Consider the following 144,179-nt stretch of genomic DNA (forward strand, 5'->3'; position numbering starts at 1 on the left):
CTGATCAACCCTCAGATGGCTTTACGCGCAATCGATCTAGAAGAACTTGACTTCCCAATTAGACATGTACTTATTCATCTCTTCCTGGTAATCAAAATGTCATGATCTGTATGTGATATCTGGTTTAGTGCTGCAGGGGTTAATGTTTTTGGCCTCTCTCTGGTTCTGGGAGGGCTTTAAATAGCCTCATTTGGGCTCTGTCAGTTGTCAGTGATACTTTTGATCTCGGCTTAGCTCCTGACTCCTGTGTATCTGTGGATACTGTCTGCCTGTGTATGTTTGCTCATGTATGACCTGGTTACTTTCTGTTTCTGATATTGCTGCCTGCCTCTGTACTTGTTTTGCCTCTCTGTTATGACCTTGGCCTGTCCCTGACCTTCCGTTCCATTGCTCCTGCCTGTACCGCGCTGCTATCTCAGGTTTCCAGACTCTGCCTTGTGACTGACCAAATCCCTGTCTTGCCCCTTCTGTACGGTGCCATCTCCTGGCTTAGACCCACGCCTGCCCGACTACTCTCTGGGCATCTCTAGCCCAAGCACCGGTCTCCGGGGCTTGTCTCTGCCCCCAGACACTCCCCCAGCAGTCACGTGCTTCAGGTCCTGCTTACCTGAAGCATGCAACTCCATCGCTGCCGCCCCGCTCCACAGGTATAGTTTGTTCAACTCAGGACACGTGCACTGGCTCAGTGAGCAAGTGCAGTACGGTGTTCATGACACAAAAATTCTCTGGCCTTCTTTTGGAAGAGACCAGAAATGCCTAAATTTTCAGAGATAATGGATAAGATGCACCTGCACAGTTCTCTGGAACAATGCTTCGCAATACATAATGACTGTCTCATAAACTATTCCAAAAAATGGGACCTTTGGAACTCAACATTTAAAATACTGTAACCATTTTCAGTACTCTTCCTTTACTTTTTACTTCAAGATGTACTCTGATATGTGAAGAGATGGTCTGGTTGTAATATTCTTTTTTATATTTTTATCTTATTTAATTTCCTTTTGCTCTTTGTTATTCAAAACTAGATATTGTATTAGATTTTTTGAGATCTCTAATTTTTATGATTCCACATTCTCTCCCTGCTTGTTTTTCCCATGTTCAGCCTTCCTTCCCTTTCCTCCTTTCCTAACCTTTTGTAAAATTAAAATTCAATGAACATAGTTGAAATACATTATAATTTATGATATTGGTAAATATAGGTCAATATGTTTTGTGACACTGCACTAGGATAAACTTCACTTTGATTGCTAATGTTCTTCATGTCAGTACCTTACTTTGTCTGTAGGACTGACTACATTTAATAGTACATGAATATATCTGGGTCGCCCTCCCAGGGTTGTGGGATACTCGGTACCGGGCCGGTATCAGCGGGACGTGTAACAGCAGCAGGGACCCGGTCCGTGGCCCTGGGCGCCCAAGTAATGGGGGGGAATGTAATGGTTTGAATGAATAGTTTGTGACGCCACCTGTGGTGTTCGGCAAGTGAGATGTTAGGCCAACGCTGCATGCAGATCCTCTGGGGCTGGTGGTGTGTTGCAGCCAAGATGGTGAAGCTCCCCACAGGTGGAGCTGTAGCCCCAGGGCAGTGTAGATGTAGGGGTAGAGAAGAGGCACAAGCGGTGTAGATGCTTGTACCCAGATGTAGTGGTGCTGGGTGCGTTGGCGCGAGAAAGAATGGAGGACACCAGGGCTTGCAGTTCCAAAGCTTTACTCACAGTCTGTAGTACACACAGGTGCCTGCCTCCGTGCCGTGTCCTCCGGGTTAGGGACTCAGTCAACCTCCAGGCAAGATGGAATGCTCCCTTCCAACGCTCTGCCAACATGTGCCTTTCTGAACGTCTCCTCTATAGCGCCTTTAAGTCCTTTAAGTGTGAAGATCTCCTAGTACTGAGTCACACTGGAGTTCCTCCTGACAGATGTTCCCAAGAACTCTACTTGTACGGCAGACAGCTGTAGCCTGCTTCGGGGACTCCCTACTCCTGAGTCCCGGCTCACTATCCAAGTTGCTGTTGTGCCCCCAAGTCTTAAATGGGAGTAGTGCATTTACAGCCCACTACTCCACCAGTGTCTGCTGCAGAACCATTAGTGTCCATACAACCTCGAGGACCGGGCCCCGGCCTTGCGCTTAGAACTTCTAGGCAGGGTTCTTCCTCTAACCCACGTCCTCTCTGTTCTCTTCTACTCCTTCGTTCCGTACTATTCTTTCCCTCTTATGGAAGATCAGGTTTCAGTTCAATGTCTTTCTCCTTCTTTCCTTTCCCGTGCCAGCTGGCTCAGATCACTGAGGCAGCTGCAGCACTCCTTCCTCCATCCCTCTTCCAGGGATCTCCTTTCCTCATTCCTCTCTGAGTGACTTCCTCCCTCCAACTCCTACTCCTGACTGACCTGTAATCCTAAACCTTCCCACTCTTTTATGTATTCTAACTTCACCCGCCTCCCAGCACGCCTCGTGTTCCAAGCTGGGAGCCACCAAAGGTGCTCTGCTACACTCCAAGCAGGGAGCCGCAATGTGGCTTTGCTGAACTACTGTATTGTGTGGGGTGCGAGTGTTGGAGCGTGGTCAGGAGCCCCCAACTTACCTGGATGGTGGGGTACCACACCTCAGGAGGAGGTGCAGTACCTCTGTGGCGACTGAGCCTCAGGGGCGCCACATATCCCTGGGACCTCTTCACTTACGTAAAGAACAAATAGCAAGCATCTACAATACAAGTTGAACATTCAGAATTTATTACGATATAATGTTCCCATGTAAATAATATCATTGTATTGCTAATAGGAAACAGATGCCTTGCTCTAATCCAAAACCAAGCTAAACTGCAGGTATGTGAGCGAGATACCATCTTAGGGGAATGTGTTCGGCAAGTCACGATCATGCTGCAGTCACATACCGCATTATTATTCCCTGATGTCAGCGCTTACATTCTTGGTAGCAACAAACAAGAAAATGATGTAAAGGCTTGATGACTCACTTCAAAAGGGTGAAGAAGCCAATTTTTTCCTAGGGATGAAGGTTTCCTTTACTGTTTAACAGCCACGGTAAGACTTTTTGGCATTGGTATAACTCTAGTTAACTACCCACTGAATAAGATTAGTGAGAAGCTCGGAAATTACAGTGTAAGCAATGATCACATCAGTTACTTCATTGCTACCATTTATAAATGTGAACTACAGGTAGACCATCTGGACACCATGGCGTCCTCGGAGAAACGTGTTACATTAATGTCTGGTTTCATCCCTACTTTAATAGTTAATAAGATGCTGTTACACACCTGTCTAGGGTATCCTGGACTCTGTTTTCTTCCCGTGTCCACTGCCCTCTAATATGCTCCACGGTGGATATTGCAAGTTTCCAAGAGTAGACCAATACATCATCTTCCTAGGCCAATTTAACGCCCATTTAGACACACACCTATGTCTTGGGATTAAGCCTCTAGACCTCTGCTGCATAAATATGAGTCTAAAGTAATATAAATAAGGTCTATTAAAGCATAAGAAGGCAAAAAATTCAATTGGATATGATTGAATTTAGAATCAATTGAAAACAAATGGAATATTGTCAGGACAAATCAATATGATTTTTTATTAAAATGGAGGTAATTAGTGGGATATAATGGTACAATATACAGTATTTCTAATCAACAGGTAGCAGTAATGTATGACATGGGTAAATGTTTAGACAAAAAAATAAAGTGCAAGTGCAATAAAAATAGATAGTTCAAGAGTACATATTATAAAGATAAAGGACACCGATCCAACCCTGACGCACGTTTCACTGTCAGCTTACTCAAGAGGTTTGGAATATTAGATTATCAGGACACAGCATAAATGTCACGGGTTTACCTCGACACTGTGGAGCCAGAAGTCCGCAGTGTCTGATTGCTCCTACTCTGGCGCTACTTCTTCATTTTAAATGTGTTTATTCCTTCTGACAGAGGTTAATTAGCTATGTTGGAAACCTCTGTGCTCACAGCTTAACTTGGTTAGCCACTCCTTTCCCCTTTATAATCTCTGCTCTGCTGCAAATCCTTGTCCGAAGTAGCATTTGCTAACGGAGGGAGAGGAGTTCATATGAGAAGGAGAGTTGGAGGAGTTATCAGTGACTGTTGCTTGGTTTGCAAGTATGGTAATTCCCTATCAAAAATACAATACCACATAAAAAAGGTATATACCGTATATACTCGAATATAAGCCGAGATTTTCAGCCCGTTTTTTTGGGCTGAAAGTCCCCCTCTCGGCTTATATTCGAGTCATATACACCGGGGGGTCAGAGGGGGATGGGGGTGTCAGGTCATACTTACCCGTCCTGACGCTGTCTCTTGAGCCCCCAGCTTCTCCCCGTGCTCTCTCTTCCTGCCTTCAGCGGTCACGTGGTGCCGCTCATTAAAACTCATGAATATATGTCCTGCGTCCATGGCTGCTTGCTGCTGTCTGTCATCGGTCAGTGACTTCAGACAGCAGAGGGCGCGGTGACTTGGTTAGTGCGCGCCGCGCCCCCTGCAGTCTGAACGTCACTGACTGATGACGTGGCAGATAGCGGTGAGCAGCCATGGACGCAGGACAGGTGAGTATCTGACACCCAGCGACGGAGAGGTGAGTATGTCATTTTTTTTATTTTTACATGCTGCAGCAGTGGCAGCACATGGAGAAATAATCTTAAGGAGCTTCTAATGGGGGCAGCACATGTGGGAATAATCTATGGAGCTTCTAATGGGGGCAGTATATGGGGGAACAATATGGAGCTTCTAATGGGGGCAGCATATGGGGGAACAATATGGAGCTTCTAATGGGGGCAGCATATGGGGGAACAATATGGAGCTTCTTATGGGGGCAGTATATGGGGGAACAATATGGAGCTTCTAATGGGGGCAGCATATGGGGGAACAATATGGAGCTTCTAATGGGGGCAGTATATGGGGGAACAATCTATGGAGCTTCTAATGGGGGCAGCATATGGGGGAACAATCTATGGAGCTTCTTATGGGGGCAGTATATGGGGGAACAATCTATGGAGCTTCTTATGGGGTCAGCATATGGGGGAATAATCTATGGAGCTTTGTATGGGGGCAGCATCTATGGAGCTTCTTATGGGGGCAGCATATGGGGGAATAATCTATGGAGCTTCTTATGGGGGCAGCATATGGGGGAACAATCTATGGAGCTTCTTATGGGGGCAGCATATGGGGGAATAATCTATGGAGCTTCTTATGGGGGCAGCATATGGGGGAATAATCTATGGAGCATTTCCCACCCTAGGCTTATACTCGAGTCAATAAGTTTTCCCAGTTTTTTGTGGCAAAATTAGGGGGGTCGGCTTATACTCGGGTCGGCTTATACTCGAGTATATACGGTACATAGCAGTGTATATAAACAGTCTACTAATGCATGAATTTAATGCTGACCTGGGCGTCCCCAGGGGGCTGTGAGGAAAGGAACCCTGTATAAAGTATCAGAAAGCCCATAGAGTGCTATGGGAGAGAAAATATATGTTTGGAAAGATGTCCCTTAAGAAAAGGGAGGTCTCCCTAAAGTGCAGAGACCAAAGTAAAAGCTTTGTCAGGGGAAGCTGTGGCTAGCAGCGATACACATGGGGCTTTTGTCCTGGGACCATTGCTCCCTTTGTCCTGATGCCCTGATGCTCTGACATGGATTGCTCTGTTTGGTGACTTGCTGGCTATTTGAGCCTTTATTTATCTATTGGCGTTATTTCTATTGCAGATTACTTTTGTGCTGGGGACGCCCAGGTCTGCTTTATATTCATGCATTAGGAGACTGTTTATATATAATGCTATTTTCTAGGGACTGTTTTCCCACATGTATATACCTTTTTTTATGTAGTATTGTGTTTTGACATATTGTTGTTCCATGGGACTTATAGTGATGTGTTTTGCCTTTTTTAAATGATTTTATCATGGTCTTTTTGTCTACTAATAAAATTTCAAAATATCTATACACATATTTGTATGTATATATGTCTACTTTTGGGTGTGTGCCTTTATATGCATGTATCTTTTCTTCTTTTTCATTGCATGCTACTCTCTGTGCATTGTACAGCACCCCTGTACGTATTAGATTCTATTTTATATATACCCTTAAGTAGTGCTCCCTATTTCTTTAATCTTCCTCAACTGGAGTTTTCTGTTAATCCTTGTTTGTGTTGCCTTGCTTGTCGGGTTGGTGTACTATGGTGCACAGTAGCGCCCCTCTTCCCTGGGTAGGGGAAGAGAACAGACAGAGGGCTATTTCAGGAGATTAAGCAAAGCTGGAGGCCCCGGCATCATCACTTTCAGAAGATCCTGGGGAGTATGATGAGCTAGGGCGCACCCTAGTGTTAGGGACAGGAAAGGAGCCCCTGGCCTCGGGTCACCCAACAGCTGTGTCATGGCATTAGCTCTGACTGCAATAATTTTTTCTGATCCATTATGGATCTAATCACTGCTCTGACAGGGCAACTGCGGCATCTCTGTCTGGAGGTGGCAGATTTACACATGGTGGTTTTGCAGCACCCTGATACATCTGGTGTGGGACTCTCATCTCCAAGGCAAACCATAGTGGAGCCCAAGATCGCTTTGCCTGACAGATTCTCTGGGAAGGTGACAAGTTTGCTGTGTTCCAGGAGGCCTGTAAACTGTACTTCAGGTTACGTTTGGTTTCCCCAGGTACAGATGAGCAATGTGTGGGGATAGTAATCTTGCTTCTCCAAGGGAACCCCCAAGTGTGGGCATTTTGTCTCCCATCTGACTCACAGTTGCTTCAGATGATGGAAGGAATTTTTCTGGCACTAGGCCTTATATATGATGACCCCGATCATGTCTCCTTAGCGGAGTCCACACTGCGCCAACTTCAGCAAGGAGACCGGCTGGCGGAGGAATATTGCTCTGTGTTCCGGAGGTGGGCCACGGACACCATGTGGAATGACCCCCCCACTCCGTAGTGAGTTCTGTGAGAGGCTCACAGTAAGGGTGAAGGATGCCTTAGCTCTGTATGAGACTCCCGACTCCCTTGAGGCAGCCATGTTTCCGGTGATCCGGGTTGAATGCCATCCTTGGCTGAGACATGGGGGTAACCTCTGTGTGCGGGAGGTCTGGGATCAAGGAAGGTCAGCACTGAGGATGTCATGTATGTCACTTTTTTGTGTGATTTTAATGTGGTTTTTATGGTCTGTCATTAGTGGTAATAAAGTTATATATCTTTTATTCTTAAATATTTCAGGTGTGCGTGTCATATTGCATGGTCTTTCTTTTTTTCTTCCTATTCTTACACAGTTGTTTTATGCAGGACACAGCACCCTCTTCTCAATTTTTGCCCTATTAGTAGTGCACCCATTTTTCTATGTTTGCTGTACCCCTCACTGACATGACAAAGAAAGGTACGGACTTCTCAAGATGCTCCTACTGCGCCCGTCAGTATAGCTTCAATTCTGATGACACACAGATCTACCTCTCTGGACCAGATATCACTTCCCTACTAACCAATCCCATAATGTCTGTCTGCTATTTCATCCTTTTTCTCCACTAGATTTCTAAAACTTATAATGGAAGAAGCAGAATTCATTATCTTTCACCATATCACTCGACTGCCCGAACAGACCTATCCATTAAAGTAAATGGCTGCTCACTCTCCCCAATCCCACAAGCACGCTGCCTTCGAGTAATCCTTGACTCTGATCACTCCTTCAAACCACATATCCAAGCCCTCTCCATTTCCTGTCAACTTCAGCTCAAAAATATTTTCTGGATCCATACATTCCTCAACCAAGAATCTGCAAAAGCCCTAGTCCATGTACTCATCATCTCCTGCCTTGACTACTGCAACCTCCTACATTGTGGCCTCCCTTCTAACACTCTTGCACACCTCCAATCTATTCTAAACTCTGTTGCCAGACTAATCCACTATTCCCCAGCCTCTCCCCTCTGTCAATCCCTTAACTGGCTCCTCATTACCCAGAGACTCTAGTTCAAAACCCTAACCATGGCATACAAAGCCATCTACAACCTGTCTCCTCCATACATCTGTGACCTCGTCTCCCGGTACTTACCTGCACGCAACCTCCGATCCTCACAAGATCTCCTTCTCTAGTCCCCTCTCATCTCCTATTTCCACAATCACATACAAGATTTCTCCCGTGTATCCCCCCTACTCTGGAACTCACTATCGCAGCATATCGCAACATATCAGATTCTCACCTACTGTGGAAACCTTCAAAAGGAACATGAAGACCTCTTCCAACAAGCCTACAACCTGCAGTAACCACCAAACTGCTACACTACCAGGTCTACCCTCACCAACGGTATCCTCACCCATCCCTTGTAGATTGTGAGCCCTCGGGGCAAGGCACTCTCTCATCCTGTACCAGTCGTGACTTTTATTGTTAAAGATTATTGTACTTGTTTTTTATTATGTATACTCCTTTTCACATGTAAAGCGCCATTGAGTAAATGGCACTATAACAATAAATAATAATAATGTGCTCTATGTATGTATATATGTCTGTGTGTATGTGTCACATACGGTGCAAATGTAGCATACATTTATAAATCCTCGTTGCACAGATAAGAGTTTTTAGGTGTAAACATGTTGGCAATTGCTCAACGAACAAACAAAATGCTGCTCATTCATCAGGTAATTTGATTTTTTATGGTGGAACAATAATCATTGTTCTCAGCAGCACATCGCCAGGTGTAAACTGCAAATGTGCTCCTGATAGCATGATACTGTATGGGGACAGATTAATCTATTAGTGATTGCTCTGTGTTGATCATTTTTTGTTAAGGGTCAAACGACTTCTGTGTTGTTGATTGCGCTCGTTTAATGGTCTGAACTGAGTGTGATGGTGCATTATGTTAGCATTTAGAGCCCCACTTTAAACTTTTGTCCAGGGCTCCGCTTTGTTTAAAACCAGCCCTGTCCCAGTGCATTACCGGCATGTTACTATCACAAAGGTGTCATGTCCCCTTGGAAGACTTGTAGTTAGATTGTCACAATCAATTTTTTGATCTGTGGCAGATTTGGCTTCTCAGATTAAAACTTTTTTCCTTTCAGGCCAGCTGGAGTTAAGTGTCAGTTTTCCCCCTCTGACAAGATGGTGTAATTGCATTGCTGCTGTCTCAGCTGATGTGGGGAGTGACCACTCCCACCATCATTTAAAAGGTCACCTGATGCATCAGCTGAATGTCGGTGTTAGAGTATTCTACAGTGACCAGACTGGAGGAAAGAGCTGGCTGAGTCCAGTGGTACTTCAGCTGAATACTTTGATCTTTACCCTGCTGTGTGGTGCTTTGCAGTAGAAAGCTAAGTGTTACATTTTTTGTTATGCTGTCCCTTTTGGCGTCTGTCTTTCCACGTCTTTTGTTGTATTAGTGCAGCAGTGGGACCAATGCTCTCACCTGCCAGCTCTTTACTTAGGGATAAGAGCAGGGGAAGTGAGGGATTAGGTATCCTGTTTGGCGATGGGTTGAAAGAACCCATAAAGGGTCAATAGTGAGGTCAGGGCACATCCTCAGGTGAGTGCAGGAGGTGTCCATTCCCCCGTTCCCTATTGACAGGGCCCACCGTTGTTATAGTTTCCCTGGTGTTCCCTGTTGTGATGCGCTTACTTCCTCTATATATACAGGCTTTTGGCATTTAGTCCCTGCTGGTGAAAGATTTGTCTTCCTGTGCTGTGTGCTAAAGCTAAGTAGTTGAAGTTTGGAGTTGTAATTGTAGTGTTCTGTAGTTTGCTGTTGTGCATGTGTGTTCATCTACTGGTCCCTTTTTCCCATTTTAGCTTATTCCTCACTGTCCCTATCTTCATTCCTCTTGTTGGTTAGTGCTTTTGTATGAGGTTTTCTTTCATCCCTGTTTTGTCTTTGTGTCTGGTTTACCGTTCATCTCTGTTTCCTGCCTCATGGTGTGGGTGACGGGACAGATACGAGTTTTTACAGGAGCATAGTAAGATCGGAGACTCGGACCACTCTACCTTTAAGAGTACCCCTGGACAGGGATAGTTAAGATCCCAGATCCAGAGACAGTTTGAAGTTCTTCATCCTTACTGAAGACCGTCACAGCATGACAATCAACAATTGTAAGTTAAACCGCACCTCATATAGCCAGAGTCCTACAGAACACTAAGTAAGACGCATGTCACATCCAGGGAGTTCATCCTGGAAAAAAGTCCATACCAAATAGTAGAAAAGACAGCGCCTCAAACCTTGATGAAAAAGTCCCCCCTTAATATGACCCCATTATTGAAACATTTTCTAGATTTGTTAAAAATGATGTAGCAAAATTAAGAAAGAGTAATGTGAGGGCTGGAAGGCCTAATTTGAATGTTTCTGAGAGAGAGGCGGTGAAAATGTTGAAGGAGGATAAGTCCATCCCCATCAAGCCCGCTGACAAAGGCGGGGCTGTGGTGGTGATGGACACTCTCCTTTATCATAATGAAATCATGAGACAATTGTCTGATCTTGATGTGTATGAGAAACTGTCTGTTAACCCTACTCAGAAATTTAAAGTGGAATTGAAGGGTATAATCAATGATGCCTTATGTAGTAGATTGATAGACACGAATCTGGCCAGTTATCTGAAAGTTGAGCATCCCATTGTTCCCATTCTGTACACCCTCCCTAAGATCCATAAGGACTTGTATAACCCACCTGGATGTCCAATCGTCTCAGGAAGAGGTTCTCTATTTAACAAAGTGTCGATTTTTCTGGATCGCCTGCTACGTAGATTTGCTATGGAGACACCATCATACGTTAGAGATACTGGTGATTTTATTAAGTCTTTGGAGGGTGTACAGGTGGAAGAGTCCATTTTTTTTGTTTCCTTTGATGTAACATCATTATATACCTCAAATGAACATTCCAGGGGACTACATGCGGTCGGTGTGACGCTGTCCAGCTTCGACATGGCGCCAGACTGTGCACGGTTCACCCTGACGCTGTTGGAGTTCATCCTGAGGAGGAATTTTTTTTCTCTTCGGGGATGATTTTTACCTGCAGCGTCATGGGACAGCTATTGGGTCCAATGTGGCCCCTACATATGCTAACATCTAAATGGCTGTCCTAGTGGGTGAACATGTGTACAGGTCTGCATATTGGTGCCATGTTAGGGGCTGGCGATGTTACATTGACGATATTTTTCATTTATGGGATGGTAGCAGGAAAGAGGTGGATGCTTTCCATCAATTTCTGAATGGAATTTTTCCTGAACTTTGGTTCACCATGGATTGCTCGCAGGAGAGGATGCAATTTCTGGATACGTCTGTATATAGAAAGATGGGATCCTGCATATGGACCTTTTTGTTAAGAGCACAGACAGGAACAATCTATTGCATTTCTCCAGTGAGCATCCTAGGCGAAAGGTGGAGTCCTTATCCTGGAGTCAGCTGTTGAGGGTTTTTGGCTAGAGGATACCCTAGAGCTGATCTGGTGGAGTTTAAGAGGAGGGCCTTCGAAAAATGTAGGGATGATCTTTTGGTACCTAAAACACCAGTTGTGTCTAGCAAAAGGATACCGCTTGTTACATCCTTCAACAGCATGAGCAGTAGGGTCTCTGGGATTATCAGGAGACACTGGTTGCTGGGGAAGGGTCATGCAAACATTGAAGAGTTTAAATTACCACCACTTTTCTCTTATAGAAGAAACAGAAATTTGAAGGATGAATTGGTTTCCTCTGATATTGGCAGCTCTAAAAAAAAGTATACAGACGACATTCAGCCGTCCGAGTCTTGCTAACTTTCCCTGTCTTGGTTGTGGTTGCTGCAACAACATGCTAAAAGGTGGGCACTTTTTTCACCCTCATACGGGTAGGAGGTATGATATCTCCAAACGATATACATGTGGGTCGCCCTCCCAGGGCTGTGGGGTACTCGGTACCGGGCCGGTATCAGCGGGATGTGTCACGGCAGCAGTGACCCGGTCCGTGGCCCTGGGCGCCCAATTAATGGGGGAGATTGAGATTTAAAAAACTTTAAGCATTATTAACAAGTGCAATTGTAAACACTGGTCCGGCCAGCATGTTTGGAAATGTTCCTATGGCAAGGTAGTTCTTCTTCCATGAAGAGAGTCCTATGTAAAACCAAGAGAGAGCACCTAAAGAGGTGCAAACTATATACAATAACAGTTCTGGACCATTCAGTGTTCATGATCTCTGCAGCTCAATGTGAAAGGCTGCCAATATAACTGGGCAACAACTGGAAAAACAAAACTAGAGCATGATGATCGAAAATAGAAAACAGGTACAAAAATAGAAAACAGTAGGCACAACGGTGCAAATACCCTCCTGGACAACGAGAGTTATTTTACTGCAGGTTACTAGTGGTGGTGGTTGTCTCCTGAAGTTCTGGAAACTGGTTGCTGGGGCTGTTTCCAGGGGAGATGCTTTGGGTGTCTTCATCTTGTTGCTGACGGTCTACCACTGGTTCAGTAGAAGTAGCAGCTGGTACCAAGGGATACCATTCCTTATTGGCGGGTGGTCCTGCTGCTCTGGTGCGAGTCCTGACACCTGGGAAAGCCGCAGCCTGTTGGCGCTGATAGGCGACTTCCTGGGGACTCGGTAGCCAAGGGATCTCGACATCCTGAAGTGACCTAGACTCGTCCCAGCCCTCAAGGCGCCGAATCATGCGTGCTTGTTACAGCCGTACCCTCCTCAGTAGGGATCTCCTCCACCTCTCTATCTCCGATAGTCTAGTGCCCCCGGACGGCTCGTCTAACATTCCCATTTCAAGCTCCAGCAGACCCGCCTCTGACAGTGTGAATTCAGATGGCAACCCGTTGGGAGGGCCGGGATATATACCTGATACCTCCTGGCGGTGCAACCTCGGGTCCGGTACAGGCACAGTGCGGTTCCTGGTGGCAGCAGGGGTAGCAGCTGGCGACTCCCGATCCGCGGGGGCCTCCGGTGGAACCTGCGCGGCCGCGTCAGGTCCAGACGGGGGTTCCTCTTCTTCTGCTTCGGCTCCCAAAGCCTCATACAACCCCTCCGGTGGTGGCAGCAGAGAGGGGGCTATGGGTGCTGCTGGCGGGATGGCAGCGGTCGCAAGTTCCATGGAGTCTGCCTGAGGGATATCCGGTGCAGCAGCGATGGGTACAGGTGTTGCGAGTACCGCCGGTGTAGGCCCCTCCTGGGCGTGCTGCAGATTTAAGGTCCATAGCGCTTCCTGCCTCAGTTGCAGGTGGCGCGTCAGCTGGGCTATTTCGTCCTCCAGCTGCTGGCGGTTCATCTCGGGAATTGGGTTGGAGCCTTCAGCCATGGCGCCGAGGAGATCCAGCATAACCTCCTCGCGCTCCGCAGGCCTCCTCCCTTCTCCTTCCAAGATGGCCTTCTTGCGTTCTTCTTCCTGTCTCAGCTCTTTTCCCGCCACTGGCTTACGCTCCTCCTTCTTGGGGCGGCGTCTTCTTCCAACTCCTCCATACCAAGCCAGTATACGAACCCCTCGAGGGGTGGGCCATGTTGCTATCGTATAGTAATTCAGGCAGGGGAGACCCAGGACAGTTCGCGGTCTTTTCTTAGGATCTCCCATGTTGTCACGCCCTTCTTCACCGTGCCAGGGGCCATTTTTAGCATTCATTTTACAGTCTATTAAATTAGGTCTTCTGCACATTTTCAAAAACTTTAAGTCTTAGGCACACAGAACCCAATGGCATCGGGTCTCGTCATCCTGTTTGTGACGCCAAAAATGGGTCGCCCTCCCAGGGCTGTGGGGTACTCGGTAACGGGCCGGTATCAGCGGGATGTGTCACGGCAGCAGTGACCCGGTCCGTGGCCCTGGGCGCCCAATTAATAGGGGAGATTGAATGGTGGAATGTAGTAGATTAAATGAATAGTTCGTGACGCCCCCTGTGGTGTTCGGCAATTGAGATGTTAAGCCGACAGTGCATGCAGATCCTCTGGGACTGATGGTGTAGTGCAGCAAAGATGTTAAAGCTCCCCACAGTTGGAGCTGTAGTCCCAGGACAGTGAGGATGTAGAGGCCAATGGAAGGCGTAGGGGAGGCAATGCCGGGCACCAAGATGTAGCGGTGCTGGGTGTGTTGGCGCAGGAATAAGTGGAGGACACCAGAGCGTGTAGTTCCAAAGCTTTACTCACAGTCTGTTGTGCAAACCGGTGCCTGCCTCCGTGCCGTGTCCTCCGGGTCAGGGGCCCAGTCAACCTCCAAGCAAGATGGAATGCTCCCTTCCAACACTCCGCCAACATGAGCCTTTCTGAACGTCTCCTCTTTAGCGCCTTTGAGTGAAGTACTCTCAGTACTGAGTTGCACTGGAGTTCCTCCTGTCAGATGTTCCCAAGAACTATACTTGTATGGCAGACAGCTGTAGCCTGCTTCAGGGACTCCTTGCTCCTAAGTCCCGGCTCACTATCCAAGTTGCTGTTGTGCCCCCAAGTCTTAGATGGGAGTAGTGCATTTACAGCTCACTACTCCACTGGTGTCTGCTGCAGGACCCTTAGTATTCATACAACCTCTGGGACCGGACCCCGGCCTTGCGCTTAGAACTTCTAGGCAGGGTCCTCTTCTAACCCACGTCCTCTGTTCCCTTTTACTCCTATGTTCCGTACTAATCCTTTCCTTCTTATGGAATATCAGGGTTCTCTTCAATGTCTGTCTCTTTCTTTCCTTTCCCGTGACAGCAGACCCAGGTCACTGTGATCTGCTGCAGCACCTCCTTCCTCCCTCCCTCTCCCAGGGATCTCCTCTCCTCCACTCTCAACTGAACTGAACTCTCAACAAAACTGAACTCCTAAACCTTCCCACTCTTTTATGTATTCTAACACCACCCGCCTCTCAGCATGTTTCATGTTCCAAGCAGGGAGCCACCAAAGGTGCTCTGCTACACTCCAAGCAGGGAGCCGCAATGTGGCTTTGCTACACTACTTTGTGATGATGGGTGCAGGTGTTGGAATGTGGTCAGGAGCCTCCAACTTACCTGGATGGTGGGGTACCACATCTCAGGAGGAGGTGCAGTACCTCTGTGGCAACTGAACCCTCAGGGGCGCCACACATGTACTAGCAGTTTTGTTGTGTATATCCTGAGCTGTCCATGTGGTCTCTTCTATGTGGGAGAGACCACAATGAAAGTGAAGGCAAGAATTAGCAAGCATAAAAGCATAATCAGAACAAATACTGAAGAAAGAAATGACTGATGGATGTGAGGCGTCTGTCAGAGGGGGAAAGATCTGTCCCCCTGTCAAAATTCAGGTATTTTTGACCAATTTTAAAAACAATTATTTCTGCGGTGGAAGGGATGCTAAGTAAAAGAGCCACATTGACAGAATGCAGCATTAGTGCTGCACAAGGTGGCTTTTTACTTAAAAACGCCTGGGTGGGTGACAGGGTCCCTTTAGCTCCCCCATAACAACTCTGCTCTCCCAATAGAAGCTTAAGTAAACTCTCTCCAACTAGTGCACAAAGAACCAATAATGTCCTGTTTTAACATACAACCAGGGGCATGGCAAGGGAATGATTTATGTACTCTGCAATACCAACAGAATTATCCTGATGCAACTCATGCCACCAATGGTTGACTCACACTCTTTAATGATGCCACCAGATTGATGTTATCCACAGTGCGTTCAGTCACCCCACAACACCAAGGGTTGGTTATTCTCACTATATCCACTGATACTCTCCCAAAAGATTGTTTTCTGTTGCAACATTTCCACCTTTTAGTTTAGGCATTGTCGTGCCGTCTACTGTATTAGTTTTATTCATTTTGTCCAGAGCCAGGTGGTTCTGTGACTGTAGATACCTATCATGAATTTCTGTTTCCAACCTGTGTCATAATAACTCCATTTATGTTCTGTTATGAACGTGTTCATACTCACACCAGGGAAATGTATAAACAAGAAAAAAATCCAGCAGCTGCCAAGGGATTGAATATTTTTAAAAAAATATATACTCTATTGTCACATTCTAAAAAATATTAAAAACAAGGAAATACTAGGTCCATGTGTTTCAAGCAAAAATAGGAAATACCTCACCTGCACCCAACTGATTCCTGTACAGACTAGAAAGACCCTAGCGGCACAACTAAAAAACACCACCTCAAACCTGGCTCCCTAAAAGACCAGTGAGGGTTTTCTCGTACCTCCTGTGGTACCAGAGGGGAGGCCACAACACACTACTCACAAGGGGAAAGAAAGTGTGAGGAGATATTTGAGAATCCAAGGTGAGAACTGAGACACATTTGCATAAGGTGAAGGAGTGAAAGTTAAGGAGTACCAAAAGTAAAAGTAACAAGTAAAACCTCCCAAAAACCTAACAGAGATAAAAGGAAAAGGTGCTGGGAAGGAAAGCAAACCAACATGCGGCAAGAATACCACTGGAGTTTACCCAGCAAGGTAAAACCTTAAGATAAAGAGCTGGAACTTCTAAATATATATCCACCAGGAAATATAGCCAGCAAGGAAGTCAAGAGAGGGGATACTATATAAAGCTCCACCCAGAACGTGATAAGATAAACCAAAATTAGAAAATGGAAAACACCTGGGAAGGAGCAAACCAAATCGGGAGAATAAAGACAAAAGAACATTCAGCATTTGGCCAGAGATAGAAAAGAGCAATAACTTAACAGGTAGAAGAACCAACCATGAAGCAACAAGTCACTGAAACGAATCCAGGTCTTCTGGATTATCATGTAAAGTCATTGTTGTATCTCCAGGAGTTTCAAATCCTGCTTCTAATTGGCATTTCTCTGTACAATAGCAAAGTTAGGCATGTGGCACAATTTTGTCTACAATAATGTGTAAGATGAGCCTAAAGGGCCCTTTACACAGCGTCACCGATTTTGTGACGCAGCAGCGATATCGCTAGCGATATTGCTACATGTGATACTCACCTCCGACCGGCTCCCCCGCTGGTTATTGCTGATCGCGCGAGATCGGCCTGGTCCATTTCTGTCGTCTGCTTCCTGCTGGCGCCGACGAGCGAGACATGGACGCGGGCGGAAGAAGACATCATCGCTGCGTCTGAAAAGTAAGTACGACCGCCGACCGCTGCTGTATCACTAGTGAGATCTGCCTGTTTGGCAGCTCACTAGCGACCATTTAGCGATGCACCAGCGATCCTGACCGGGTCGTATCGTGGTCGGGATCGATAGTGCATCGCTAAATGTAAAGGGGCCTAAAGTGCAACAGTTTCTTGTACAGGCTATTCATAAATCTAGTGTTGGCTACTTACAGGTCAAACCAGGAAAATGCTCCTAAATCTTCTCACATGTGCAAAATGGTCTTGCATGATTATTTGATGTGAACTGTAGATGGCCATAATTGAAAATAATTCTGTGTTGTGTATCATCTCGATGGAGCAATTTTCTAGGGGTCTGAATTTGAATCTTTGCCTTTTTGTATTTCTGCAATCAGAAGATACAACTTTAGTTAATCTAGAAATGTGAAAAGGACATGAACCTTTCCAAGAAGTTTTCTGCTTGTGATTTACAGTATTCCAGATGGAACAGCAGTCTTCATTAGAAGATTAGAGATATACGGTACAACTTATTTTATGGCGTGATATTTACAAGTAGCCAACATCTATTTTTTCTTTGGAGAAAAAATACCACTACTGCCCTTAAAATGAATCATCTGGGTACTGAGCACAAATAAAGTACATGTTCCTCTTGCTGCCTGGAACTTCTGTGGACTATTCAACCAAATTATATGAATGCTCCTGCACTGTATTTCTTGTTTGTTTTTCAATTTATCTGCTATGTGAAGATTTCATCAAAGGGTTCAAACAATAAAAATATGTTACTGAATGTGACTTATTGTAAGAGTTCAGTGATACCTTGCTACACAATTATTACTTGAAAGTAGAATCCTTTTCTTGCCTCAAACATAGCTCCATTGTACAGTGTGTGTTTTTTTTGCAATCACACATATAAGAGAAGAGAAGAGAAGACCCTGGATGAAATACCTAACATCAGAATTGTCATCGTTAGTAATTGAGTGGCTTTGTCTCAATATAATTCCATTAATTTGTTATAATGATTACTAGTAATAATAGTTTACATTCATAAGAGATCAAAGATTCTTTCCTTGAATAAGTTTTCCTTTGATCTGCATTGATGCATGGAGTTTATCATAAGCATGGCAGGTAATTTGCTAGTTCTAGGGAGAATTAGTTTAAAAAACAAAGATCTTTATTACAAAAATCCCAGCAAGTTTAAGTAGTCACACAAAAGTAAGAAGATCGGCTAGAGATAGATTGTATAAGAAATTTCAACTTTCTGCTTGAACACCACATTTATGAATTGTGCTTGAAATGGTGCAAAAGCCACAATATTTATCAAAATGGCACATTTCCCATTGTACGTTTGGCAGACCAGAGTACACCATTTCTTTTCATGCCACCTCGTGGCTAGCTTTAATCTACACTAAAAAGCTTTTGTCTTTCACATTTCAGGCCTTGAATTTCCAAAACCAATAAAGTGGATCTAAAATTTCATACCAATCACTTGTGTAAAATTTTTGATGCACGTAACAGGGGTATATGGAGGTAGAAGTGCGATGGCGGTGGGGGGTGGGGAATGTGCTCCGGACGCAGTTAGCAGAGAGTGAATGTAGGAAATGGGTGCCGACGAGACCAACACTATATGTGGCAGAGCTGAGAGCCGATTACGGCAGGCCAGAAATTGCTTTAGGTGTTGCCTGCCAGAGGTCCAGAGCATTGCATGGATATCAGGCTGTACTATGGCATCATTTCACTGTGCTGCCTATGGTGGGACCAGAAACATAGAAAAGTCTTACAATCTGCGCCTGCTGTAGGCTGCACTATGTAGTGACATTACTGCAGTGCCTTTGCCAATCACAAAGTGAAGGGACGAGGGAGAAACATGTCTTCACCGCTCCTCGTGGACACAGGCTGAGGTGTGATTAATGTGTTTTGTTTTACACACACATAAGAGGACAATTTTAAGGCAGATATTATTAATTAGGGTGACACATAGGAGACTATTACTAAATGAAGATGCAAATGGGGGAATATTATTAAGTGGGGGAGTAAATGGGGCAATTTTATTTAGTGAGGATGGAAATAAGGGAATATTACTAAGTGTGGGTGCAATCAGGGAATGTTACTAATTGAGAGACAAATGGGGGAATGTTAAGTAGGGGTACAAATGTCAATGCTATTGAATGGAGGCACAAATTTGGGATAATCAAAAGTAAGTGATCAATTAGGAGAAGGAATATTACCAAGTAAGGTTTTAAATAGAAGAATATTACCAAGTGGGGGCATAGATGGAGGAATATTATTAATTGGGGTTGTAAGGAGGAAGACAGGGCTGCGGGTACCTGTGCTGAGCCGGATCCAGAACTGTCGAGGCTGTGTCTCTTGTTTCCCGGGGAGGGCAAAAAGGCCTGGACAGGTGCTCTGACCCAGAAGCTGGGGGCGCCTTTAAAAGTTAAAGCGCACGCAGTGTCGGGCAGTTTCCCACCAGCCGGGAGAGAAGCAAGTTGCATGCGCTGCCTGCTCTGCGGGGTGCACAGCCGGGCTGAGAATGAAACAGGGCCGGCCATACACCAGGGCACTGCCGGAGCCTGCAGTAGTGACAGGGAGAGAGCCGGGAGCCCTGTTCAGTTGAGCACTGCATGAAAGTTTAAGAGCCTGAGAGAGCGAGGTGCCCTGTGCCCGGTAACTGCCAGGAGAGCAAGGTGCCATGCGCTTTGTGACGGTGAAAACAGCACACGTGCCGCATAGAGAAAGCCGAGCACTGGACAGACATTTGCAGCCTACTCAGTTTATACTTGCCAGTTCACGTTGGACCCTGATAGTCCTGTGGCCTTGTTTGTTTCGGCCGCACATGCTGATGGACTAGGAGCTCAGCGGAATGTACTGGAGTCCGACCGTTCCCGCCAGAAGACGGACCATTGTTTACAGTACCCCATCTGAGGACATCATCCGGCTGCTGCCGGTTCTACAACCCCCTGTGGGACTATCTGCTGCAGAGGAGCATAGAGGACACGATAAGTTCCTTCATAGGACTCAGGCCCGGATTGGCAATATAACTAACCGGGCATTTTCCCGCTGGGCCGCTGTCACGTGGGCCGCGGGTGGCAGCGCCCGATAATCTGGCCGCTTGCCAGCTGCTGCGGCCACTGTTGCTCCTGCCGCCGGCCCTCTGCGGGCATGGCGGTGATAGTTTCAAGTTCCTCCCGCACTGCAGGGAGATAAGCCGCCACGCACCCCATCCTCGCCTTAGCATGAGACCCTCCCCCCCGCAGCCACTCACAGCGTCGCACTCGCTTGCCTGCTTGCTCTGTTCGCAGGACCTGTGATGAGGTCACAGGAGGGGAGGAGTCAGGGGTCACATGATCAGCAGGAGCCTTTGTCCAGACCCCCGATCATGTCACCCCTGACTCCGCCCCTCTTGTGACCTCATCACAGGTCCTGTGCGCTCAGCCTTGCCTCTACCGTCTGCAAGACTGCTTTGCTGTTGTCATGGTGCTGGTTGAGGTATGTATGTGTGGGGTCAGGATTTACAGTGTGGATGTAGCAGAGCTGTGTGTGTACGAGGTGTACGGAGCGGAGCTGTGTGTACGAGGTGTACGGAGAGGAGCCACGCGTGTACGAGGTGTACGGAGCGGAGCTGTGTGTGTACGAGGTGTACGGAGAGGAGCCGTGTGTACGAGGTGTACGGAGCGGAGCCGTGAGTGTACGAGGTGTACAGAGCGGAGCCGTGTGTACGAGATGTACAGAGCGGAGCCGTGAGTGTACGAGGTGTACGGAGCGGAGCTGTGTGTGTACGAGGTGTACGGAGCGGAGCCGTGAGTGTACGAGGTGTACGGAGCGGAGCCGTGAGTGTACGAGGTGTACGGAGCGGAGCCGTGTGTACAAGGTGTACGGAGCGGAGCCGTGTGTGTACGAGGTGTACAGAGCGGAGCCGTGAGTGTACGAGGTGTACGGAGCGGAGCAGTGTGTACGAGGTGTACGGAGCGGAGCCGTGAGTGTACAAGGTGTACGGAGCGGAGCCATGTGTACGAGGTGTACGGAGCGGAGCAGTGTGTACGGAGTGGAGCAGTGTGTACGAGATGTACGGAGTGGAGCAGTGTGTACGAGGTGTACGGAGAGGAGCCGCGCGTGTACGAGGTGTGCGGAGAGGAGCCGCGCGTGTACGAGGTGTGCGGAGAGGAGCCGCGCGTGTACGAGGTGTACGGAGAGGAGCCGCGCGTGTACGGAGAGGAGCTGCGCGTGTACGAGGTGTACGGAGAGGAGCCGCGCGTGTACGAGGTGTACGGAGCGGAGCCGTGTGTGTACGAGGTGTACGGAGAGGAGCCGTGTGTACGAGGTGTACGGAGAGGAGCCGTGTGTACGAGGTGTACGGAGAGGAGCCGTGTGTACGAGGTGTACGGAGAGGAGCCGTGTGTACGAGGTGTACAGAGAGGAGCCGTGTGTACGAGGTGTACAGAGAGGAGCCGTGTGTACGAGGTGTACGGAGAGGAGCCGCGCGTGTACGAGGTGTACGGAGAGGAGCCGTGTGCACGAGATGTACGGAGCGGAGCTGTGTGTGTGTACGAGGTGGAGCCGTGTGTGTACAAGGTGTACGGAGCGGAGCCGTGTGTATGAGGTGTACGGAGCGGAGCCGTGTGTATGAGGTGTACGGAGCGGAGCCGTGTGTATGAGGTGTACGGAGCGGAGCCGTGTGTATGAGGTGTACGGAGCGGAGCCACGCGTGTACGGAGCGGAGCCGTGCGTGTACGAGGTGTACGGAGAGGAGCCGCGCGTGTACGAGGTGTATGGAGAGGAGCCGCGCGTGTACGAGGTGTACGGAGAGGAGCCGCACGTGTACGAGGTGTACGGAGAGGAGCCGCGCGTGTACGAGGTGTACGGAGAGGAGCCGCGCGTGTACGAGGTGTACGGAGAGGAGCCACGCGTGTACGAGGTGTACGGAGAGGAGCTGTGTGTACGAGGTGTACGGAGCGGAGCCGTGTGTGTACGAGGTGTACGGAGAGGAGCCGTGTGTACGAGGTGTACGGAGAGGAGCCGTGTGTACAAGGTGTACAGAGAGGAGCCGTGTGTATGAGTTGTACGGAGAGGAGCCGTGTGTACGAGGTGTACGGAGAGGAGTCGTGTGCACGAGATGTACGGAGCGGAGCCGTGTGTGTGTACGAGGTGGAGCCGTGTGTGTACGAGGTGTACGGAGCGGAGCCGTGTGTATGAGGTGTATGGAGCGGAGCCGTGTGTATGAGGTGTACGGAGCGGAGCCGTGTGTATGAGGTGTACGGAGCGGAGCCGTGTGTATGAGGTGTACGGAGCGGAGCCACGCGTGTACGGAGCGGAGCCGTGCGTGTACGAGGTGTACGGAGAGGAGCCGCGCGTGTACGAGGTGTACGGAGAGGAGCCGCACGTGTACGAGGTGTACGGAGAGGAGCCGCGCGTGTACGAGGTGTACGGACAGGAGCCGCGCGTGTACGAGGTGTATGGAGAGGAGCCGTGTGCACAAGGTGTACGGAGAGGAGCCGTGTGTACGAGGTGTACGGAGAGGAGCCGTGTGTACGAGGTGTACGGAGAGGAGCCGTGTGCACGAGATGTACGGAGCGGAGCCGTGTGTGTGTACGAGGTGGAGCCGTGTGTGTACGAGGTGTACGGAGCGGAGCCGTGTGTATGAGGTGTATGGAGCGGAGCCGTGTGTTTATGAGGTGTACGGAGAGGAGCCGTGTGTACGAGGTGTACGGAGAGGAGCCGCATGTGTACGAGGTGTACGGAGCGGAGCCGCGCGTGTACGAGGTGTACGGAGAGGAGCCACACGTGTACGAGGTGGACGGAGTGGAGCCGTGTGTATGGAGTGGAGCCATATGTGTACGGGATGTACGGAGCGGAGCCAAGTGTGTACAAAGCATACAAAGCGGGCTTTTCCCACGGACACAGGAGTACACGGCGGAGCCCCGAGGAGCATTTTAAAACACACACATGACGTTCCACCTGAAGTGATGTGCTGGAAGCTGACCGGAAATGAGAATTTCTTGAGGAGATTGTGACGGAACCAGGAATGCTTCAGATCCATTACCGTGTCCTCCTCCGACAGCGCAGACAGCAGGATCGCCTTGGAATCGGGGATGCCGGCCATGTGAGCGGATCATGATAGGTCCTGCACCGGGAGGCTCAGGTGGGCACTACAATGGGAGCCGGGCTGCTATAGTATCTTTGTAGAATCTTTCTTTATTTCTTTCTCTCTTTTTCTTTCTTTCTCTGTTCTTTCATTCTCTGTTCTGTCTTTCCCTCATTTTCTTTCTCTCTCTGTTCTTTCTTCCCCTCTTTCTTTCTTTTTCTTTCCTCTCTTTCTCTCTGTTCTTTCTTTCTTTTCTTTACTTCTTTCTTTCTCTCTCTGTTCTTTCTCTGTCTCTCTCTGTTCTTTCTTTCTTTCCCCTCTTTCTTTCTCTCTCTGTTCTTTCTCTGTCTCTCACTGTTCTTTCTTTGTCTCTCACTGTTCTTTCTTTCTTTCCCCTTTCTTTCTCGCTCTCTCTGTTTTCTTTTTTCTCTCTCTCTCTGTTTTCTCTCTTCCTTAGTGCCAGTCAGTGTGCCCATAATGCCAGCCACTGTGCCCTCAGTACCAGTCAGTGTGATCAGCAGTGCTAAATGGGTGCGATTAGGTGTGGACATGGGTGTGACTAGTTGTGAAATGGGTGTGGCTGGGCGTGGCCAAAATTTGCAGCGGCGCACTATGCGCGCCGCAGTCTTTGTCCATCTTTCCCTTCTTCAAAAGTTGGGAGGTATGATAGGGGCGGCTATGACCAGGGAGTCTGGTTGCCCAATAGAGAGCAGTTCTGCCAGGAATTCTGTCACCGTGCGTACAAAAGGGGACAGAGATTTGGGAGGAGTACTGTACCTAAAAGCAATAAATAGGACTGAGCTGAAATACTGGGCACAGCTCTGACTACATGTTATATAGTCATGTTAATCTCCTCTCACTTCTTGTAACCTACAAGTGTACAAAGATGTTATATAGTCACCATGTGACTAGTGGGCCTGTGTAACTTCAAATGCCAGGGCTGAATTTTAGTCCCAGTCCGGCCCGGATAGGACTGTTCTTGCTATTTCTTTGCTATCCCTATTACCCCTCCTTTAACCATTAACCTCCCTGCGAGGAGTGAGTACCTTGTTCTATTAAATTGTTATATCTGGTTAACCCTTGCTCTGCCTCTTGTGCGTTACTGCATCCCGCAACCTGCTTACAGGGTCACAAATGGTCAAATATTTCTAAGTGGGGCACAAATAGGGGGATATTACTAAGTGAGGAAACAAATTGGAAGCATTATTATGTGGGGACACAGAAGGAGTCATTATTATTATTATTATTATGTGAAGGTAGAAAGGTGAAGCTACTGTAGTGTAGGAGAAAAGTTTTGCATTACAATACAAAAGGTTCAATATACCATGTAGGGAGCACATAAATAGCACTATTACCGTGTGAGGGTACAAAAGTGAAACTGTTCTAGAATGGGGTCACAGAAGTGGCACTATTACAGAGCGAGGGATCAGAATTGGCACTTTAACAACTTTGCAGCACTATTATGATGTAGAGACACAGAGGAGGCACTATACCGTAATTAGTGAGGAAGCACAAAGGGTGACTATTATTTCAGTGTGGGACACCAGTATGAATTATTAAAGCCTTGGGTACCTTAGATGGGTATAGTACTACGCAGTTTAATTAGAGGTTTGAAAAAAATTACAGGGTGCTAGTAATGAACCAAAGATGTCTGTGCACTACATGAAAAAATAATGTCTATGATAAAAGAGAACATCACTGGTGAGTCACTGGATTTTTCTGTACATTATACACATACAGTACATTGGAACCATATCGCTCGTGCGGCAATTATGCAGCATGGAGATCAAGAAGTGATTAACAATGGTAACATAAAATAAAACACTTTATTTCAACACATGTTAAAAAAATTCACAAAACACAAACAATGATAATAAAAAGGTGCCTCAAACCATAACACACAAAACGGGAAGGACAGCTACAGCAATTACCATCAGTGTATTGGTATATGTATGCCTTATGTATCATTAGACAAGTTTCCTAATTAGGAGAATGTATGGCCATTTTGAACAGGATCTGATAGTGTTGGGGGTTTGATAGATTAGTTGCATTACACACAAGACTACATCCTCATGTCTGCACGGTAAATGGAATATTCAAAAACACCCATGTGGATGCATGGAGGTACAAAATTGTAGTCCTCACAAAGGGGAGCATGTTACTGAAAAAGAATATATAGGTACAGAGGTAAAATAACCTGAAAATCCCTAGTGCCTACTGTAACGGGGCCTACCAAGCTGGAGTACCTCTTTCAGTACCACCCCGTGTTTTTGGAGGTCCGCTCTGCGTTGGCTGGAGTCTGAATGAATGACGCTGGCTGGAATTCCTTGGTTACATAGGTGCATATAAAAGATCACTGCTTCTCCACGTATTTCCATTCTGACAACACTTTACTCACAGGACACAGAATATATCACACAGATACAGAGGGCAGGCCAATAGAAAAGCGGCAGGCCAGACATGCATTACAAAAGCCGCAGGTGGCCGGAGCCTGCCGATGTTTACTGTGGGAATTACAAAGGTGGGGGGAGGGCGGACAAAAGGAGAATATCGTGTCCCCTCTGCCCAGGGGAGCAGCCTGTGGGCTGATGCATTAGGGACACGCATCTCACATAGAACCTATTATACATACATATAACTGCACAACATATTCTGGGTGCTGAGTGGTTCTGTAACACGTAACACGGCTCCCCTTTTCAGCGACGCGATCGGCATACACAGTCTGATCCTCAACGGATCGGTTTGGGGATGACGTTCAAATAAAAGGTAAAGAAAACCGCACCTCTCTGTGTCCTTCACTTTTCCTCTGCACCCCAACGTTCACCACCATCTGAACAATCAAACATATTTGCCCTGGGGCCCTGCTCTACCCATGGGGAGCTGAACCATCTTTGCTGCGCCAGCATCAGCCCCAGTGGACCAAAACGGCAGCGTCGGCCGCCCATTGCCGAACACTACATAATTATACTCCAATTTTTACTGGATGCCCAGAGTCACAGACCGGGTCACTGCCACCGTGACACATCCCCTTTAAAGAACCTGACAGGCCCGGTACCGAGTAACCTAAAGCCCTGTGGGGCGCTCCACTTATTTGTAGACTGACTCAGGGTGTGCTTCATACATATTACCTGTATATATCCTGCTGAGCATATGGATGCCAGGTGGCACGCTATCTCCCCCAAACACGATGCGCTTTACGCTCGTGCCTCTTCCTAGGATGGGGGGAGATGGGGAATGTGCTCCGGACGCAGTAAGCAGAGAGTGAATATAGGAAGTGTGTGACGAAAAGACCAACACTATACGTGGCAGAGCAGGGAAGAAGCACAAGCGAAACGCGCATACATCATCAGCAGCACGTCCCCTTCCCTGTACATTATCGCGTGCCTTGCTCATATTAAATGAGGTATGTAGCTAACAGCAATATTAATATGGACTAGGAAAGAAGAGATATAGGCCTGAAAAGGAGTTTTATTTTTAGATTGCAGCAGCAAGGACTGTAAGGCAATAACACCTGCCTAGATGCCTCTAATGCAAAACTAGCCCTTCTCCAGCAACTTTCCCTACACTAAAGGCAGCCAAGAGCAGTATTAATACAGTGGGTATGGAAAGTATTCAGACCCCTTTAAATTTTTCCCTCTTTATTTCATTTCAGCCATTTGGTAAATTCATTTCAGCCATTTGGTAAATTGCAACCAGTCGTCCTTTCCCTGCATTTTTTTCTCATTAATGTACACTCAGCACCCCATCTTGACTGAAAAAACAAATGAAGAAATTTTTCCAAATTTATTAAAAAAGAAAAACTGAAATACCATTTGGTCATAAGTATTCAGATCCTTTGTTCAGTATTGAGTAGAAGCACCCTTTTGAGCTAGTACAGCCATGAGTCTTCTTGGGAATGATGCAACAAGTTTTTCACACCTGGATTTGAGGATCCTCTGCCATTCTTCTTTGCAGATCCTCTCCAGTTCCATCAGGTTGGATGGTGAACGTTGGTGGACAGCCATTTTTAGGTCTCTCCAGAGGTGCTCAATTAGGTTTAGGTCAGAGCTCTGGCTGGGCCAGTCAAGAATGATCACAGAGTTGTTCTGAAGCCACTCCTTTGTTATTTTAGCTGTGTGCTTAAGGTCATTGTCTTGTTGGAAGGTGAACCTTGGGCCAAGTCTGTGGTCGAGAGCACTCTGGAAGAGGTTTTCAACCAGGATATTTCTGTACTTGGCCACATTGAGATTTCCTTCAATTGCAACCAGTCATCCTGTCCCTGCAGCTGAAAAACACCCCCATAGCAAGATGCTGCCACCACCATGTTTCACTGTTGGGATTGTATTGGGCAGGTGATGAGCAGTGCCTGGTTTTCTCCACACACACCGCTTAGAATTATCACCAAAAAGTTCTATATTCGTTTCATCAGACCAGAGAATCTTATTTTTCATAGTCAGGGAGTCCTTCATGTGTTTTTTTTAGCAAACTCTATGCTGGCTTTCATATGTCTTGCACTGAGAAGAGGATTCCGTTGGGCCACTCTGCTGTAAAGGCCTGACTGGTGGAGGGCTGCAGTGATAGATGACTTTGTGGAACTTTCTCCCATCTCCCTACTGCATCTGTGGAGCTCAGCCATAGTGATCTTGGGGTTCTTCTTTACCTCTCGCTCCAAGGCTCTTCTCCCATGATTGCTCAGTTTGGCTGGACATCCAAGTCTAGGAAGACTTCTGGTGGTCCCAAACTTGTTCCATTTAAGGATTATGGAGGCCATTGTGCTCTTAGGAACCTTGAGTACTGCAGAAATTCTTTTGTAACCTTGGCCAGATCTGTGCCTTGCCACAATTTTGTCTCTGAGCTCCTTGGCCAGTTCCTTCGACCTCATGATTCTCATTTGATTTGAAATGTACTGTGAGCTGTGAGGTCTTATATAGACAGGTGTGTGTCTTTCCAAGTCAAGTCCTATCAGTTTAATTAAACACAGCTGGACTCCAATGAAGGAGTAGAACCATCTCCAGGAGGATCACAGGGAAATGGACATGTGACTTAAATATGAGTGTGTGAGCAAAGGCTCTGAATACTTATGACCATGTGATATTTCAGTTCTTCTTTTTTAATAAATTTGCAAAAATTTCTATATTTCTGTTTTTTTCAGTCAAGATGGGGTGCAGAGTGTACATTAATGAGGAAAAAAATTAACTTTTTTGAATTTATCAAATGGCTGCAGTGAAACAAAGAGTGGAAAATTTAAAGTCATCTGAATACTTTCCGTACCCACTGTAGGTCATAGAATAAAATAGATGTAGGTCTGATAAAGAGTCTTGGTTTTAGGTCGCAGCAGCCTGGACCGTAAGTCAAAAATCCCTGCCTAGATGCCTCGAATGGCTGAAAAACAACCACAAAACACAAAGTCTCAAGTATGTTCACTAGCACCACACGATATACGGCCTAGTAACGAGTGTCCACTAGCACACCGATGCCCGAATGAGTATCAAGCAGTACTGAGCATGCTCGCCGATCACTAACAAGGATGCAGTGACTTCATGTTCCACAATTGTATTCAACAGGATGTGCATTCTGATATTGCACATACCATTGAGATCGTTATGCTGGAAGGCACCCTGTAGCAGCCAAATGGTCTGCCGCTATTAGCGGTATACCACTGGAATAGATAAGCAAGCAGTAGTCAGCTCACCTGTTGTTGATTTATTTTCTGAAAAGCAAATGACCTAAAGGAAAGAAGAAAGATTCAGCTAAGATGCAGCTATAAGAGTTCTTGCTCCCACCCTGCGATCTTGCAATCTTCAGAGGCCAGTTAGTTGTAGAAATTCCTCAGTCCTAGCGCCCATAGCAGATCAACTCCGCAGTGTATCTCAGGAAGCTCTTTTCTCAATGTAAGGGAAGAGTCAGACAGCCGTATAACTAGAATGGGTATCACAACGCAATACTCAGCCTGGATGTCGGTTCTCCTGACCCAAGCATGAAAGCATATATTTCTATGCAGCTGTCACACTCAGCTCGAGAGAACCAACGGCCAGTCTGAGCATTGTATTGCGATCCCTGTCTGACTATTGTCTTAGGGGGCTACCAGCCTATGCACTATTTTCCATGGACTTATTTTAAAATAAACCTTTAGTCCATCTGAAAGAAAATCCTAGCCTGCTGTAGTCTGGGCCGATTTACAAACAAAACTAGAGCACGTAAGCAGCAAGCAACACCTGTACCTGTCTGCTATACAGATTAGCACACAGATCTACCTGTTGGCCACAAACTATAGGATGGGCCATTTATATGGATACACCTAAATAAAATAGGAATGGCTGGTGATATCAACTTCCTGTTTGTGGCACATTAGTATGTGGGAGGGGGAAACTTTTCAAGATGGGTGTGACCATGGCGGCCATTTTGAAGTCGGACATTTTGGATCCAACTTTATTTTTTTCAATGAGAAGAAGGTCATGTGACACATCATCTTATTGAGAAGTTTCACTTTGTTTACAGCCACTGACATGTCGCAGAGGTTAACAAGTGAGGAGCAGATAGAAATGTCTGGTGAACGCAGTACCCAGGTCATTGCAGCAGATTTCAATGCAAGACACCCTACGCAAGAAAACTGTCACCATTCCCATTTTATTTAGGTGTATCCATATAAATGGCCCAACCAAAAAAGTTTGCCTCATCACTGAACATAATGTTCTGTGTAAACTGAGGGTCCTGTTCCAATTTTTGGTTTGCCCTTTCTGCAAATTCAGTGCGCCGATCTGGATCACCAACCATTCCCATTTTATTTAGGTGTATCCATATAAATGGCCCACCCTCTTCATTGGAAATGTTAGATGTGACTGGTCTGATAAAACGGCAGGGTGAATGTAGCCGAACCACAGCTAATACGTCATAAAGCAGACTTAAAAAAACACAAGGTGAGTCACCTCTAGCCCAAACTGTAGCTTCTAGTCCAATCTCCAATGACCCAAAACAATAAGTATCTCATGCACTAAGAACATTGAGTGAAGGGAACTTAGGGAAGTGTCTGTGCTTTCCTGGGATTCAAACTCAGAAACTTTAGCATGGCAGGCAGCAGTCACAGTCTGCACTAAAACGTATAGGGGGATTTTCTCTTCCTAAAGATCTAAATGTTATTCTTGTTTAATACAGGAATAATGTAATGGTATGTATAGAGATTACATATAGTGAATCTTAATTAAAAAAAACTATTTTAAAGCAGTGAATGAATAAACAATAAAACTATCTAGTTGTCTGAACAAATGCATCATCTATAATAATAAATGCCCTAAGCAGCTTCCGGTTGTAACAACTTCCGTCCAGTTGTAACCGGTGACGTCACCGCACACCTCTTTCCATGTTAACCCTCAACACACACACTCCTCTCACCTTTCACCATCTCCACTCACTCTTTCACTCCACATACGACCCCTTCTCTCACTCCGTCTCTCATACTCACGCCGTCATCGCCGCTGATCCACGATCCCCGACATCATCTTCCGCCGGCGCCATCCTGGATCCAGACATCCTCCAGGCCGGCGACATGTTCTTGCGGCGACGCCATTTTGGATCCGCAAAATCCCACGATAGTCAAGATGGCGTCGCCGCAAGAACATGTCGCCGGTGAGGACGACGTCGGGATCCAAAATGGCGTCGGCGAAAACTCGCGAGATTTCGCCGACGCCATTTTGGATCCCGACGTCGTCCACGCCGGCGACATGTTCTTGCGGCGATGCCATCTTGAGTATCGCGGGATTTCGCCGATCCAAAATAGCGTTGCCGCAGGAATATGTCGCCTGCGTGGATGCCGTCTGGATCCAGGATGGCGCCGGCGGAAGAAGATGTCGGGGATCGTGGAGCAGCGGCGATGACGGCGTGAGTATGAGAGACGGAGTGAGAGAGTGAGTGGAGATGGTGAAAGGTGAGAGGAGTGTGTGTGTTGAGGGTTAACATGGCAAGAGGTGTGATGCTATTGCATCCTCCCGATGCCATAGCATCGGGCCATAATCTAGTAAAAATATAATTGAGTATGTTTGTGAATTATGTATATGCATTTGTGCACATGTTTGTACTACAGTATGTACAGTATATGCATAATGTGTAAATGGGTGTGTCATGTAGCAGCATGTGCATATTTTCTATATGTTTGCCTAATACGAATATGCATATGCAAATCGGGCGTGAAGAATGGGGAGGATGGACTAAGGGCCCCGTCACAGACAGCGAGATCGCTGATTTTGTGATGCATCAGCGATCTCTCCAGCGATCTCGCTGTGTGTGACATCCGTCAGTGACCGCCCCCCCCGCTGGGTATCGCTGATCGTGCAGGATCGTCCTGGGCCATTTTTTGATTGTTGGTCTCCCGCTGGCCAGCATGCATCGCTGCGTGTGGCAGCGGGAGACCAACAATCAGCGACACTGGGAGCTGGTATCTAGGGTAAACAGCGGGTAACTAAGAGCCGCGCGGCTCTTGGAAACCCGCTGTTTACCCTAGATACCAGCTTGTTCGCTGGTCCTGATCGCTGGTGAGTCTGTCTATGTGTCAGGTCACCAGCGATCAGCCTAACTACGTCCCAGCGATCCCATCCATGTCGGATCGTTGGTGGGATCGCTGGGACATCGTTGTGTGTAATGGGGGCTTAAAAAACATTGTCTGCATAAGGGCATTCATTGTCGGTTTTCAACCCAATGTTTACAAGCAGAAGGTACATACGTTATATAAAAGTAGCACTAACTATCTTTTGTATGCTACTTAATACTGTGTGTTTATCCAATGTAACCTGTGTATGTGTCCATTTAATGATCTACAATGTACTCATTCATCTTCACAGTCTTTTCTTTCATTTTTTCTGTAAACTAATTTAGAATAAGTGGTGTGTGAATGGACAAATATATAACAACAGAAGTAGCGATCACATTGATGGAAACAGTGCTTTTCAGGCTGAAATATCTCTGTCTCCAGCAGGAGTATGATAAAGAAAATGCATAAAAATAATACACAGAGAGCAGCTGCCAACACTAACACTGCGAGATTTCAAATAAATAGTCAAATATTCGTAATTATTCAGTAACCAGAGTGCACAGACATGAATCTATAACTTTACATTTAGTCAAACAAACTATTAGTCTAACTGCGGCTGACATCATCCATTCAGAATAAGTTCACTGTTTAGTTATTCCCAGACTGCACAAGTCCACGGTTTAATTTTCTAATTATTCATTTACTTTAAATGATTGATTGGAAAATTAAATACACCTACAAAATGCTAAGTAACGTTTTCCCAATTATCATCAGTGCAACTCTAAGAGTCGCATCACATCATAGACCCAGCACTGATGTATAAAGAACACGTCCAATCTTTACAATTACATCATAAACTTTCCTATTATCATTGTACACAAGAGATAGATCCAGGCGATAAGTGATTAACCATATTTAAAGTGAACCTGTCATCAGGATTTTGCTAAATAAATTAAATGCATTGTCAGGTTGGCGCCATTACACTGATTAAAATTATACCTGGGTTAATGAAATCCGTCTTGTGGTTGTTGCTTTATCTGTATTTGTAGTTTTCAGTTAATGAGATTCTCATGCTTCGGGGTGAGCCTGTGGGTGGGGCTTTATGTGGTGGTCTGTTTACATATTCATCCTTACGGACTTAACTGACAGGTCACTGATCCTTCAGTGACCTGACTCCTATTTTAAATACTGCTTATAATAGTGTTGGCTTTGAAAAAAAAATTCGTCTAGCAAAATGGCACAGGCCCTTGAGCAGCAGAATCTATCAGCCAGCAATAGATGCTACTGCATAAGTGTTGCTGCCGGCACCATTTTGTTGGGGGAGAAAAAAATTGGGCGCATGCACAGTAGCATCTTGCTGATAGATACTACTGCATAAACACCCGCACCATTTTGTTGGAGGAAAAAAGTAAAACAAATTTGACTGCAGCCAAATGCCGCTGGCGGCAAGTGATCGATGCTACTGTGCATGCACCGCTGCCATTTTATTGGAGCAAAAAAATATTATTCAGCTCCAGCAAGATGGTGGCGGCGCATGCGCAGTAGCATCCATCAGTAAGCGATAGATTCTACTGTGTAGGTGCCGCCACTACGATTTTGCTGTAGGGAAACATTTTTTCAAATCCTACACTATTATATGCAGTATTTAAAATAGGAGGTAGGTCACTGAAGAATCAGTGACTTGTCACTTAAGCCCATAAGAATGAATATGAGAAGAGAGCACCAAATAAAGGTTTGCCCACAGGCTCACCCCAAAGCACGAGAATCTCAAACTGAAAACTGCAAATGGAGATTAAACAACAACCACAAGACGGATTTCATCAACCAATGTATCATTGTAATCAGTGTAATGGCGTAAACCTGACAATGCCTGTAGTTTACTTTTATATTGACTATTTTATTATCTCAGCACATTGACTTGAGAATCTTCTGCTGCTGGAACAGTCAAACCATGTGGGACACATGGAAATGTTCAGCAAAATATTCAGTTTTGAAAAACAGAAAGAGGGCCAAATCATATCACAGCACATCATGGCGATTTTTGGCCATATCCCAATCCAGCCCCATTTACTATTTCTTTCTACTCTGACAGGAGGAGATGTCAGATGAGCTGTGATAGTGAGAGAAATTCAGATGCCTGAGACTGCATGGCATAAACCCAAATCTGGGACTGTCCACTGTATCTGGGGCAATTGGGAGTTGAGCTGTGGTTTAGCGTGCAGGTCAGTGCTATCTGGCAGCTGGATGGGAGGCCCGCAAATCTCTTACCATCCAGTTTCCCCGGCGTGGCCTTTGATTTGCCCGGGCTGGTGCAAAGTTAACTGTGTCTCACGCTCATATCTATTTGGGAACTATGGATTAATTGTTTGTTAACCCTAGCTTGGAAGTGCCAGTCCTTTGTCATTTGTATATTAACTCTCTGATCAAGCACTCCGTCCTCCAGCATGTGGTGGATTTTAATTGCAACTGGGTCCTAACTGCCCATAAATTAAAGATTTGGAGATAGGTATTCACATCTACTAAGAAATTCAGACTTCAGTTATAGAGAGGTTTTCATACTAGACACGTAGGACTTATTAGTTCTGAGACCACCTTGTCGTTGCTGCTGGACATGCATGAATTGGCCAAGTTATGTGCTAAGCATCTCAACTTTTTGGTATTATCCAGAAGAAGTAGTGCTTTTCCTATTTCATATATTTCATATTGACATGCTTTAGCAATACAGTGATGTCACCTAACAATAGAAAGGTGACATCAACCCCCAACTATCACCCCACTTGCCACCACTACAGGGCAAGTGGGAAGAGTGAGGCTAAATGCTAGAATTGGCATATCTTAGAGATGTGTCTTTTCTGGGCCGGCTGAAAGCTGATGTTTTTAGCCTGGGGGGCAGTATCCATGGCCCATTCCCAGGCTATTAATATCAGCCCACAGCTGTTTACACAGCCTTTGCTGGTTATTAATTAAAGGGAGACCCTATGTCATTTTTTTAAGGGCCACCCCATTTTAATAGCCAGTATAGGCTAAGTATAGAGTTGTGAGCTGATATTAATAGCCTGGGAAGCTCCATGGGTATTACCCCCTTCCCAGGCTATAAACCTCAGCCCCCAGCCATTGGCTTTCCCTCTGCTGGTTAAGAAAATTATGCGGGACCCCACAACATTTTTTTCAAAAAAATAACCTTTTATTAATTAAATACATGTACAGTAAGCTGCACACCCTGCACTAATTGCATATGTCACTGACATCTGTATGTCTATCTACAGTTTTGGCCAAAAGTATTGACACCTCTGCAATTCTGTCAGATAATACTCAGTTTCTTCCTGAAAATGACTGCAAGCACAAATTCTTTGATATTATTATCTTCATTTAATTTGTCTTAAATGAAAAAACACAAAAAGAATTGTCCTAAAGCCAAATTGGATATAATTCCAGACCAAACATAAAAAAGAGGGTGGACAAAAGTATTGGCACTGTTCGAAAAATCATGTGATGCTTCTCTAATTTGTGTAATTAACAGCACCTGTAACTTATCTGTGGCACCTAACAGGTGTTGGCAATAACTAAATCACACTTGCAGCCAGTTGACATGGATTAAAGTTGACTCAACCTCTGTCCTGTGTCCTTGTGTGTACCACATTGAGCATGGAGAAAAGAAAGAAGACCAAAGAACTGTCTGAGGACTTGAGAAACCAAATTGTGAGGAAGCATGAGCAATCTCAAGGCTACAAGTCCATCTCCAAAGACCTGAATGTTCCTGTGTCTACCGTGCGCAGTGTCATCAAGAAGTTTAAAGCCCATGGCACTGTGGCTAACCTCCCTAGATGTGAATGGAAAAGAAAAATTGACAAGAGATTTCAATGCAAGATTGTGCGGATGTTGGATAAAGAACCTCGACTAACATCCAAACAAGTTCAAGCCGCCCTGCAGTCCGAGAGTACAACAGTGTCAACCCGTACAATCCGTCGGCGTCTAAATGAAAAGGGACCGTATGGTAGGAGACCCAGGAAGACCCCACTTCTTACCCCGAGACATAAAAAGCCAGGCTGGAGTTTGCCAAAACTTACCTGAAAAAGCCTAAAACGTTTTGGAAGAATGTTCTCTGGACAGATGAGACAAAAGTAGAGCTTTTTGGGCAAAGGCATCAACATAGAGTTTACAGGAGAAAAAAAGAGGCATTCAAAGAAAAGAACACGGTCCCTACAGTCAAACATGGCGGAGGTTCCCTGATGTTTTGGGGTTGCTTTGCTGCCTCTGGCAGGCACTGGACTGCTTGACCGTGTGCATAGCATTATGAAGTCAGAAGACTACCAACAAATTTTGCAGCATAATGTAGGGCCCAGTGTGAGAAAGATGGGTCTCCCTCAGAGGTCATGGGTCTTCCAGCAGGACAATGACCTAAAACACACTTCAAAAAGCACTAGAAAATGGTTTGAGAGAAAGCACTGGAGACTTCTAAGGTGGCCAGCAATGAGTCCAGACCTGAATCCCATAGAACACCTGTGGAGAGATCTAGAAATGGCAGTTTGGAGAAGGCACCCTTCAAATATCAGCGACCTGGAGCAGTTTGCCAAAGAAGAATGGTCTAAAATTCCAGCAGAGCATTGTAAGAAACTCATTGATGGTTACCGGAAGTGGTTGGTCGCAGTTATTTTGGCTAAAGGTTGTGCAACCAAGTATTAGGCTGAGTGTTGTGAGTTCAATTTCCCCTTCACCATTGAGGTCTGATGAACTACCTCTTCTGGTGAAGGAAGGTAGTGAGGTTGATTGCCAAGCACCTGGGTATGATGATGATGACTGGGTGACGGGAATTGCTGACTGGAAATAAGGCAGCCGACGCCCTTCTGCCTTGCTGGTGATCTCTCTGAGGGATTCTAGGAGACCAGTCTGATTCCTGCTCCTCAAAAGCTAAGTTTTCTGCACTGCTTTTTGCATTTGTGTTTTGTTTTGTTTTGCCTTGTTTTTCTGAATTTCTGCCATTCCCTGCTGGGGTGAGTTGAATTCCTTTTTGCTCTGTCTTCAGAAAATACCTGAGTGCTGATATAAGAAAATAGGGGGGGAAGCCAGCACTGCTTAAGGTTAGAACTCATAAATTGAAGTGCATATGCACATAATATCCAGCTGTATTCAAAAATGAGATATTTGGCAAAAAAATTGATCAATTCAATTGAGCCACCCCGCCGCGCCAAGGCAATCTCATATGGGGGGTCCTACTCTACATTTATAATAAATACTGTGCCATTACGGCCTCCTAAGAGCATGACCACATCAAGTGCAATCTGTACCTGAACATTGCTGGATCACTCCCATGAAGCCAGATGAAACAAGTGCAGATGAAGGCCAACCAGGTCTGAACACAGACATATCAGGATTGACCTCCACACATTGCCCAACCAGCAAACATAGATGAAGGGCGATATTGGCCCGGACACAGGTGCACAATTAAATAAAGCTTGGGGCAGGGCGGGCTGCCGTGTGTGTGCACAGCAGCCTAGATCCATCATAATGAACACAGAAAAATTTATAGCGGACATAGCCAAGCGTGCACGGCAGCAGTGGTGGTGAGCCACAAACCAACAACAAGAAAATAGGGGGGGAAGCCAGCACTGCTTAAGGTTAGAACGCATAAATTGAAGTGCATATGCACATAATATCCAGCTGTATTCAAAAATGAGATATTTGGCAAAAAAATTGATCAATTCAATTGAGCCACCCCGCCGCGCCAAGGCAATCTCATATGGGGGGTCCTACTCTACATTTATAATAAATACTGTGCCATTACGGCCTCCTAAGAGCATGACCACATCAAGTGCAATCTGTACCTGAACATTGCTGGATCGCTCCCATGAAGCCAGATGAAACAAGTGCAGATGAAGGCCAACCAGGTAATGTGTGGAGGTCAATCCTGATATGTCTGTGTTCAGACCTGGTTGGCCTTCATCTGCACTTGCTTCATCTGGCTTCATGGGAGCGATCCAGCAATGTTCAGGTACAGATTGCACTTGATGTGGTCATGCTGTTAGGAGGCCGTAATGGCACAGTATTTATTATAAATGTAGAGTAGGACCCCCCACATGAGATTGCCTTGGCGCGGCGGGGTGGCTCAATTGAATTGATCAATTTTTTTGCCAAATATCACATTTTTGAATACAGCTGGATATTATGTGCATATGCACTTCAATTTATGCGTTCTAACCTTAAGCAGTGCTGGCTTCCCCCCCTATTTTCTTGTTGTTGGTTTGTGGCTCACCACCACTGCTGCCGTGCACGCTTGGCTATGTCCGCTATAAATTTTTCTGTGTTCATTATGATGGATCTAGGCTGCTGTGCACACACACGGCAGCCCTGCCCTGCCCCAAGCTTTATTTAATTGTGCACCTGTGTCTGGGCCAATATTGCCATTCATCTATGTTTGCTGGTTGGGCAATGTGTGGAGGTCAATCCTGATATGTCTGTGTTCAGACCTGGTTGGCCTTTATCTGCACTTGTTTCATCTGGCTTCATGGGAGCGATCCAGCAATGTTCAGGTACAGATTGCACTTGATGTGGTCATGCTCTTAGGAGGCCCTAATGGCACAGTATTTATTATAAATGTAGAGTAGGACCCCCCACATGAGATTGCCTTGGCGCGGCGGGGTGGCTCAATTGAATTGATCAATTTTTTTTGCCAAATATCTCATTTTTGAATACAGCTGGATATTATGTGCATATGCACTTCAATTTATGCGTTCTAACCTTAAGCAGTGCTGGCTTCCCACCCCTATTTTCTTGTTGTTGGTTTGTGGCTCACCACCACTGCTGCCATGAACGCTTGGCTATGTCCGCTATAAATTTTTCTGTGTTCATTATGATGGATCTAGGCTGCTGTGCACACACACATCAGCCCCGCCCTGCCCCAAGCTTTATTTAATTGTGCACCTGTGTCTGGGCCAATATCGCCCTTCATCTATGTTTGCTGGTTGGGCAATGTGTGGAGGTCAATCCTGATATGTCTGTGTTCAGACCTGGTTGGCCTTCATCTGCACTTGCTTCATCTGGCTTCATGGGAGCGATCCAGCAATGTTCAGGTACAGATTGCACTTGATGTGGTCATGCTCTTAGGAGGCCTTAATGGCACAGTATTTATTATAAATGTAGAGTAGGACCCCCCACATGAGATTGCCTTAGCGCGGCGGGGTGGCTCAATTGAATTGATCAATTTTTTTGCCAAATATCTCATTTTTGAATACAGCTGGATATTATGTGCATATGCACTTCAATTTATGCGTTCTAACCTTAAGCAGTGCTGGCTTCCCCCCCTATTTTCTTGTTGTTGGTTTGTGGCTCACCACCACTGCTGCCGTGCACGCTTGGCTATGTCCGCTATAAATTTTTCTGTGTTCATTATGATGGATCTAGGCTGCTGTGCACACACACGGCAGCCCCGCCCTGCCCCAAGCTTTATTTAATTGTGCACCTGTGTCTGGGCCAATATCGCCCTTCATCTATGTTTGCTGGTTGGGCAATGTGTGGAGGTCAATCCTGATATGTCTGTGTTCAGACCTGGTTGGCCTTCATCTGCACTTGCTTCATCTGGCTTCATGGAAGCGATCCAGCAATGTTCGGGTACAGATTGCACTTGATGTGGTCATGCTCTTAGGAGGCCGTAATGGCACAGTATTTATTATAAATGTAGAGTAGGACCCCCCACATGAGATTGCCTTAGCGCGGCGGTGTGGCTCAATTGAATTGATCAATTTTTTTGCCAAATATCTCATTTTTGAATACGCTGGATATTATGTGCATATGCACTTCAATTTATGCGTTCTAACCTTAAGCAGTGCTGGCTTCCCCCCCTATTTTCCTGAGTGCTGATATAGTCTTTTTGAAGCCTAGCGTCTTCAGGGCCTTTTTCCCTATCAGCCTGTTGGCCCTTGTTTTGATAGGGTTTTTGGCGGATTGCAGACAGCAGCTTTCCTATCCTGTCCTATTTAGTTAGCTTGGGCCCCATCATTTGCTCAATCTATCTTTCTATCTGTGTGAGTGTTTTTTCATCTTGCTTCACCGTCATTATATGTTGGGGGCTGCCTATTGCTTTGGGGTCTGCTCTGGGGCAGTTTAGATTTCCCTTTCTGTCTTTAGGCTATGTAGTTCTCCGGCTGTGATCGAGGGGTCTAGGGCACCGTAGGAACCCCCCACGGCTACTGCTAGTTGTTGTTGATAGGTTCAGGGGTCTGCAATCCGATAGCTGCCAACTTCTCTGGTTTTCAGGACTTAGCTAGTATTTCTGTTTTTGCCTCCTACGGTGACTCATTCATAACAGCTGAGGGTGCCAATACTTTTGTCTGGCCCATTTTTGGAGTTTTGTGTGAAATGATCAATGTTTTGCTTTTTGCTTCATTCTCGTTTGTGTTTTTTCATTTTCATTTTATGCAGGGGGCATTTATGCACACTTTATCCAAGTACAGTTTATCAAAGTACTGGCAGTTATAACATGGATGAATGTGACACGCATCTCTATTCTCTTCATACAGGTAACCAGCTTTTCCAATCTCTGCTCTGAATCCACTCCTGTGTCTCCATTCAATGTCAGCAAGCAGTTAATCCTGAATGCTATCTCTGTGTTTTCAACTCTGCAAGCTTCTATATGGTAACCAGCTTTTCCAATCTCTGCTCTGAATCCACTCCTGTGTCTCCATTCAATGTCAGCAAGAAGTTAATCCTGAATGCTATCTCTGTGTTTTCAACTCTGCAAGCTTCTATATGGTATATAGTTTTTTTCAACTTACTCTGCTTGTCCCCTTATGTTGTGAGGTCAAGAAACTTTTCAAAGTGCTTTATGATCCATGTAGTGCTGGACATGTGTTTATTTGACCACAACATTTTATTGGGTCCTGGTGTCTCAATTTAGTGTGATTGATTAACGAGAAGAGAGAGAGCCCAAAAAAAAAAAAAAAAAAAAAAAAGTTCTAAGTCTTATCCTCCTATATATTCAGACATAGCTTGGGGGAGCATTTATGCAGGGGGCATTTATGCACACTTTATCCAAGTACAGTTTATCAAAGTACTGGCAGTTATAACATGGCAGTTAGACAGGGCAGGAGACAGGTAAGACATTTATATACATCTACTCCCTGTACATTTGGAGTACAACAAATATATACCATATGCATTTGTGTAATTTTAATCCTGGCCGCTGCATTCACACACATCCACCGCCCTGGCATTAACTCTCTACACTCCATCCACATTGGCCCCTCGCTTCTTTCCTCTCCTATGTATAGCACTCATGCTCTTTTCACGTTGTTAAACTGCACAGATCCAGTCAGTCCCACCATTCAACATCAGAGACGCTCTCACAAATCACTTAACCATCTGCTCACTCTTTCTATCCTCCTTCTCCTAGTCGCAGGAGACATTGCTCCCAACCCTGGTCCCCCATGTTATAGAAAGTCAAACCTCCCGACTGCTACACTTAGAAACCCCTCTAATCTTATTAATATTCCCTGCATGCCATCTGTCTCTCTTAATTGTGCACTTTGGAATTCTCGCTCAGTGTGTAACAAACTCTCCTTCATTCATGACTTTTTCCTTTCTAATTCTCTTAACCTCCTGGCTCTTACTGAAACCTGGATCCAGCAGTCAGACACTACCGCTGCTGCTGCTCTTTCATACGGGGGGCTTCACTTCTCTCATACCCCAAGATCAGACAATAGAGCTGGTGGAGGCGTTGGTCTGCTCCTATCACCAAAATGTACCTTTCAGGTTATCCCTCAAGTACCCTCACTTGTCTTCCCTTCTTTTGAGGTCCATGCCGTCAGACTCTACACCCCCTTCTCCATGCGAGTGGCGGTGGTGTATCGTCCTCCCGGCCCCTCCCATCAGTTCCTGGATCATTTTGCCACTTGGCTAACACATTTTCTCTCCTGTGACATCCCTACCCTCATCATGGGTGATTTCAACATCCCCATTGCTCTTCCCCTCTCACCATCTGCTACTCACCTTTTATCTCTAACCTGCTCATTTGGCCTTTCGCAGCTTACTAATTCTCCAACGCATGAAGACGGAAACTCCCTCGACTTGGTCTTCTCTCGGCTTTGTGCAGTGGATGATTTTGCAAACTCCCCTCTCCCGCTCTCTGACCACAATCTTCTTTCATTCTCTATCAAGAACTGCCAGGCTGCTCAGGTCACCCCCACTGTCCAGACTTATAGAAACATACAGGCCATTAACACCCAGAAACTTATGAAGAACTTGCAGTCTTCATTGGCCCCTATCTCCTCCCTCTCCTGTCCTGATTCTGCATTGAAGCATTACAATGAAACACTTCAAACTGCCCTGGATGAATTTGCACCCCCTATAAATAGAACACCACAACGCAGACGGCGACAACCCTGGCACACGGTGCAAACACGTTTCCTGCAGCGGTGCTCCAGGTGCGCCGAACGTCTGTGGAGAAAATCCAATCTACCCGAAGATTTCATCCATTTTAAGTTTATGCTTAGAACATACAACACTGCCCTTCACCTCTCCAAACAAACCTATTTCAACACCCTCATCACCTCACTGTCCAATAACCCGAAACGTCTCTTTGACACTTTTCATTCTCTACTCAATCCAAGAGTACAGGCCCCAACCACGGAGCTCAGAGCTGACGATCTGGCCAATTACTTCAAAGAAAAAATTGACCAGATCCGACAGGAAATTATCTCCCAATCACCTCATACCATGCACTGTCCTCCCTCCCCCACTGCATCGAACTCACTCTCTGATTTTGAACCAGTCACAGAAGAAGAAGTAAGCAGGCTCCTTGCATCTTCTCGCCCAACTACTTGCACCAGTGACCCATTTCCGTCACAGCTCCTTCAGTCCCTTTCCCCTGCTGTCACCCCTCACCTAACTAAAATATTTAACCTCTCTCTCTCTTCTGGTATTTTTCCCTTCTCATTTAAGCATGCCATCATACATCCACTACTTAAAAAACCATCCCTCGACCAAAACTGTGCCGCTAACTATAGACCTGTCTCTAATCTTCCCTTCATCTCTAAACTCCTGGAACGCCTGGTCCACTCCCGTCTTATCCGCTATCTCTCAGAAAACTCTCTTCTCGACCCTCTCCAATCCGGTTTCCGCTCTTTACACTCCACTGAAACTGCCCTCACTAAAGTCTCTAATGATCTGCTAACAGCTAAATCAAATGGTCACTACTCCATGCTAATTCTCTTGGATCTCTCTGCAGCATTCGACACTGTGGATCATCAGCTCCTCCTCACTATGCTCCGTTCCATTGGCCTCAAGGATACCGTTCTCTCCTGGTTCTCCTCCTATCTCTCCGACCGCTCCTTTACTGTATCTTTTGCCAGTTCCTCCTCCTCTCATCTTCCCCTTACTGTTGGGGTCCCCCAAGGATCGGTTCTAGGTCCCCTCCTCTTCTCCTTGTACACTGCCCCTATTGGTCAAACAATCAGTAGATTTGATTTCCAGTACCATCTCTATGCTGATGACACCCAATTATACGCTTCTTCTCCTGACATCACGCCAGCCTTTCTAGAAAACACCGGCGATTGTCTAAACGCTGTGTCTAATATCATGTCCTCACTATATCTGAAACTGAACCTGTCAAAGACTGAACTCCTGGTGTTTCCTCCCTCTACTAATGTACCTATACCCGACATTGCCATTTCTGTGTGTGGTTCCACTATTACTCCCCAGCAACAGGCCCGCTGTCTTGGGGTCATACTTGATTCCGAGCTTTCCTTTGCCCCCCACATTCGATCACTGGCTCGCTCTTGTCATCTGCACCTCAAAAACATTTCTAGAATTCGACCTTTTCTTACCTTTGACTCTGCAAAAACTCTTACTGTTTCTCTTATTCATTCTCGTCTCGACTATTGTAACTCTCTTCTAATCGGTCTCCCTCTTACCAAACTCTCCCCCCTCCAATCTGTCTTGAATGCTGCAGCCAGGATCATATTCCTCACCAATCGTTACACCGATGCCTCTACCTTGTGCCAGTCATTACACTGGCTACCCATCCACTCCAGAATTCAGTATAAACTTATTACCCTCACTCACAAAGCCCTCCATGGCTCAGCACCACCCTACATCTCCTCCCTTGTTTCAGTATACCACCCTACCCGCGCCCTCCGTTCTGCTGATGACCTGAGATTAGCATCCTCAATAGTCAGAACCTCCCACTCCCGTCTCCAAGACTTTACACGTGCCGCGCCAATTCTTTGGAATGCACTTCCCAGGTCAATACGATTAGTCCCCAATACCCACAATTTTAAGCGTGTCCTGAAAACGCATTTATTCAGACTGGCCTACCACCCCAACACATTAACCTAATCTATCCCTGTGTGGCAGAGCCAAAAGTTTTACCATAACCAGGTTCCCCGCATCATGTTCCCACATGCTTTATGCCTCCATTAGCCCTCTGTGTCTGTACTGTTACACACTTAACATTATGACTGGTCCATACAATCAGGGTAACTGTTACCACCCACCTTTCGTGTCTACCTCTTTCCTCATAGACTGTAAGCTTGCGAGCAGGGCCCTCACTCCTCTTGGTATTTGTTATAATCTACTGTATGTGATTATTGTTATGCTGTAATGTCTATTGTCTGTACAAATCCCCTCTGAAATGTAAAGTGCTGCGGAATATGTCGGCGCTATAAAAATAAAATTTATTATTATTATTATTATTATTATAAGACAAATTAAATGAAGATAATAATACCAAAGAATTTGTGTTTGCAATCATTTTCAGGAAGAAACTGTGTATTATCTGACAGAATTGCAGGGGTGTCAATACTTTTGGCCACAACTGTATTCTATGTGTATTTACTGTACGTAATCTATTTATCCTGTCGTCTCCTGCTGTGAATTTACACTACGTGGCTGCTGAATTACCAGTTTTTCTTCTACTTATCTATCTGTGTAATATATACGGTATATGTGTATGTTTCTGACATCTCTATATCTATGTTTTCTGTGTGTATATATCTATTCTATCTATTCTAACCTGTCACACTGTGATTTTACTGTACGCGGCACATGAATTGCCGATTTTTCAAACTAAATTGGTGCATAAAAATCACAGAGCACTCACATGGTCCAGGTGCTGTGCGATTTTTTTTCTTGCACCCATAGGCTTGCATTGGCGAGTCTCGGCCGAGTCTTAGTGCCAATCGCAGCCTGTTGCGATTTTACATGCACGTCTGGCTGAGAAAAAAACCCATTAATGGAGCTGCACCATAAATTAACTCTAGGCTGAGTGCTATGCGATGTTTTCTCGCATTGCACTCGGCCGTATTCTACGGTAGTGTGACTCCGGCCTAATACTGAATATCCGCACTTATCATGTAGTAGGTTTTTGCACAGCTGGCAATAGAGATCAAAGACTGGGATAACCACATTGCCCCTTTTATCAGAGAGTTGGAGGACAATGCAGCGATCCTGCTCAGATCCCTAATTGCCATTATTTCCTCTTGGCTACAGTTGTATCTGGAGTAAGTACCTTGTTTCTTCAGATTTCAGATCTATGGTGCACATGTTGACAATTACATAATTGATGATAAATCGCTTTGTGTGGGTGGCATCCTCTTATTATTTAAATCAGTAGATGGGCCTTTAGCAGCACTTAGTTCAGGATTAGATTCACTCCCGCTAGAAAACATATCTGCTAGGAAACCAAAGTCATTGCACGTGTTTGTCCAGTTTGACAAAATGTTTATGCCATTTCAGCTTTTGAGCAAACAGGTGTAGATCTTTTATACATTCAAGTAGATTGAAATCAGAACTTGGAACTTGTTAAAGATCCTTCCTCAAAACCAATATCTCAACTTCATTAAGCACCCTCGATGAGAAACTAATAATATGAGATTCTTTGTGTTCTAGAGATTTCTAAGGGAATACTCTGTTTCTAAAATAACGTGCATTTTGTTGAAAGGGCGGACACAGACAGCTTGGGACCCCTGTGCAAGAATTGCATCTGGACCCCCTCCTTTTATGGCGACCAAGCTATAGATATATTTTTTTTTACAGTCTCCTCTCATTATATTAATATTGCAGCCCCTTATTACACAGTGCCCTCTGTTTATGTATAGCACCGTCCCTTACTACATAGTTCCCTCTTGTTATATACAGCTTCCTGTTCTTTATTACATACCGTCCGCTCTTGTTAGGCCTCTTTCACACTTTCGTTTTTGACCATCAGTCAAAATCCGCCAGTTTTTGAAAAAAACGGATTCGCCAAAAAAAATGGCGGATCCGTTTTTTTCCACATTGAGTTGCATTACCGGCGGATCTTGACGGATGGCCATCCGTGGGATCCGTTTTTTTGCGGATCCGCCAAAATGTTTGCGTCCGCCGGCATGCCTGGACGGACCCTGCAACTTTTTTTTGCTGTAGGATCCGCATTTTACAGTGCGCATGCCCGGAGAAAGGAAGTCAGCCGGTGATTTAACTCTCTCTCTCTCTCTCTCTCTCCTTCCCAGCGGTTCCTTTAAATTTCCTCATTTTCAGGATCTGTCTAAAAACGGATCCTGTGCCATTGAGAACGGATCCGCTTGTCTGCCTTTTTGGTGGATTTTAGCTGATGCAAATAACTGAAGTGTGAAAGAGGCCTTAGGGGTCACTGCTCCAAGTGATCCTATCACCACTGGACTCGCCATTGCCTTCACCTTCCACATCTTCTCCAGTTCTCCTTTGAGGCCCTCGTATTTCTCCAGCTTCTAATATTCCTTCTTTCTGATGTTGCTGTCACTTGGCACTGCCACATCAATTATCATTGCTGTCTTCTGATCCCTGTCTACTATGACAATGTCTGGTCTAAAGACCTCCAAATGGACAATCACTCCCCAAATTTTGCCCCCAACACCCCATCCCCACTACCCTAATCCACTCCCCTGCCACACTTCTTTTCTTGCTTTGGCAACACTAATTGTATTTTGGTCCGGCCAATAAAGCCTATTTGAATTTGAATTTGAATTTGGTTGGTTAGCCAACAACTGCTTATCCATCTGGATCTTGAAGTCCCACAGGATTTTAGCCCTTCCATTCTCCACCACTTTTTCTGGGGTCTCCCACCTTGACTTAGGAGGACTTAGCCCATATGCTGTGCAGATATTCCTATATACAATTCCTGCTACTTAGTTGTGGCGTTCAGTATACTCTGTTCCTGCTGGCATTTTGCATCCTGACGCTATGTGTTGGACGGTTTCTGAGGTTTCTTTGTAAAGGGTCTTGTCTTGTGTGGTATATTCCTGCTTCTATGCATCTGGTGCTTAGTGCTTCCTCTTGTGCCACTATGATTAGTGCCTCTGTGCTGTCTCGGAGTCTAGCTTTCTCCAGTCATTGGTAGGATTTCTCCATGTCAGCCACCTCCATTATCTGTCGATGGTACATCCCATGCAGCGGCTTGTCTTGCCATGGTGCTTCATGTTCCTGTTCTTCCTTCCAGATCTGTTTTTGTTGCTGCCTTAGGCTTTCTCTCAGCATCTCATCTTCTGATGTATTCCTGTATACTCCTTGTTTCATCCATGATGGTGGCTTGGATGCTAATCAAACCTCGACCACCCTCCTTTCTGTTGGTATACAATCTTTGGGTGCTAGACTTTGGGTGAAGACCTCCATGCATTGTGAGGAGCTTTCGTGTCTTCACATCTGCAGCTTCCATCTCTTTTTTTGGCCAGCACACTATGCCAGCAGGGTATCTGATAACTGGCAGGTAGAGTTGAGCGAAACAGGTCGGCCAGATTCATAAGTTGTCGACTTATGCCAAAGTCCGGTTTCGCCGACCGAAACTAGACCATAGCGTGAAGTCGGCCATGTGGTCAGCAAAACGAGTGCCAAAGTCGGATTTCCCAGAATGCTTGCAGGTGCTTTTTTTTCAGCCAATGAGCAAGGACGTACACTGAGGGCACGAGATGACATGTGCAGTGTCCACCACCATGTAGAGAAGGGCATTGCAGTGATTGGCTTGCTTTGGGGGGCGTCATAGTGTCTATAAAAGCCCTCACCGCCAACCTCCATTTTACTTCTGCCGATCTTAACATTAGGGAGAGGTTGAGGTTTATCAATAGGGAGAGAGTTAGGGCTGTAAAGATATAAGAAGTTCTTATGTGCTTGTGCTGATAGCAGTTGTGCTGTACAGTTAGTGTGCAGTGACAGGGGAGGATTTCCTTGTGTGCAGCAGCGCTGGTAATTAGGCTGCGTGATAGCTGTATTGCTCTGTGTACACTGCTGTGCAGACTGCTTTTTACACAGCACTAATACTTTAATTCTTTTTTTCTGCACAGTTACCGACCGTTCATTTTTTCCCACACCATATAGAGCTGTACGCTCCTCACACACTACCGTGTACTGGCTGGTATCACGGACAAATACATGCTGACTATCTGTGTGTGACTCCGGAAATTAATACGGAGATTTAAATTTTCCCCTACACCATATACAGCTGTACGCTCCTCATACAGTACCGTATATCTTCTGTTTGTATTACGGTCAAATACATACTGAGAAAGCGTCTGTGTGTGACTCCAGAAATATATACGGAGATTTAAATTTTTCCCTACACCGTATACAGCTGTATGCTTCTGATACAGTACAGTATATCTGCTGTTTGTATTACGGTGAAATCCATACTGAGTGAGCGTCTGTGTATGGCTCCGTGAATAAATACGGAGATTTAAATTTTCCCCTACACCATATACAGCTGTACGCTCCTCATACAGTACCGTATATCTGCTGTTTGTATTACGGTCAAATACACACTGAGCAAGCGTCTGTGTGTGACTCCGGAAATATATACGGAGATTTAAATTTTTCCCTACACCGTATACAGCTGTATGCTTCTGATATAGTACTGTATATCTGCTGTTTGCATTACGGTGAAATCCATACTGAGAGAGTATCTGTGTGTGACTTGGTAAATAAATACGGAGATTTAAATTTTCCCCTACATCGTATACAGCTGTACGCTCCTCATACAGTACCGTATATGTGCTGTTTGTATTACGGTCAAATCCATACTGAGTGAGCGTCTGTGTGTGACTCCGGAAATATATACGGAGATTTAAATTTTTCCCTACACCGTATACAGCTGTATGCTCCTCATACAGTACCATATATCTGCTGGTATTTTTGGTACATTTTCCCAAACATGAGGAAGTATGGTGGAATAGGCCATGGACGTGGGCGAGCGGGGCATCTGGTACTGATGGTGGTGGTGGTGCATCTGCTGGCAGTGACAAAAGCACAATAGCACGTAAGGCAGGAGGTGTTGAGCCTGCGTCATCGTCTGGCTCCAGAAGGCCTGGAAGGATCCCTTTTCTGGGAGTAGGTAAACCGCTTTTAAAGCCGGAGCATCAGGAACAGGTTTTTGCTTACTTTGCCGAAACAACCTCAAGCTCTATCGCTTCCTCTTCTGAAGTTTCAAAAACTGTAAGCACTGAGTCGTCAGTGCAGGCTCCTGGTCAGGAACAACACCATTCCTTGTGTCCTTCACCCCCACCAAAAGTGAAGGATGCGGCAGGCCACACTTCAGATTACTCCTTGGAGTTCTTTTCACATACCATGCCTAAGTTATCAAGTGAAATCCTGAATTCCCCAGTCCAAGATGAATATGAAATGGAATGCACTGATGCACAGCCAGTGCTATATGATTCTGCTGGTCCATTCACCCAGAGCACTGCATTGCCCTCACAGTCTACTGAGCCAGATTCTGACCCTGATGAAACTCAGGTGCCCCTTCTCGCATACTATACCACCTTACACGGTGACACAGAGGAAGGTGCAGATGAAATTGGAGAGGAGGTGATGGATGACCCAGTTGTTGACCCGGATTGGAATCCATTGGGGGAAGAGGGTGCTGCTGGCAATAGCTCAGAAGAGGACGATCCACAGCAGGCATCGACATCACAGCTGCGGTTATCTGGCAGGCCCGTAGCAGTCCCAAAAACGTGTTAAAAAAGCAAAAAGAGTTGCAGGACAGCTTGGCCAGACCGTCAAATTAGTACAGCGTGGAAGCCCTGAAAATTTTTCCCATAGTAGGAAGAGTGCAGTGTGGCACTTTTTTGACCAAAATCCTATTGATGAGGCAAAGGTTATCTGTAAGAAGTGCGGAAGGACCTTTAGCCGAGGGAAAAATCTCTGAAATTAGAATACCAGTTGCATGCTTAGACATGTAAACACCATGCATTTGCAAGCGTGGACGGACTACAAAACCTCAGGTAGCACACGTGCACCTGCTCCGACTGAATGTAGCCAGCAACGCTACATCACTTCCCCCACTGTAAGCCCACCGGTTAGCACACCACCAGCAGGAAATGTATTTAGGTGTCGTCGCAAGGCCAAAGCAGTCAGGGAATCACAATGTTTTTCTCATGAAAGACTGCATCTAGGCCATCACCACTACCACCACCATCACAATCACCAACCCCCTCTCAGTCCGCCATGTCCACCGCTAGTTCCACCATATGCAGCTCTCAAGTCCAGCTCACCCTAGCAGAGACTCTGAGTAGGACAAGAAAGTACTCATCCTCTCATCCGCGTACACTGGCTTTGAACGACTACATTGCCAAACTGATCTCATTAGAGATGATGCCCTTCCGTTTGGTTGAAAGCGCAGCGTTCCAAGAGCTCATGGCCTACGCTGTCCCACGCTATGACCTACCTACCTACCCAGTCGGCACTTCTTTTCTAGAAAAGCCATCCCTGCCCTCCACCTACATGTGAAAGACCGTATTGTACATGCACTCAAACAATCAGTAAGTGCAAAGGTGCACCTCACAACAGATGCATGGGCCAGTAGGCATGGCCAGGACCGTTACGTGTCCATCACTGCGCACACACTGGGTGAATGTGGTGGATGCATGGTCCACAGGGGACAGCGGCGGTGGGACAGTGTTGCCTAGCCCACGGTATAGGCAACAGTTGGCTGTAGGCGTACGACCCTCCGCCACCTCCTCCTTCAGAAGCGAAAGCTCGTCGACAGAGCGCAGTCGCACGAGCACTCCATCCGCAGCTGCCAGTGTTGCACACAAGGTGTCCCACTGTCGAACAGCTAGTGGTAAGCATCAGCAGGCTGTTTTAAAGATGATGTCTTTGGGTGACAACAAACACACCACGGAGGTACTGGCCGACTACTTGCAGCGAGAAACTGAGTCATGGCTGGGCAGTCTACATCTTGAGCCATGCAAGGTAGTCAGTGATAACGGACGTAATTTTGTGGCTGCCATAGCCCTGGAAAAACTCAAACACATACCTTGCCTGGCTCACACCTTGAACCTGGTGGTGCAGTGCTTCATAAATAGTTACCAGCCTTGCTCCAAAAGGTGCGAAGACTGAGCTCGCACATCCGTCGCTCGCCTGTAGACTCCAGTCATATGCAGAGGCTGCAGCGATCGCTCCACCTCCCCAAGAACCGCCTAATTATAGACGTTGCAACAAGATGGAACTCCACCATGCACATGGTTGAGAGGCTGTGCGAACAGAGGCAGGCTGTAATGCATTTGTGGGAGGATACACGGGCAGGCAGTTTGAGGGTAGACATTGAGTTGTTGGGTGTGCAGTGGTCAAAGCTGAAAAACCTCTGTAAAGTCCTTCAGTGTTTTGAGGAATGCACACAGCTAGTAAGCGCAGATGACGCCATCATAAGCATGAGCATCCCACTTTTGCATCTGCTCATGCAACTTTGATGCACATTAAGGATCAGGCATCTGCAGTGGAGGAGGAGGAGGAGGGAAGCCTTGATGACAGTCAGGCATTGTCTGCTCAGGGAACTGTCCTGGACAAGGTGGAGGAAGAAGAGGAGGAGGATGAGGGGGATGATTATTTGGGGAGGAGGATGCTTCTCAGGGGGCAAGAGAAAATGTTGGCTTGCCAAGGTCTGGTACAGGGTTTGTGCGTGACTGGAGGGATGTGGTTTTGGTAGAAAGTGCTCCTCCTCCCACCACTGACACTGCATCATTGACACCTGGAACATTGGCCCACATGTGTGATTATCTCTTGCAGATACTAAAAAGGGACCCCCGCATTGCCAAAATTATGAAGGATGACGACTACTGGCTGGCCAGCATCCTCGATCCACGCTATAAAGGCAAATTACAGAACATTATACCACAGGAGAACCTACAGCTAATATTGGCGAACAAACAAGCAACTCTGGTAAACCATTTGTTAGAGGCATTCCCAGCAAACAGCAGTGGTGCAGGTTCTACCACGAGCCGTACTGGGCAACATGGAAGAGGTGTTCGTGGTGCACACAGCCGAAGTGGCGTTGGAGACAGGGGTTTCATGACCATGTTGTAGACTGATTTCTCGAGTGCACAACTGGTAATACTGAATCGATTGCAACAGACAGGAGACAGCAGTTATCAACTATGGTTCAAAATTACCTCTCCTCCCCTATCAATGTTCTCCCTCACAGTTCATTCCCCTTTGACTACTGGGCCTGTAAACTGGACATCTGGCCTGAATTGGCACAATATGCCTTACACGAGCTCGCTTGCCCTGCTGGTAGTGTGCTATCAGAAAGAGTCTTCAGTGCTGCTGGATCAATGATGACAGAAAGAAGGACCCGGCTGTCGACCCAAAATGTAGGTGATCTCACTTTCATTAAAATGAACTATGCCTGGGTTTCAAAGGATTTTGTACCATCTTCCCCTGATGACACATAGGTTGCCAGCAAAATGGTTCGCTTTGTCCTCCTCTTCCTCCGACTTCTCCAATTCCTCCATTTGCAGCTGCTGAACATCCAGCCTACACCTCAATATATGCCAGTTTTTCCACCTCCCTAACTGGGCTGTACCCCCCCCCCACAACTTTAGCCAAATAACCCCCAGTTTTCAATGCGTTACTATTATTATAAAGTTAATTAAGGTTGACAAGCTTAAGTAATAAGAATTGATGTCGTTGCCATTGAAATGGGCACTGTAGGTGTGTTTACTGTCCTCCACTCACTGCTGACTTTTATTCCCCATTGACTTGCATTGGGGTCGGGTTTCGGCCGGAACTCCGACTTTTGCCGATAGTTGGCCGATTTCGTTTGACTCGACTTTTGGTATAGTCGGGTGGTCCAAAACCCGACTCGACCCTCTCGGAGGCAGAGTCGCGCATCTCTACTGGCAGGGCATATGTATTGATGGTGCGGATTTTATTCTTCCCATTGAGCTGGATCTTCAGGACCTGTCTTACCCTTTGATGGTATTTGGATTTTGCTGCTTTCCTTGCCTCCTGATCATGGTTACCCCTGTGGGATGCCGAGATACTTGTAGCATGTCTGTACATCTGCTACGTGCCCATGGATCTTGACTACCTTGCCTCTCTTTATTACCAACCGACCGCACTTCTCCAGTCCAAAGGACATCCCAATGTCTTCACTGTAGATCCTTGTCAGGTGGATCAGTGAATCGATGTCTTGTTCGTTTTTCACATATAATGTCACCCATGTAGAGGAGGTGGCTGATGATGCTTCCTGAACTTGTATCCACAGCCAGACTCTGTAATTATCTGACTGAGGGAGTTCAAGCCTATACAGAACAGCAATGGGGACAGTGCATCATCTTGGTATATGCCACATTTGATGATCACTTGTGCTAGTTGTCATGAATTGACTTCCAATGTTGTTCTCTATAGCCCCATTGAGTTTCTGAGGAAGGTTCTTAATTTCTTGTTGACATTGTAGAGAGCCAAGCATTCACAGATCCATGTGTGTGGCATTGAGTCATAGGCTTTCCTGTATTCAATCCAGGCTGTACTGAGATGGGTCTGTCTGAATCTTGAGCGACTGCTCTATCTACTAGGAGCTGGTGCTTAGAGCCTTTGATGTCAGTCCCGATGCCTGTCTGAGCTGTATTCATGTACTGGTTCATATGGTTCTGTAGCTTGGTGGCTATGATGCCTGACAGGAGTTTCCAAGTTGTTGTAAGTAGAGTTGAGCGACTTTGGTCGGATCGGGTTTCATGAAACAAAATTTGAGTCGGATGAAACTGGTCCGACTAGGGCAAAAAAAGTCGGAGTTTCGTCCGAAACCCGACCCCCAATGCAATCAATGGGAAATAAAAGACGGCATTGAGCGGATGACATTCATCCACTCAATGCCGACTTTTATTCCCCATTGACTTGCATTGGGGTCGGGTTTTGGACGAAACTCCGACTTTTTTTTGCCCTAGTCGGACCAGTTTCATCCGACTCAAATTTTGTTTCATGAAACCCGATCCGACCAAAGTCGCTCAACTCTAGTTGTAAGGTATTGGGAGGTAGTTGGATGGAAGTGTTCCTTTATGATGATCTTTCAAGATCAGCCCTGTTCTACCTTGTGTTAGCCAGGTTGGGTGGTGGCCTTCTAGCAGATGGCTCATCTGCTTTGCCATGTGTTCATGTACCGCTGTTAATTTCTTTATCCAGTAGGTGTGGATCATGTCTGGGCAAGGTGCTGCCCAGCTGTTCATGTTCTTGACCCGCTGTTGGATGTCTGCTTCTGTAATGGTGACTGGTTTTTGCTCTAGGTGGTGGCTGTGTTTCATTCTCAGATCTTGCAGCCATGTTGCACTGGTGCTGTGTGTTTTTTCCTTCTCCCATATGTCCCTCCAGTATTGTTCAGTCTCTGCTATTGGTGGAGTTGCTGCCTTTGTGCTGCTGTTTTGTAGTTGGGAGTACACTTTGGATGGTTCTTCGGAGAACAGGGCATTTATCTTCTTGGCCTCAGCTTCTCTAATGTATCTCCCTAGTCTTACAGCGAGTGCTGTGAGCCTTTGCTTAGCAGTCTCTAGGGCTTCAGTTGGGGTCAGGCTTCTATACTTGTCCAGCTTGGTCTTATTCTTGATCTTTACACCTTTCTGTATTTCTCTTAGTTGGATGACTTCCTTTGGTGTCACCTTGACCTTTGTCTCCAGCCTTCTTTTCCAAGGGTGGCACATACTTCTTTGTCTGTTCTTGCTGGTTGTATAGCCAAGCATTTCCATGATTGCTGAGGCAGTAGCATAGATCAGTTTATTAGTTTGAGTTATGGAGATGGTAGGTATTGATGCAAGTGCTCTATTGGTACCTTCAAGCATACTGTCTGTTGGTGTTCCTTTGCTGAGCCTTGGCAGTCGATCTCTGGTATTGATGGTATTTAGTTTATCTAAAATCTTCTGTTTCAGACCATCTGCAGTGCTCTCTAGTTGCAGGATTGGATCAGGATCTCCAGGGTGTTGTTCTTCCAGGTCTTCATGTGTGGTGGATCTGCGTGTGTGCAGTTGATCCATCTCAAGCTGTGATAATAGCTTACTCTTTATGATATTGGAACGTTGGGTGACTACAGTAGATGTTTCTCAGTCAGTGGACAGTCTTATATCCATCCAGAGTTGCCTCGTACACTTCATATATCCTCTCTCATTTGGTCTGCTGTTATAGTACCATTTCATCAGATCCAGGTTGTCTTGCCTTGTCCATGTGTAAGAAGATGAGACAAGATGGAGTCAGCGTTGTGCGGTGCCCTTTAAGGCCGGAACTACTGCTGGCAGGGGAGATTTCTTCTGAGAGGGAGAAACCATCCAGTCAGACAGCAGGGAGCATGGGGTACTTAAGGGGCCTGAGTGCGGGAATGGGTCAGACTTGGAGGGAAGGCGACAGGAGATGGTTGACTCCCTCTCCGCAGCTCCTACTGATGACTCCTCTGTTTCCAGACCTCCGTGTCCTGACTTGGAGATTACCCCTGACGCTATTGAGTTATTGTCTAGATCCAGACCACTGAATACCTCTGTTGCACCTGAGATATCGTTACCACAAGTCAGAGACTACTCTGAGAGACAGCGGATTGTTGTGGCTAGCGCACGTGGTCGCGCCCCATACCGGCGCCATTTCTGGGACATTCATGCAAAGGATTGTTTCCCTCTTCCAACGTACCAAAGACAAAGAGGACTGAATCCTTTGTCACTGTCAGGTGACAGTGCTACTCGTTTCTTTGGAACAGAGCCAGAGACTTTGTGCACCGTTTAAGACACCACCGAGAGATATTCCAGCCTTCCCCCTGTCAGAACTCGAACCAATAAGTTTACCATTTACCTTGTATATTCTCTTTTCTATTATCTTTACCTCCCTGCTGTCAGGACTCTAGTGTCAGGACCCTGTCAGCATCGGCAAACTGTCATGCCAAGCAGGGTGACTTACCCACACTATGGGAGTGCGGGGTCCAATACAGTAGTGACGGTTCAAGCAGACAGGACCTGCGGTACTGAAAATAGTAAGGAGTGCCAGGACCTAGATCATGTGACTTCAGGGGGCAGGACTTAGCGTCCTACTGCTGCAGATGATATAATGTACCTACTGCAGGGAAACTGTACAAGAGGAGAGGAAAACGCAGGTCAAACAAGCGAGGGTTCGTACACGGAGAGGACTGTGCGGTACTAGAGGGACGAGCAAAGAATAGTCAAGTCACAGGCAGAGGGTCATACACAGAGAGGTAGCACAGTACAAGAGGGACAGGCAGAAATTGTAACAGGGACAGAACCGGATCAAAACCAAACAAGCAAGCAAGATATCAGGCACAAGGCACACGTACGCACGAGGTCAACTAACTCAGCCGAGGGCAGGAGTATAACTGACACCGGACCTAGGTCAAGTGAGCATTAAATAGCCGCCCTCTGCCAGAGAGAGGCAAAAACAATTAACCCCTGTCTGACCAGGACGGGCCAAAGACAAAGCCCATCCTGGATCATGACACCTGCGAGGAGTATTGCTGTTATCGATTGTTTAGTAAATACTTTTTAACCCCTTCTCTGTCTCTGGTTATTCACTGCATCAAACAAACTGCTTCCTTCTCTTACATATAATTTACAGCGTATTTACATTAGAACTCCTTAAAAGGGAGGAGGCATTAAAGGGGTATTCTATTTCAATCCCCTACACATGAATGGTTTGTTCCAGTAGCCCATTTATCATCAGATTGTCCCAGTTCCTCGACATCTGATGCAGACCTTGTAAATCTGGGCAACGTCCGAGCCGGCATAACTCTCTTTGTTCATGACATTCTCATGTTTATTGAGAAAGGCACTATAGTGTTAGTAGCGTTGCCCAAGGACCACTACTGGTATATATTATTATGTAGGGCAGAGCCAGGATATGAACTCCACAGACTCCCACTTTTAACTGCTATAACAGCCACCTAAGGAAGTATTATAGTGTTAGGAGCCTTAGTATATAATTTATTTGTAATTTATTTTCAAAAGGTCAGAGCAAGGTATATATATACTAGCTATTGAACCCGTTCTACGCCCGAGTGGCGAGCATTTATATTGGAATATGGTCTCCATCCTGGTGTGTGCTGCTTTCATCCTGCGCCCTAATCTTGTCATGTGCTGCTACCATCTTGCACCCCATCCTGTCATATGCTGCTCCCATCCTGTGCCCCATTCCTGTCATGTGCAGCCGCCATCCTGCGCCCTCATCCTGTTTTGTGCGCCTCCGTCTTGTCATGTGCTACTCTCTCCCTGTGCCCTCATCCTGTCATGTGCTCCCATCCTGTGCCCCCATGCTGTCATGTGCTGCTCCCATCCTGCACCCCTATTCTGGTATGTGCTGCCCCCATCCTGGTATGTGCTACTCCAATTCTGCACCCCCATCCTGTCATGTGGTGCTCTCATCCTGCGCCCCCATCCTGTCATGTGGTGCTCTCATCCTTCGTCCCCATCCTGTCATGTGGTGCTCACATCCTGTCATGTGCTGCTTTCATCCTGCACCCCAATCATGTCATGTGCTGCTTACATCCTGCACCCCCATCCTGTCATGTGCTGCTTCCATCCTGCATCCCCATTCTGTCATGTGCTGCTCCCATCCTGCGCCCCCATTCTGTCATGTGGTGCTTCCATCCTGCGCCCCCATTCTGTCATGTGCTGCTCCCATCCTGTGCCCCCATTCTGTCATGTGCTGCTCCCATCCTGCACCCCCATTCTGTAATGTGCTGCACCCATTTTGCGCCCCCATTCTTTCATGTGCTGCTCCAATCCTGCTTCCCCATTCTGTGCTTTTCTGACGTTCTATATAGGTTAAAACTGTGCTGGACTACTCTGCTGACTTATCTATATATAGTATCCTTTATAGCTATATACTTATAGATATATGTGTACTATATATGTCTATTTTTAGTACAAAATGATTTTTTTTTAAGACAGAGACCGGAGGTACTGTGTGGCGCAGAAATCTTGCATTTTTAAAATGGCGGCGAAGTGTGGGCGTCTTACATATTTAAATAAATCAGTGATGTCAGCAGAGGGGGCAGGGGGACACTGTGGCATCGGAATCAGCTCCTGCACAGACCGCACTGTAAGGTGCCATTTTGTTGGTGGGAGGAAATGCCGTGATCTCAGGAGAGGGTGAGAGTGTGCCACCGAAATCGGCGTCTGCGCAGTCTGCGCTTTCCGGCGCTATTTTCTTGAAGACACAGTGCAGTGTGTCTTCAACAAAATTTCGCCGGAAAGCGCAAACTGCGCAGGTGCTGATTCTGGTGCCACATCCCGCCCTCTCCTGACATCACTATGAGACACCACGGCAATACCGGATCGGTAAGTTGTTGTGCCGGAGATCGCGGTATGCGATCAGTGCTTACGCATACCGCGATCTCCTGGGCCACACTCCTCATCCCCTATGCGTAACTCTGTGGGGTCCAGACTGCGCAGGCGCGTCGCACATGCGCAGTCTATAAAGGCTTTGGACAGAGTGATGCTCCTAGCGTTATTTATATATATAATCGTCTTATCATGTCTGTCTGTAACCGAAATCCCGCGTCGCTGAAAGGTTGAGCCCGGCCAGCCGCGACCAATCAGCGACGCAGGATTTCCTTGACAAACAGAGAGACGGTTACTGTATGATAATGGGTATGGCGCCGGAGATCGCGATCTCCGGCGCCATACTTACATACTTACTTCACCGGTAGGAGCGTTGCCTCGGTGCTTCTCTTCTTACGGTGACCAGGGCAGGAGGCTGGGGGAGGAGTGTGGCACTGACGCCGGAGTACGTGCATGCGCATAGCGCTATCCGGTTCCATTTTCCTGAAGACACATTTGCAGTGAGTCTTCAGGAAAATGGCACTGGACAGCGCGGTATGGGTATGCGCATACTCTGGTGCCAGTGCCACACTCCTTCCCCAGCCTCCGACAGAACGGGACAGCGCTGGACCACAGGAAAGATGGGTGAGTATAAATGTTTTCTTTTTTTTTGTATGTATGCAGTTTGTTAGGGGTGAGGGGGACCTTACATACCAGGAAAGGGGGGTGAGGGGTACCATGCATACCAGGAAAGGGGGGTGAGGGGTACCATGCATACCACGAAAGGGGGGTGAGGGGACCATGCATACCACAAAAGGGGGGTGAGGGCACCATGCATACCACAAAGGGGAGTGAGGGGGCTATGCATACCACGAAAGGGGGGTGAAGGGTACCATGCATACCACGAAAGGGGGGACCATGCATACCAGGATGAGGGGGGTGAGGGGGACTATGCATACCAGGATGGGGGGTGAGGGGGACCATGCATACCAGGAAATAGGGGGGATAAGGGGGACCATGCATACCAGGAAATGGGGGTGAGAGGACCATGCATACCATGATAGAGGAGGTGAGGGGGACCATGCATACCAGGAAAGGGGGGTGAGGGGACCATGCATACCAGGAAAGGGGGCTGATAGGACCATGCATACCAGGAAGGGGGGTGAGGGGGACCAAGCATAACAGGAAAAGGGGGTGAGAGGACCATGCATACCAGGAAAGGGGGGTGAGGTGGACCATGTATACCAGGATAAGAGGGGTGAGGGGACCATGCATTCCAGGAAAGGGGGTGAGGGTGACCATGCATACCAGGAAAGGAGGGTGAGGGGGACCATGCATACCAGCAAAGGGGGGGTGATGGGACCATGCATACCATGAAAGGGGGGTGAGGGGACCATGCATACCACGAAAGGGGGGTGAGGGGACCATAAATACCAGCAAAGGGGGGGGTGAGAGGACCATGCATACCAGGAAAGGTGGGTGAGGGGTACCATGCATACCACGAAAAGGGGGTGAGAGGACCATGCATACCATGAAAGGGGGTGAGGGGACCATGCATACCAACAAAGGGGGGTGATGGGACCATGCATACCAGGAAAGGGGGTGAGGGGGACCATGCATACCAGGATAGGGGGGGTGAGGGGGACCATGCATACCAGGAAATGGGGGTGAGAGGACCATGCATACCAGGATAGAGGAGGTGAGGGGGACCATGCATACCAGGATGGGGGGGGTGAGGGGGACCATGCATACCAGGAAATAGGATGGATGGGGGGGACCATGCATACCAGGAAATGGGGGTGAGAGGACCATGCATACCAGGATAGAGGAGGTGAGGGGGACCATGCATACCAGGAAAAGGGGGTGAGGGGGACCATGCATACCAGGAAAGGGGGGTGATGAGACCATGCATACCAGGAAAAGGGGGTGAGGGGGACCATGCATACCAGGAATAGGGGGTGAGGGGGACCATGCATACCATGAAAGGGGGTGAGGGGACCATGCATACCAGCAAAGGGGGTGACGGGACCATGCATACCAGGAAAGGGGGGTGAGGGGGACCATGCATACCAGGAAATAGGGTGGATGAGGGGGACCATGCATACCAGGAAAGGGGGGTGAGGGGGACCATGCATACCAGGAAATAGGGTGGATGAGGGGGACCATGCATACCAGGAAAGAGGGGTGAGGGGGACCAAGTATAACAGGAAAAGGGGGTGAGAGGACCATGCATACCAGGATAAGAGGGGTGAGGGGACCATGCATTCCAGGAAAGGGGGGTGAGGGCGACCATGCATACCAGGAAAGGGGGGTGAGGGGGACCATGCATACCAGGAAAGGGGGGTGACGGGACCATGCATATCAGGATTGGGGGTGAGAGGACCATGCATACCAGGATTGGGGGGGTGTATTATTGCATTATTATTAAATCTTCATAAAGAAACTACATACATATTCTAGAATACCCGATGCGTTAGAATCGGGCCACCATCTAGTATTATATGTATATGTATATAGCATATACAGTATATTTATATTATATACAGCTCTGGCAAAAATTAAGAGACCTCTTTCAAATGTTCAGTTTGTCTAATTTTTCTCTTTATAGGTATATTTTTGAGTAAAATGTAAATTGCTCTTTTAGTCCATAAACTTCTGACAACATGGCTCCAAATTTCCAAGTAATTAATTTTGTATTTCTTTTTTGCAAAGAAAAATGATTAAAATAAAAAAATAAAAACAAACCCCCAGTGCTTTCAGACCTCAAATAATGATAAGAAAACAAGTTCATAATCATTTAGACACAACAATACTAATGTTTTAACTCAGGAAGAGTGCTGAAATCAATATTTTGTGGAATAACCATGATATTTAAAAACAGCTTTCATGCGTCTTGGCATGCTTTCCACCAGTCTATCACACTGCTTCTGGTGGAAACATTTAAGCAGTTCTTTGTTTGATGGCTTGTAACTATCCATCATCCTCTTGATTACATTCCCGAAGTTTTCAATGGGGTCCAGGACTGGAAAATGGGCTCCCCATGACAGGGTTTTGATTTGGTGGTCTCTGGAATAGAGTAAAAGAACAATTTACATTTTACTCAAAAATATAACTATAAAGAGAAAATTTAGACAAACTGAACATTTGAAAGTGGTCTCTTAATTTTTGCCAGAGTTGTATATTAGTGGGGCACCATATAGATAGGGAATGAGAGTGTCAGCATAAGCATAGTTAAAAGAAGGGGCTTTCCAGGTTGGGAGGAGTAAGGCTGGTTTCACATTTGCATTCAGGAGTGCTGCCTACTTCTTCCCTTCTTCCTCACTGAAGTTCCGCCTATGCTCCGCCTATTTCTGTATGCATCCTGCGTTTCTCTGCGTACCTATCTTTAACATTGGGTACGCCGGGACATGCGTACGCATGTGGCGAATTGACGTGTGCGGTGACCGCACGGAATCACAGGACGCATACAGAAGTAGGTGGAGCGTAGGCAGAGCTTCAGGGAGGAAGAAAGGAGGAAGTAGGTAGCCATCCGCAGCCCTCCTGAACGAAAGTGTGAAACCAGCATTAGAGATGAGTGTAGTGCAGAGCAGTAAGATATAGTGGCGAGACCTCATGATTAGGTTAGACATGAAGTGATGTAGCAAAGATAGAGAAGACAGATAGCCCTGGGGCTGGAGATTTCTAAGGCAATGAGGGACCCCAGGCTAAGCAGCATGTGAGCTGTCACTATCTATTGAAGTAACCATTCCAAAGGGGATCCAGGGCTAAAGGCCGGGACTAGGCAGAGCTGTGTGTGTGCCTTTTAACTTTTTCCAATGGGAATGGAAGGAAGAAGGTGGACCTAAGGGCATGGATGTCGCAGAAGTGAAAGGAGTGTCTGCGGGACAGAAGTTGTCAGAAGAGACAGGGAAAGCTCAAGGAATGCAAATGGATGTGAACTGTGCTATATCTGTGCTAAAATCCCTGTCTTCAAGTAAGGTTGAACTATTGAGTATGAACATGGAGTCTGAAATTGTTTGTGTGAACCTTGAATCTGAAACTGAGATTACAGGAACTCTGTGGAGCCAAATGTGAGCGTTCTACTTTACACACAACAGGTTGGACATTATGTTTCCTTTGTGGGGTGCCAGGGTGTGGGGATGTAACAGCTTCTTGCCATGACTACCACCCATGTCACCTCACAGTGGCATACACTACTATATGCATTGTATAATCCTATTAATGATACAGGAACGTTAGCTCCAAAACGCCCCCTCATCATGATTGGCAAGAGAATCATCGTTGTTGAATCGCACCCATCGTCCTAAGTCAATATTTGATTTGTAAACTACTGATCATTCATGGAGTTCAACATTCAATTTTTTTTTAAGTAGCTAATAAATATAGAAAGCTTTTATAAGGCAAACCTATTTCCTACAAACTGACAAGCTTCCGAAGTTAACAGCTAAGAAACCAGACAGTGTAACATCCTATACAGTGTGGGCAGGAAGTTTACTTACTGTCTGACAGAATTCATTATCTTTGCTTCCTCTGATAAATCACAGGTGCTGAACGCACTTATGTTATATGCAAATATGCATTAAATTTGTTTCACTGTATAGAAATTTCAAGGATAATTAATTGCACCTTCTATATACTAATTGAAAGTTAACTCCATTGAGTAATAATATGGAATACACAAAACTGGGTAAACTATTAACCACCTTCTATATCTACCAAATCCAATGTTTTCTTACTTCCTGACTAAATGTATAGAAAATCTATAGATTTGTGATATTTTATTCATTACAGTTTTATGCCTCGCAGCTATTTCCTCCAGAAAGATAAAACTTGAATCAATATGGCCCCCTTTGATGGATTCTGTATTTCAGACAACTAGTGGAAAAAATTACCATTTGGCAATTTTAACATTTGAAGGAAACCTGTCTTCAGTTCTTCGGTATCCAAACAAAACACCTTTAACTACTCCTATCGTAGTACACAAATGTGTGTATTATCCACAAACTCTTTCTCCCGCTCTGTATGTAAATTACTATGGTCTTGTCATCACTATCTTGTCTGTGCCTCATCATTTTTCCTTATCTCCATTCTCCAGCTTTGATTGACATTTATTATTCATCCTTCGCCATCCACATAGCCCAACAAAATCTCGCACATTAAGTGTAGCATCGTAGGCTTCAAAAATTACAAAAAACAAAGATTGTGAAAGCTCGGGGAACAGGCATGTCTAGGGGGGCAGTTGGGCAACCTACTGCAGTGGTCCAAGGTGTCTCCCCTGGCGGCTGCATTTTGCACCCCCTCTACTGGGAGTCAGCCATTCTCTGAGCCGACTGTCAAGTTGACAATCGGCTCGGAGAAGGTACGGTACACCAGCTCCCAGTGATCAATTGTACTTGTGTCTTTCATGAGCAAGTACAATTGAAGCACCTGAAATTGACAACAGCAGAATGATCAGGTCATGTAATCACACTGGTGATGTTACTTGCCGGCGTGCAGAATTGTGAAGAACATTGGTGTTAAGTGCTCCAGACCAGAGAAGCTGAAGATTAAGTGTAACAGGGGAGATTTACTGTGTCAGAGAGATTTACTGTGAGATTTAGTGGGTGTGAGAGATTTAGGGTGGGGGGTGGGGGAGACCTAATGTGGGTGAATATTTAGTGTGAGCAGATTTGGTGTGGAGAGGAGGGTTGGGGGGAGAATTAGTGTGGGAGTTGAGGGCCTGGAAGATTTAGTGTGATGGGGTGGGAAAGATTTTGTGTAATGAGGAAGATTTGAGGACACAGTTTGCGGAGCAGGGAAGTGACAGGTGCAGACACAAGAAGGTTAACAGGAGAAATCTGAAGACACAATATGAGGAGCAAGGGGGAAAATGGGTGGAATGTATAAGGAAACAGTATGGGGGATGAAGGAAGACACTGTATGGTCAGTGGTGGAGATGGGTGCAGACACAGTATGGTGAGTGGGAGGATGGGAATGAATACAACATGGTGAGTAAGGGTATGGATGTGGACAAAGTATGGTGAGTGGGGGGTGAGTGCTGACACTGTATGAGGAGTGAGGGGGTAATGTATAAGGGGCGATGGGTGCAGACACAGTATGTTGAGCGGGGGGATTAGTGCAGACACCGAATGGGGAGGATGGGTGCGAATGCAGTATGGAGAGCAAAAGGGGAATGTATATGGATTGGACACAATATTGGGAGTGAGTGAGGGGATGAGAGTGGACACAGGATGGGGAGCTAGAGTGATGGGAAGGGGCTGACACAGTACAGAGAGTCATGGGGATGTGTGAGGCGGCATTATGGATAGTGAGGGGGTAAATATATGAGGAGACAGTTTGATTAGGGAGGGGAAAATGTGTGAGAAATCTATTAAGAATCATAGAATCATAGAATCATAGAATCGTAGAGTTGGAAGGGACCTCCTGGGCCATCTGGTCCAACCCCCTGCTCAAAGCAGGATTCGCTAAATCATCCCAGTCAGATGTCTGTCCAGCCTCTGTTTGAAGACTTCCATTGAAGGAGAACTCACCACTTCTCGTGGCAGCCTGTTCCACTCATTGATCACTCTAACTGTCAAAAAGTTTTTTCTAATATCTAATCTGTGCCTCCTCCCATTCAGTTTCATCCCATTGCTTCTAGTCTTTCCTCGTGCAAATGAGAATAAAGTTGATCCTTCTAAAATGTGACAGCCCTTTAGATATTTGTAGACAGCTATTAAGTCTCCTCTCAGTCTTCTCTTTTGCAAACTAAACATTCCCAAATCCTGCAACCTTTCCTCATAAGACAGGGTTTGCAGACCGGTCACCATTCTGGTCGCTCTTTTCTGAACTTGCTCCAGTTTGTTGATGTCTTTTTTAAAATGTGGTGCCCAAAACTGGACACAATATTCCAGATGAGGTCTGACCAAAGAGGAGTAGAGGGAAATAATGACTTCACGTGATCTAGACTGTATGCTTCTGTTAATACATCCTAGAATTGCATTTGCCTTTTTTGCTGCTGCATCACACTGTTGACTCATATTCAGTCTGTGATCTATTAGTATACCCAAGAAGAGTAGTGTGAGGAGACAGTATGGGGGGAGAAAAGAGTGAGTAGGTACAGAATAGGTACAGCATCCTGCGGTGCGCAGGTGTTGGGACAGGTCCGGCATCTGCGCACTGCAGTATTCTGCTCTGCCCTCAACAGGGCAGAGCAGTGCGCTTGCGCGGAGCCACGACAGGAAGGAAAGAAGAGGACGGCATCGTATGAAGATGGGAGGCGCCGGACCGCAACACCCATCGGACTGGACCGGACGCTGGGGTGAGTATAATCTAACTCTTTTTTCTTATCTTTCAGGTTTCATCGAGGGCTTATCTACAGCATTACAGAATGCTGTAAATAAGTCCCTGATGTCGATGCCGGCAGCTCATAGTCCAAATAAAGGGTGACAGATTCCATTTAAGGCAGGTAAGCTTTCAGGAGCTCTCAGCTGAGTAGATTAACCCCTGCACTGCTAGAAGAAACCTGCACCATTTAATATGATATGAAGGTGAATTGCTTCTAGTCAGTGCAGGAGTGTCACGTGGACCCGTCCTGTGTGATGCGACCCGCAGGACGGTAACTGAAGCAACAAGACGCGGCACGTGAAGCTGTCCTGTGTGACATGGCCCGCAGGCCGGTAACTGTAAACAACAAGACAAGGGGGAGGGAACACAGTTACAATGGTGGGCCCTGAGATAGGGAAAGGGGATGTGGAAACCCCCTGCACTCCCCTGAGTCAGTGTCCCTAACGCTCCTAATGTTCCCTATGCCGGTTCCGCACAGGTCGCCGCTCAGGATACCTGTCGCCCTAGCACACCCTACACCTATCCCTTGCTAGGGAGCTGGGTGGTGCAGGCACTGGCCCCACCGCTGTACTAATACACACAAAGGGAAAACACAAAGGGGAACACCACTTAGCTTTACTCTATTGCTCTTGCTCCTGGCAACAGAGTCCACCACCAGAATGCAGCTCTCCTCCTGAATAGCTGCCACCAAGCTCTGTCAGAGCTGCAAGGAAATCCCCTCTGACTCCTTCCACACCAGGGCTCTGACCGTGCTGCAAGGAGCTCTCTCCAGCTCCCTCCTCCACCAGGGATGGTTGGAAATGAATACTATCACCAACTCTGATTACAACACCTGTGACTCTTTTATAGCAGAGCCAGCAATCACACCTGCATTATAAATGTGCACTTAACTAAAGAAACAGAGTGCAATGATACTCACCACCACCGGGGGCAAACTTAGAACAAAAGACACCACAGTGCAATAATCCAAAAGGCCACCGGGGGCAAAAACATCTCTAAGCACAGCTTGAGAGAAAAAAAAGGTTACCTGTGCTTTTATCTGTCCTGATCCCGCATGGATCATGACAGTACCCTCCCCTTAATGGACCCTCAAGACTGCTCCCCATGAGGGAACCACCTACAGCGGGGACGCCCAGACCCAGAGTTCACCCCAGCAACTACCTGCACGTCAGGTTGATGACAAAAAGCCCGCTGGTATTGGCAACGTTTGTTCTGGAGGCACCACACATCTCCGAAGCGCTGACCTGGGGAACGAGTTGTGTATGTGTATGTTTGGTATGAGCGGGCAACACTCCACAACACACTTCCACTGGATGTTTTTTGGTGGCCACCCATACACGCTCGTTTACACACAGGTCCGGACCTGAACGTTTATTGCCACTCGTTTGTTTGTCACCTTTTAGAGAACTCTTTCTGGGATTGACATCAGAGGCGTCCCCCTGTGTCACCACACTCACACCCCTGCACTTCACCAAGGGGTACACCACCCTCCAACCCCTTCCACCACGAGGTCTGCGCCTCCCAGGGTTGGCAAATGGCGAGGGTTGAGACTTGCCCCTACTCTCCTGCAGCACATCTGCTGCTCTCACCGGAGAGGAAGGGGTCCGTAGAAGAGAGCCGGCAGAGACAGTAGTTCCTAGGCAGCAGCCCTTACACGAGTGCCCCCAGCTGACCACTTCCCTCACCTGCCAATCTATTACCGGGTTGTGTCTTTTCAGCCAAGGGAGGCCTAAAACAATAGGTACTGGCATTCCCTCCAAGACGTAGCGCGATAAGTACTCCTCATGATGTCCTATACGCAGATGGATATTCTCTACACCTTGGTCAAGCTCCCCTGGCTCAGTGGAACAGAGTTTATGGCCTGGACACTTATAGGCTGGGCTAGCGTCCTACACCTCAGACCATGAGTTTGGACAAAGCGAGCATCCACCAGACTGACTCCTGCTCCGCTGTCCACAAGCACCGGTATCGCCTCCGGTACCCCGGCAGCCAAGACCTCTGCTGACATGGTACCTTGGGAGGGCAAAATGGTGGAAATGTATACTCTCTGGTCGCCTCCCTCCAAGCGACCAGGGGAATGCGACTTCTCAGATGGCACAGATAATTTGGCGCGCAATGGGCAAGCCTTCAGGACATGACCAGTCTGCGCACAGTACAAACATGCCAACACCACTCCCCGAACTGTAGGCAGCTCCGAATACAAACTAGCTACACCTACTTGCATAGGTTCATCTGGAGACTTGGCATGAACTGGGCAAGCTCTCATAAAATGGCCAGGCTTTCCACAGGAAAAGCATACCCCCCCACCACGACGAGCCGCAGACACCCTCTTTTTTGTCTCAACAACACCGGGCTGTTTGGGTTCCTCCGTCCGCACTGGTGGGTCCTCCTCCCTAGCGAGGACATCAGGGGGCACTTTTTGTATATGTCTTTCCTTGAGGCGTCTATCCACCCGGATGGCAAGGGACATGGTGGCCTCCAGCGACCTGGGAGCGGCGTACTGTACCAGAGTATCCTGCAACTTTGGAGACAAACCCTGCACAAATTGACTCCTAAGTGCAGGGTCATTCCACTGAGTGTTAGTGGCCCATCTCCTAAACTCTGAGCAGTACTCCTCAGCAACCCGGGCTCCCTGTTTACACCTACGGATCCGAGATTCCGCCAGGGCGACGCCATCAGGATCCCCATACACAAGCGCCAAAGCCGCAAAAAACTCGTCCACGGACACCAATGATGGAGAATCATCCGGTAGGGAAAAGGCCCAGGATTGGGGATCCCCTTTAAAAAGGGACATAATGATTCCATCCCGTTGCTCCTCACTCCCTGATAAACGAGGGCGCAGCCTGAAATACAATTTACAGGCTTGCTGGAATACCAAGAATTGATCTCTCCCTCCAGAAAATCTGTCAGGGAGGGATATCTTGGGTTCTGACAGAGCCTGTTCCTGAACCAAGTCCCCAGAGCCCACCAACAGCTGAAGCTGCCGCACCAACCCTCCGCGCAGCCCCCTAATCTCATCAGTAAGGGTCTGCAGCATTTGGGCAAAGGTCTGAACTGGGTCCATGGCTCAGCAGAAAAAAAAAATATCGGTTGGTGATAATGTCAAGTGGACCCGTCCTGTGTGACGCCACCCGCAGACCGGTAACTGAAGCAACAAGACGCGGCACGTGAAGCTGTCCTGTGTGACATGGCCCGCAGGCTGGTAACTGTAAACAGCAAGACAAGGGGGAGGGAACACAGTTACAATGGTGGGCCCTGCAATAGGGAAAGGGGATGTGGAGACCTCCTGCACTCCCCTGAGTCAGTGTCCATAATGCTCCTAACGTTCCCTATGCCGGTTCCGCACCGGGTGCCGCTCAGGATACGTGTCGCCCTAGCATACCCTACACCTATCCCTTGCTAGGAAGCTGGGTGGCACAGGCACTGGCCTCACCGCTCTACTAATACACACGAAGGGAAAACACAAACAGGGAACACCACTTAGCTTTACTCTATTGCTCTTGCTCCTGGCAACAGAGTCCACCACCAGAATGCAGCTCTCCTCCTGAATAGCTGCCACCAAGCTCTGACAGAGCTGCAAGGAAATCCCCTCTGACTCCTTCCAAACCTGGGCTCTGACCGTGCTGCAAGGAGCTCTCTCCAGCTCCTTCCTCCACCAGGGATGGTTGGAAATGAATACTATCACCAACTCTGATTGCAACACCTGTGACTCTTTTATAGCAGAGCCAGCAATCACACCTGCATTATACATGTGCACTTAACTAAGGAAACAAGTGACACTCACCACCACCGGGGGCAAACTTAGAACAAACGACACCACAGTGCAATAATCCAAATGGCCACCAGGGGCAAAAGCATCTCAAAGCACAGCATGAGAAAAAAAAAGGTTACCTGTGCTTTTATCTGTCCTGATCCCGCATGGATCATGACAAGGAGTAGGAGAAATCAGACAGCACGGTCTTCTGGTTTCTCTTTGTCACGGCAACACCGTGGCAATTTTTTATTATGTTGATCACCTGAAGAGTGAATTTCTTATTTTGTGCCTTTTGATATTGGCTTATGACTATCTGTATAGTAATGTTATAATATGTACATGTAATGCAATAAGGATTCTCCCTCTCATGGAGATAAGAATGCTGCAAGGCACATATACTATGGATAGATAAGACAAGATGTGGAAATAAATAGACTTTAAGGGTGTGTGCACACGCTGCAGATTCTGCTGCGGTTCCGCAGCGGATTTGGCCGCTGTGGATCCGCAGCAGTTTTTGCTGCGGTGTACAGTACCATAATATCCTATGGATATTAAAAACCGCAGTGCAGACGGTGCGGATTTTTTAAGCGCGGTTTCTAAACCGCAGAAAGAATTGACATGTCAATTCTTTCTGCAGATTCCGCTGCGGTTTGCCATCTCTCCATTGTGGAGATGAAAAACCGCAGGGCAAAACCGCAGGTTAATCCGCAGGTAAAACCGCAGGTCTTTTGACCTGCAGATTTACCTGCGGATTTTACAAAATCTGCGCGGCCAAATCTGCACCCCAGTCCGCAGCGTGTGCACATACCCTAACAGTTTTTCTGGAGCTTTGATACCACAACTGTTACATAGTATCTCAATGGACTAAATGATTGTAATCACACTGACTGGGGCAACTGGTTCTCCTTGTAAGCTGTCATATATTTGCATTTGTTGAAATTTCACAGCCTCAGAGCAGACCTTACGTATGAGGTGTGCAATGAAGAACTTCCAATTAACCTCATTATATTCCTGGCACATGCATTGCTTTGTCTCAGTGTATCAGCATCCTGTACTTTCACAGAATAAATGTATTAGACAGCTCTGCACACATTCACTATTGCTTATATAAAATCAGTCATTTGAACTAGAATGATGTTGAGTTCACACATCTGTCAATGTTTCCATAAAAGAAAAAATGTCCATAGGTGCTGGAGGTAAATAGATGTATGTGTGTAGAGTGCCGATAAAAAGTTTGTACACACATGTTCATGCAGTAGTTTTCTTTGTTCATGTTGGAATGTGCACATTATAGATTCAGACTGAAGGCAGCAAAACCACGAAGGAACACATATAGAAAGAAGATGTATAGAAACAAGTGTGAGCCAAACCAGAATATATGTTAAACCATAGAATACTCAAAGTGCTTTCCTTTTACTCTCTACATAGAATTAGCTACTAATGTGCAAAACTTTTAAGTTAAGTGTGGAAAGATTGCTGTAAAATAAGAACACTTTAAAAAATAGAAGTGTTAATGGTATATTTTTATCAATTAACAAAATGCAAAGTGAATAAATCAAATCAATATTTTGTATGACCATCACATCATCACATCATTTTTTTCTTGTCATACTTGAAGTTAGGGATTTTGTAGGATTATAGTAAGGTGAATGAGTAACAAGTTATGACAGGTGATAATGATCATCAGTTTCATATTTAGTTTGAAATAGTCATTAACTAAAACAGAAAAAACTGTCTAGGAGGCTTAAAGCTGGGTATGAAACAACCGCACTCTGCTATAAAGGTGAGGTCATGGAAGACCGTTTTATGTCTCAAGTCATACACCATGGCCAGACTGAGCACAGCAACAGTTATACTGCATCTGCAGGGTTATTCTCAGGGAAAAATGTCAAAGTAGATTGCGGTTTCAAAGTGTGCTGTCCAAGCTCTTTTGAAGAAGCAGCAAGAAATGGGCAACAATGAGGACCGTAGAAACAGTGATCAGCCAAGAACACTTAGTGCACCAAATGAAAGCCACCTCATGCTAACTTTCCTTCATAATTGGAAGATATCTTTGGAATGCACTTCCCAGGTCAATACAATAAGTCCGCAATCCCTACAATTTTAAGCGTGCCCTGAAACGCATTTATTCAGACTGGCCTACCGCCTCAACACATTAGCCTAACTATCCTTGTGTGGCACAGTCAAGAGTTTTACCATAACCAGGTTCCCCACATCATGTTCCCACATGCTTTATGCATCTATTAGTCCTCTGTGTCTGTACAGTAAGGCAGTACTGGGCCGCAGGCCTTAAAAGGGAGGCCGACATGACAGGGTTGAGGGGGAATATGGTGAGCTGGAGTTAGGGAATGGGATGGTATTACGGGGTTAATGTATTTGAATAAGGTGGGGGCTAGTGCTGGGACGAGGGGGAAGTGGGGTCAGAGGTGGGGTTACGAGGTATCATTATAAAAACAGTGGCCATTTTAGTGGGGCAACCATTTTAGGTTCCCCCACATAGTGACAAGAAGCTATGGAGTCTCTTCTGTAGAACCTTAATTATGGGGGTAGAAACAATGCTCCAATAACTGAGGTATGCTGAGAAGTCACTGGGTGCTAGCTGGCTGCAAGCTGCCTTCCAAGGCTTGCTACAAGGAGCGGTGACCGGGTCACCTCAGGCACTGCAGGATGGATGTCGGCCGCAGAGAGCTTATTCTCCGGCATACCTTAGTCTGCAGGTCCCCCTTTGGTTCGGCACCGCATCAGGAGCCCCTTCTGGGAGCCTCCGGCTAGGGGTGTGAGCTGTAGGCTGGCAGCTCATGTAACAAGAACAGGAAGGAATCCGATTAGGCGGCGGGGCCTGCAGCAGGGGGAGGAGTCGGCCTCCCTCTCTACATCGTCACAGAAGGCTTACGGTCCGGGTGCAGCGGACGTCCCGTCGGGTGACAGATCCACTCGGCGTGGTCAGGAGGATGCAGTGAGAGGACGGGGGCCTTGTACGCAGGCCCCTCAGCGGGGATACCATCACTTGTGGCAGCCGGCTGGCACCGCCCATTCAGCGGCAGAAGCGGCCCTTCAACAAGTTGGCGGGCAGTGTCTGGCTGGCCTGGGGGCAAAGAGCAAGGCAGATCCTGATGGAACATGCAGGCAGCAGATCGATAACCAGGATAGCGTGAAGCATTAGGACACCGCAACATTTCGGGGACCTGCACAAATTGATTCAACCGGATTCAGGATTTACGGCTGCTGGGATCACAGCACCAAGGCAGCCAGGTGAGACTGATCATTTTTTCCTTACTCTTAACCCTTCGCTAGCATTCCATGAGTGTATGGGTCAGAAATTTTGTATTATTAGGGGGGGCTAGCGGGGGCATGAAGTTTATTTTGCATGGGCTACGGAATTTAGTCTGGTTATGGGGATCCGGGATCCATACGGGATTTAGTCAGGTTATGGGGATCCGGGACCCCTCAAGGTGGGGTAGCACCTTCCGCAGCATGGCTTGGTAGTGCTTTGGATAGGTGTTTTTAAGGCGATATTAGTGGGTGAGATTCATACATCCAGTTCGGCATTAAGTGCAGCCAATTAGTGAAGGTAGGAGAGAAGGAAGAAAGAGTGGATTCAATGCTATTAGATGATTATGCTAAAGGTGAGGTATGTGTTGGAGGGGACTTTGGGGGTGCATTTAAAATAGGAGGTAGGTGACACGATTTGGAAAGGACACTATGTTGAGTTATTTTCATTGCTTCCAGTGGAACATTTTAATTTAGACACAAGGTGAGATGAGGATAAGAAGAGGGTTCGTTTAATTTGCAGAATCTTCTCTAATTACATAGTAACATAGTTTTGAAGGCTGAAGGAAGACCTTATGTCCATCTAGTTCAGCCTATTTTTAGTGCAGCTGTTCTGCATTGTTGATCCTGGGGAAGGCAAAAAACCCACAGAGTAGAAGCCAATTTTCTCCATAGGGAAAAAAATTCCTTCCCCTAAGCTGGGTCAACCATCTACCTATAATATTCTGTTATTCGTAACCTTCTATACTGTTACTCACAAGAAAAGCATCCATTCCTTTCTTAAATTCATTCAGTGAGTTGGCCATCACCACTTCCTCAGGAAGAGAATAAAAGAGCCTCACTGCTCTTACCGTGACGAATCCTCTTCTATGCTGGTGCAGAAATTGTTTTTCCTCCAAACGAAGAGAATGCCCCCTTGTTCTTGTCATTGGAGAGATCTCTGTATTGCCCTCTGATATACTTGTACATATATATTAAGTCTCCCCTAAGTCTTCTCTTTTCTAGAGTAAATAGACCTAATTTTGATAACCTTTCTGGGTATTGTAGTGAACCAACTCCATTTATCATTTTAGTAGCCCACTTTTGAACCCTTTCAAGTTCAGTAATGTCTTTCTTGAGCACCGGCGTCCAAAATTGCACGCAAAAATCAAAGTGTGGTCTGACGAGTGATTTGTACAGAGGGAGAATTATGTTTTAATCTCGTGTCCCCAGCTTTGGTGGCAGCTGCCTGACACTGGGCACTCCAATTTAGCTTCTTATTGACTAAGATGCCTAAGTCTTTTTCCATGTCTGATTTCCCCAGCAGTTTCCCATTTAGTAAGTAATTATAGCATCTGTTTCTCCTTCCCATGTGCATAACCTTACACTTATCTGTGTTAAACCTCATTTGCAATTTTTCAGCCCAATTCTCCAATTTACTCAAATCTGTCTGTAGTTGCAAACTGTCCTCCTGTTAGGGTCGGCGGAACGCACCTGATATAAATAATAGGAGGTGCGTTCGCCGCCCGGGGTCCACCGTGCGGTAGGTGACAAGACCGCTGCTGAGTAATGGCGGATGCACCGAAAGGTGAGGTACTGCGCTCGGGTTAACGTCACCCGAACGCTAAGTACGGCTCTGTTCACACACAGAGTTGCTAAAACAACAAAGTTGTATGAGGACGCTGGCCCTGTTTACTTCACAGGATACCCAGCGAATGACGCTGCAACCGCAGACGCCAAGAACGCTGCAACCGCAGCGCGGCAATAACTATCGCTGCTGAGCGACGGCGCCGGAACGACCAAGCACCGTCGGACGCTAGTGTGTCGTGCAGGAGGCACAGTGGCGTGTAGCTGGCCACAACCTGGAGCTGACTACCCAACAATCTGTCACCATTCGTACTAACCAGGGAAGGGGTTTCAAATGAGTCAGTCACCAGTCCATGCATCCATCACCATACACACACAGCATAATATGCTACACTAGCGCATGGCCGAGCCGCCATGCGGGCTTTTTATAGCCATGCGCTTCCGGGACCTTCCAGTACTATAGGAAGGACCAATCAGATCCGACATAGGACCTGCACATGTGACCCCTGCTCTCCACTGAGAGGACAAGTTGTGGGCATGCCTAGTAGCACGGCATGAGGACTTAGCCTCGGGAGCAGGTCCCTGCAAAGCAGGTTGCGTCACCATTGCTGCACCAGAGGTGGCAGCAACATCCAGGCTCACAGAACGAGTCAGAGGGAGATGCCTAGCCAGCCGAGATTGCTGAGCAGGAGTCCGAGCGGTCGGAGAGGAATGGGAGACCGCAGGATGTCTGGCTCTGGATTCCCGCTGTGCAGTGCCAGGAATCCGACGCCTAACATTACCCCCCCTCCTAGGGCCGCCTCACTGCGTTCAAAAGCCGCGATCAGGAGCGGTGCGTGAATGTTTTCCACCGGCTCCCAGGTCCGAGCCTCGGGACCATGACCCTTCCAGTCCACCAAATAAAATTTTTTGCCACGGACAAACTTGCGCCCCACGATGGCATTAACCTCAAACTCGTCAGACGATAAGTCTGATGACCCGGCAGATGGCTCGGAAAACCGGGCCATGTGAACTGGTTTGAGGAGGGACACATGGAACACGTCCGAGATGGCCAAATGTGGGGGAAGAGCCAGACGGTAGACCACCGAGCTAAGTCGCTCAAGGACCTTGAATGGGCCAATGTATCGTGGCGCGAACTTGGGCGACTCAACCCGCAGTTTAATGTTTCGGGTAGAGAGCCATACCATGTCGCCAGGGGAGAAGCTTGGAGCAGGACGCCGGTGTGCGTCAGCGGAGATCCTCATTCTCTCCTTGGAAGCTCGGATAGCATCCTGGGTGCGATCCCAAATGTCACGTGCCTCCACCGCCCAGTCTGCCACCCTGGAGTCGGTGGAAGACACGGGCATGGGCACAGGAACGCGCGGATGCTGACCGTAATTTAGGAGGAATGGGGTTTGACCGGTAGAGTCGGCCACAGCATTGTTCAACGCGAACTCTGCCCACGGCAGCAAGGATGCCCAGTCGTCCTGCCTGGCTGAGACAAAATGTCGAAGATATGTTATCAAGGTCTGGTTGGCTCTTTCTACCAACCCATTCATCTCGGGATGATAGGCCGAGGAGAGATTCAGCTCAATGCTGAGTAGAGAACAGAGCTCTCTCCAAAACCAGGACGCAAACTGAGGACCTCGGTCACTGACAATCTTGTCCGGCATGCCGTGCAGGCGGAAAACGTGCTTGATGAACAAGACTGCCAGGCCCCGCGCTGATGGTAACCGGGAGAGAGGTACCAGGTGCACCATCTTAGAGAAATGGTCGGTGACAACCCAAATGACCGTGCTGCCGCTGGACTTGGGTAGCCCCACCACAAAGTCCATACCGACCATCTCCCAGGGCCTGTCTGCTATCGGCAGAGGGAAAAGAAGCCCAGCGGGCCGCTGCCGAGAGGACCTATTCCTGGCGCAAGAGACGCATGCCTCAATATAGTCCTTGACGTCACGGGCCATATGTGGCCACCAGTACGTCCTCGCCAAAAGGTCGGAGGTCCGTTTTGTCCCAAAATGTCCACCCACTCTGGACGAGTGAGCCCAAGAGAGGACCTCCGGTCGCAGACGGGCAGGGACAAATGTCTTGCCCGGAGGCACAGACTCAAGGGCAACCGGAGCCACAGTCCTCAGGCTTTCAGATGGGACGATCAGCCGAGGCTCCTCCTCCTCTTCCTCCGATGACACCACGGAGCGGGAGAGAGCATCGGCCCGGACGTTCTTCTCCCCGGAGAGAAAGTGGAGGGTGAAATGGAACCAGGAAAAGAACAAGGACCATCTAGCCTGGCGAGAGTTTAGCCGCTGGGCTGTTTGTAAATACACCAAGTTTTTGTGGTCGGTGAACACCTGGAAAGGGTGACGAGCCCCCTCCAGGAGGTGTCTCCACTCCGAGAAGGCCAACTTCATCGCTAGCAACTCCCTGTCCCCGATGGCATAATTCCTCTCCGCCGGTGTGAAGGTCTTGGAGAAAAAGAAGCATGGATGCTTCCGACCTTGCGTGTCCTTCTGGAACAGGACTGCTCCAGCACCGACGGAAGAGGCATCCACTTCCAGAATGAAGGGCTTGTCTACATCGGGGCGATGTAGAATGGGAGCGCTAGCGAAATGGGACTTAATGGTGGAGAAGGCCTTGGAGACCGGTTCCGACCACAACTTGGGATTTGCACCCTTCTTGGTGAGGGCTACCAAGGGTGCTACCAAAGTCGAGAAGTGGGGGATGAATTGGCGATAATAATTTATGAACCCCATAAAGCGCTGCACCGCTTTGAGAGAATAAGGTTCCTGCCAATCCATCACCGCCTGTAGCTTGGCAGGATCCATGGCCAATCCCTGGGCAGAGATGATATAGCCCAGGAAAGGCAAGGACTCCTGCTCAAACACACACTTCTCCAACTTGGCATAGAGGGAGTTCGCCCGCAGGCGATCGAAAACTTTGCAAACTTCTCTCCGGTGGGAGTCAATATCTGGAGAGTAGATGAGGATATCATCCAGATAGACTACAACCGAGGTGGTAAGTATATCCCAGAAGATATCGTTCACAAAGTCCTGGAAGACGGCCAGGGCATTACAGAGCCCGAAGGGCATCACCAGGTATTCATAGTGCCCGTCCCTGGTGTTAAATGCCGTCTTCCATTCATCCCCATCACGGATGCGAATCAGGTTGTAAGCCCTCCGCAGATCAAGTTTGGAAAAAACCCTCGCTCCTCGTAGTCTATCAAACAGTTCTGATATCAGGGGCAGTGGATATTTATTCTTAACGGTGATGGCGTTAAGACCCCTGTAATCAATGCAAGGACGTAGTTCCCCACTCTTCTTCTGGACGAAGAAGAATCCCGCCCCCGCTGGTGACACTGACTTCCTAATGAATCCTCTTGCCAGATTCTCCCTGATGTACCGAGACATGACCTCAGTCTCCGGGAGAGATAGGGGATAGACTCGACCCCGGGGAGGCTCAGCACCAGGCAAGAGGTCAATAGGACAGTCATAGGGGCGATGCGGTGGAAGGGTCTCCGTCGCCTTTTTGGAGAACACGTCTGCATACTGCCGATAGTGTTTGGGGAGGGAGGAGAGATCAGCGGGAACCTCGGTGGAGGCAACCTGAACGCACTCCCTCAGACATCTACCCTCACATGACTTACTCCACCCAATAATCCTCCCTGAGGACCACTCTATATGGGGGGAGTGATACCGCAGCCAGGGAACCCCTAGAAGTACCTGGTCAATACCCTCGGGCATGACGAGGAGGGATATCGTCTCCTGATGAGACGGAGCCACAGAGAGTACCAAGGGGACGGTCTGGTGAGTTATCTGCGAGGGTAGAGTGGTGCCGTTTACCACTCTGACGGTGACTGGTGTAGACATCATAACCAGAGGTATAGCGTGCCGTTGGGCGAAGGCTGACGACATAAAATTGCCCTCCGCCCTGGAATCCACGCAAACCTCCACCGCCAGAGTGGAAGAATTAAACCCAAGAGTCCCCTTAAAGGACAGCTTGGAGGAAAACGTCGCTGGCTTTAGTGCGCCGCCTCCTACGGCCACTAGGCGCGAGCGTTCTCCCTGCTGCTGTGGGCACCGGTTGGCGAGGTGACTGGCCTGCCTACAAATATGACAGCTCACAGGAGCTCGAGCGGACCGGAGTCTAGATCCCTCACGGGAAGCCCCCTGACGCTCGGACGCCCGATCGGGGGATTCCAGAGGTCTAGAAAAACAAGGTGCCAACCTAAACCTCTGCCTACACTGGTCCCGTTCCAACCTTCGCTCGATGAAGCGAAGATCGATTCGGGTGGAGACAGAGATAAGCTCCTCCAGTGTAGCGGGAATCTCCCTGGTGGCCAGAGCGTCCCTCACATGGCCAGCCAAACCTCTCCAGAACGCCGGAATGAGGACCTTATCTGGCCACTCTAATTCTGAGGCCAGCGTCCGGAACTGGATGGCGAAGTGACTGACCATGGACGAGCCCTGTGACAGTGCCAGCAGCCGGAGCGCGGTGTCATGGGTGACTCTTGGTCCCAGGAAGACCTGTTTCAGAGTGTCTAAGAACCGCAAAGCACCCTGCACCACATGATCACCACGCTCCCACAGCGGTGTGGCCCACTCCAAAGCCCTGCCCAACAGAAGGGAAATAATAAATCCCACTTTAGCCCGCTCGGAGGGGAATCGGGCGGCCAGCAGCTCCAGCTGTATAGACCACTGGCTTACGAAACCCCTACAAGCTGCACTATCACCCGAGAACTTTTCGGGCAGCGGGAGGTGGGACAAAGTCGGGGCAGGGATGGCAGTGGTCACACGGGAAACAGCCTCTGTGGCTGCCTGAACAGCGACTGCAGTAACATCCGCAGCTGAGGCTGAACGCTCGAGAGCCGCCAACCTGCCCTGCAGCTGCCGGATGTGCTGCAGCAGTCGCTGTTCATCCGCCATTACTAGCCAGACCCTGGCGCTAGTGTAATGTTAGGGTCGGCGGAACGCACCTGATATAAATAATAGGAGGTGCGTTCGCCGCCCGGGGTCCACCGTGCGGTAGGTGACAAGACCACTGCTGAGTAATGGCGGATGCACCGAAAGGTGAGGTACTGCGCTCGGGTTAACGTCACCCGAACGCTAAGTACGGCTCTGTTCACACACAGAGTCGCTAAAACAACAGAGTTGTATGAGGACGCTGGGCCTGTTTACTTCACAGGATACCCAGCGAATGACGCTGCAACCGCAGACGCCAAGAACGCTGCAACCGCAGCGCGGCAATAACTATCGCTGCTGAGCGACGGCGCCGGAACGACCAAGCACCGTCGGACGCTAGTGTGTCGTGCAGGAGGCACAGTGGCGTGTAGCTGGCCACAACCTGGAGCTGACTACCCAACAATCTGTCACCATTCGTACTAACCAGGGAAGGGGTTTCAAATGAGTCAGTCACCAGTCCATGCATCCATCACCATACACACACAGCATAATATGCTACACTAGCGCATGGCCGAGCCGCCATGCGGGCTTTTTATAGCCATGCGCTTCCGGGACCTTCCAGTACTATAGGAAGGACCAATCAGATCCGACATAGGACCTGCACATGTGACCCCTGCTCTCCACTGAGAGGACAAGTTGTGGGCATGCCTAGTAGCACGGCATGAGGACTTCGCCTCGGGAGAAGTTCCCTGCAAAGCAGGTTGTGTCACCATTGCTGCACCAGAGGTGGCAGCAACATCCAGGCTCACAGAACGAGTCAGAGGGAGATGCCTGGCCAGCCGAGATTGCTGAGCAGGAGTCCGAGCGGTCAGAGAGGAATGGGAGTCCGAGCGGTCGGAGAGGAATGGGAGACCGCAGGATGTCTGGCTCTGGATTCCTGCTGTGCAGTGCCAGGAATCCAACGCCTAACACCTCCTTTGTGTTAACTACCTTACATAGTTTTGTATCATCTGCAAATACTGATATTTTACTGTGTAAGCCATCCACTAGATCATTAATAAATATATTAAATAGTAGGGGGCCCAATACAGAACCCTGTGGTACCCCACTAATAACCCTGGCCCAATCTGAGTATGCACCATTAATAACCACTCTTTGTTTTCTATCACTAAGCCAGCTACCTACCCATCTCACACATTTTCCGTTGCCCAAACTTTCTCATCTTACTTACCAATCTTTTATGTGGGACAGTGTCAAATGCTTTAGAGAAGTCAAGATAAATGAGATCCAATGATTCTCCTTGGTCCATTTGAGAGCTTACATCCTCATAGAAGCTGATCAGGTTAGTTTGACAGGAGCGATCCTTCATAAATCCATGTTGATATGGAGTTAAACATTTATTAACATTGAGATATTCCATAATGGTATCCCTTAGAAACCCTTCAAAAATTTTACCCACAACAGATGTTAAGCTTACCGGCCTATAATTTGCAGGTTCCCTTTTACACCCCTTTTTGAATATTGGTACCACATTTGCTTGCCGCCAATCAAAAGGAACAGACCCTGTTTCTATAGAGTCTTTAAATATAAGGAATAGAGGCCTGTCTATCACATTACTTAACTCCCTTAATACCCGAGGGTGAATGCCATTAGGGCCTGGTGATTTGTCAATTTTAATCTTACTAAGGCGGTTCTGCACTTCTTCCTGGGTTAGGCAGGTAATACTTAATGGGGAGTTTACATTATCACTCTGCATTTCCCTGGCAAATCCTATTCCTGTGTGAACACTGTTGAGAAAAATGTATTTAAAACATTTGCTTTTCCCACATCGCTCTCTATGATTTCACCCTCATTGTTCTTTAAAGGGCCGACACCATCAATTTTAATATTTTTACTGTTTATATAATGAAAGAATAGTTTGGGGTTTGTTTTACTTTCCTTAGCAATGAGTCTCTCAGTTTCCACTTCTGCTAAATGTATTTGTTTTTTACACATTTTATTTTTTTCTCTATAACTTTTTAATGCTTCTTCATTGCTTTCTTGTTTTAGCTTCTTAAATGCCTTGTTCTTGTTATTTATTGCCCTTTTTACATCCTTATTTAGCCACATTGGTGTTCTCCTGTTCCTAGCCCTTTTATTTCTGTATGGTATGGCTAGCTCGCAGTGGGTGTGTAAAACTGATTTAAATATTTCCCATTTATTTTCTGTGCTCCTAATTGGTACAGTTATCCGCTATACTAGCTATAGTTAATTACGAAAGGGCCCCGGAGAACTGCTCGGGATTTGTGGTTACATGAATGTGATTGGTGAGGTTTTTAGGCTAAATATGTTGAGTAGTTTCGACAGCGAAAAGCCATGCGGCCGGGCATCTATTGGGATCACAATGACTTAGCATTATGGTTGAGGATAAGGGCCCCGGTTAGGCTGGAGCTAAACAATCATTTACTGGGGGCACCGGGACCTTGTAGCGGTCAGGATACTCAGTGGCAATGGAGAAAGGGCTGTGTTTATTATTTAAGTAGGTCAAGGGGTGGTAAAGTGTTTCAAGGGAAGAAAGCAAAGGTGGTAATGATGGAATTGAAAAAAGGGGCAAGGTCATTGCGTCGGGAAGAGAGGCTTCCTAAATAGGTGTCTTAATAAGACGGCAGCCCACGGGTAAGAGAGGGTTTTAGGGACGGTTTTCAGGATTCCTCTTGTTGACGTTAAAATTAGGTTGTCTACCAAAACTTGAAGTCGGCTTTGCTTTCTGGCTTTGGGTAAAAGGGCTGGACTGTTTAAATAGGCTTCCCTTCAATAATTTGAGGGTTTCACCGATTGTTGTGGTGGTAAACGGAGTGGCCTAGTACATTCAAAGAAATTCATCAAAATTCTTTTCCGTAAATGTCATCGGTAACTGATGGTATCGACCCTCGGTTGGGTTGGGTGTTGTACACTTCTTTTGTTGCTGCTATGGATTGAGTACAGTCGTGTTGAAAGGGAGTGAGGCGAAAACGGATAGTATGCATTTGTTGGGTCGTTTTTGGGGATTGGGGTCTCTTTGTTGACCATTGTCTACTCATGAGGTGTCCTCTTTCGTGCTCATAATCTTGAGACGTTTGGTATGTTTTTGAAATGGTCGCTTACAGAGGTGTTCGTTTTCAATTCCTGTATTCATTAATTGGATGAGTTTTTTTGGTCACTGGTTCGGCGCAGGATCCTGATTGTTCATTCTATTATGTAAAATGGAGAGCATGGTCAAGAAGTTTGCGGCCCCTTTAGCGACCCAAAATACAGTGGGTCCTGTGACAGTATTGAGTTTTATTGGGTATCAAATTGATACAATTGCATTGGATGGCAGGTTGCTGGTGAAAATGATGGTTGACATCAAGGCAGAAGTGAGGCGGGTTAGTGATTAGTAGAAGGTGACGTTGCGGAGGTTCAATCTCTACTGGACAAGCTAATTTTGCCTGTAAGATTATGCCGTTGGGCAAAGCGTTCTGCCGTCGGCTATCTATGGCGACAGTGTCTACGCATTTGTTTGCCTCAAAAGTGAGTTGTATAAGAGCAGGTCCATCTGGATTGCATCGGTGGATTTAGGTCTTTTTGTTGGCTTGACAGGTCAGCATGGTTTCGGTTTGGGTCAGGGCCAAAGGTTTGGATTAATAATGGTCTGGCGTATAATCGGTTTTGGTGTCAGGTAGTCCCAATCATTGTGGAATTATCATTGTGGACCCGTGCTTATTGGTAATGGAAACTGGCCAGGTGGGTTGATAAGTGTCAGGTGCTTAGCGGCTAGAGGCAAGACTCAATCTGGGGACCAAGTTGGGAGTATTAAATCTGAGTTTTATGGTTTGGGGCTTCGAGGACCACCCCCTTCTGGGACGTTGTGTTTAAAATGTTATGTTATATGTTTAATAAAAGGCTGCTGTGGCCAATTTATCCAAATACCTCTGGAGTGTTTATTTGGTTGGTGTATAAATCAATGGGGTTGGGTGGCCAATAAGAGTTTTAAATAACTAGATACGGAAGCTCACATGAGTCACGAATACCCATTTGTCATGTTACACACTTAACATTATGGCTGGTCCGAACAATGAAGGCAACTGTTACCACCCACCTTTCATGTCTACCTTTTTTCCCTCATAGATTGTAACTTGCGAGCACAGCCCTCATTCCTCTTGGTATCTGTTATGATCTAGGTGATTATTGTTATGCTGTAATGTCTATAGTCTGTACAAGTCCCCTCTGAAATGAAAAGTGCTGCGGAATATGTCGGCGCTATAGAAATAAAACTATTATTATTATTATATCTAGCTGTGCCATCAGTTCAGAACTGGCATCAACTAATAGGACTCAGCTACATCATCTACTGTTTGGAGAAGTCTGTCCAGAAGTGGCCAGACTTTTTATGCACATGTAATCTAAGTACATGTATCAAAGTACTTCTGGCAGTTATAACATGGATGAATGTGACACGCATCTCTATTCTCTTCATACAGGTAACCAGCTTTTCCAATCTCTGCTCTGAATCCACTCCTGTGTCTCCATTCAATGTCAGCAAGCAGTTAATCCTGAATGCTATCTATGTGTTTTCAACTCTGCAAGCTTATATCTGGTAACCAGCTTTTCCAATCTCTGCTCTGAATCCACTCCTGTGTCTCCATTCAATGTCAGCAAGCAGTTAATCCTGAATGCTATCTATGTGTTTTCAACTCTGCAAGCTTATATCTGGTAACCAGCTTTTCCAATCTCTGCTCTGAATCCACTCCTGTGTCTCCATTCAATGTCAGCAAGCAGTTAATCCTGAATGCTATCTATGTGTTTTCAACTCTGCAAGCTTATATCTGGTATATAGTTTTTTTCAACTTACTCTGCTTGTCCCCTTATGTTGTGAGGTCAAGAAACTTTTCAAAGTGCTTTATGATCCATGTAGTGCTGGACATGTGTTTATTTGACCACAACATTTTATTGGGTCCTGGTGTCTCAATTTAGTGTGATTGATTAACGAGCAGAGAGAGCCACAAAAAAAAACAAAAAAACTTAGACTTAACCTCCTATATATTCAGACCTAGCTAGGGGGAGCATTTATGCACATGTAATCTAAGTACATGTATCAAAGTACTTCTGGCAGTTATAACATGGCAGTTAGACAGGGCAGGAGACAGGTAAGACATTTATATACATCTACTCTCTGTACATTTGGAGTACAACAAATATATACCATATGCATTTGTGTAATTTTTATCCTGGCCGCTGCATTCACACACATCCACCGCCCTGGCATTAACTCTCTACACTCCATCCACATTGGCCCCTCGCTTCTTTCCTCTCCTATGTATAGCACTCACGCTCTTTTCACATTGTTAAATTGCACAGATCCAGTCAGTCCCACCATTCAACACCAGAGACGCTCTCACAAATCACTTAACCATCTGCTCACTCTTTCTATCCTCCTTCTCCTAGTTGCAGGAGACATTGCTCCCAACCCTGGTCCCCCATGTTATAGAAAGTCAAACCCCCCCACTGCTACACTCAGAAACCCCTCTAATCTTATTAATATTCCCTGCATGCCATCTGTCTCTCTTAATTGTGCACTTTGGAATTCTCGCTCAGTGTGTAACAAACTCTCCTTCATTCATGACTTCTTCCTTTCTAATTCTCTTAACCTCCTGGCTCTTACTGAAACCTGGATCCAGCAGTCAGATACTACCGCTGCTGCTGCTCTTTCATACGGGGGGCTACACTTCTCTCATACCCCAAGATCAGACAATAGAGCTGGTGGAGGCGTTGGTCTGCTCCTATCACCAAAATGTACCTTTCAGGTTATCCCTCAAGTACCCTCACTTGTCTTCCCTTCTTTTGAGGTCCATGCCGTCAGACTCTACACCCCCTTCTCCATGCGAGTGGCGGTGGTGTATCGTCCTCCCGGCCCCTCCCATCAGTTCCTGGATCATTTTGCCACTTGGCTTCCACATTTTCTCTCCTGTGACATCCCTACCCTCATCATGGGAGATTTCAACATCCCCATTGCTCTTCCCCTCTCCCCATCTGCTACTCACCTTTTATCTCTAACCTCCTCATTTGGCCTTTCGCAGTTTACTAATTCTCCAACGCATGAAGACGGAAACTCCCTCGACTTGGTCTTCTCTCGGCTTTGTGCAGTGGATGATTTTGCAAACTCCCCTCTCCCGCTCTCTGACCACAATCTTCTTTCATTCTCTATAAAGAACTGCCAGGCTGCTCAGGTCACCCCCACTGTCCAGAAACATACAGGCCATTAACACCCAGAAACTTCTGAAGAACTTGCAGTCTTCATTGGCCCCTATCTCCTCCCTCTCATGTCCTGATTCTGCATTGAAGCATTACAATGAAACACTTCAAAGTGCCCTGGATGAATTTGCACCCCCTATGAATAGAACACCACAACGCAGACGCCGACAACCCTGGCACACGGTGCAAACACGTTTCCTGCAGCGGTGCTCCAGGTGCGCCGAACGTCTGTGGAGAAAATCCAATCTACACGAAGATTTCATCCATTTTAAGTTTATGCTTAGAACATACAACACTGCCCTTCACCTCTCCAAACAAACCTATTTCAACTCCCTCATCATCTCACTGTCCAATAACCCGAAACGTCTCTTTGACACTTTTCATTCTCTACTCAATCCAAGAGTACAGGCCCCAACCACGGAGCTCCGAGCTGACGATCTGGCCAATTACTTCAAAGAAAAAATTGACCAGATCCGACAGGAAATTATCTCCAAATCCCCTCATACCATGCACTGTCCTCCCTCCCCCACTGCATCTAACTCACTCTTTGATTTTGAACCAGTCACAGAAGAAGAAGTAAGCAGGCTCCTTGCATCTTCTCGCCCAACTACTTGCACCAGTGACCCATTTCCGTCACATCTCCTCCAGTCCCTTTCCCCTGCTGTCACCCCTCACCTAACTAAAATATTTAACCTCTCTCTCTCTTCTGGTATTTTTCCCTCCTCATTTAAGCATGCCATCATACATCCACTACTTAAAAAACCATCCCTCGACCAAAACTGTGCCGCTAACTATAGACCTGTCTCTAATCTTCCCTTCATCTCTAAACTCCTGGAACGCCTGGTCCACTCCCATCTTATCCGCTATCTCTCAGAAAACTCTGTTCTCGACCCTCTCCAATCCGGTTTCCGCTCTTTACACTCCACTGAAACTGCCCTCACTAAAGTCTCTAATGATCTGCTAACAGCTAAATCAAATGGTCATTATTCCATGCTAATTCTCTTGGATCTCTCTGCAGCATTCGACACTGTGGATCATCAGCTCCTCCTCACTATGCTCCATTCCATTGGCCTCAAGGACACCGTTCTCTCCTGGTTCTCCTCCTATCTCTCCGACCGCTCCTTTACTGTTTCTTTTGCCGGTTCCTCCTCCTCTCACCTTCCCCTTACTGTTGGGGTTCCTCAAGGATCGGTTCTAGGCCCCCTCCTCTTCTCCTTGTACACTGCCCCTATTGGTCAAACAATCAGTAGATTTGGTTTCCAGTACCATCTCTATGCTGATGACACCCAATTATACGCTTCTTCTCCTGACATCACGCCAGCCTTTCTAGAAAACACTGGCGATTGTCTAAACGCTGTGTCTAATATCATGTCCTCACTATATCTGAAACTGAACCTGTCAAAGACTGAACTCCTTGTGTTTCCTCCCGCTACTAATGTACCTACACCCGACATTGCCATTTCCGTCTGTGGTTCCACTATTACTCCCCAGCAACATGCCCGCTGTCTTGGGGTCATACTTGATTCCGAGCTTTCCTTTGCCCCCCACATTCGATCACTGGCTCGCTCTTGTCATCTGCACCTCAAAAACATTTCTAGAATTCGACCTTTTCTTACTTTTGACTCTGCAAAAACTCTTACTGTTTCTCTTATTCATTCTCGTCTCGACTATTGTAACTCTCTTCTAATCGGTCTCCCTCTTACAAAACTCTCCCCTCTCCAATCTGTCTTGAATGCTGCAGCCAGGATCATATTCCTCACCAATCGTTACACCGATGCCTCTACCTTGTGCCAGTCATTACACTGGCTACCCAGCCACTCCAGAATTCAGTATAAACTTATTACCCTCACCCACAAAGCCCTCCATGGCTCAGCACCACCCTACATCTCCTCCCTTGTTTCAGTATACCACCCTACCCGTGCCCTCCGTTCTGCTGATTACCTGAGGTTAGTATCCTCAATAGTCAGAACCTCCCACTCCCGTCTCCAAGACTTTACACGTGCCGCGCCAATTCTTTGGAATGCACTTCCCAGGTCAATACGATTAGTCCCCAATCCCCACAATTTTAAGCGTGTCCTGAAAACGCATTTATTCAGACTGGCCTATCGCCTCAACACATTAACCCCTTCACTACCAAGGGTGGTTTGCACGTTAACTCCCGGGCCAATTTTTACAATTCTGACCACTGTACCTTTATGAGGTCATAACTCTGGAACGCTTTCATGGATCCCGGTGATTCTGACATTGTTTTCTCGTGACATATTGTACTTCATGGTAGTGGTAAAATTGCATTCAAATAACTTGCGTTTATTTGTGAAAAAAACGGAAATTTGGCGAAAATTTTGAAAATTTTGCAATTTTCCAACTTTGAATTTTTATGCCCTTAAATCACAGTGATACAGCACACAAAAAACTTAATACATAACATTTCCCACATGTTTACTTTACATCAGCACAATTTTGGAACCAAAATTTTTTTTTGTTAGGAAGTTATAAGGGTTAAAAATTGACCAGCGATTTCTCATTTTTGCAACACCATTTTATTTTTAGGGACCACTTCACATTTGAAGCCACTTTGAGGGGTCTATATGATAGAAAATACCCAAAAGTGACACCATTCTAAAAACTGCACCCCTTAAGGTGCTTAAAACCACATTCAAGAAGTTTATTAACCCTTTAGGTGCGTCACAGGAATTTTTTGAATATTAAAAAAAATGAACATTTAACTTTTTTTCACAAAAAAAATACTTCAGGTTCAATTTTCTTTATTTTACCAAGGGTAACAGGAGAAATTGGACTGCAAAAGTTATTGTGCAATTTGTCCTGAGTACGCTGATACCTGATATGTGGGGGGGAACCACTGTTTCGGCGCATGGCAGACCTCAGTAGGGAAGGAGCGCCGTTTGACTTTTTCAATGCAAAATTGGCTGGAATTCAGATCGGACGCCATGTCGCGTTTGGAGAGCCCCTGATGTACCTAAACAGTGGAAACCCCCCAAGTGACCCCATTTTGGAAACTAGACCCCCCAAGGAACTTATCTAGATATGTGGTGAGAACTTTGAACCCACAAGGGCTTCACAGAAGTTTATAACGTACAGCGGTACAATTAAAAAATCATATTTTTTCCACAAAAATGATCTTTTCACCCCCAATTTTTATTTTTCCAAGGGTAACAGGACCCTAAAAGTTATTTTGCAATTTGTCCTGAGTACGCTGATACCCCATATGTGGGTGTAAATGACTATTTGGGCGCATAGCACAGCTCGGAAGGGAAGCAGCGCCATTTGACGTTTTTGGCTAGAATTGAGATCGGACACCATGTCGCGATTGGAAACCCCCTGATGTACCAAAACAGTGGAAACCCCCCACAAATGACACCATTTTGGAATCTAGACCCCCCAAGGAACTTATCTAGATGTGTGGTGAGAACTTTGAACCCCCAAGGGCTTCACAGAAGTTTATAACGTACAGCAGTACAATTAAAAAATCATATTTTTTCCACAAAAATGATCTTTTCACCCTCAATTCTTATTTTTCCAAAAGTAACAGGACCCTAAAAGATATTGTGCAATTTATTCTGAGTATGCTGATACCCCACATGTGGGTGTAAACCACTATTTGGGCGCATGGCAGAGCTCGGAAGGGAAGCAGCGCCATTTGACGTTTTTGGCTGGAATTGTGATCGGACACCATGTCGCGTTAGGAAAGCCCCTGATGTACCAAAACAGTGGAAACCCCCCACAAATGACACCATTTTGGAAACTAGACCCCCCAAGGAACTTATCTAGATGTGTGGTGAGCACTTTGAACCCCCCAGTGCTTCACTGAAGTTTATAACGTCCGGGCGTGAAAATAAAAAAATCGTATTTTTTCCACAAACATGATCTTTTAGTCCCCATTTTTTTATTTTCCCAAGGGTAACTGGAGAAATTGGACCCCAAAAGTTGTTGTCCAATTTGTCCTGAGTACGCTGATACCTCATATGTGGGAGAAAACTACTGTATGGGCACACGTCGGGGCTCGGAAGGGAAGTAGTGACGTTTTGGAATGCAGACTTTGATGGATTGGTCTGCGGGTGTCATATGCGTTTGGAGAGCCCCTGATGTACCTAAACAGTGGAAACCCCCCACAAGTGACCCCATTTTGGAAACTAGACCCCCTAATGAACTTATCTAGATGTGTGGTGAGCACTTTGAACCCCCCAGTGCTTCACAGAAGTTTATAACGACCGGGCGTGAAAATAAAAATATCGTATTTTTTCAACAAACATCATCTTTTAGTCCCCATTTTTTTTATTTTCCCAAGGGTAACAGGAGAAATTGGACCCCAAAAGTTGTTGTCCAATTTGTCCTGAGTACGCTGATACCTCATATGTGGGAGAAAACTACTGTATGGGCACACGTCGGGGCTCGGAAGGGAAGTAGTGACGTTTTGGAATGCAGACTTTGATGGATTGGTATGCGGGTGTCATGTGCGTTTGGAGAGCCCCTGATGTACCTAAACTATTGAAACTCCCCACAAGTGACCCCATTTTGGAAACTAGACCCCCCACAGAGCTTATCTAGATGTGTGGAGAGCACTTTGAACCCCCAAGTGCTTCACAGAAGTTTATAACGCCTGGGCGTGAAAATAAAAAAAACATTTTTTTCCGCAAAATTATATTTTTGCCCCCAATTTTTTATTTTCCTAAGGGTAACAGGAGAAATTGGACCCCAAAAGTTGTTTTGTAATTTGTCCTGAGTAGGCTGATACCCTATATGTGGGGGTAAAACACTGTTTGGGCACATGGCAGAGCTTGGAAGGGAAGGAGCACTATTTGACTTTTTCAATGCAGAATTGGCTGGAATTGAGATCAGACGCCATGTTGCCTTTGGAGAGCACCTGATGTGCCCAAACAGTGGAAACCCCAAATTATAACTCCAACCCTAACCTCAACACACCCCTAACCCTAATCTGAGCCCTAGCCCTAACCCTAGCTGTAACCCTAACCCTAGCCCTAGCCCTAACCCTAACCCTAGCCCTAACCCTAGCCCTAACCCTAACCCTAGCCCTAACCCTAACCCTACCCTAACCCTAACCCTAGCGGGAAAATGGAAATAAATACATTTTCTTTTAGTTTTATTATTTTTCCCTAACTAAGGGGGTGATAACGGGGGGTTTGATTTACGATTTATGGCGGTTTTTATGTTTGGCGGCTGTCGCACGCTAAAAGACGCTTTTTATTGTAAAAATAGTTTTTGCATCACCACATATTGTGAGCTATAATTTTTCCGTATTTTGACCCACCGAGTCATGTGAGGTCTTATTTTTTGCGGGACGAGTTGACGTTTTTATGGGTACCATTTTCGGGCACGTGACATTTTTTGATCGCTTTTTATTCCGATTTTTGGGGCGCAGAATGAACAAAAACCAGCGTTTCATGAATTTCTTTTGGGGGGTGCGTTTATACCGTTCTGCGTGCGGTAAAATTGATAAAGTGGTTTTATTCTTCGGGTCAGTACGGTTACAGCGATACCTCATTTAGGTCGTTTTTTTATGTTTTGTCGGTTTTTTGCAATGAAAACAATTTTATATAAAAAATAATTATTTTTTTATCGCTTTATTCTGCGAGCTATAACTTTTTTATTTTTTTGCGGATGATGCTGTATGGCAGCTCGTTTTTTGCAGGACAAGATGACGTTTTCAGCGGTACCATGCATATTTATATGCGTCTTTTTGATCGCGCGTTATTGCACTTTTTGTTCGGTGGTATGATAATAAATCATTATTTTTTGCTTCGTTTTTTATTTTTATTTTTTAAGGGGTTCACTAAAGGGGTTAACTAATGGGACAGTTTTATAGGGCAGGTCATTACGGACACGGCGATACCAAATATGTGTACTTTTATTGTTTTTGTTTTTTTTTATTTTGAAAAAATGGATTTATTGGGGAATATTTTTTTTTTTTTTTACTAATTTATTTAGCGATTTTTTTTAAATTATTTTTAACACTTTTTTTTTTTTTTTTTTACTTTATTACCATGTCCCAGGTGGGACATCACTGTCCTGTGACAGATCGCTGATCTGTCACATCACAGATCACTGTGACAGATCAGCGATCTGACACAGGCACTGCTGCAGACTTCCTCATGCCTGCGCTTTGCAGGCACTGAGGAAGCCAGCTTCCTCAGGCCCCCGTCGCCATCTTGGATTCGGGGGCCTGGAGGAAAGGAGTCCCCAGCAGCAGCGCTACACATTGCGCTGCCGTGGGGGGCTCAGGGAAGCACGGAGGGAGCCCCCTCCCTGCCGATGCTTCCCTTTAACCCCCGGTACACCGCGATCGCGTTTGATCGCGGTGTGCAAGGGGTTAACGTGTCGGGGGCGGTCCGTGACCGCCCCTGACACATTGTGCCGGGTGTCAGCTATGATAATTAGCTGACACTCGGCCGCGATCAGCGGCGCTCACCACGTGGGCGCCGCTGATCGCGATGACGTAATATTCCGTCCATGGTAATTAGGTCCATGGTCACATGGACAGAATATTACATCAATTGTAGGTAAGGGGTTAACCTAACCTATCCCTATGTGGCAGAGCCAAAAGTTTTACCATAACCAGGTTCCCAGCATCATGTTCCCACATGCTTTATGCATCCATTAGCCCTCTGTGTCTGTACTGTTACACACTTAACATTATGGCTGGTCCATACAATCAGGGCAACTGTTACCACCCACCTTTCGTGTCTACCTCTTTCCTCATAGACTGTAAGCTTGCGAGCAGGGCCCTCACTCCTCTTGGTATTTGTTATAATCTACTGTATGTGATTATTGTTATGCTGTAATGTCTATTGTCTGTACAAATCCCCTCTGAAATGTAAAGTGCTGCGGAATATGTCGGCGCTATAAAAATAAAATTTATTATTATTATTATTAAGTGGCCTTCATGGAAGAAATGCAGCAAAAAACCCATACGTTCAACATGGAAATAAGGCCAAGTAACTTAACTGTGCACAAAAACATAGGCATTCCAGTGCAAAAAAAGGTAGTACATGGTATATGAAATATTTGCCTACACCAGAAGGCAGTTTGCTTTCCAAAGGGCTGGAGAGCGGCACAATAATTAGTGTCTCAAGGCAACAGTGAAGCGTGGTGGAGGTTCCTTGCAAGTGCATTTCAGTAAATGGAGATGGAGATTTAGTCTGGATTAATGGTGTCCTCGATGCTGAGAAACACAGGAAGATACTTATTCATCATGCAATTCCCTCGAGGCCGGTGGACAACATCCACAAACCTATAGCCACTGCTATTAAGAACTTTTAGTGTAAAGAAAAATAAGGATTCATGGACATTATGATATGACTCCAACAGACCCACTAATCTCAACATTATTGTGATTAGTTCTCCAAGATGTTTGGAACAACTTTCCTGCTGAGTTCCTTCCAAAACTGTGTGGAAATGTGGGACGCCCTCACACCCAGGGCGGTGGGGTACTCGGTATCGGGCCTGATGATCCTCAATGGGAGATGTCACGGTAGCTGGGACCCGGCCCGTGGCCCTGGGCGCCCAGTGTAAATGTTCAGTGTGAATGTGTAAGTCGTGACGCCACCTGTGGTGTTTGGCAATGAAGATGTTAAGCCGACGCTGCAGACAGATCCTCTGGGACAGATGGTGTGGTGCAGCAATGATGATATAGCCCTCCACAGGCAGGGCTGTAGTCCCAGGGCAGAGTAGGTGAAGTGACACTTAGTTGGTGTAGTGTCAGGCGCAGGGGATGTAGCAGTGTCGGGCAGGTTGACGCAGGAATAAGTGGAGGACACTAGGGCATGTAGTTCCAAAGCTTTACTCACAGTCTGTTGCGGCACAAGAGCCCGCATCCATGCCGTGTCCTCCGGGTCAGGAGCTCAGCCAACTTCCAGGCAAGATGAAGTACTCCTTTCCAACACTCCGCCAACATATGTGCCTCTTCTGAACGTCTCCCTTTTGCGCCTAAAGTGAAGTACTCTCAGTACTGAGTTACACTGGAGTTCCTCCTGTCAGATGTTCCTATGAACTCTACTTGTACGGCAGACAGCTGTAGCCTGCTTCGGGGACTCTCTGCTACCGAGTCCCGGCTCAATATCTCGTTGCTGTTGTGCCCTCAAGTCTTGTGTGGGAATAAAGTGGTGACAAACTTCTATTCCTCCGGTGTCTGTTGCGGGACCATTAGAATCCAAACAACCTCGGGGACCGGACCCCGGCCTTGCGCTGTGAACTGGAGAAGGGTTCTCCTCCAACCCTAATCCTTAGTCCTCCTCTCCTCACGTTCTGTACTAATCGTACTTTCTTATGGAGAGAGTTAGGCTTTCTTTCAAAGTCTCTTTCTTGTGCCAGCGGACCCAGGTCACTGACGTCGGCTGCAGCACTTCCTTCATCTCTCCCACTCAGGAGATCTTCTTCCACAGGTCCGACCTTGTCAGACTCCTGTGACTGACTGACTGTCTAATCCTATATTCTTCCCACTCTTTTAGTGCCACCTCCCAGCATGTTTCGTGTTCCAAGCAGGGAGCCACCAAAGGGTGCTTTGCTACACTACTGTGTTGTGTGGGATGCAGGTGTTGGAGCGTGGTCAGGTGTCTCCACCTTACCTGGATAGTGGGGTACCACACCTCAGGAGGAGGTGCAGTACCTCTGTGGGGACTGAACCCTCAGGGGCGCCCCAAATGTACCTAGGATAAATGCTGCTTTTAAGACAAAGTGCACTTACCCCAAATATTAATTGAATTGAATCTGTCATGATCCAGTGTTGGATCTGGCGGTATTAAAAGCACAAAGTGAACTTTTTTTACTTTGGTTAAGTTCAAAGGTGTTTTGATTGTCCCCGGTGGTGGTTGTGGTATTGCACCTTAGGTTAGGTTGCACTTAATTATGGTTCAGGTGTGACACTCTTTAAATGGGTCTCAGGGTGTTCACTCACGGCTGGTGATATTTCTTGCTGAGTTGTTGGAGAGCCTGGTGGAATGATGGAGCTGGATAGGAGTCCTGCACAGTCAGCCGGAGAGAACGAGTGCCAGCTAATGGTGTCTGCAGGAAGGACTGGCATGGCCTGGTGGAGTCGCAGTTTATTGTGTCGCGGGAAGTGCGGGCATGGCTTAGAGGAGTGGCGACTAGGAAGAGAGTTGCACTCAGCATGTTCGACTTGGTTGCTGAGAACTGGACTCGAGCATGCTTGGATTCTTGGCAGAGGCTGGACTCATCTTGGGACTCTGGGTACTGGACTGCTGCAAGTGGTGATGGACTCTGCTCCCAGGCTGCACGATGGTGACGGATCCAGTTATGGTGATGGATCCAGGTGGAGGGGAAGATGCACGCAGGTGGTGGGCTCTGTTGCTAGGAGCGCACGCAACAGAGCAAAGCTAAGTGTTGTTCCCCCAGTATTGTCTCTTTCCTCATGTGTGTTATTACTGCAGTGGTGGGATTAGTCTCCGCACCAACCCATTCCCTAGTGAGGGTTTAGGGTCAGGGTGAGCAAGGGCGTAAAGGTACGCGTGCGGCGACAGGTGCGGAGCCTGTTTAGGGAATGTAAGGAGTGTAGGGACACTGGCTCAGGGGAGCTTAGGAGGTCTCCATGTCCCCATTCCCTATTGCAGGGCCCACCATTGTTAAAGTTTCCCAGGTTCCCCCCTTATTATTTAATTTCGCCGTACTGGAGGCGGTGTTTCCAGAAATGTATATGTATAACGTGTAATACCTAAATTCGCCAGGTGGAGGCGGCGTATCCACCTGCACGTTTTATTATTTAAATGCGCCCCACTGGAGGCGGTGTATCCAGGGTCACGTGTGTCACATGGGTTCGCCTTGCGGAAACATCTGCGCCCAGACACACAGTGACCACGACATTATCACCAGCCCATGACAGTTTTTTTTTCTGGTGAGCTTCGGCCATGTGGAGACCTGTGGTAATTGCTGCCGGGCCTCACTGAGGAGAGTGGGGAGCGGCATGGTGTGTTAGAGCCGCTGCAGCAGCAGTTATCAGGGTCTGGGGCCTCTGCTCAGATAACCAGAGAAACAAAAATGGCGGCTGCGGTCTGGCAAAAGCCCCTAGAGTCGCTGCTGGGGAGCGGGACTTGCTCATGCACGGGGAGGTACCCAGGCAGGTGGGAGGAATGGTGCCCCACGGAGCTGCCTGGCATTCCCCGAGGTGAAGGGGTACATCCCTGTGGTGAGCAGACTAGGTGAATAGTCGCTGCTGGGGAGCTGGACTTGCTCATACAGGGGACGCACCCAGGCAGGTGGGAGGAATGGTGCCCCACGGAGCTGCCTGGTATTCCCTGAGGTGAAGGGGTACGTCCCTGTAGGGAGCAGATTGGTGTATAGTCCGCGGGGCTCATGCCAAATCTTCAATGCCGCCCCTCCTGGTCGTGTGGAGGCGACCAGCGAGTATATATATATTTTCCTCCATATTCCTGCGGCTATGGTACTAAAACCCCCTAGAGTCGCTGCTGGGGAGCAGGACGGGTTCATGCAGGCGGGCGCACCCAGGCAGGTGGGAGGAATGGTGCCCCACGGAGCTGCCTGGTATTCCCCGAGGTGAAGGGGTACGCCCCTGTGGTGAGCTGACTGGTGTGATAGTCCGCGGGGTTTTACGCTGAATCTTCATACCATCGAAGAAGCCGCCCTCCTGGTCGTGTGAAGGCGACCAGCGAGAGTATATTTCCTCCATTTCCCGGTCCCCTTCTCCTCCTGGTGTGTGCAGCAGGTGTGCTGCGGGGGAGTAGGGACAAATCTCTACCCTCGCCATTAACCAACCCTAGGAGGCGCAGTCCTCATGGTGAAAGGGTTGGAGGGTGGTGTCCCTTGGTGAATAGTGGGGGTGTGAATGTGGTGACACAGGGGGACGCCTCTGTTGTCAAGTCCAGAGTGAGTTCACCAAGTTATGATAAATGTATGTGTGCAATAAACGTTCAGGTCCGGACCTGTGTGTGAACGAGCATGTATGGGTGCCACCAAAAAACATCTTGGAAATGTGTTGTGGAGTCTGATCAGCTCTTAGCATACATACACATACATAATCTCGTTCCCCAGGTCGGCGCTGTGGAGATGAGTGGTGCCTCCAAAATGAACATGTATTGCCAATACCAGCGGTGTTTGTCATGAACCTGAAGTGTCAGGTAATGGTGGGGTGAACTCAGGATCTGGGCGTCACCGCTGTAGGTGTTTCCCTAATGAGGGGTGGTCTTGAGAGTCCAGAGGCCCCTCATTAAGGAGGGGGTACTGTCATGATCCAGTGTTGGATCTGGCGGTATTAAAAGCACAAAGTGAACTTTTTTTACTTTGGTTAAGTTCAAAGGTGTTTTGATTGTCCCCGGTGGTGGTTGTGGTATTGCACCTTAGGTTAGGTTGCACTTATTTATGGTTCAGGTGTGACACTCTTTAAATGGGTCTCAGGGTGTTCACTCACGGCTGGTGATATTTCTTGCTGAGTTGTTGGAGAGCCTGGTGGAATGATGGAGCTGGATAGGAGTCCTGCGCAGTCAGCCAGAGAGAACGAGTGCCAGCTAATGGTGTCTGCAGGAAGGACTGGCATGGCCTGGTGGAGTCGCAGTTTATGGTGTCGGCGGGAAGTGCGGGCATGGCTTAGAGGAGTGGCGACTAGGAAGAGAGTTGCACTCAGCATGTTCGACTTGGTTGCTGAGAACTGGACTCGAGCATGCTTGGATTCTTGGCAGAGGCTGGACTCATCTTGGGACTCTGGGTACTGGACTGCTGCAAGTGGTGATGGACTCTGCTCCCAGGCTGCACGATGGTGACGGATCCAGTTATGGTGATGGATCCAGGTGGAGGGGAAGATGCACGCAGGTGGTGGGCTCTGTTGCTAGGAGCGCACGCAACAGAGCAAAGCTAAGTGGTGTTCCCCCTGTATTGTCTCTTTCCTCATGTGTGTTATTAGTGCAGTGGTGGGATTAGTCTCCGCACCAACCCATTCCCTAGTGAGGGTTTAGGGTCAGGGTGAGCAAGGGCGTAAAGGTACGCGTGCGGCGACAGGTGCGGAGCCTGTTTAGGGAATGTAAGGAGTGTAGGGACACTGGCTCAGGGGAGCTTAGGAGGTCTCCATGTCCCCATTCCCCATCGCAGGGCCCACCATTGTTAAAGTTTCCCAGGTTCCCCCCTTATTATTTAAATTCGCCGTACTGGAGGCGGTGTTTCCAGAAATGTATATGTATAACGTGTAATACCTAAATTCGCCAGGTGGAGGCGGCGTATCCACCTGCACGTTTTATTATTTAAATGCGCCCCACTGGAGGCGGTGTATCCAGGGTCACGTGTGTCACATGGGTTCGCCTTGCGGAAACATCTGCGCCCAGACACACAGTGACCACGACAGAATCTTTCTATTGTTCACTCACTTTGCATTTCATTAACTGAAAAAAATACGATATAAATACTTCTATTTTTCAAAGCATTCTTATTTTGCAGCATTATTTTTGCACCTGCCTGAAAAATTTGCATAGTTCTATATATATGTCGTGTTACATGGATTGGACATGTTGCTTCAGAACATAATAATGTTTTTAGTAGTGTGTCAGGGGCCATAGACATATGTAAGTGCAAATTAACCTGATTGTTCAGAGTAGTGCATAACATAAAGATGGTGCAACACGAGAAAAGTCTTAGTGATAAAAGTGGTAATTCAGATTGTAAAGGATGCTAGTCCTACACAGGAATTTTTGGAATGTGGAAGGAACAAATAAACATTTACTTTTCTTTCACAAAAATTTTTCCATTCTACTGTTTGAGCACATGGCAGAGTTCAGAAAGGAAGGAGCGACATTTGAGTTTTTGAATGTAAAATTTGCTAGAATAATTAGCGGATACCATGCCGCGTTTAGAGAGCCCCTGATGTGCCTAAACAGCGGAAACCCCCCACAAGTGGCACCATTTTGGAAACTAGACCCCTCAGGGAACTTATCTAGATATGTATTGAGCTCATTGAAACCACAGGTGCTTCACAGAAGTTTATAATGTTAAGCCGTGAAAATAAAAAAATCACATTTTCCGCAAAAATCTTTTTTAGCTCCAATTTTGTATTTTCACAAGTGTAACAGGAGAAACTGGACTCAAAATTTGTTGTGCAATTTCTCCTGAGCTCACCGATTGCCTCAAAAGTAGTTTTTCACAATATATGGGCTTAGTGCAAGGCTCAGAAGGGGAGAAACGCCATATTACAGTGCAGATTTTGTTGCACTTGTTTGAGGGTGCCATGTTACATTGGCAGAGCTCCTGAGGTACCAACACAGCAGAAACCCTCCATATGTGACCCCATTTTACAAACTAAACCTCTTAATGAATTCATCTAGAGGTGCAGTGATTATATTGACACCACAGGTGTGTCACAGATTTTTATACCATTGAGCAGTAAAGAAAAAATAATTTACATTTTTACCACCAAGATTGTGTGTTAGCCCCAAGTTTTACATTTTCATACTGTGAAATGGGTAAAAATGGCACCAAAATTTGTCCCACAATTTCTACTGAACGTGGCAATACCCCATATGTGGCTGTACAGTACTACTTAGCCATACAGAGAGATTCGGGAGGGATGGAATGCTATTTGCCTCCTGGAGCGCAGATTTTCCTAGAATAATTTGCAGATTCTATATAATGAACCACTAAGTGCTAGAAAAGCAGAATCCCCACTCAAGTGACCCCATTTTGGAAATTGTAACCCTTTGGGAATTTATGTACAGATGTAGTGACGATTTTGACTCCATGGGCGTTTTCCAGAAACATGCAGCAGTGGATGTTGCTGAGTGAAAATTGCAAACCCATTGTAGTGACCCTAAACCAAATATAGATAACAATGCACAGTGTAAAGCAATTAGTGACACCTGGCCCATATAGGGAATTATGTATAAAAAGTTCCATGCAAAATAATTCCATAGCCCATATAAAGAAAGAAATGCACATGAAGAAACAGAATAATTGAAAAGAATTATTTTATTAAAGACACTATAAAAATATGATAGTAGTAGTGAAGGATAATGGGATGGTGAAGACTACCAACAGTGGAACCACAGGTCAGAGGCAATCAATAACAAAGTAAATACCATATAGCCTCTCCACACATCAATACATGTATAGTATTCCAATGTAAGCAATGTAAACACCATAAAAGTAAATAAGACCACAGGTAAATATCACCAAAAGATAGGGATAAGATGGAGGAGTAGAAAAAAAAGTGTGTAAATAGTAGAACATTACCTCAGACCTGCGGTGTCACAACCCCTACGCATGTTTCAGCTTGCGTGCCTTCTTCCGGGGGAGTGGTATCGTCAGGTCCTGCAGAGGTTAAATACAACAGCTAACCAATAGGATTAAGGAAGACTCAGATGTCGGCCATATATTGGCACATGCGTCGTCGCTGTATGAGGCACCTGCGTCACCAAGGGCATCATCAGATACATGCATAGGCATTGGAACATAGGAACCGCCCACAGATCACATGATTAAATCACGTGGGCAGATCTTATTCCACGTTGCTAGCAGAACCGATATAGACGCCGTCCATGGCGCCAAGCAACAGCATGACAACGCGCATGCGCACTGGCCTATTAGATGACAAAAGAGAGAGCCGCCCACAGATCACGTGATGAAATCACGTGGGCAGGTCATATTCCATGCCACTAGCAGAGCTGATATAGACGCCATCCATGGCGCTTATCAACTGCACCACAACGCGCATGCGCACAGGCCTACTGAATAACGAAAAAGGGAAAGAAGTATTGTACTATTGTGCCAACAAAAAATGTAAAATACAGAAATGACAAATTAGCTACATCATAAAGTGATCATGTGAATTAAGTAAATAGACAGATACTGATAAATAAATACGGTTAAATACAGCAAAATATGAGCACACAAGATACATATCTATAATATAACTGGCTAAGAGTCACTCTGTCCGAAGCCTTTATAGACTGCGCAAGCGCGACGCGCCTGCGCAGTCTGGCTCCAGACAGAATGAAGCAGCCAGCGGTGAGGAGTGTGTATGGTGCCGGAGATGGCGGTACGCATCCACACTGCATACCGCTATGTCCGGCGCCATACTTACATACTTACCTGACCGGGAGGAGCGTTGCTGCGGTGCTTCTTTGGCCGAAGACCGGGCCAGGAGAGGGGCCAGAATCTGCAATGCGCATAGTGCGATCCGGCGCCATTTTGCTGAAGACACATTTGCAGTGTCTTCAGCAATATGGCGCCGGGCAGCGCTATGGGCATGCACATACTCCAGCGCCAGACTCCTCCCCAGGCCTCCAGCAGAACGTGACAGGCAGCGCTGGAGCACAGGGAAGAAGGGTGAGTATAAATGTTTTTTTTTGCATGTGTGTAGTTTAATAGGGGTGAGGGGGACCATGCATACCAGGAAAGGTGGGGTGAGGGGACCACGCATACCATGAAAGGGGAGTGAGGGGACCACGCATACCAAGAAAGGGGAGTGAGGGGACCACGCATACCAGGAAAGGGGAGTGAAGCAACCACGCATACCAGGATAGGGGGGTGAGAGGACCACGCATACCAGGAAAGGGGAGTGAGGGGACCATGCATACCACGAAAGGGGGGTGAGAGGACCACGAATACCACGAAAGGGGAGTGAGGGGACCACGCATACCACGAAAGGAGGGTGAGGGGACCACGCATATGTGGCTCCCCTGAGGGTTCAGTCGCCATAGAGGTACTGCTCCTCCTCCTGAGGTGTGGTACCCCACCATTCAGATAAGGTGGAGACACCTGACCACACTCCAACACCTGCATCCCACACAACATAGTAGTGTAGCAAAGCACCCTTTGGTGGCTCCCTGCTTGGAACATGAAGCGTGCTGGGAGGTGGGTGGAGTTTAGTTTTGCACAAAAGAGCGGGAAGGGTTTAGGATTCAGTCAGTTTGTCACAGGATTCTGACGAGGTCAGTCTGTGAGAGAAGATCCCCGAGTGGGATGGATGAAGGAAGTGCTGCAGCCGACCTCAGTGACCTGCGTCCGCTGGCACAGGAAAGGAACTTTGATAGAAAGCCTGACTCTCCATAAGAAGGAAAGGATTAGTACGGAACGTGAGGAGAAGAAGAGAACTAAGGATTAGGGTTAGAGGAGAACCCTTCCCAAGTTCTAAGCGCAAGGCCGGGGTCCGGTCCCCGAGGTTGTTTCTGTGGAAACAAGCAGTATAAGTGGAGCATTTGGCAGAACACTGCATAAACACAGACAGCAGAACCGGAACTAGCAAGAGTGGATACTCTTTGCTCCGGCGCCCTCGCTATGGCAGAGGGGCCAGAAGTAGTGCACACAAAGAAATCATTTGTTAATTACTTTTTTGAAAAATGTGCGCTGTCTCTTTAAGAGACCTATAGGGTGCGTGCTGCCTTAATCTCATACCAGGGGATGTGCTGGCCAAGCACCAGGAAGCAAGGGAAGGAGCAGGACAGCAGGCCATGGATTGAGAGCAAAGGCCTCACTGGGGGTCTCGCTGAGGTACGACCACCACAGCATGAGAACGGGGACACCGCTGAGGGTCTTGCTGAGGTAGGGCCATCACAGCCTGAGGACGGGAGCTCTGCCGGAGGTCTCGCTGAGGTATGGGCACAGATGTAACTGTATCCCCCTCTTTACGCCCTCTCTTTTTCAAGCCTGCGTAGAACTTCTTTAGTGGGAGAGGTGCCTGGTTGTTCTCTTTAGGCTCCCATAACCTCTCCTCAGGACCAAAGCCCCTCCAGTTCACCAGATAAAAGGTCTTACCCCTTACTTTCTTAGTGGCCAATATATGCGCAACCTCAAAGACATCATCCTCAGAGACAGGATCAGGAGTGGTACATGTGTCTTTAAAGAACGAGCTCAAAACTACTGGTTTGAGGAGGGAAACATGAAAAGAGTTAGGCACATGTAAAGAAACAGGCAATTTCAGTTTGTATGAAACCAGGTTGGAGCTTCCAGGCGTCTTTTGTCCGCATGCCTCTTCATATGTTGAGAGGCTCTCTCCAAAGCGATTTTGGTGTCGCTCCACACTTCAAGAATTCATCTGCAAAGATATCAGCTGCAGGAATACCAGACGGTCCAGAGATGAGAAGAGGAATTCTGGGTTGGAGTCCAAACACATTCTGGAAGGGAGATTTTCCAGAGAATTCACTTACTTGATTATTATAAGAGAATTCTGCCCAAGGCAGCAACTCGACCCAGTCGTCATGATGTGCGTTAACGTAGTGGCTCAGGAATCCTGACAAGATTTGATTGGTCCTCTCCACTTACCCATTGGATTGGGGGTGGTATGCAGAAGAGAAGTCCAGTTCTATTGTAACTAGTTTACAGAGTGCTCTCCAGAACTTCGAGACGAACTGGACACCCCTGTCGGACAGGGGGAGAGGAAATCCATGAAGATGGAAGATATGCTATATGAAATGATCCGCAAGCTCAGGAGCAGATGGAAGACCGGGTATCGGAATGAAGTGAACCAACTTGGAGAAGCGATCCACCACAACCCAGACAACGGAGCAGCTGGAAGAGATGGGCAGGTCTGTAATGAAATCCATTGCGATATGTTGCCAGGGTGCAGAAGGAATCGGAAGAGGCAGAAGCTGCCCGGCCGGTAGATGTTTGCAGTCTTATTACTGGTACACAGCGGACAGGCTGCGACTTACTCCTGGATATCCTTACCCATGGTGGGCCATCAGTAATAATGGGTGATGAGTTGCAGAGTCTTTTTCTGACCGGCTTGACCGGCCAACTTGGAAGAATGACCCCACCGGAGAACACGATTCCGTTCCAAGGTGGTCACGAAAGTCTTTCCTGGGGGAAGCCGGGCAAGGTTAATGGTGGCTACTGACACTAACCTTGAGGGTTCAATGATGTGTTGAGGTTCTTCCTCAAGGTCAGGAGGCAGGAAGGCTCTGGAGAGTGCATAAGCCTTAACATTCTTGTCATCTGGACGGAAATAAAGAACAAAATTAAATCGAGCAAAAAAGGTAGACATGGTTTTTATGATCGGTGAAAATGACCATCTGATGAACAGCTCCCTCAAGGAGGTGTCTCCATTCTTGCAGGGCCAACTTGATTGCCAGCAGTTCCCGATCTCCAATGGAATAGTTCCCTTCTGCGGTGGAAAAAACCTTCGAAAGAAACCCACAAGAGATCTGACCGGTATATGACTTCTGGGTGAGAACCGTTCCAGCACCTATGGAGGAAACGTCTACCTCAAGAAAAAAATTGCTCACCAGAGTCCGGATGATGGAGAATGGGTGCGGAAGAGAAGGCTTCTTTAAGAGAAACAAAGGCCTCTTCTGCCTCGGGAGTCCAATCCTTGGAGTTTACGTCTTTTCGGGTTAAAGCCGAGATGGGTGCCACCCGGGTGGAAAAAGCGTGGAATGAATTGTCGGTAGTAGTTGGCGAACCCCAGGAATTGTTGTATGGCTTTCAGCCCGATTGGCCGAGGCCACTTGAGAACGGTGGACAACTTCTCCGGATCCAGCCTTAATCTTGTGGACAACACTATGTAACCGAGGAAAGGCAGAGAAGATTGTTCAAAGAGGCATTTTTCAAATTTGGCATAAAGTTTGTCCGCCCTGAGTCTTTGTAAGACCAGACGTACTTGCCTCCGGTGTGAGGCTAAGGCCTCTTTCACACATCAGTTTTTTGCCATCAGTCACAATCCAGCAGTTTTGGAAAACAACGGATTCGTCACAGATTGTGAAAAACTGATGCAACGGATCTGTTTTTTCGCTGGATCTGACTGCCCTACCTGGTAATAATAATTGGAGCATGCTCAGTTTAAAAAAACAGAATCCGTCCCTGGATTCCGTCATTTCCGCGCTTGAAACGCCGGGAGTGATCATCGCTGCAGGAGTGCGGCAAAGTAAGGAGAAAGGTTTTTTTTTTATATTGCGGCAAGTTGCACTATGTTTTACCGGCAGGATGGAGACACATGGACCATGTGTCTCCATCATGCCTGGGGCAGAATGGAGACATGAGGGCAGGATGGAAATACGGGCCAGGATGGAGACACGGGGGCAGAATGGAGACAAGGGGCAGGATGGAGACAAGGGGGTAGAATGGAGATAAGGGGCAGGATTAGAGTCATGGGGCAGAATCAAGACTCGAGGGTAGGATTGGAAACTCGGGGGCTGAATGGAGACAAGGGGCAGGATTGGAGACACAGGGGCAGAATGGAGACAAGGGGCAGGATTAGAGACAAGGGGAAGAATGGATACACAGGGGCAGAATGGAGACAGGGGGCAGAATGGAGACACAGGGGCAGGATTGGAGAAATGGGAAGAATGGAGACAAGGGGCAGGATTGGAGACATGGAGGGCAGACTGGAGACACGGGGGCAGAATGGAGACACGGGGGCAGAATGGAGACGCATGGGCAGAATGGAGACACAGGGGCAGAATGGAGACATGGGGGCAGGATTGGAGACACGGGGGGCAGGATTGGAGACACAGGGGCAGAGTGGAGACACAGGGGCAGGATTGGAGACAAGGGGCACAATAGAGACAGGGGGCAGAATGGGAGACACGGAGGCAGGATGGGAGACATTGGGGCAGAATGTAGACAGGGGGCCGAATGTAGATGGGGGGCAGAATGTAGACGGGGCAGGATTGGAGACACGGGGGTAGGATGGGAGACGGGGGGGCAGAATGTAGACATGGGACAAAATGAAGACGGGGCAAAATGAAGACAGGGCAGAATGGAGACATGGTGCAGGATGGAGACAGATGGGGTAGGATCATGGGGCAGGATCATAGGGCAGGATGGATATTATGGAGACAGATGGGAGAGGATCATGGGACAAATGGAGCAGGATGGAGACAGGTGGGGCAGGATCATGGAGCAGGATGGAGACAGATGGTGCAGGATCATGGGGCAGGATGGATATGGTGGAGACAGATGGGGTGGGATCATGGGACAGATTGGTCAGTATCATGGGACAAATGGGGCAGGATCATGGGGCAGATGAGGCAGAATCATGAGACAGATGGGGCAGGATGGGGAGATCATATGGGGCAGGATAGGAGAACATATGGCTGGAGCCAGGAATGAGACACACGAGGGCCAGGATGGGGATATTATTACAATGGGGCTAATTAAGGGATATTATTACTGCAGTGATGTATTTATTTTATTTTTTGAGGATACTGTTTTAAATGGGAGCAGTCCTGTTAATGTGCAGAGCAACACTGTCACCTTTTTTTCTTCATCTAGCGTAGTTTAGAATTTTGGAAAAAAATAAGTAATGTGTTCTGCAAGCAGTGCTCTAGATAACTGTGTTATTTCCTGCAGAGATGAGCCCTGGCTGGAAGAAGTGACGACGGGCTCTGCTGGATGAAAATTAAAAGTGAAGATGAAGGACTTCACCTAGAGATGTCACTGGTTCACCAGTGATCACTGTATTACCTTTTCATTATACACTATATGCAGAGCTCCTATGTATAATGTCACCGTGATCACGGTATTACCTGTACACAGACACTGCATACTAAGTACAGATCTCCTGTGTATGATGGCACTTATGGTGACATTAGTATTGTGTTTTTTTATTACTTATCAGTATTTTAGTATTCAGTTACTATGTGGTGGTAATATGTTGTCCGGCCGTGGTGTGGCGGTTTTTGCTCCTTGTATGTGCTATGATTTGGTCACTATGTGGTGGTAATATGTGGTCTGGTCATGGTGTGGTGGTATTTGTTCCTTGTATGTGGTATTATTGGTCATCATATGGTGGTAATATGTGGTCTGGACATGATGTGGTGGTATTTGCTCCTTTTATGTGCTATTATTTAGTCACTATGTGGTGGTAATATGTGATCTGGACATGGTGTGGCGGTAATTGTTCCTTGTATATGGTATTATAGGTCACTATGTGGTGGTAATATGGTGTCTGGTCATGGTGCAGTGGTATTTGTCCCCTGTATGTGATATTATTGGTCATTTTAAAAATTGAAAAATAAATAAAAATGTACCTAAATTGTATTGGATATTTTAGCAAATGTTTAATAGGTTAGAGTAGAGTAGGGCCCGGCCAAAAGAGTCTACCTTGTCGTTGTGGTGGCTTAAAAATTCTTTTGACTGTGGACAGTTTGAGCAGTGGAGGCGGGGCTGGGGTGCAGCCTGGGCGGAGTCTCAAGGGGGCCTCGGAAATTTTGCCAGTATGGAGCCCCGAAATTCCTAGTCGCAGCCCTGACTGCAACCCGCGGCAAAAGCTTACCGCAGGTCAGCAGGTGTCGACTGATGAGAGACTACTACGGTAAATCATTATCGCCGATCATAGAGCCGTGGTTCCCACGCTGTCAAATGACAGCATGATCCCGCAGTTGTGATCGGAGGTAAAAAGTTTACATCTGGTCACTGGTGTCAGCTGATGGGACTACTAATCCCATCAGCCGATGCCTGCTGCACCTAATAATAGTGAGAGAAGGCGTGGCTGATGGGAATATTCATTAGAGATGAGCGAATTTGCTTCCCTTTTTATTCGGCAAGCTATAGTTCTTACTGAATAAGCTGCAGAGGGAACCCAGATACATAGAGCGTGCCAGCTGATCTGCTGTTAAGCTCTGCTGTTGCATGTGTCTCGGCTGTGTCACAGTCGCAACACATGCATGGAGAGCCTGTGTGTTGGGCTCTCCATGCATGTGTTGTGACTAACACAGCCATGACACATGCAGCAGCAGAGCCGAATGGTTGATCATCCGGTGAACTCCATGTATCCTGGTTCCCTCTCCAGCTTATTCGGTACCTTGCTGAATAAGCAGGGACCCGATTAAATTGGCTCATCTCTAGTATTCATCAGCCGGCGCCTCATTTGCTATCTCTAAGGAGCTAGTGTGGGGTAATGCATGGCCTAATAAGTAAAGGGTTTACAGGGAATATACTTGGACCATATGTGCTTATCATGCTGTCGATAGAGAAAGAGAGCGAGTGTGGATCGCTGAGAGGTTTTACATCCAGCCCAAGAAAGGTGTATCTAATCCCAGATGTAGGGGGATGAAATCACCAATCTATTGTACTGTCCAATTTCCCCCCACCCACTGGCTGAGGTTCTTTTTCTTTGCAAAACCTGTTTTAGCACATAACTGGACCTTCTTAAGGCAATTGAGACCTCATGATGGAGGACCACATGTTATACACACACATTTTGAGCCACTGCCCTTCTACAGGTTCCTCTGTATTTTTGATAACCAGCCAGGCAAAACTGACAGCTGAGGGCTGCAACCTTCAGCTGTCAGTGTTAGCTATGCTGGTTATCAAGAATAGAGGGGTCCCCACTCCATTTTTTCAAATTATTTAAGCATTTTTTACAACCAGCCAAGCTAAAGCAGACAGCTGGGGGTTGGTATTCTCAGGCTGGTAAGAGACCATGGATATTGGCACCCCATAGCCTAAAAAAAGCAGCCAGCAGCTGCTCAGAAAAGACACATCTATTAGATGTGACTAGAGTTGAGCAAAACAGGTCAGTCAGATTCAAAAATCGCCGACTTTCGCCAAAGTCAGGTTTCGCCGATCGAAACCTGACCCTAGAGTGAGATCGGCCATGAGGTCGCCGATCAGCGCGCCAAAGTCGCGTTTCAAATTATGCTTTCAGCGCCTTTTCTCACCCAATGATGGAGGACGCACACTGTGGGCAACGCGATGACATGCGCAGCAGCCAGCACCATCTTAGAGAAGGGCACTGAAGTGATTGGCTGGCTTTGTGTGGCGTCACAGTGGGTATAAAAGGCTGTGAACGCCGACCGCCATCTTACTTCTGCCGATCTTACAATAGGAAGAGGTGCTGCTGATTCTGAACAGGGAGAGAATTAGGCAGGGAAAAAGAAAAAAAAAACTGCTTCTGCTGATAGCGCTTTTCACTGTACAGTTAGTGTGCAGTGAAAGGGGAGGATTTAAGTTGTGTGCAGCAGCGCTGGTGGTGATTAGGCTGCCTTTTAAGGCTACCTGCTAGCTGCATTGATGTGCGCACACTGCTGTTTAAACTGCTTTTTTCAAAGCACTCCAAATTGTATTATTTTGTCCTGGTGAGTTACTGAGCGTTCATTTTTTCACACACCGTCTAGCGGTGTACACTCCTCACACACTACCGTGTACCGGCTGGTATCACGGACAAATAGAAGCTATCTGGGTGTGACTCTGGAATAAAAAGTCGAGGAGTTTGTCCGTTTTTCCAGACCTACACCTTAGAGTCGTGTCCGTTTTTCAAACAGTTTCGTATATCTGCTGTTTGATCACAGTCTAAACTAGACAGACAGCGTGTGTCACTCCGTATACAAATACACGGAGCTTGACAATTTTACATACACACACCGTACAGCGGTGTACGCTCCTCACACACTACCGTGTACCGCCTTCTAGCATGGACAAATAGAAGCTACCTGTGTGTGACTCTGGAAAAAAAACGAGGAGTTTTTCCGTTCTTCCAGACCTACACCTTAGAGTCGTGTCCGCTTTTCAAACAGTTTTGTGTATCTGTTGTTTGATTACGGTATAAACTAGACATGTCAGGAACACCACACTGCACTTGCTCACTGAGCCAGAGTGCGTGTCCTGAGTACAAAGACTGTGCACAAAGATACCTGTGGAGCGGGCAGCAGTGGTGACAATGCATGCTCCAGGACCTGAATCACGTGACTGCTGGGGGCGTGGCCTACGCTCCACGGAGCTAGGAGCTGCAGGGAAACTCCTAGGAAGGTAACTACAGGACAATGTTACCAAGGGGAATAGACAGACAGAAACCAGATCAAGCCGAGGTCAAAGCACGAGATAGCAATACAGTACCAAAGGATTAGACAGAATGGATAGTCAGGACGTAGCAATAGATCAGAAAACCAGAACGGGCATTAGACGGTACAATAGGGGTAAACTATAACGGTGCAACGATAGCCAAGCCAGGAGGTCAGAACCAGAAGAGACAATGGTACCAAAACGAGAGACGGAGTATAGAGTGAAGGAACAAGCCGAGTCATACACGGGAAGCAAACAAACAACGCAGAATACAAGAACACCAGGGGTCAGACACACCCGAACAGCAGTATAACTGACAGAGAATGCTAGTTTGGAGTGAGCATAAATACCCCTCCCAGATCCAAAGAGAGGCCGGCAAAAGTTAACCCTGTGAGAACAGGACATTAACCATGTCCTAACCATGACAGACAGAGACAGCGTGTGTCAGTCCGTATACAAATACACAGAGCTTGACAATTTTACATACACACACAGTACAGCGGTATACGCTCCTCACACACTACCGTGTACCGCCTTCTAGCACGGACCAATAGAAGCTACCTGTGTGTGACTCTGGAAAAAACACGAGGAGTTTTTCTGTTTTTCCAGACCTACACCTTAGACTCGTTTCGTATATCTGCTGTTTGATTACAGTCAAAACTAGACAGAGACAGCATGTGTCAGTCCATATACAAATACACGGAGCTTGACAATTTTCCTTACACACATCGTATAGAGCTGTCCAATTCTCCAACAGTATTGTATATCTGCCATTCGCATTACAGTCACTTTTATACCTAGTCAGCGTGTGTGTGTGACACTCCGTAAATACATATACGGAGATTGTTAGTTGCACAAAAATCGTATACAGCTGTACACTTCTGATACATTTCCGTATATCTGCTTGTTGGATTACGGTCCAATACATACTGTGAGAGCGTCTGTGACTAAAGGTGGTTTCACATTAGCGTTTTTGTGCACTGTGTTTGCGGCGCATCCATGCGCATGCGTCATGCACCCCTATCTTTAACATGTGGGGCGCATGGACTTGTGTTTGCACGCGTTCGAATGCGTTTTGCAGCGCATGCATCGTCTGGGCGAGTGCGTCGTGTGGCGCCAAACGCAACATGTTGCATTTTTCTGGCGCCAATTTTTAGTCGAAAAACGCATGCGCACAAAAAAACACATAAACGTCTATGGGAGCGCTTATGTGCGCATTGACATGCGCACGACTGCGTCTAGACCAACCCCCAAAAAAAGATACATAAATTTTGTGGGTGGGCATTGTTTTTCCTTCGCTATTCTTCTGACTCTGGAGACGACAGCACAGCTTTGGGACATGTAAGTATACCAGCTAATATTTTTTTTTTTTTTGCTGTGCAGTATCTTTATTTTTTTCTGGTTTAATTTTATTCTTGCAGAATTCAGGAGGATCATGGCATCAAACAGTGATAATTCCCACAGTGGACAACCAAGTGAAGTGAGTACATTATCAACTGTTCCAAAGTATTCACTGTCACTTCTACACATGTGTAAAATTTTGATTTTTCCTTCACAGAGCTCTTCAAGTGGTGAGGAAGGACAGGAGCAGCCAACTCGGGGCCGAGCATCGGTGGCAACACAGAGTGTAAGTTTTTTTTTCCCTTTTTTAACCCCATGAGGAAGCCTGCAGCAGTGCCTGTGACAGATCGCTACTCTGTCACATTGATGTGTGATGTGACAGATCAGCGATATGTCACATGACCCCCTGTGACATGTGACAATGTCAAAGAAATTGTTTAGAAAAACGGTCGAAATAATTTAAAATAAATTTCAAAATAAATATACCAAAAAAAAAAATTATTCCACAATAGATTTTTTTTAAAAATTTAAATAACATAAAACACTAAAATTACTTTTTCCTCACAGAGGTCTTCAAGTGGTGAGGAAGGACAGGAGCAGCCAACTCGGGGCCAAGCATCGGTGGCAACACGGCATGTAAGTATTTTTTTTCCCTTTTTTAACCCCATGTGGAAGCCTGCAGCAGTGCCTGTGACAGATTGCCATTGTCGTCCCTTCCGTAATGACACGCCCTATAAAACTGTCACATTAGTTAACCCCTATAGCGAACCACGTTAAAAAAGATAAAAAAATTACAAACAAAAAGATAATGCTCTATTATCATAAAAAAGTGCTATATTGCGCAATCAAAAAGAGGACTATAAATAACCATGGTACCGCAGAAAACGTCATCTTGTCCTGAAAAAAAAGAGCCATCACACAGCATATAATCAGCAAAAACATGAAAAACTTATAGCTCACAGAATCAAGTGATGCCAAAACAATGAGACCTCACATGACTCGATGGGTCAAAATATGTGAAAATTCTAGCTGTCAAAATATGGTGCTGCAGAAACTATTTTTACAATAAAAACTGTCTTTTATTGTGCGATAGCTGTCAAAAATAAAAACCCGCTCTAAATCCAACCCCCCGTTATCACCAGTTCTGGAAAAATTAAATGAATGCTATTTTACCACTCGTGAAGTACAATATGTCACGAGAAAACAATGTCAGAATCACCGGGATCCATGGAAGCGTTCCAGAGTTATTACCTCATAAAGGGACATTGGTCATAATTTTAAAAATTGGCCCAGGAATTTACATGCAAACCCCACTTTGCGAGTAATGAGTTAAACTATTATATCATTCAAACACTCATGTCTTTTTTTCAATTATAGGTTCCACAGCGGGACAAGGAGGAGGAGGAGGTGAATAACGACCTCCTCATCACATCTGTCCATGAACGAGTTCTGTTGTGGGACAACCGTGATCCTCTGCATTCCGACGCAGTGGTGATACGGCTGCTGTGGAACGAGGTAGCCAAATCGCTGTGGGATGGATGGGACAATGCCTCAGCTAGGGGTCAAAAGGACTTTCATAAGTATTATGACTACACTGCCGTGATCACACAACCGTGTGTGATGTGATGAACTCCTGCGAGTTTATTGCATCACATACGGTTGTTTTATCATATCCAAAATTGCTATTGTTAAATTTTTTTTTTGTTCCTTTCACAGTGAAGAAAGTCAAAACTAGATGAAGGACCGCTTCAATAGGGACCTGAGGCAGGAGGGCCAGGTTCGAAGCGGTGCTGGGGCAAGGACCAGGAAGTATAAGTACCATCGTCTCCTCAGCTTCCTGAGACCGGTCCTTGCTCGCAGAGTGTAAGTATTTTCTTGTTGGATTCCATTGTGTTGTGTTACCTAATCATGATTTGTTGTATTCCACAGGAGTTGGCGAATTTCAAATTGAAATTTTTTTGTAGTAATGCTTAGTTTTCTTTTGTTTTTACAGAACCCATAGCAGCACCTTAGAACCTGGACCGGCATCAGGATCTGTCCTTCATGAAACGCCATTGGACCCGTCCCAGACATCCCACAGTGAAGGGGTAAGTAGTCCTGTAGCACAGTCTGGAGAACCGGCAGCCGGTCCATCCGGTCTTCCCCTTTCCGAGTCCTCTGCCCCTCCTTTTTATGGCTCTTCCCGCCAGCGTCAGCAGGGCTCGGACAGGCCACTCATGCCTGAGTTTGTACATTTGGGCACGGTCTACCAGAATTGCTTCAAGGCGCTGGGTGACACAGTGCAAACTGGTTTTGCAAATGTCACCCGACGCCTTGAACAACTGGAAGTCAAGCTCCAGAGACCAGCAAGACATTTCTTTAGTGCCATAGAGAAGGGCATGTCGGAAAACCTAATGCCGGAACTCCAGCTTACTGTGATGCAGGCCTGCAATGCAACATATCTGAATGCTATGCAGCAGACTCGGTTCATGCAGCCACCAGCAGCGGCAGCCTTTCCACCAGTACCACAGCTGTCAAGTATAATACCTAGTTCTGCTGCATATCGTTGTGCGTCCACCACCATGCTCACAGCCGCCCAACACCACTACACAATGCCGGGTGCTGGGGACCGCCACTACACCGCTCCACCGAGTCCTGTTCATGTAAGGATGTCCACCAACACCAGGCTAGCCCACCACACAGACCAGACGCTGGGTCATGGTCATACAAGGAGGTCCACCACCACCAGGCCAACCCATCAAACCGAGCAGACGCTGGTTCCTGGTCATGCACGTAGGTCCACCACCATCAGGCCAGCCCACCACACCGAGCACACGCAGACGCAGGGTACATTGACCACACCCACCACCAGGCTGTGTACCCAAACACAGCAAAGCCACCGTTCCAAAAAAAGGAGAACTGTCCATGTATCTCCACCATCACCTCCTACACCATCAACCCCTCCAGCATCACCTACCCCTTTGTCTTTCCCTTCCCATGCATGTTTCACCTCCAAATGTTTCAACGTCCAGTATCTCAGAAGTTCCGGCTAGTATACTTGGCAACTCCCCTTCGTCAAACTCAAACTAATAATGTTTACAAATTAAAAATGTTGGTTTTTTTTTACACAACAAATGACTGTTCTTTGACTCTCCCGTCGCGGCAACACACCGTGCGCCGTATACACAAAAGTTTTTTGACACCTCAGATTTCAATGTCAGTTCCAATGTACAATATAATCCTTAACTTTTCTTTGTTTTCAGCTCGCCAGCTTTAGGTATCTTTCATTGAGCTATGAGGTGTCCAAAACAACACAAAGAGGAGGGGGTCAGGTCACGTTGCCAGTTGTCGGCACTATTGCACTCAGGATAGTACATTTTTAGATATTTTTTTTTAAATATGTTTTCAAAATTTCACAAGTGTTGGAAAATTTCACTAGGATTAATGAAACATAAAATGGAAATTTTTGTTTAAAAAAGGTGTATTTTATTGGTAGCAACATTACCAAAAATGGTAGTAGGTTTTTTATGAACAGTACAGAAAAGTTACTATAATAAGGCCACAAACACTATACCATTTGATCTTGCCATGACAAACTCCCAACATCGGAAACAAAATAGGCCGCAAATCAATCCCTCATTTGTCCTATTTCAACTGTTGACCTCAGAGGGTGTTGCTGGTAATCTGGCAATGGGTTAGAAAGAGGTTCATCAAGATGAACGTTGGATCGCTCATTAGCCATTATGTAGTTGTGGAGAACCACACACGCCTTGACCACCTCATCCACTGTTTCAATTTTTAGATTAATTGTTGTTTGCAAAATGCGCCATTTTGAGACTAGGATACCAAAGGCGCACTCCACTGTTCTTCTTGCCCTGGACAGTCTGTAGTTAAAAATCCTTTTAGTATGGTCCAAGTCACGACTAGAATATGGTTTAAGGAGATTAGCGCACATCTGAAAGGCCTCATCCCCAACCACAACAAATGGCATTGCAGGTCCTTCAGTGTTGGGAAGTGGTTGTGGCTGAGGAAAATTGAAATTATTCTGATATAATCGCTGGCCCATGTCTGAGTCTTTAAATGTTCTCGAATCATTAGTATGTCCAAATGATCCAATGTCCACGGCCACAAAGCTGCAGTCCGCATCGGCAATGGCCATGAGCACTATTGAAAAATATTTTTTATAATTGAAGTACTGAGATCCAGTGCTTGCCGGTTTGGTAATCGGGATATGTTTGCCATCTACTGCTCCAATACAGTTGGGAAAATCACAAAATTCTTGGAATTTGGCAGCTTTGTCCTTCCATATTTCCAGGGTGGGTATTGGTAAAAATTCACCACGAAGAACGTCCCACAAAGCCCGGCAAGTGTCTGCAACAATCCCAGAAAGTGTTGAAATTCCTATCTGGTACTGAAAATGGAGCGATGTTAATGTCTCTCCAGTAGCCAGAAATCTAATAAAAAGCAAAATAAAAAAATAAGTACTTTGCCAAACAATAATAATTATCAGAGGCATTTAGTTTGAAATATTACGTACCGTAGTGTCACCAACAGACGCTCCTCAGCAGGAATCGCTCTCCGGAGCTGGGTATCCTGCCTGGTGATGGCTCCTTCAACGCGTCGAAGCAAATAATAAAAACTGTCTTGACACATCCTCGTGTAGTCATAATATTTATCTGGATTGTTATTTAGCTCGGTGAATAAAGAGTGGTAAGCTCCAATGCTCTCCCTGACTTCTGCAATAGGGTGTCGCAAAAATCGCCTACGTCGGCTTCTCCGTCTTTTTCTCTTCCGTTCTTCATCACAAGCTACTACAAAAGCAAAAAACAAGCCAAGATCCAAATCAAGATTGCGGTACAAACTGTCCATTTGAAGATCCATCTTGGAGCAGGAGACAGAAGCAAAATGGGAGGATTTCTTCTCTGTACTGTATATTTACAGTAATCTCATGAGACCCGCCCACTTGTGTCCCATTGGTTGTGTTTTTATCATTGAATTTCACATCTGTCCTTTTTTTTTCTTTGATCTTTTGCGCATAAAAACGCAAACGCATGCAAAAAACGCATACGAACGCATGTAAACGCTGCGCTTTTGAGTGCATGCGTCGGAAAAAAAGATACGTTGTCATGCGTTTTTCATGCGTTTTTCGATGTGCATGAAACGCAGCGCACAAAAACGCTAATGTGAAACCACCCTTACATAATATATACGGTAATTTCATTTGTTTAATACACCTTACACAGCTGGACGCTCTTCAAACAGTACCATCTCTTGGCGTTCCAAGGTCAGGGACAGTGTTTGTGCGTGACTGTAGAGATATGGATTTGCCAGAAACTGCTCCTCCACCCACCACGGGCAGTGCATCATTGACACCTGGAACATTGGCCCACATGTGCGATTATGCCTTGCGGATCCTAAAAAGGGACCCCCACATTGCCAAAATGATGAGGGATGATGACTACTGGCTGGCCAGCATCCTCGATCCATGCTACAAAGGCAAATTACACAACATCATGCCACAGGAGAACCAAGAGATAATATTGGCAAACAAACAAGCAACTCTGGTAAACCGTTTGTTTGAAGCTTTCCCAGCACACAGCAGTGGTGCTGGTTCTCCCACGAGCCGTAGTGGGCACAATGGAAGAGGTGTTCATGGTGCACAAAGCAGAAGTGGCGTTGGAGACAGGGGTTTAATGACCATGTTGTGGAATGATTTCTCAAGTACCGCTCACATGACTGCTAATACTGCATCGATTAAAAGTGACAGGAGGCAGCAGTTGTCAACTATGGTTACAAACTACTTTTCCTCCCATATCGATGTTCTCCCTCACAGGTCATTCCCCTTTGACTATTGGCCCTCTAAACTGGACGCCTGGCCTGAATTGGCACAATATGCCTTACAGGAGCTCGCTTGCCCTGCTGCTAGTGTGTTACCTGAAAGAGTCTTCAGTGCTGCTGGATCAATCCTGACAGAAAAAAGGACCCGTCTGTTGACCCAAAATGTTGATGATCTAACCTTCATTAAAATGAACCATGCAGGGGTTTCAAAGGATTTTGCCCCACCTTCCCCTGATGACACATAGGTTACCAGAAAAGTGCCTCGGTTTTTTTCATCCTCTTCCTCGGACTTGCCCAATTACGCCCTTTGCAGCAGCTGAATGTCCAGCCAACACATCTACATATGCCAATTTTTAAACCTCCCTAACTGGGCTGCCCACCCCTCCCCCAACGGCTGGGGTCAAGACCAGGTGCACCCAGGCAAGTGCCGTTGCTCTGAACAGGTGGATGGGTCCACTGATGGCTGACGGCAATGGCACAGGGCCCCTCATAGTACAATACTGTGTCTCAGACGGTGGGAGGGCCCACTCGCCATCAGACACACCAGCGTACTATGAGGGGCCCTGTGCGAGTACCGTCGACCACGATTGTGCCCCCCCCTGCTTGGTCATGGCCACAACACTTGCAAGTTGCAATACTTACCTCTCCCTGCTCCACCGCTGTGTAGTCTGGGCAGTTAAATTATTCACAGGGACGGCCACTAGAAATTTGGTGTATTGATCAATGATGGAACCCTAGAACGCATGACTATAAAAATCTACACTTTCACATACCTGGGGCCTTTTAGGCCCGTGTGCAAATAACATGGAATAACTCAAGCAAAAATAATTTTCAAAGTTTATTTGAAAATTGCAAAGTAAGGATGCATTCCCACTAGCGCTGGTGTCTGCCAGGATGAGATCTGTAATGGATTTCACCTCCTGGTGACCCCAGCTAAGACTGGCAGAATCCCGGCATTCCAGCACCTTTAACAGGAGTTACCAAGAGATCAGATCCATTACGGATCACCTCCTGGCAGACCCCAGTGCCAGTGGGAACACAGCCTAAGATGTGAATAATTCAAAACATTACTATGTGCAAAAAAACAAAAAACAAAAGAGTAACTGAACGGGCTTAAAACGCCCAATATACGCATTCGTTATAACTCTTTATAATAATTTTTTTTGTCTAAAAGTTTTTTATATAAAAGTTGCAGTAAACATGCTGCAGGAATATCTCTTTTCAAAGGTTCCTTTTCTACTTTACTAATGACCGCAACAACTTTCTCACGTTATCTGTTCGGAAGAATGTTCCTTGCAGACATTTTGTCCACAAGTAGTACAGACACGCGCGTATTTCCTGTCCTTCTTTGCTGGACAAATATAACATCGCTTTCTTTTTTTATCTCTTGGCTCTGGATGTTCCTGAAAATGTATACCACATCGGATCATAGCTTCTGTTGTTTGCCTTTGTAAGCATTTTGTTCTGCTTCTCGCCATCATGTTAGGCATTAAAAGTTCATAGCAAAGTTCTGTCAAGTATAAATGTCTCTTGTCCTTTCTGTTGGCATGGAATTGTGGATGAGTCTCACTATAAACAATATAGGTATTGAGGGCTGACACATCTAGCATATTATAAAAAAGAACTACAGGCCAACGTTTTGTCTGCCTCTTGCACGTATACTCTCCAATCATTTCGTCCATCTTGTCCACTCCTCCTTTGGTTTTATTATAATGCAAGATGATTTCAGGTTTCTGTTTCCTGTTATTGGTGTCTATACTTCCATCATGGTGCATTGTACTCAGTAATATCACAGATTTTTCTTTCTTAGCTTTATAAGACACCATTGTCACTTGATTGCAGAAACCAAATACACTATCATAAAGTTGTCGATGTTGATTGTGCTTCATGATTGGAGGAATTTCTCTGCGCTTTTGCTTCATTGTACCAACAAGTGTAAGTTGTTTCTGAAGCAAAAAATTGCCCAGTTCAAGATTGGTGAAGTAGTTGTCCATTGTTATATTTTTTCCAGAATAGAAAATTGGTTTCGCAAGTGTTTTTACTACGTCAGAACATAGGTCTTTCTGGACTGGAGCGTCAACATCTTTGCCACAGTAAATCAAACCATTCATTCCATAATACCTTGTAGAATCAGACATTCCAAAAATTTTAATACCATATTTAGCAGGTTTGCTGGGCATATACTGAATGAAATTGCAACGTCCCCTAAATGCAAGAAGTTGCTCATCCACTGTCATATTGTCACTAGAATGGTAATGCTTAGTACAGTTCTTGATAAAAAGATTCCAGATGTAGCTAATGGGGGCTAATTTATCTGTTTCCAACCTGACAGGGTGGGTTCTCTTGTCATCAAAATGAAGGCTTCTCTGAATATCCTCAAATCTATTGACTGACATTGTAGCTTTGTAATGTGGATCTGAAAAAGGGTTCATAAAGAGTTCTCTGATAGGAACATCGTATGATTTTGTACTCCCTGCCAGAAGAGTAAGGCCAATATAAGCATACAGTTCCTCTTTTGTTATATTTTTCCATGTTTTCTTTCTTCCTGAAGCGATACGTTTTCCTTCTAACTTAGTACACAAAACTACCTCATCTACAATATCATCTGAAAAAAATGTACAGAACATATCTCTTTTGGAAAAGAATTGTGGAATTCCTACAGTTCCTTGAGCAACTCTTACAATATTATGTGATGGGGTTCGTCCAAGAACCTCAGCAGTACTGTTCCAAAAAACATTAGTTTTGGATGTTTTATTTGTACGTTTTGCTGGATCCATTACTTCTTCATCATCTGAAGAATCACTGGACGATGAAGTAGAGACATTAGCTGGTGGCATGTACTCTTCACCAGACAAAGAAGGTTCACTGTCTTCATCACTATCAGAAATGATTGCTTCGATTTCTTGGTCAGTCAAACCCCTGGATGTAGACTGTGCCATTGTAACCTTAGAAGTCAGTAAACTAAAATGAAAAAAAAAAAAAGATTACAATCAGGGTTGTACACTCTTTGTTAGTGTGTGGGCTAAGGGTAAAGTGCAGACCCCTCCTCTCACCTTCAGCAGGTCACCACTTTCTTTTAGGTACAGTAGAAGCTTTTGGATTTTTGGAACTCAGAAAGTTTCTTTTTCAAGAAACAAGAAAGCTGACTCCTTCCTCCAAAGTCTCTTCAGCAAGTAGCACACAATGAACAGTGTTCAGGACCTATGATGATGTCAGAGACGCATGACGTTGTGAGGGAGCCTCCTTCCCAAGATCACATGACCATGTAGTCAGGCAGAATTCACACTCTTCATAGCAACAGCAGAGTCATAAAGACTGAGTCAAAGTCTTCCCCAGCAACAGTGAAGACAAAAAGACTTAGGATCACATGTAAACCTTGTACGGGCCTAAAAGGCCCCAGGTATGTGAATATGGGGTATTCACAAAAAAGAGCTGTTATACCGAAATGCCTGTAACATAAAAATAAATGAACACCTGGAAATGACAAACAACTATATACCTGAGGAATACCTAGAGTTTCAAAATTCTAACTAAAGTAATCTTGCAGAAAATAGAAAACAATTAACAGGGCGGGCCTGAGAGGCCCCAGGTATGCGTTCTAGGGTTAAGATGTAGCTATGGCCTGTCCTGCAGGCCTCTACCTTCAGATGATCAATGGCTACCATTTGAAATGGACGTCAACTTACAAGCGGATGCAGTGGTGGTTTATGATCACCTTTCACAGTTGTGATAGTCACAGACGTGTGACATTCCTGCCACCATTTTTCAATGTCTCCTCTCATGCCAATCCAATAGAATCGCCTGCGGCCTGTGGCTTCTGTCTTTTGCACTCCAAAATGACCAGACACATCATGATAGGCAGTGAGGACCTTGGGTACATCTCTCCCTGTGATCACAATTTGATGGAGACGAGTAACGGTGATGTGATCCACGCTACTGCGATAAAGCAAACCTTTCTTCACAAAGAACCTTTTTCGCTTTCTCCACAGACATAGTAATTGAGGGTCTGCATCGCCTCTGCAACATCTACAGGGAGATTTTCCCACGATGAGTAATTCCAAAATTTCTGCTAACACTCGACTTTGCATCTATACTTGTATCCAGGTAGTTTCCAGTAGCGGAGATTCTGGACTGGCTTACTGACATTGAAATATATACGAAGATTTAAAAGTACCACAACACTGTATACTGGTGTATGTTATGAATACCTTTCCCTTTTTCTACTTTTTTAATTCTGGTGTAATACATAGTGAGCCTGTGAGTGTCTGTGTCTGACTCCGGAAGTATAGACGGAAATTTAACCCTAGACTGGACACACCTGGTATGTGCTGATACAGTACCTTGTTTCAAAAATTTGTATTAAGGTATCATCTGTAGGATAACCAACTGTGGGGGGGAGGAGACCCTCTTCTTGCCGCAGACAAACACGAAACTGAGACAGAGTTTGTATTGAACAGGTCCGTTTTTAGTGCCCATCCTTCTGTCGACAACAGCAATTCACCACAGCCGTTTCACATTTCTCTGTACACAGGCCCCGGTACCTTCACTACCTTTGTAACTATAATCGTGGCGTCCTCTGTGGCTCTTCCATTGTGGCTGGCCTAGGCCCAACCACCACAGTGCTGCACCAGTCTGAGCACACCGTCCGTATGATAGCCCCAGGCCGTCTTCGTCTGTGTGGCGCCCCCAAGAGTATGGCCACCACAGTGGCTTTGCCTTCCTCCAGGGAGGGTAATGCCAGGCTTGGAAGCAGTGAAGGGTCTCTCTCGCAGTTAACCTATTCATACAACACAGTTCCACTCCAGACCAGCAGGGGGGACTCTGAACCGGAATTGAAGGGAGGAGTGCTCTCTGAGGGCCAAGAGGAAGGAGTGGTCAGTTAGTGTGAGGAGGTCCACGTGTGCAGACGTGGAGAGTGAAGCTGGAGGTTGAGCTGAGAAAAGAGAGCTCCCTCCCAGTGAGAGCGCATGAACTGGAGCCTGGTCTCCACGGTTGTACGGATACTAAAGGTCCTACAACCGACACCAGAGGAGTAGGAGGCTGTAAATGCCCTACTCCCATCTAAGACTCGGAAGCACGGAGTGAGCCAAGAGAGGAATAGCGGCTACAGCTGTCTGCCATACGAGGAGTGCTAGCAGAAGAGAATTAGGAGGAACTTCAGTGTAACTCAGTATTAGGAGTACTTCACTCAAATAAGCGCTAAGAAGGAGACTGCACAGCCCATCTGCTGAGAGAGAATCCTGAGCTGCTTCCAGGCTAGCCTGTTCTGGCACCATCTGTAATCAGGACCCTGGACTGAATTTATCAAGTAAAGGTACAGAAATTGAGCTTTTACATCTTTGTTGCACCATACCATCAGTCCCAGTGGATCTGCATGCAGCGTCGGCTTAACATCTCACTTGCAGAACACCACAGGTGGCGTCACGAACTATTCCATTAACTACATTCCACCATTCCAACTTCCCCTATTAATTGGCCGCCCAGGGCCACGGACCTGGTCACCGCTGCTGTGACACATCCCGCCGACATCGGTACCAAGTACCCCACAGCCCTGGGAGGGCGACCCATCTGCGGCTACCATCCTCTGGGCCACCCCCCGTGACCGCCTCAACTGTCAGTCCTCTCTGGAGCCTTTCTACAGTCTCTATTTCCTCAGCAGAACTTCCTCTTTACTGTGCTACCTTGGCTGACTGACTCTTCCAGAACCTTCCCTCAGCCTTTTATACTTCCAGTTCTGGTAACTCCGCCCACCATCACCTAACAGTTTCTCTGACCAATGGCAGTTATTCAGTCCCGCTCCTACACTCTCCACTGCCCTCCAATGGGCAAGCTAAAACACTGCACCCTTTCTCTTTATCTTAGCGGTTTCACACCTACACTGTGTTCCAAATTATTATGCAAATTGGGTTTAAGTGTCCTAAAGATGTAATTTTTTGTTTTTCAAATAAACTCATAGATGGTATTGTGTATCAGGGCTCTTTGGATCACTGAAATCAATCTCAAACGCCTGTGATAATTAGTTTACAAGATGAGCTCAATTAAAGGAAAACTACTTAAGAATGATGTTCCACATTATTAAGCAGGGCACAGGTTTCAAGGAATTTAGGAAAGAAAAAGGATCTCTCTGCTGCTGAAAAGCATCAAATAGTGCAATGCCTTGGTCAAGAGATGAAAACAATAGATATTTCCCAAAAACTTAAACGTGATCATCGTACTGTTAAGAGATTTGTGGTTTATTCTGAGCACAGACATGTTGTGCTGATAAAGGCAGAATGAGGAAGGTTTCTGCCAGACAAGTTCATCAGATTAAGAGAGTGGCTGTTAAAAAGCTATTACAAACCAGCAAACAGATATTTAAAGCTGCTGGTGCCTCTGGAGTCCCTCGAGCCTCAAGGTGTAGGATCCTTCAAAGGCTTGCTGTGGTGCATAAATCTTCTATTCGGCCACCCCTAAACAGTGTTCACAAGCAGAAATGGTTGCAGTGGGCCCAGACATATATGAAGACTAATTTTCAAACAGTCTTGTTTACTGATCAGTGTCGAGCAACCCTGGATAGTCCAGATGGATGGAGTAGTGGATGGTTGGTGGATGGCCACTATGTCTCAACAAGGCTGCGACGTCAGCAAGGAGGTGGAGGAGTCATGTTTTGGGACAGAATCATAGGGAAACAGCTGGTAGGGCTCTTTAAGGTTCCTGAAGGTGTGAAAATAGCCTCTGCAAAGTATATAGAGTTTCTGACTGACAGCTGTCTTCCATGGTATAAAAAGCAGAAACGTGCCTTCAGGAACAAAATCATATTCATGCATGTCAATGCACCATCTCATGCTGCAAAGAATACCTCGGAGTCATTGGCTGCTGTGGGCATAAAAGGAAATAAACTCATGGTGTGGCCACCATCTTCCCCTGACCTCAACCCTATAGAGAACCTTTGGAGTATCATCAAGCAAAAGATCTATGAGGGTGGGAGGCAGTTCACATCAAGACAGCAGCTCTGAGAGGCTATTCTGACTTCATGCAAATACAAGAAGAAACTCTCCAAAAACTCACAATTTCAATGGATGCAAGAATTATGAAGGTGATATCAAAGAAGGGTTCCTATGTTAACATGTAACTTGGCCTGTTAGGAATGTTTTGAAGTTAAATAGCTTTTTTTTCAGTGAATGTGACTTCCTAATGCTGCAAATTCCACAAATGACCATTTTCAGTTCTTTAAAACATATCAAATGTTTAGAAATTCTAATGTGCCTAATAATTTGGAACAGTGCAATTTGAGTTTTTATTCATTTTGGAGAAGAAAATCCCACACAGCTTTTACCATAAAGTGAGACTAGGGACTTTTTTTTTAAGTGGCGGAGGAATACAGTGCGGAAGGATACCTACCTTCCGTCATTGGATTCCTGCAGCCCGTAGAGAGCGGTAGCATCAGCTGATGCTGCAGTTCTCTACCCAAGATCGTCGTGGGACACACTCGTGGACTGCTTCGGATCATGGGTGAGTATTTTTGTGGTTTGTTATGTTAATATTTATTCCGTAGACGACAATGGCTTCGGGGAACAATGTGACAAGTATTGGTAAGTATGTTACTCTATGTTATATGTACTGTATGTCTATGTATGTATTGTATGAATGTATTGTATGTAGTATGCATGTAGTATGTATGTAGTATGTATGTAGCATGTAGTATGTATGCAGCATGCATGTAGTATGTATGTAGCATGCATGTAGTATGTATGTAGCATGTAGTATGTATGTAGCATGCATGTAGTATATATGTAGTATGTATGTAGTATATATGTAGCATGTAGTATGTATGTAGTATGTATGTAGTATGTATGTAGCATGCATGTAGTATGTACAGTATGTAGTATGTATGTAGTATGTATGTAGCATGTAGTATGTATGTAGCATGCATGTAGTATATATGTAGAATGTATGTAGTATGTATGTAGTATATATGTAGCATGTAGTATGTATGTAGCATGCATGTAGTATGTATGTAGTATGTATGTAGCATGTAGTATGTATGTAGCATGCATGTAGTATATATGTAGTATGTATGTAGCATGCATGCAGTATGTATGTAGCATGCATGTAGTATGTATGTAGTATGTATGTAGCATGTAGTATGTATGTAGCATGCATGTAGTATATATGTAGTATGTATGTAGTATGTATGTAGTATATATGTAGCATGTAGTATGTATGTAGCATGCATGTAGTATGTATGTAGTATGTATGTAGCATGTAGTATGTATGTAGCATGCATGTAGTATATATGTAGTATGTATGTAGCATGCATGCAGTATGTATCATGCATGTAGTATGTATGTAGTATGTATGTAGCATGTAGTATGTATGTAGCATGCATGTAGTATATATGTAGTATGTATGTAGTATGTATGTAGTATATATGTAGCATGTAGTATGTATGTAGCATGCATGTAGTATGTATGTAGCATGTAGTATGTATGTAGCATGCATGTAGTATATATGTAGTATGTATGTAGCATGCATGCAGTATGTATGTAGCATGCATGTAGTATGTATGTAGTATGTATGTAGCATGTAGTATGTATGTAGCATGCATGTAGTATATATGTAGTATGTATGTAGCATGCATGCAGTATGTATGTAGCATGCATGTAGTATGTATGTAGTATGTATGTAGCATGTAGTATGTATGTAGCATGCATGTAGTATATATGTAGTATGTATGTAGTATGTATGTAGTATATATGTAGCATGTAGTATGTATGTAGCATGCATGTAGTATGTATGTAGTATGTATGTAGCATGTAGTATGTATGTAGCATGCATGTAGTATATATGTAGTATGTATGTAGCATGCATGCAGTATGTATGTAGCATGCATGTAGTATGTATGTAGTATGTATGTAGCATGTAGTATGTATGTAGCATGCATGTAGTATATATGTAGTATGTATGTAGTATGTATGTAGTATATATGTAGCATGTAGTATGTATGTAGCATGCATGTAGTATGTATGTAGTATGTATGTAGCATGTAGTATGTATGTAGCATGCATGTAGTATATATGTAGTATGTATGTAGTATGTATGTAGCATGTAGTATGTATGTAGCATGCATGCAGTATGTATGTAGCATGCATGTAGTATGTATGTAGTATGAATGTAGCATGTAGTATGTATGTAGCATGCATGTAGTATTTATGTAGCATGCATGCAGTATGTATGTAGCATGCATGTAGTATATATGTAGTATGTATGTAGCATGTAGTATGTATGTAGTATGTATGTAGCATGTAGCATGTATGTAGCATGCATGTAGTATATATGTAGTATGTATGTAGTATGTATGTAGCATGTAGCATGTATGTAGCATGCATGTAGTATATATGTAGTATGTATGTAGTATGTATGTAGCATGTAGTATGTATGTAGCATGCATGTAGTATATATGTACTATGTATGTAGCATGTAGTATGTATGTAGCATGCATGTAGTATGTATGTATGTAGTATTTTTTTTTTTTTTACATTTAACACATTAGCCGGATGATGGACGATGCCTGCACAGACCCCCGGACATCAGCACAGCCCCCCGGCAGGCCGGCACAGCCCCCCGGCAGGCCGGTACAGACCCCCACAGGGTGCACAGACCCCGGGCAGTCCGCACAGCCCACCGGCAGGCCGGCACAGACCCCCGGCAGGCCGGCAGAGACCCCCGGAAGGCCCGTACAGACCCCCGAGAGGCTGTACAAGGGCAGGAAAGGGTTTTTCCAATTCCGATACCGGAAGTCTCATAGACTTGAATGGGACTTCCGGTATCGGCATCGGCGATACCGATACTTTTTTTAAAGATCGGCCGATCCATTCCGATCCGATATTTTGAAGTATCGGACGGTATCGCTCAACTCTAGTGATGACCTTTATTAGACTGACTGTCATTTGTACCGACTATTTAGGAAAACCAGAGAAAAATATCATTTGCTTAATAATTTGGAACACAGTGTATACTGCTATACACCTCTGCTTCTCACTACATGCTGGTTTGTCTGTCAGTCCACCTTCCCTACATCATCCATAGTGAGTGAGCGTGTGTGGGTTACGCCTTCTATATATACAGTGAATCGGAGAAACAAATTTTTACACTATACTCGATATAGCTTGTATCTTGTTATACAGTACCTTTGTTCGACATTTAGCATTACGGTCAAATCCATACTGTGTCAGTGTCTGAGAGTGACTGCGGGACTATTTATATGGAGATTTCAATTGTACCCTAAAAAATATATACTTGCTATCTTGTTATCCAGGACCTTTTTTACAACATATTTTATTATGGTCAAAACCAAACTGAGTGAGCGTCTGAGCGTGACTACGGAAATATATACCTATATTTTCAATTTGGCCAACACTGTATACAGCAGAACGCTTTTGATACAGTAACCTTTTAAGCTATTTAGATTCTGGTGTAATCCATAATGAGCCTGTAAACATCTGTCTGTTACTCCGGCAATATATTTGGAACTTTAAGATTACCCCAACACTGTATACAGCTGTACGCTTGTGTTACATAACCCATTTACAGCTTTTCATATTCTTGTGTAATCCATACTGGGCCTGAGAGCGTTTGTGTCTGCCTCCTGAAATGTATACGGAGAATCAGAATGTTTACACTATACTATATGTACCTTGTATCTGGTGATACTGTACCCTTTTTCAACTTGTTATTTTATTGGGTAATCCATACTGAGCCTGTGAGCATCTGTGTATGCGTCATGAAATATATACGGAGATTTACTGTTATCCATAGACTGTATAGAGCTGTACGCTTCTGATACAGTACCATATATCTGCTGGTATTTTGGGTCCATTTTCAAAAACATGAGGAAGTATGGTGGAAGAGACCACGGATGTGGGCATGGAGGGCCACCTGGTACTGATGGTAGTGGTGGTGCATCTGCTGGTAGTGCCAAAAACACAATAGCAGCTAAGGCAGGAGGTGTTGAACCAGCGTCATGGTGTAGCTCTGGAAGGCCTGTAAGGCTCCCTTTTCTGGGAGTAGGTAGACTGCTTTTAAAGCCGGAGTATCAGGAACTGTTTGTGGCTTACATTGCTGAAACAGCCTCCAGCTCTATCGCCTCCTCTTCTGAAGTAGTAAAAAATGCAAGCACTGAGTCGTAACTGCAGGCTTCTGGTCAGGAGCAACCCCTTTCCTTGTGTCCTTCACCCACACCAAAAGTGAAGGATGTGGAAGCACACACCTCAGATTACTCCATGGAGCTCTTTTCACATACCATGCCTGGGTTAATTAAAAATAGGGCCCATCATGTACTGGAGCAATGTAAATGGGGCAGATCAGACACTGGAGCAGCATCTAAGGGGCCCATTATACACTGGAGCACTACAAATGGGGCCCATTATATATGGAGCATTATTAGGGCCCATGATACACTGGAGCATTATCCATGAGGCTCATCGTGTACTGGAGCATTGTAAATGGGGTAGATCAGACACTGGAGCAGCATCTAAGGGGCAAATTATACACTGGAGCATTACAAATGGGGCCCATTATATATTGAGCATTATTAGGGCCCAGGATACACTGGAGCATCATCCATGAGGCCCATCATGTACTGGAGCATTGTAAATAGGGCAGATCAGACACTGGAGCAGCACCTAAGGGGCACATTATACACTGGAGCATTACAAATAGGGCCCATTATATATGTAGCATTATTGGAGCCCACCATGCACTGGAGCATTATCCATGAATCCATGAGGCCCATCATGTACTGGAGCAATCTAAATGGGGAAGATCAGACACTGGAGCAGCATCAAAGGGGCACATTATACACTGGAGCATTACAAATGGGGCCCATTATATATGTAGCATTATTGGAGCCCACCATGCACTGGAGCATCATCCATGAATCCATGAGGCCCATCATGTACTGGAGCAATGTAAATGGGGAAGATCAGACACTGGAGCAGCATCTAAGGGGCACATTATACACTGGAGCATTACAAATGGGGCCCATTATATATAGAGCATTATGTGGAGCTCATCAGATACTGTATGGAACATTATATGTGACTAATTTTTTGGTATGGAGAAATATATGGGGCTCATTATTCTGTATGGCGCACAATGTGGTGGCCATAACACTGTATGGAGTAATATACTGTCCTGTTTTTGAGCTATTGTACAATTTAAAATAGATCAGTCATGTCATGTAAGCAGTGAAGTATGTGTCATTGTACTATATCTATATTTCTGTGGCGTATCGGAGCATCATGAGTTGTGGTATGTGTTAAAGGGGCGCACTGACACTCTTTGGCCCAGGGCACACGGAAACCTGGAGCCAGCCCAACCCCCCCCACAAATTTAGCCAAATAACACCCAGTTTTCAATGCGTAACTATTATTAGGAAGTAAATTAAGGTTGACAAGCTTCAGTTATAAGAATTGATGTTTTTGGCATTGAAATGGGCACTGTAGGTGTGTTTACTGTCTTCCACTCCCTGCCGACTTTGCTTCCCCATTGACTTGCATTGGGTTTCGTGTTTCAGTTGGCCTCTGACTTTTCCCTATAGTCGGACGATTTTGTTCGACCCGACTTTTGCGAAAGTCGGGTTTCATGAAACCCGACTCGACCCGAAAAAAGTCAAAGTCGCTCATCTCTAGATGTGACTACTGTGGCGCTTTTCACAGCTCTTCCCACTTGCCCTGTGGCTGTGGCAAGTGGAGTTCTTATTTGTGGGGTTGATGTCACCTTTTCATTGTCTGGTAAAATCAAGCCCACGGCTTAGTGATGTAGAGGCCTCTATAAGACAAATATACATTACTAGTCCTATAGTTATATTGTAAATAAACCCACAGCCAGAATAAAGCATTTTATTTTAAATAAAGAAAACACATTTTTACTTTTTTATTTAAAAATAACAAACACAGTTATACACACCTAACAACTGATGCCATGGTCTCTTGCAAAAAAACATAAATCAATAAACAGCTAAAATACTCACCTAATGGCCAATTCCACTGAAGCCAACATATCCTGTAAATAAATAACAACCATATCCCTCACCTGTCCGTCGTTCTGTCCCAAACCATAATCTATGTCTGAGGATAAACAGTTTTCAATGTAGATGGTGTCAAGATGCGACCATCCAGGCTGAGAACCACTGGAGAATGAGCTGTTGAGAGCTCAGCCTCAGTGAATAGCGGTGATGTCATCTGACATCACTAAGGCTGCATCCCAAGTCAGGCCTCTGAACTGCAGGAACCTTGGTGAGATCACCGCTAGCACAGTGAGAAAAAGTCTCACGGTGCAGTGGTGAGTTCACTGCAGTTCACCAGGAGAAAGCAACTATTATCTATCCACTAGCTCAAAGACATAGAAAAATGAGAAATAGAGCCAGCATAGAGAGAACCTGGTGAATTTATCAGGATACAAGTTAGTGTTATTTTTCAGGTACACATGTAAGAAGATGGACCAGACCAGGGGTTCATCTCTTGCACCGATTCCGGAACTGTCAGGGCTGTCACCATTGTTGCCCAGGGGAAAGCTTTCTGACCTGGATCGACCTTTGCACTCAACAGTAGGGGACGTGTCTTTGATAAAAGGTGCTGTGCGTGGGAAAGGGAGAGGAGACTTGGTGGGAAGACAGAGCGTGCAGTAGGGGAAGGTTGGTGTTCCGTCCTTTGAGCATCATGATAGCGCAGGCCCACACTTTAGAGTCTCTGCGTCCAGGGACACTTGCTGTGGACAGCAATCTGCCATGTGCCCGTATACCCCCGTGACCAAAAGTTGCAGATACTCCAAGCCGGTGGTTGCTGCTTGCATGCCGCCTAAGACAGACCAGGTGACTCATCTTGAACTGTGTAATTCCTCACCCGCATACTATGGCCGAGCTGAGTCACGCATCGGCGGTAACACAGACTGCTCTGCATCCTGTACGACGAACCTTGGATCAAGGTGTAATGTTTTCGGACTTTTATGCTAGATCCGTTATCTTCGCATTTAGTGTGTCGGCCATCTTGTTTCCTGGACTGTGCATTGACTTTTGCCCTCAACCAATATGGAGTCCTCAGCTTGTCGTTGGCCATCTTGTTTCCTGGCATGTGCAGTGACTTTGCCCTCAAATAACATGGAGTACTCAGCTATGATGTCCCTGCCCTGTTTCCTGCCAATTGTCCTTTTAATCAGCTCCAGCTGATTAACCTGTGCTCCTGAATCAGCTCTATTCCCAGTTTGTGACTTGGTCTGTGAAGCCTGGATCTCCTCTGTTTGGAACCATTTGTGGACACAGAACCCTTCTGCTTGCCAGCTACTTCTGACAGGAAAGTAATGGACTCTGAATATCGTTGGTTGTTTGCCTAACTCTGCAACTATCCTGCTACTCACTACTTGTATGAAGTAATACAAGAAATGCTTAAGAAGCTTATGTCTCATGTGTCTTATTATACCCATGCGTTAGACTCTAGATAGACTGTATACCATATGACAGATTCAGGAGCCATGATAGAGTCTGCTGGGTCTGAGACACCGCTGCAACCTGTATAGAGATTTTTTTTTTTTATTTTTATTTTTTTTGGATCTTTGCCGTTGGGGAGCCGCTGCAGGCTGTGGATCCAAGATATCGATATATGTGATAGTGGTTGTGGCTTCTCACAACCTTTCCAGGTGAGCACATTCCCTTCTTTTAAGTCAGGAGTGTTACCACAGGTAAACACTATTGTGCTCCTTTTCTTTCTTTCCAGCCTCTCTGCCATACATCTTCGGGGAATATGGAGGACTCTATTAAACATCTGTGCGAAGTAACCAATTCAATCCTTGCCGATCTACAGGCAGTAAAGGACAGCTTTGCAAGTCTGCGGGATCGGAGTGATCATAATCTACAGGTGTTCGGACAAACCACTCAGGACTTACGAAACCGGATTGAGGTTCTGGAGCGACAAGTCCAAACCCAAACTTCCACCCCGGCAATGGGAATCCCCAAGCTACCACCATTCCGCTTTGGCGGTGAACGGGAAAGATTCAGAGGATTCATTAATCAATGCAAACTGTTCTTTGCGGCTCATGCGCCTCAGTTCCTTACTGAGCGATCTAAAGTATTAACAATAATTATGCTGCTCTCCAACAAAGCTCTCGCATGGGCAAACCCTCTAATTGAGACTGACGACGACTGTCTAAATAACCTTGATGCTTTCATTTCAGCTATGGGGAAGGCATTCGATGATCCGAACCGCGGTGCTACAGCGGAATCAGCTATGTTGACTTTAAGCCAAGGTAAGCGCTCAGTAGCAGAATATGCTCTGGATTTCCGGAGATGGGCCCTCGACACCACTTGGGATAGCTCCGCTAAAAGATCGGTTTTTCGGAGAGGATTATCCTCTGTAATTAAGGACGAACTTGCTCGTGTCGACCCACCTACAGCATTAGGAGATTTTATCAACTACTGTATTCGGATCGATGCTCGGCTTACTGAACGCAGACAGGAGAGGTGGTCGGAGCTAAGGCACTCTAATCATTTATTCTCTCCCTCTCCAGCCAAGGAGTCCTTGAGCAGGATTATATGAGAACCAAAACCCGAGCCTATGCAGGTGGACTCTTTACAGAGACGGGTCAGTGATGCACGTAAGGAACAGCGACTAAAGGAAAATCTGTGTTTCTATTGCGGTAAGTCAGGACATTTCATCATCAACTGCCCCAGTCGTTCTCGTAAGACAACTGCAGCCATCATACACTGCGAGTGCTGTGAGAGGGGTTCTGTCAGGTCCGCACCACAGACCCCAGAGGGAGTAGAAGATACAGACATTGATTACTCGGACTTGAACTCCGTTATCTCTGAGCCCGATGCAGGTGTTACTGCAGCAGTTTTTCCGGTCCTCTCAGCGGTTTCCCAGCTGAGCTGCAAGAACAACAATTCTCATTGCTTCATTCCCCTCAAACTCAGGGTTCACTCCGTTTGGGTATCTACCTCCGCTATGATTGATTCAGGGGCAAGCGGCAATTTTATGGACATCTCCTTTGCCCAGAGACATAACGTACATTCAGTAAAGAAGGCTACTCCTGTACAGATGGAGACCGTGGATGGCTCACTGTTAAACTCGGGACCAGTGGACCAGGAGACGGAACCCCTGAAGGTCCTCATGGGTAATGACCATCAAGAGAGTCTGTCCTTTATGCTCATCTCTTCTCCTCATTTCCCTATTATTCTAGGACTGCCTTGGCTGCAGGCTCAGAATCCTACGATTAATTGGGAGACTAAAGAACTGCACTTTCCGAAGACACAGATAAGTCCAGAAGCTTCAGTCTGCTCCATCCCTAAGGGACCACCATCAATCTCAGAGCTACCAGCAATATACCGTGAGTATGCTGATGTGTGCGACAAAAAGAACGCAGACCTACTACCCCCTCACCGTCCATATGACTGTCCAATAGACCTATTACCAGGTGCAGGGATACCGTTTGGCAAGATTTACCCTTTGGCAGGGCCAGAGCTAAAGGCGCTAAAGGACTATATAGATGAACAGCTAGCCAAGGGCTTCATACGCCATTCTTCATCTCCCGCTGGTGCACCAATCTTCTTTGTGAAGAAGAAAGACGGATCTCTTAGGCCCTGCATAGATTATCGGGAGCTCAATAAGATCACGATCAGAAACCGTTACCCACTACCTTTGATTCCGGAATTATTGGAGAGAGCACGGCATGCAAAGCTCTTTACTAAGTTGGATCTCCGTGGGGCCTATAACTTGGTCCGCATTAGACCTGGGGATGAATGGAAGACTGCTTTCAGGTCACGCTACGGACACTTTGAATACCTGGTAATGCCATTCGGTTTATGTAATGCCCCAGCAACTTTCCAACATTTGGTGAATGACATTTTTAGAGATCTCCTGGATACATTCATTGTAATTTATTTGGATGATATCTTGATTTTTTCTAACTCCACAGAGGAACATCACAGACATGTGAAGATGGTCTTAGAACGCCTTCGACAAAACCATCTGTATATCAAACTAGAAAAGTGCGAATTCCATCGGACGGAGATCCAATTTCTGGGGTATGTAATGACGTCACGAGGAATTAGTATGGATGAGAGTAAGATCCAAGCCATTAAAGACTGGCCGGTCCCCAAGAATGTAAAGGAGGTCCAGCGCTTTATAGGGTTTGCTAATTTTTATAGGCGTTTTATCAGGAACTTTTCTGAGGTAGTGTCTCCCATCACACGTCTTACCCGCAAGAACTCTGCTTTTACCTGGACCCCCCAGGCTCAAGAAGCATTTTCCCGCCTGAAACAGAAATTCACCACGGCACCTATTCTGGTGCATCCTAACCCTGAACGTGCCTTCATAATAGAGGTGGATGCCTCAGACAGTGCCATTGGAGCTATCCTCTCCCAGAGGACAGGCGAGAAAGAAGTCTTACATCCCTGTGCTTTCTTTTCTCGGCGGTTGTCTCCTGCAGAACGAAACTATGACGTGGGTAATAGAGAATTGTTGGCCATCATCGCAGCCTTCAAAGAATGGAGACACCACCTTCAGGGAGCTGCACAGCAGATAATCGTCTTGACTGACCACCGCAATCTCGAGTTTATCAGATCGGCTAAGTGTTTGACTCCTCGCCAGGCTCGTTGGAGTCTTTTCTTAAACCAATTCAGTTTTGTTATCTCTTATAGACCAGGATCGCGTAATGGAAAGGCCGATGCGTTGTCTAGACTCTACTCAGATGAAACTATCCCACTCACGTTTCATAAGACTGTTATCTCTGATTCCAGGTTCCTGGGGGTGATCCATAATCAAGACTTGCTTAACGATATCAAGGAAGCATACCATACGGATCCCTGGTTGGCACAACCATCTTGTGAAGTAAGTCTTGTATATAAGAATGGTGTGTGGATTCAGGGGCAACGCCTGTATATTCCTGAAGCGGCCAGAGGGAAAGTACTGCAACTCGTCCACGATTATAAAATAGCGGGGCATAGAGGAGTTCTGAAGACTCAAGAATTCCTGTCTCGCTTCTTTTGGTGGCCCACGTACAGAAGAGACGTTCTGGATTATGTCACTTCTTGTGAAGTCTGTGCTAGATGCAAGACTCCACGTTCGTCGCCTACAGGTCTTTTACAACCCCTACCCATTCCCACCCGTCCATGGGGATCCATATCAATGGACTTCATTGTGGAGCTGCCAACCTCTCAAGGGAAGAACACAGTTCTAGTGGTGGTGGATCGGTTAACAAAGGCAGCCCATTTTATTCCGTGTGTGGGTTTACCCACTGCGAAACACACATCGGACTTGATCATCCAAAATGTGTTTCGTCTGCATGGCGTACCGGATGAGGTTGTATCTGATCGAGGGGTGCAATTCACTTCAAAGTTTTGGCAGCACTTCTGTGCTGCGTTAAACATCAAAGTTAATCTATCTTCTGCCTTTCATCCGCAGACAAATGGACAGACTGAGCGGACTAACCAGACCCTAGAACAGTATCTCCGCTGTTTTATCTGCCACCTACAAGATGACTGGGTGGATTTGCTCCCACTGGCTGAATTCTCTTACAACAATTCGCAGAGCGCTTCCACTAAGCTGTCACCCTTTTATGCCAATTTGGGTTATCATCCTAACATCCTTCCTCGATTTCCCATAGACACACCTCTCCCAGCTGTAGCCGACAGAATCACATCTCTACAACAGAACCTTGATCTACTTAAGAGGAATCTGGAATCCGCTCAGGACAGGTATAAAAAATCGGCAGATAGGTTTCGTAAACCTGCACCAACCTTCAAGGTAGGAGATTTGGTTTGGCTGTCAACTAAGAACCTTAAGATGAGAGTACCATCATCCAAATTGGGTCATAAGTACATCGGGCCTTATAAGATTACTAAGCTTGTCAGTAACGTTGCCTGTCGCCTTCAACTGCCGAGATCTATGAGGATTCACCCTGTGTTTCATGTTTCTCTACTGAAGGCTGCAACTCCCAATTCTTTCCCTGGTCGTTCTTCTTTCCCTCCTGCTCCGGTCCTCATCGATGGCCAGGAGGAGTTTGTAGTGGAAAGGATCCTGGACTCCAGGTTGCGTAGAAACGGGGTGCAATACCTGGTACAGTGGCAAGGCTATTCTTCTGAGGACAACTCGTGGGAACCAGCCTCCAATCTCCATGCGCCTCGTTTACTCCGCCAGTTCCATCAGAGGTACCCGGGAAAGCCTGGACTGGGGCCATCCGGAGGCTGTCCTTAAGGGGGGAGTAATGTAATGTTTTCGGACTTTTATGCTAGATCCGTTATCTTCGCATTTAGTGTGTCGGCCATCTTGTTTCCTGGACTGTGCATTGACTTTTGCCCTCAACCAATATGGAGTCCTCAGCTTGTCGTTGGCCATCTTGTTTCCTGGCATGTGCAGTGACTTTGCCCTCAAATAACATGGAGTACTCAGCTATGATGTCCCTGCCCTGTTTCCTGCCAATTGTCCTTTTAATCAGCTCCAGCTGATTAACCTGTGCTCCTGAATCAGCTCTATTCCCAGTTTGTGACTTGGTCTGTGAAGCCTGGATCTCCTCTGTTTGGAACCATTTGTGGACACAGAACCCTTCTGCTTGCCAGCTACTTCTGACAGGAAAGTAATGGACTCTGAATATCGTTGGTTGTTTGCCTAACTCTGCAACTATCCTGCTACTCACTACTTGTATGAAGTAATACAAGAAATGCTTAAGAAGCTTATGTCTCATGTGTCTTATTATACCCATGCGTTAGACTCTAGATAGACTGTATACCATATGACACAAGGATCCCGCTTAGGACAGAGAGGACTCATTGCCATCACCGGAAACCGGACCCCCAACTTTTTCAGGATGACACCGGAGACATCACGCGACACTTGCATGGGCGCCACCGTTGGAACCTACAGCTCTGCAGCTAGACCCCAAAAAGAGGAAAAATTCCTCCAAAAAATTCAGATACAAACCAGACAGGCCTAAATGCATCTGCACTAATACAGGGTGCAGTGGACCCAAGTAAAATGGCAGCTGCACAGGTGCATAAATACCAAATGAAACAGCCAGCCTACAATCAGGGATTGGCAGTGTGGTACACCAGTGCAGAAGAAATAATCCGCATGTGTCAGTGTTCACACAGGGAATGCAGGGCTTCTGGTTCACAACCTCTTAGTAACACCATATAGGGGGGCTGCCCAGTGCCAACTAGAATGCATCCCGTGTGAACAGAGGCCACATGCAGATTATTTCTTCTGCACTGGTGTACCACACGGCCAATCCCTGATTGTAGACTGGCTGTTTCATTTGGTATTTATGCACCTGTGCAGCTGCCATTTTTCTTGGGTCCGCTGCACCCTGTATTAGTGCAGATGCATTTAGGCCTGTCTGGTTTTTAGCTCTGCAGCTAGGAAGCCAGCGGACTGATAAGTTAACCCTTTCATGAAGTTTCTTACCCTTATATCTCACCTTGCACCCATATCGTGCTAATACCACCTCCATTACCCCCCCTGCTTAAACCATTATCTCCCTGCGTGGAGTATACCTCTATCAATAAATCTGTTAACCCTTGCTCTGCCTCCTGTCAGTTACTGCATCCCGCGACCTGCTCACACACGACAGGTTTTTCTGAAAAGTCACCTAATACTACAGGTATGTTTTACAGCTTCTGTTTTTACTTTTATTTACTACATTATGTTGTTCCTTCCAGTTTTTGTTAAGCTTGATCAGATTTCATGAACACCTTTTCCAAAACTCACACATTTTATTAAATTGCATAGATATTAAGTATATGTATGAGACACGTATTGTTTGACATCTATTCAAATACAGTGTAAGTAGCATACAGCAGCATTTCACTATAACTATGAATATGTTTTCTCAAAATGTTTTTTTTTCTCCAAGAATGTCTCCAGGAACCTGACTGATTAGTTATAAAGAAAAGGGCAGCTGTCTCTTATTGCTTTTCTGACTTAACTGAAAATGTGGTTTTCTCTGGCGTATTTGAGTGTTGTAATACAAAGTTAACTCTTTTCCCTCTAAGTAACTGTCCTCGCTGAGCTTCTGGATGTGGAACAGACGTAGCGTGGAAAGCAGTGCTGAAAGCCTCTGTAATCCTTGCATGCCTAAGGTGATATGTATAGTGTGGGCTTGAATATGAGCAGACGTCAATGCTGAAGCCATATGATTCACATTGTGCTGTACATTGACTAATTTGCAACAAGATGTAACGTTAACATATAGCAAAGATTAAAATGACAAAATAGAAATAAACGTATTAAAATATTGTCTTTAATGACATGAATCTGAAGGAAAGTAAAATCTTGATTCTATGGTCAGAAAAGCACTGAAGTAATATACCGTAATGATGTCACTAAGTAATGGAAACACCAAAGTGTTATGCGGTGGTATATTAAGCAAAAAAAAAATATAATGTGATCAGGGGCATTTTTTAAGGAATACCAAAGGATTCAAGGGTGCACATATCATTGGTCCAGCCCGTGCAGCCACACAGGGACCCAAAAGGTAAAGGGGTCCACGGTTCACTTCCACCTCCAAAACAGGTAGAATTGTGCTTTAAGATGAGCTGCTGGACTTGCAAAGGGCCCCTATGTTATTCTTTCACAGGGGTTTTCTTTTGTCTGTGACCACTCCTGAAATTTCAGGAGTCCCAGAAACATTAGATTTTTGGCAGGCCTCCTAATGTGGCAGAGAGACTTTGGCCCCACCTTAGCCAGCTGCTTCTGCATTTATAGCTATGACCCTAATTTAAGGGTTAGCTTCAGTCAATTTCAGTCCTGATAATTGGCATTTCTTAAAAAGCATACTATTAAAAGCCATTTGTGGAACTTGCAACAAGAATGACTAGTCCAAGCTGTCTGTCCCCAGAGGATTCTCCCTACCAGATCCCCTTTAACTGACATCTCTGCCTATATACACACAATGTAGGTAGAGACCATTAAGTCTATAAGTGTGGGGCATGGAGAAGGCACTGAGGACCTGACTCTGGGACTAGTGGGAGGGTGAAGAACCTTGCATTTTACCCTGGCCCTATTTTTTCTAACTTTGTTACTGACTTCAATCCAAAATGAGCAAGGAAGCATAGGCCAAAGGAGTAAATTTAAATAATCTTTATTAACAAATATATCTAAAATAGAGCAATAAATAATGGAGGTACAAATACAAAGAACATACTGCCTTCCAACAAAGTATACCGATGCCTAAATAGACCAGTGTCATCATATAGAAAACATAAATGCCACAAACTGCTAGGGGGTAATCCTAAATACATGACCCATAAAAAGATGTTCCAAAATCAGCCAAGAGGTAATTTTGTTTGGAGGGAATACCATCAAAATCCCAGGTGGCTGACTAGTTTTTGTAACTGACTTGTTGCTAAGTGTATAATATTTGTTCATAGATCAGTCTTTTTTTTATAAATAAAACAGACAGTGTCCAAAATAAGGTAAATCCCAAAAACTTCTTTTATTCTTTTAAGTGCAAAATAAAAGAAGTATTTTGTCACCTGATTTTGGAAGCTATTTGATTTATTGATGTATTTTACCAAGTGGAGTCTTTGGGAGTTCTTTGACTGTGTGTTCACACTTGGACTTAGGTGCTCTACATAAATATCCATATTGGAGCACTGTGAGCAAATTTCTACTTATTTACAGTTGTTTTTTTGATGTCATAAGAGGATTATTCTCAAGTTTAGCACCACTTGAAAGGCTGCAGGTGTCTGCAACATGCTGGGTCCGGAACTGCTGAGGTTGCGTCCAATGTTGCCTGGGGGAAAGAATAGGGGACAGGACAGGCCCCATAACCCAGGAAAAGGGTGTGTGGCTAAGCCAGGCAGTGAGCAGAAAGCGCGCGAAGAAAAAGTCAGTTCCCCGCCTGCAGTGAGAGTGGAGGCAGGTGTGAGGCACGCTCCGCAGCAAGAGAGGCAGCGCAGTGCCGTGCTCCAGCAGAACTTCAGCGGGCACTCCGGTGAGACAGTGTGTGTGCAGAGCACTGTGTGCCCGGCTGTGCATGGTGCGGTGCTCGCGCGGAGAAGCGGAGGCCGGGTGCAGGATCCTGAGGTGTGTTCCCGAAGACTGATAGACATGCAGCAGCACCCGTGTTGTCAGAGTACTCCGAGCGAGAATTGGTTGAGAAAAGCTCCTGACCGCAGTGCACAGATCTTGGACAGCTGTGTGAGAGACTTACTGAGTGTGAGATTTACTGGTATCGGTGGACGTGCAGAGCAGCGCAAACCGAGCATGACAATGCGGCAAGCACTGCTTCTGATCAGCGGTAACATCATTACTGCTGGTTAGACAGCTGTGGGTTCCCACGCTGTTCGGTCACTGGATGGGACTACTGCCTACGCCTGCTGCCTCTAATAACTGCACAATAAATAATTTTTTCTTAAACCACATGGGCTTCCCTTTATTTTTAAGAACCAGAAAGGCAAAACTGACAACTGAGGGCTGCAACCCTTTTAGCAAGGTTGGTTATAAAAAATAGAGGGGTCTCCATGCTGTTTTTTTTAATCATTTAAATAAATAATTTCAAAACAGGTATGGGGTCCCCTCCATTTTTGAAAACCAGCCTTGCTAAAGCAGACAGCTGGGGTCTAGTATTCTCAGGCTGGTACGAGGCCATGGATATTGGCCCCCCAGCGTAAAAATAGCAGCCGGCAGGCTCCCTGGAAAAGTCACATCTATTAGATGCACTAATTCTGGAGCTTTACACGACTCTTCCCACTTGCCCTATAGTGGTGGCAAGTGGGGTAATATTTGTGGGGTTGATATCACCTTTGTATTGTCCAGTGACATCAAGCCCACGGATTAGTAATGGAGAGGCGTCTATAAGACACCTATCCATTACTAATCCTATAGTTATATTGTAAATAAACACACAACCAGAATAAAGTCTTTTATTTGAAATAAAAAACACATTTTTTCTTTTTTCTTTAAAAATAACATACACCTAACGCCCATTTCATTGAATCCCTTGTCTCCTGTAATAAAACAGAAAATTAAAAAACAACCGTATCCCTCACTTGTCCCTTGTTCTGTCATGTTCTGTCACATTACTAGTTTTCATTCCAGACGTGCCAAGATGTGACCGTCCAGGCTGAGAACCACTGGTCGGTCCACACATTAATGCCACAAAATGGTGATTGTGAGGGGAGGTGGGGCAGATCCAAAACATTGTCCTTTTCCAATAATTGTCTACATAGCTGTCAACACTGTTTAATACATATAAAGCAATACGTATGGACAAAGGTAACATAATTCTAGCTCAACCCAATCAAGCCATCATTCTGAATTCCCGACAGTAAACCTGCACTAAATAAGGCTATATTGCATACTTAAGCATAAAACAGGAAATATATGAAACATATAGTATGAATAAAAATTGCAATTATTTTCTCTAAACATGAAAGCTGTGACTTGGCATACTGTCATTGTATGATATCAGAAATAGTATATGATGCGTAGTGCTTGTAATGATTTACGGCTACTAAATGATTCTAATAAAAAAATAACATTTTTGAATATTAGTTTTAGATATCTTATTGGCTGTGTCATCTCCACTATGTGTAATGATATCAAAGTCTGGATCTATAGTGCCCCTATCAGGACATGGGAAATAATACCAGTGTGTAACTGATGTAATTACAATACAGTCTTCCACTTATTTTTATTTTTTAGGACCCGACTTTAGAAATAACTGAATGAATTTGATGTAAATGTTTAGGAAATTTTTAAATCTGGAAAATTCTAACATTAGGCAATTAACTTCATGTTAATAGCCTAAAATATTTGTTGCCATTTTACACATTGTAGAAGATTGCTCAGACACATCACATGACCAAGGATATGTGGGCTTTACCCATAATGCCTTGCAGCTATCATATCACATGGTATTGCGCAGCCAATCATGATCGACTGTCATAGCTGGTGTTCTGCCCATTCATGTGCAGCAAGACATTTCTTAAGTGCTGTTCCAGCTATGCCATTAGATGTCATAGTTGCACTTCTCTTTCTATTCATGTGTTTAGAATCCTCTGTCCCTTTAATGGTTATTCTGTTCAGAACCGCCCCTTCTTCCTTCCCGCGTCAGCAACATGTAACCATTTCTCCCGGATCTCTGAGGAGCTCACATGTGCTCAGCTCCCTGCAAAATCACTGCTTATATCAAGCGGATTCTGGTACGGTTTAATGCAGCTATGTAATATATGTCATGCATGTGTGTTAGCTGGCCATGGTGCATGCCCCATGATATTTGCAATGCATTTTCAGTTCCTTGTAATGCTCTTGCTCTGCATCTAGTTATATGCATTTTCTGTTCAGTTAACTTTACCAAAATACCATCTACTGTGTCTGACCTTTAAGCCCAATATCTCCAATGTTTTATACTTGAACCTGCCTCAAACTGAGTTTGCGTAGTACCATGCTTTAGCATGCAGCACAAATGACCTGTACTACTATGAACCATACTATGTACCCTCCGCACAAAATATACCAACTCAGTGTCCTCATCAAACAAATGTATAAACATATTCTTGCAATTAGAAAGTTTATGCTTCACATAAATTCTGATGATTCAGTATATATACAGTGGGGCAAAAAAGTATTTAGTCAGTCAGCAATAGTGCAAGTTCCACCACTTAAAAAGATGAGAGGCGTCTGTAATTTACATCATAGGTAGACCTCAACTATGGGAGACAAACTGAGAAAAAAAAATCCAGAAAATCACATTGTCTGTTTTTTTTTCATTTTATTTGCATATTATGGTGGAAAATAAGTATTTGGTCAGAAACAAGCAATCAAGATTTCTGGCTCTCACAGACCTGTAACTTCTTCTTTAAGAGTCTCCTCTTTCCTCCACTCATTACCTGTAGTAATGGCACCTGTTTAAACTTGTTATCAGTATAAAAAGACACCTGTGCACACCCTCAAACAGTCTGACTCCAAACTCCACTATGGTGAAGACCAAAGAGCTGTCAAAGGACACCAGAAACAAAATTGTAGCCCTGCACCAGGCTGGGAAGACTGAATCTGCAATAGCCAATACAGTATAATATAATGCTCCGTACAGTATAATGGGCCCCATATATTGCTCCATACAGTATAATGGCCCCATATCTTACTCCATACACTACCATGAGCCCCAAATATTACTTCATACAGTATAATGGGCCCTATATAATACTCCATACATAAAAAATCATCAAATACTCACTTCTCCCTGTACCCCACTGCTCTGGTCTCCTCAGCGTATTCTGACCCTTTGCTGTGCTCGGCACAAAGGATGCGCTGTAGTGATGTACGGTAGTTGTGCCCTCTGAGCTAAGACGTCACAGAGCTCAGACACAGAGGGGAAATTATGGGAGAGGGAGCATCTGCAGATGGCTCCCTCACTCATCATTGTTTTCAACTGTGTCGGTGCTGGCACTGGGGCCCCACGACTTACGAGCCCCATAGCATGCCATGTCCCCGACAGCGGGTGGTGATGTCAGCCTTGATATGTGTCATAACTGAGCACCACCAACTATTAACCAGTGGGTGAAATGCTTTTAGGACACACACCCTTAAATCAAAGGGATTTATAAAAAGAAAATAATCAGCACACCAATTAAATAAGAGAAAAGTGGAGGACTCTTTAATAGCTCATGTGGTAATATTTCAATTCCATAGCAAAGAAATATTCTGTTATGGATCTGAAGCGTTGCCACATGGGCTAATAAAGAGTACGCCACTTTCCACAATTAGTAGTCAGTAGATAAACAGTCGCACTCAAGTGTGGATTAATCTTGCAAAAAATCTTGAAGATTTTGTGAAATTTTTGGATTTTTATTTTATTTCAAATGCATCAAATAGTGTAACACCGCAGACAAAAGAAGTATCCAAAATGTGGGTATAATATCGTAATCCAGGATATGAGTATACTATGGTTACGTTTCGACCTACTAGGAGGCCTTTCTCAAACCATACTCAAGTAGTGTCAAGGAAAAGATTAATTAGAGCATTTTCAGAAGTCCCAAACAGGGGCTGATGGCATGGGAGCAGCCTGGACACCGCGCGTTTCAATTCATCAAACAATTTTTTCCCCTATCTACATACTGGGGAAAAAGTGTGTGCGCGTCAAGCCCCGCCCCTCATTATGATGTCATAATGCCCCTATTTGCATAATGGGGAAGCAGTGTGTGCGTATCAAGCCCCGCCCATCATTATGATGTCACAATGGTTGCCATGGCGACGCTGCTGTCATCATAGGTTGCAAGCCCCGCCGCCGCTCATTATGATGTCATAATGGTTGACTATCGGATGGAGGATGTGTGATGGGTATATGGGCACTGTACTATGGGATGGAGGATATGTATGACGGGTATATGGGCACGGGACTATGGGATGGCGGATATGTATATGGGCACGGGACTATGGGATGGAGGATGTGTGATGGGTATATGGGCACTTGACTATGGGATGGAGGATATGTTTGACGGGTATATGGGCATAGGACTATGGGATGGCGGATATGTATAAGGGCACGGGACTATGGGATGGAGGATGTGTGATGGGTATATGGGCACTCGACTATGGGGTGGCGAATATGTATGATGGGTATATGGGCACGGGCCTATGGGATCTTGGATATGTATGATGGGTATATGGGCACGGGACTATGTGATGGAGGATAATTATAATTTGCTATAACTAACCACAGTTAGTTACTATGCCCGGTCAGCGCCGGGCTCTTCAGCTAGTATATACATAAAAAAGCTTTCATCTTGGTACTCACCTGAGATGGTGTAGGATGAGGTGGGTCCACTGTTCAGCCAGCTTCGGAGGTGCTGAGGACTTGGAGCGAATGCCAGCCGGGGATTGGTGAGGAGAGCGCTGTTCTCTGACGCTGGTACTGGTCAGTGTCAGGCAGAGTATGGCTCAGGCGGGTGTCCTTTGCGTGCCGCGGTGGCGGCCTTTTCAAACTTCTGCACAAGACCTGGTACGTACGCTCTCCTGTTTGCCCGCACTGACCAGGGCCGCAGAAGAGCGCAAGAACGAACGAGGGCTGCCCTCACGTGGGCCGCAGTGGCCCTGGTCAGTGCCTGCACCAAGAGAGCATGCGTACCAGGGCCTGTACAGAAGATTTAAAGGGCTAGTTGCCCATTTTATAGCTCGGAGCCGTCGGCAGCTGGATCCACTATATCTGACTGCAGGGCAGCTGCTGCCTTCTGTCTCCCTGCCGCCTGGGGCCAAATGCTCAACTGGCCTCATTATAGGT

This window comes from Dendrobates tinctorius, unplaced genomic scaffold, assembly GCF_039654945.1.
Source record: "Dendrobates tinctorius isolate UK_male_01 unplaced genomic scaffold, ASM3965494v1 ptg000022l, whole genome shotgun sequence".
NCBI lineage: Eukaryota > Metazoa > Chordata > Amphibia > Anura > Dendrobatidae > Dendrobates > Dendrobates tinctorius.